We start from the raw sequence: 144,179 nt of genomic DNA on the forward strand, positions 1-144,179 counted from the left end.
GTGTGTGTATGTATGTATGTATGTATGTGTCTTTGGGCAAACACTTTATTGTGGAATATTAAAGATTTACATTCTATTACTCTCCCTTTGGTTCTTTAAAATATGCCTATACTTTTCATTTTTCTTGTTGCTTAAAGGAAGAAGGATTTATGTTGCTTCCCACATTGAAGCCAGAGTCCATCCTGGCAGGGAAAGCATGACCACAAGAGCTCCCTGGCAACAGGAGCGAAGGCACCTGCTTACTCACAACTCAGAAGAGTAGGAAGTAGAGAAAGGCCCACACTCAGATGGCTTTCTCCCTGCCTCCCTCCCCCCCCCCCCGCGCCGCTTTTTGTTCAGGACCCTAGCCCCTTGTCTTCCCTCTTTTAACTTTCATGTACATACCCACAGATATGTTTCACTAAGGCCCTGTATAATTCTTAATTCAATCAAGTTGATTATCAAAGTTAACCATGACACAATCCCAGAATTAAGTCAATCAAATTGCACCTAGCAAAGATCACCTGGACTGACTTTTCCCTAGAGATTTTTTTGAAGCTATTAGTCTGCATTAGGGCCATGCTACAAAACAGTTCTCTGAAATTCATCATTGTAGCTGCTGTTAGAATGCTATTGATTACATAACTTAGTGAGTTATTATTGTGGGCTTCCAATTATTTAGCCCATGTCTGTTAACTGCCCTTAATTTCATAACATCAATCTGCAGAACTCATTAGTTTCACTCTCCTTGTTGGCACTGGTATCACACTGAAAATGGTGCTTCCTTCCATTACGGCAGCTTACCAAATCAGCCAGTGAAAATTTCAGCAGTTAAGTCATTATGTCATGCCAATAACTCCATGATCCACACGCTGTTTAATCATGGCTCCTCATCTCCAGCAGAGTGAACCAATCCTCTCACCCCACTTCACCATCTATATCCTCAGGTCTCACCAGCTATAAACTGTGTCTGCTTGGGACCCCTAGGGAGGCTTAAATGAAATATCCCCCATAGGCTCATGTGTTTTTGAATACTTATTCTCCAACTGGTGGCAATTTGGGAAAATTTGGGCAGAACTCTTGAATGGTTTAGGAACCTTGCTGGAGGACCTGTGTCCTTGGGGGCAAACCTAGAGGCCTATTAGTTCATAAGTAGCTCACTCAGACTACTTCCTGACTGCTAATGTGGGTATGTGATACAGCGAACTGCTCAGGCCTGTCCTACTTTCCCCACCATGATGAAACTTCCTCTCAAGACTGTAAGCTGAAATAAACCTTTTCCTCTCATTAGCTGCTTCTGATTGGGGGTTCTGTCCCAGTAATGAGAAGGTAACTGCTACACACCTCCCCCAAGAAGCAGACAGAATTACATAAGCAATAGATTTGCTAGGGGAAATACCAGTGAAGGAGAGAGGATAGAAGACATAGTGGAGATCAACAGGGAAAGCCATTAGTCCACAATATAGGGCTGACATTCACACTCTAGTGTTCCTGCATTTCAGACACATGAAGGAGAATTAGATAAAAGATACCTTCAAATTGCATCACAGTGTCAAGGAAATCTTGGCTAGGATGATGGAGAACCATAAAACTGAGATTACCCATCAGAGAGGTCAAGCCCTGAGGAACTATAAGCTAGTTGACTTTACTATAATATCCCTGCTATGCTTAGTCATTGGCTGGGATCAGGAACCACAGAGAAAGCTAGACTTTTCAGGAGCACTAGGGCTGAACCAATGTTCAAACCATTGGAGGTTGTTTGTCCATTACTTTACTCATAGTAGGTCGTTTAGAGAAAGATCGGAGCTATACATTTCCATAGCAACCGGAAGGAATAATGAAGGGAGCATGAGTAGTAATAATAATAGTAATAACCTAGAAATTTACAATTAAATTCATGTGACTCATCCAGGAACCAGAAGAAAAACTTGGAATAAAGTCATCTATATGTGAAAATTCATAATACAGGGAATATAGTGTTTTAATAAGCCAGGAAAGAAGGGAAATAAAATATAATTTAATTTTAATCTAATCTCTAATACACAAAGAACAGCTTAAGCATATAAACAAAATAAAGTACATATGATTATAAAACTCACTTATAAAATGGAAATATTTCTCTTAGTCAAAAGAAATATTATAAATAAAATTAAAAGGCAAATTGAAAAAAATTAAAAATTAATGCACCACTTTAATATCCTTGCACAAAGGATTCTTAGATTTTTTTTAGCAAGATCTTCTCCAACTTATGGTTGGTTTATTGTTAATACCTCCATATATTTACACCCTTTCATTTCATGACTTTGGTCTCCATTACATAACTCGTTTTACGGGGAGGGTACATGAGGCAGCAATACTGCTTGGAACTAGTCATTCTGTAGATACTTTATTGAGTTTTTTTCTCTCTTATTTCCTAGTTTGCTTCAGTGGGCTTTGGCTGATACTTTTCTTAAATGTGTTGTAGAATAAACTTTGAGTCTGTGCTAGGTGGAACATTAATGAAAGCCCTCAGTGCCCTAACTCTCAGTGATAGAGTACATTTAATTATTTCTTTTCCTATAGAGTCTGTTGGCCAGATCATGACCCACTCAGCTCATCATAGTGTAGAAGTGTGGTGGCTCTTCTGGTTAGGTTTTATATATGCAGAGAGGTTTCCTTCACCCTCCACCCCCTAGCAGTTAATGCCTAAATTTGTACTCTCAGTCAACCATACAAAATAGCTGTGCGCCAGATATTGGCCAAAGGGGATTTACTTCCATCTTATTTTATGAATTTTATCATTACTCTTCAATATTGTGATTTATTTTTCTCCTTTCTAACATATTATAATAATCTGCTTTTATCTCTTTTCTACTGACTCGAATCTTCCATAACGCTGCTTCTACCATACCAGTGGTTATCTTGAATTCTTTCCTCAGAGTTCTTATGTTCGCTGAGCAGGGCGTATTAGGGAACAAAAATTAAAATTACAATGAGCCCATCATTTCACACATGAAGCACATGTACATTTTATTTTTGGCTAGGTGCTAGCTTTGAAAGTGTTAGTAGAGTTATAAGTGGAAATCAGCAAGAAGACACCAGAGAATTGGTAAGCTTGCTCTCTCTCTCCTTTAGAATTCTGGTCATCTTTAAAATACCCAGGGAGCTATGTGAAGCTAGCAGAAATAGGAATGTATATTGGCACCAGCCTCTGCCCTCCAACTTCTTGTTTCAGTGGCAAGGTCTTTTTTATTTACTTTTGATGTATTCATTTTTCAGCAGAGAAAATATTAGATGGTTCAAAAAGGCAAAAATGTTCAGGGAAAAGAGTGAAAAGTTTCACTTTTTCCTTATAATCAGTCCCTAGTCTAGCTAGCCCTTCTGCTTGCCTTTTTCAAAATCTAAATCTACTGGCTTCTTGTGTTCTTACAAAGTTTCTATCGAGTACACACTAGGAAATAGGAATACCTTTTTCCTATTTCCCTCTTTGGCATAAACTGTATCTGATTTCTGAATTTTTTCACCTATTAAATTCCTTAGAATCCTTCCCAATCAATTTGTCATCTCTCAATTTTTTTTTTACATTTTTTATTTTTTTATTTTATTTGAGAGCGACAGACATAGAGAGAAAGACAGATAGAGGGAGAGAGAGAGAATGAGCGTGCCAGGGCTTCCAGCCTCTGCAAACGAACTCCAGACACGTGCGCCCCCTTGTGCATCTGGCTAACGTGGGACCTGGGGAACCGAGCCTCCAACCGGGGTCCTTAGGCTTCACGGGCAAGCGCTTAGCCGCTAAACCATCTCTCCAGCCCCCCATCTCTCAATTTTTTTTAACTACTGCATAGTGTGGATGCCCAAACATATCAGTATCACCAGTCACTTGTCAGCAGTTTTAGTTCTAATCAATTAATGTTAAAAACAATACTGTCCCAGTAATCATCATTTGGAACTTATGTGAGTATATGCATAAGATAAGTTACCAAGTGTGGAATTACTGGTTCCCAGGGTACAGAATTTCTAATTTTAATACATGTAGCTACAATACCCTCCTTATTCCTAGGAATTTATATTTGCACCAACAAGGCATTAGTGCTTGCTGTTCCAGCACATAATCTACTTATATTTTGTCATGTTTTAAAGCCATTGATAATGTTTCACTGTGTGAACAATTTGCCTTTCCTACTTTCCCTCTGCCTTACTACTTTTGGACTGCAATAACAAAATACTATAGACCTAGTAGTACCTAAACAACAAAAATGTATTCCTCTAGCCAGGCGTAGTGGCACACACCTTTAATCCCAGCACTAGGGAAGCAGAGGTAGGAGGATCACCATGAGTTCAAGGCCACCCTCAGACTACAAAAAAAAAAAAAAAAAAAAAAATTCCTCACACTTATGGAAGTTGGGAAGTCCAAGATCAAAACACTGGCAGACTGTCCATGAAGTCCTACTTCTTATTTTAGAGGCAGCTGTCTTCTCACAGTGTCATCAGATGGTGGAAAGGGGAAGGCAGGTCTCTGAAGTCTCTTCTTTAAAGCCAATAATCCTATTTATGGGAGCTCTACCCTCTTGACCTTATCACCCCTCAAAGCTTCCACATCCTAGGATCATCATATTAGTTGTTAAGTTTCATTATACAAATTTGGTGTGTATGTGTGTTGTATGTATGTATGCACGTACATGCATGCATAAATATCCCATTGCACCAATCATATTTCACCAAAAATTATTATCCATTTATAATTGTTCAGTTCACTGTACTGTATTTTTAAATATTTTTATTTATTTACTTGAAAAAGAGAAGAGGGAGAAAAAGTAAGAGAGAGAATGAGCATGTCAGGGACTCTAGCCTCTGCAAATAAACTCCAGACGCATGTACCACCTTGTGCATCTGGCTTACATGAGTTCCTAGGGAATTGAACATGGGTCCTTTGGTTTTGAATGCAAGCACCTTAACTGCTAAGCCATATCTCCAGCCCTTTCTCGTATATTTTAAATATACAAGCATATCATCTTTAAATATTGATAGCTTATCTGGCTACTTTATTATTTTTGCCTCTAATTCCTTTGAAGTACTGTTTTTTAATATTTTCTCATGATGCTGTAAGTAAAATCTTCCCAACTCAGTATACCTCTGGTGCGCCACAGTTCTACAGCATCGATCCTACTAAGCAAGTAGCCATATGATGTCCCCTTTTAAAGTTGCTTCTTTGTCAAAAAGAAAGTTAACTTTTTCATTGGATAGCTAACTTTTCAGCACCTTTGAAAGTGGTAACTTCATGTTTACCTATAGAGGTAAAATAGCTTTTATAATATTTAAATTAGTTGCATCCTGTCACATGCTTACTGTCCATTTGTACATCTTCTTTATAGAAATAGCTATTCAAGCTCCTTGCCCACTTTTGCTCCTGATCATCTGACTTTTTTTGTTTATTTTTATTTATATATTTGAGAGTGACAGAGAGAGAAAGAGGTAGATAGATAGAGAATGTGTGTGTGTCAGGGCCTCCAGCCACTGCAAAAGAACTCCAGATGTATGTGCCACCTTGTGCATCTGGCTTACATGGGTCCTGTGGAATCGAGCCTCAAACCAGGGTCCTTAGGCTTCACAGGCATGCACTTAGCCACTCAGCCATCTCTCCAGCACCTGTCTGATTTTTTGTTGAGTTGCAGGAGCTCTTTTCACAAAGTATAAATCTCTTCACATATATATGATTTGCAAATATTTTTCCATTCTATGAACTTTCTTTTTAGTTTCTCAATGGATTTTTTTTGATTCAAATAGGGTTTTAATTTTAATGAAGTAATTTAAAATTTTTTCTGAGTGTAATATTCAGGATTGTGTCATTTTTAATTTATTTATTTGTAAGAAAAAAAAGACAGAGAGAGAGAGAGAAAGAGGGCAAGCATGGGCATGCAAGTATCTCTGGTCACTGCAAATGAACTCCAAATGCATGGACTACTTTGTGCATCTTGCTTTACCTGGTACTTTGGAATGAAGCCTGTCCTGTCAGACTTTACAAATAAGTGCCTTTAATTACTGGACCTTCTCACTAGACCTTAAATCATTTTTAGTATAAATTTTATTGGCATACATTTACAATGCATAGTGAAAGTTTTCATAAAGACATTTTCATATGAATATGTCCTGTTACTTTGATTATATTCACTCTGCACTCCCTTTCTTGCCCTCCTTCTCTCATTATTCTCATTCATTTATCTTCATGCCCTATACTTACATGAGATTTTAAGTATCTAAAATAAAATTGATGATCCACAAATAATAACATGCAATTTTTAATCCCAGCTCTCCAATATAGCTTGTGTAACAAATTAAATATTGATGTGTTATGGCTAATCCTCCTACTTAACCAGACTAGATTTATAATCACCCTAGAGATAAATCTCTAAAACTGTCTGGACGAGTTTTTCTGGGGAGGTTTAACTGAGATGGGGAGATCCACCCAGCACCATTCCATGGGCTGAGGTCATGATCGATTAAAGATAATATAGTGAGCATCAGCATTTATGTATCTCTGCCTCATGACTGTGATGCAATGTAACTAGCCAGCCACCAGCCAGCCACTTCATAATCTTGCCACCATGCCTTTCCTGCCATATGGACTGTACCCCTACACTGTGAGCCAGAATAAACACTGCCTCCCTTAAATAGTTTTGTCAGATAAAGCAAAAAGAAAAGTAGCTGATGTAGATCTCAATAGTATAGATTAGTAATTTATCTTTTAAATCATGTCAAAAATAAACAGTGGTACTACAAGCCAAAATTACAATAGCATTCACTTTGATGTTTGCCTGTTATAATAGAACTGGCTTTTATATTTAGCCATGTTTTTACCATCACTAAAGATAATTCTGGATGTGGCTTCAAGGTGCTGTTGTATCTATTTTAATCTGAGTGACTCTCATATAAAGCATGCTTAATGATGACAAATCCCCAGAGCTTTTGTTTCACTGAGAATGTCTATATTTCTATTTTTAAATTAACTTTTAGGTTAAAATATAAATTAAAGGATTTCATCATGGCATACATATGTGTCATTATACATTGTTTTCATGGTTTCCCTCCTCTACTCCTCTGCTGTCTGCCTCCTCACCCCTCCAGCTGATCTCCTATCTTCCTCCAGTTAGTCCACCTTTTTTCTTTCTTATTACATGTATTCTTTGAACCTATTTCCCATCTCCTGTAAGAGTTATTCCTTACATCTCATGATTCCCCTTCTAATTTGATCACCTACAAATGCACATATAGAAGTTTAAATTTATATTTTGCATATGAGGAAAACATGGTACTTACTTTCTGAGTTGGGCTTCTTTCACTTAACATGGTGATCCCAGTTATATCTATTTTCTTGCAAATATCATGATTTTATTTTCTTTATGGTTTCATAAAATTTCACTATGTATATATGTCAGTCTTTTATCCATTCATATGTTGATGGACATCTAGTCTTGTTCCATATATTGGCTATTGTAAATAGTGCATATATAAACACATATGCAAGTATCTCTACAGTATGTTGCCTGAGTGCCCTTTGAATAAATACTCAAGAATATTGTATCTGGGTTGTCTTTTTTTGTTTTTGTTTTTTGTCAAACATAGAATTCTCAATTGACAGTCACATTCTTTCAGGTTGGAATAATTATGAGAAAAAATGACTAAGAGAGCTTAAGTTGTTTGGGTCTCACCTTTTTTTTAAGTTTAGAGAGATTTTATTAGATTAAGAGGAAAAAGTATGATTGGCTCCTGCCCATGAGAAGACAGGAGGAAGTAAAGCCCACCTAGAGAACCAAATTGGGCCATTTCCTTTTTTCTTCTTTTTTAAAAAGTATATTTTAGAGATAGATGATAGATAGATAGATAGATAGATAGATAGATAGATAGATAGAAAGAAAGAAAGAAAGAAAGAAAGAAAGAAAGAAAGAAAGAAAGAAAGAAAGAAAGAAAAAAAGAAAGAAAGAAAGAAAGAAACATGCCAGGCCCTCCAGCCACTGTAAACAAATTCCAGATGCAGGTGCCACCAGGTGCAGCTGGCTTACATGTGTACTGGAGAATTGAACCTGGGTCCTTAGGTTTCACAGGCAAGTGCTTTAATAGCTAAGCCATCTCTCCAGCCCGATTTATAGATTCCTAATGGGGTCTGAGCTAACCAGCCATGATGCCAAGGTTTAGGAGCTGAGTTTAGTCAGCAGTAATGACAGGTTTGGGTTTAATTCTTCCAGCAATTTAATTCTAGGAAAGGGGACCTCCTACATAGGGAGAGAATCAGGTTGTCTATGGAAAAATGGATCTAGAGAACTGTTTTCAGCAAGAGATAAGAAGAAGCTAGATCCTTCTCTAACCTCTAGCAAAGTGAAGAGTTCAATAGCAGGCTCAAGGATATTTCCTCCTTTTAGTTTTAGGGGCCCAGTTGTCCTAAACTGCTTCAATCTCTCTCCTGAAGAAATAACTCTAACTTCCATTAGGTTAGGGAACTGAGGAATAACCAATTTGGCTTCTTCAAGCTGAGTGTGTCTGTGGAAGGGACCCAAATGTGTGTTAGTATAGCACAGCAAGACAGTCCTGAATAAAGACATTGGGTGTGGGAGAATAAACACAAAGAGTTAGGGAAAAGTTGGTACACAGCAAATAGCTCTTTGGGATTCTCATTCTTATCAACTTTCAGGCCTTGGAAGGCAATTGAGGGGACCCAGGTAGATGTAGTTAAAGTGTTGCAAGCCCTACTGAGTGTGGACTGACCTCTGGCATTCTTGGCTAATTAACCAATACAAAACTGGAATTTGGGGGTTCCTCACCAATGCACCAATATATACCAGCACACGAATATGAAACATAAATTGGGTTCCTCTGCTAATGCACAATAATTTTGGGTGTCCCCAGATTCTTGTCTTCTGTATTCCAATGATTAAAGTTCACAGACAAGAGGGTAAAGTTTAAATTTTTGTGAGGCTAAGAGGAGAGAATATAAAGAGTTTCTGCCCATGACAGGCAGGAGAGAGTAAAGCCCTGGATCTTATTTTTAATACAAATCTCCATTTTATGGACTCTTCTAGTGAGGGCTCAAGAATAAGTAGATTAGTTGAAACTGTAGGAAAGGACATTTCTGTAATGGTTTGCTTGCATGTCTCTCTTCTAAATAGAACTATATCTTTATGTCATTTCTCTCTCTCTCTATTCAATCCTGAGTTGTGAGTTGGTTGAAAATATTCATAGATTTAGTGTCTCTCCATATCAAGAGAAGCCACAACCAAGAAAGCCAATCTGAACTTAGTGTGGATCATGAGGTCTTGTATTTGAAGTCTGTTACTGTATTTGGGTAAGAATTTAAGGACCTTGACAGGGGCTTTATGTATTTTCCTATGGAAAGAACTAAGTAATTGGGGCCAATATATTAGACTATGCTAAATTGAGTATGTCAGTGCCACAATTATTAGCATTCCCAGATGCAAGGTTGTCCTGACATTTTATATCTTTTACCCATGTTGACTTAGCTATTAGCTAATTGACTGCTTTGGTTAATAGATAGTAGCAAATATGTCAAAAAAGTGACTTGAAAGATGTGCATTGACTATATATCTTATGTAGAGCTGAGCTACTCTTTTGTGCTCTACTAAGTTATGAAGACCTGTCCCTAATAGCTTAATCTAGGGTAGACTAGGGAAGAATCAAGGATTCCCAGCAGCTCAGCTGAAGCCATCTTACAGCAGCCAAAAATTTCAGTGGTCATCTAACATTAAGCCATATAGAAAATCCACCCAAGACTAGAAGAAACTTCTAATAAAATCTACTCCAAATAATTAACCCACAAAGAGTGAAAGAAAATAGTTATGATTTGAAATGACTGAGTTTAGTAGTGTTTTGTTACACATCAGAGTAGTAACAGTAGATAGTAAATAACTGACTATCACAAAATAAGCTATATCACCTAACATTTGGGAGACAAACCCCCATGCCTTTAAAAAATTGTTAGGTACTTGGGATTTTCTCAATAATGGAGATTAGAAAAACTGGTAAGTCATTCTGATGGCATTACTAGATTTGATTGGATTTCTTGTAAGAAAGATTTTTAAAGTATGATCTGTGGCTGTCAACTATCAAGATGTGGCATTATTGTGTATTGTTATGTCTTTGTAGGAATTATATCCCCAATCATCAAAGACTTCTTCTATTTCAGTGGCTATACTTTGTTTACTCTGGGAGTTCATGGTCTCACCATCAGGACATTTTCATTCATTTCAAATTTCTAGCAATTTTAAGAAATGAGAGATCACAGATAAATTGGGTCATAATTTTATTTACTTTTAAAAATGTGTTTGCTCCTCTTGACATCCTTGTAAGATAGGCCTGCATTGCACATTCACCTGAAACGAGGCCCCTGGACTTTATTATCTTGATACTTGGTAGAACCTTTAAACAATGTACTCTGATCTGGACATTACCAAGTATTACCTTAACTAGTTAGTGTTTGAATACCTGTTGAAGCCCATGAAATCAATCTTGGAAGACTGCCACAAACTTACATGCATTTAAACAAAAAAGGTAGGTAGCATTGAAAACTCCCAAGATGGCACAACTACCTATTCTTTGCCCCACAAGATACAGCATTTGTAACAGAGAAGAAATGTATTTGAACATAATCTTCATTTTACCATTAGTATCTTTTTCCCCCTAAGCCTTCACTTTCAGTAAATGAAGCATAAATATTCCCAGGAACTAAAACCATGATTCTAGATGTCATCTTGATTTCTCATTTTCCTACATTTCCTTTTCAGAGTTCATCAGCAAATTCTATGAATTATTTGTTGGAGATGTTTCTCAAAGACAAACATTTCTGTACCTTTCTTCTGCAGCAGCCTAAGAATAAGAACAGTTGCTCTGCTATTCTCTTGCTTTTACTTCCTGCCCTCTCACCTCTTCTTCATATTTTGTTACAATTCTATTTTTAAGTGTCCATTGTGAGATAATTTCAGTATAGCAAAAGCTTTTAAATATAGTAAAACTATCCCTATATACTCAGATGGATGGAATATTGATATTTTGCCACATGTGATTTACTATTTCTATGCTTCTGTCCATCTCTATAATTTATTTTGTAAGGTATCTTAGAATAAACTGCAGATATATGTTCCTTTTACCTTTAGTGTAACTCTTTTGAGAAATAGACATTCTCATACATAACCTCAGTTTAATCATCAAAATCAGGAATTAGTCACCTATAGAATCCTATTATCTGATAAGTGGACTTTATTCAAATTGTTAAAATTGATTCAAAAATGGTACAGAATAATCCAGAATCCATTTCGAGATTACACATTAATTGCCTTTGGTTGCTGTCTCCTTAGTCTGATTAATCTAGAGTTTCTAAGATGTTAACTCACCAAATTTGGTAATTCTATAAGTATCACATCCTTAACCAACTTGACAGTGGAGCTCCTAACATGGTAATTTTAAAGAGTGAGTGTGTATCCAGGTGTGGTGGCACACACCTTTAATCCTAGCACTCAAGGCTGAGATAGAAGGTTCACTGAAAGTTTGAGGCTACCCTGTGACTATATAGTGAACTCCAGGTCATCTTTTGGTACAGAAAGACTGCCTCAGAAAAAAACAACAGAAAAAGAGTGAGTGGTTATCTCTATAGTATGTTCTTAAGTTTGCTGTTATAAATTTCCACTTGTTTAGTCTTAGGCACTTTGGTAGGGCTACCAAAAAAAAAAAAAAAATGGTGGTGTATTTTTCCAGCTTGTCACATCAGGGGGCAGATGATACCATTTTGTCCCATTATTAGTCATGCTAACTTTGAACAGTTGGTTGAAATAAGGGTTCAGTTTTTTGTTTATTTTTCACAGTGATTTTTTCCCTTTCTTATTATTCTGCATTGAGTTGTGTTCACTCAAAAGACAGCTGACCAACATAGGACCTCAAATGCAGGTTTGCATATCTGTTTTCCATGCAGCATTATTCACAATACCAAGTGACTAAAGCAACCCATCTTTGCACAGGCAAATGGATACAGACACTTTGAGAGATGCAAATAGTGGAGTAGTATATTGTCTTTAAAGCTGTTACACACTGAAACATGTATGTACCTCAAAGATTTTATGCTAAATGAAATAAACCAGTCCTGAATAGACAGATATGGCAAGGTTCCACTCATGCAAATGTTCTAAAGTGACAAATGTAGAAAGGTGGTTACCAAGGGCACCAGGGAGAGGGAGTTAGAACTTCCCAGGTATGGAGTTTCAGTTTTCAAGATGAAAAAAGGTCTAGAGAAAATTCACTGCACAATAATGTGAACATACTTAACACTATTGAAGGGGAACTATACCTGTAGAGCTGTCTACTTTCAACAGTTCAATAAATATAATGTTATGGTTTTTTGTTTGATTTTTTTGGTTTTATGAGGTAGTGTCTCACTCTAGCCCAGGCTGACCTGGAATTCACTATGGAGTCTCAGGGTGGCCTGAAACTCATGGCAATCCTCCTACCTGTGTCTCCTTGGTGCTGTGATTAAAGGCATGTGCCACATGCTTGATGACTAACTTATTTTTACATGAATAAATTTACTATAAAGATAAAAGATGTGTGTGTGTGTATACATATCTATAAATTTTCTGACTCTGTACACTGGGATGGCTTAGAGACTATAATGATCACAACACCTAGCACCTAAATCTTAGTTACTAAGAGCCAAGATTCTCAGAAGAAATAGTCTCATTTCAGAATTAAGGTAAGGGAAGTATGAGGTGATCCTGTAACATCTACATTGCTAGAAAAGATGTGCACAAAATAATGGACATCACAGAAAGTCAACTAGACTGGGTACAAAGTAGCCAAATATGGGACAATTTTTTAATAATATTTGAATAGTGGTATATTATATAAACTACAGATAAGAATATCAGTAGGAATATGTGTATGCCTGCATGCACATATAAATCTTCTATCAGTTTTTTAAAAACTATGGGTTCATATTGATACATCCAAGTCCAGTCCAACATTACAGAGCTAATGTTAGCATTCATCCTTTCAATACTTTTAACTTCCTTCTTTAAGGTGAGAAATGGTATACTCACTGTCCATGAAATTATTGCTTTTGCAATCTTCAAAAGGAAGTTTCCAGAATTGTGAACCCATTATAAAAAACTATCATAGTATATTTGTTTATGATAAAACCATAGTTTATTTAGCCACTTTTCACACTGTGTTACCATTGTGCAAGTTAGGGTGTTTTTGCTTGCTTGTTTGCTTTTCCTGGCCATAAATTTGTAATCCTCCCTCATTAGCCTCCTGAATGTTGGAATTATAGATAGGTGCTACCATGTCCAGCCTTATAAGTTAGTTGTGGCCCCTACCACTTAAGTGTGACCTAAGTTATTAATTTTAAATATGTTGTATCCATTTGTTTTGTTGTGGATGCTGTAATTTCAGGGGTAGTTACTGACTTGGTTGTTTCACTTATTTTGAGTATGTGAAAAATTAATATGATTATAAATACAATAAAAACACCAAAATATACACAAAGAAGAGGCACTTCCCAACTTCCACCCTTTCTAAATATTCTCATCCCCATCCTCACACCCACAGGCCACTGATCTCATTGGTTCCTGTCTTAACTAGGCTGGGTTTCTTTGTGCACAAATACAGCCATATTTTTTCTTTTGGGAGGTAAAAAATGTTACAGAAACTTTTTCTACCATGCATTTTTTCACATACTATATCCTGGAAATTATTTTGTAATTATTAATTAATAATAGTGTATATTTTTGTAGCTACATAGGACTTCATTACATGGTTTTGCTACAGCTTAGTCAACCCCTCTGTCTAAGGGCCTTTACACTATTCCTAACATTTTGGAAGTACACTATTGCAGTGAATAATTTTGTATGGCTATTTTTGTGCTGTTGCAGAAATTATTTAATATGTATTATTACAAATGAGATTCTGGAGTAAAGATATAGATGTATATTTAGTTCTTTTAGATATTAAAATCAGAAATAGCATGTATGTACAATATAATTTGCATGTTTTGTAATTAGCAGACTTCAACATGTTTTCATGTTTCACCATTTACTTATGTGTTGATAGTTGTTTGTTCATATTTTTGTCTATTTTGTGCCATAAACTAGAACCATAGATATGACTGACAAGGAGTCCTATAAGTCCTGGAGAATCAGAGGTTGGTATTGGGGGTTCTATAGTGAAGCTTCCATCTTGGTTATTTTCCTGTTTCTTTTGTTTCATCTTCTGTTTCTTATATTTGTATTTCTTATGTTATTTGTTTGCTATTGTTCTCAATCTTTAGACCTGTTTTTCTTATTTCTGCTTAAAATAATGGAATTAAAGTCTTTTTCTAATAGGCCTGTCTTCTGTGTCTTCTGGACAGTTTCTACAAATTGCTTTATTGTCTGTGTGGGGCTCATACTTTCTTCTCTGCATGGAGTAAGAGAGAGAGAGGGAGCAAGAGCAGGATACTTTAGATAATACAATATGCTAACCCTGGAAATCAGATCATCAGCTTTACTCATGCTGCCCTTGAAGTAGGTACTACTTCTTTTGTAGTTTCTAAACCAATCTTTTAATTCTGTATTATTTATTTGCTTTATGTGGCCCCTGAAGTCTTTTGATTCTTTTCCTGGCCAGCTAATAATTCAACAGAAACGTCTTTAAATGCTTTTGTTGAGCAGCTTTGTGTGCCTGTTCAGAAATCCCTTAAAGACTCCACCATGTAGTTGATAATATCACCGTATCATTCACCACCCGATTGCCCAGAACCTCAGGATTGTCCAGGGTTGAATGGTTTGGACCTTCCTTCACCTTCTTTCATTTTTTCTGAGTCTGGATCCTGTCATAGAATGCATGTGACCTTGAGGTTCCACAGGCATGTTAAAACTTTTCAAAGCTCCTATAACATTTCCTTTTCAAAGCTTTCTTTAATTCTGCATTTTCTCCAATTGTTGCATGCCTCGTCTGGTAACTAATAAGTTCATAAGTTATATGCATAATTTTTTATCAAATGTCTCAGTGGAAAAGGTTTCTTCTAGGAAGGCTCTGAATCAAGTCAAACAAAGTCTTGCAAGTATGCCACCCAGGGAATCACTAGACAAGAGAAATGATGATATATCTCTTTGAAGCAACTCCACCCTCACTCTGTCTCATCTGGGGGCAACGAGATAGCTAGTTTTCACTATGACTATAAGCCAGGAAAAGGACTTGTGGAACTGGAGAGGGAAAGTTGAGAACAATGTAGAATAAAATGCCATTAAGCTAGTTACTAATATGATGAGTCAACTGTTTTTCTTCAACAAACCCTCCCTCGATTGCTGCAAGCCTTTGATTAGCTTCTACAATTAAAAAATAATTCTTGGGCTGGAGAGATGGCTTAGCGGTTAAGTGCTTGCCTGTGAAGCCTAAGGACCCTGGTTTGAGGCTCGGTTCCCCAGGTCCCACGTTAGCCAGATGCACAAGGGGGCGCACGAGTCTGGAGCTCGTTTGCAGAGGCTGGAGGCCCTGACGTGCCCATTCTCTCTCTCCCTCTATCTGTCTTTCTCTCTGTGTCTGTCGCTCTCAAATAAATAAAGAAATAAATAAAAATAATAATTCTTAAATTTACCACTTTTCCCATTGAGAGAACTTTCAGTTGTTGTTATCCACTATCTTTGAAAACTAGAGTAATTTTCAAATACAAAAGGGTAATTTTACTTGTCTATTTCAAATGCTTTATAGCAAATACTCTTAGAATAACAAACTGTCTAATCAAAGTCTATAAAACTAACAGAACTCCGTTTACATTTCCAGAATCAGCCCTAATTAATTCTCCACCCAATCAATATGACTACACTAGACTTCCTCCAGAATGTTCTTGAGATTGAAATGCCACCCAACCCAACTTCATAGACCACAGGAAACTGTCCCCTGACCATTCTGTTAGCACATTCGCTCTCTCTCTCTCTCTCTTCTCTTTCTTGTTGGCCTTATTTGTACCCAACATTCAAACACATCAGAAAATAAACCACCCCCTCTCAGTCATACTCAGTAAAATCTAATTGCACCTCACAGGCCTTACTGTATTAGCAGGCTTTACTCTGTCCAAAGGAAAAGAGTGTTCTGATCAGCCAGGCCAAATCTCTTACTAATTCACATGGAAACACATGTACTGAGTGTGTTGCAGGGAGAACCTGCCTAGAGAAAGGTGCATTTGGCTGAATCAGTCCTAGGCAGCAGCTGCCACCACTTACATCTATCACATTGTCTTTGGCTTGTGACCATGTTGTGTCCTCTGGCCACATTGCTTAGCACAATTGGCACACATGTATTTTTCAGGTTGAATCACCATTGTTTTCTCTTTAGGTAGACTCACTCACTCAGGTAGCCTAAGCAGCATCCTTACCCTATCCTGTTACAACTCCATTTTTTAACCTTGAGAACCTTTAGATTAGATGTTAGATTAATTCCCACAACAAATGCTGGTTTAGACCCAACTAGGACCAGACGGTGTATTTGGCTTTGTTGATTATCTTGTATAACATTCTATTCTGTACTATTCATTTGTATAACATTCTATTCTGTACTATTCATCATTGTATAATTCAATGCCTAGAACATGCAAAATTCTAAATAGTCAATAAATGAAGGAAATCCCCATGATACTCAAGCCAATAAGATGTTTTTGGAAGTTTAAGAAAAGTTATTATTCAAGAACAATTTATCTCAACCTTCCTTCATCTTACAGTTTAACTGGCTCATAGATCCCAAACTAAGGTAATAAAACTCTTAATCAAATAAACTTAAGAATAATATAAAAACTAGATGATAAACTATCTTAAGATGGGACTATGTCCTCTTTAATATACAGTGAGATGCTATGACCAGAGAAATAATTGTAGTATGAGGACAATCAATCTTAACATACTAGATTTATCAATGAAGTAATAACATTTGTACAAAATAGCAACATATATTAAATTTTAATGTGAAATGTTAATAAAATAATACTCCTGACTTTCTTTAAGAGATTCTAATAATTATCTGACTACATGTATCCTATCCTACTGGAGAGAGTAAGTAACTTACTTTGGTTGAACATTGAGGAGTATTCAGGTGACATGCTAAGTATGAATTTTCATTGATTCTCACTGCTTCAGTGATTACCAATGTCCTAAGACACACCAATTACAGCCCAAGTCCAGATTTATCTTCTAAACTTTAAATTCATACATCCACTTGCACACTTTTCTCAGTTTACTCAAAGACACCTCAAGTTTACTGTGCTAAAATAGAATTCATACTCATTTTCTTAATTCTTGTCCTCCCTATGTCATATGCCACAATGGATAGCATCACTATTTTTAAATATTTTATTTTTATTTATTCGACAGAGAAAGAGGAGTGAGAAAAAGAGAGACAGACAGAGAATGGTTGCTTCAGGGCCTCCAGCTACTGCAGACAAACTCCAGACAGGTGCACCCCTTGTGTATCTGGCTAACATGGGTCCTGGAGATTGAAACTGGGTCCTTTGGCTTTTCAGGCAAATGTCTTAACTGCTAAGCCATCCTTCCAGGCCAGTACTACCATTTGACCAAGAAAAAAAAAGAAACCTTATAGCAAAATTGGCCCCTTTCTGTTCCTCAACATCATTTCCAAAATACCAACCACCATTTTACCTTCTAAGTAGCTACTGAATCTCCCACCACTCTTTGAGCCAAAGTGATTATTTCTCCAATTGTATGTATAACAGCCTCTTAACTTTTATCCATACCCACTCTACCCACTGTTCTCTATCGTACTGAATTAATTTTACAGAACTATAAACCATGACAGCATCATCTTCCATTCTTAAAATCCCTCAAATTTTATTTTTCTATTTTACCTTCCCCCACATTTCAACATCTTTTACTTGTTTACAGTACTCTGGCTACATTGTATTTTCTGATGGGACCATGTAGAGTAGACTCTCAAAGGATTTATAGATGTTCTTCTGTTTTGGTTTTTCATTGATAACTTTAATATGTGAACACACTGTTGTTTGATTTCATTCCAGTCATGTTATCCTCTTTTGTATCATTTCTCACCCCCATTCCACTAAGGACCCTCTTCATTTTAGGTAGTCTTTTTGTTTTGTTCTGTTTCAATGGGCTCAGAACAGTGAGTTTTGTGAGGATATCAGGAACTTTTTCTCATAACCTTGAAGTTCTAGTGGCCTTTGGATGTCAGCATGTATTTTTTCTGGGAAACTGTTCTGATCTTGATGACTAGATCAGGTACTTCAGAAATAAGTATGTTTCATAGAACCAGTTACTTCCCTTCATAGCAGTTATCACAACTCAATTTTGTCATTCATGACCACTTGATTAACATCTGTATTTTCTAACAGAATGTAACACTATGACAATATGTAGCTGGGATAGAAAGCCTTAGCATATGATTTACATTGTATCTGTCTATTCTGGGTCACCAATAAATCCTTAGAACACTCATATCAGCCTAAATGTGTAATGAGTAGTAAGCAAGCCAAGTGTAGTGGGACATGCCTTTAATTCCAGCTAGCTTTCCTGATAGCCATGATGATCCAACAGTGTCCAAGATCCATGAAACAGAGCAACATGGTCTAAGGAAACTGCTAAGCTTTGAACATTAAATTAAAGCCTCTGTTCCATGTTGGACACTGCAGAGCTAATTCACACCACCAACAGTAATTATTCTCTTTACAATATGTGAGAGGCAAAGCATTATTTAAATGGAACACAGAAGCACAGGCTGTTTATAAATTCATAAGAAGCACTTAATAAAATCTTGTTGAATGAACCTGTTCCTAGCAACTAAAAGATTCCTACTAAATAGGAGGCAATCAAATACTTTTCTGAAGTAAATTTTGTAAGACATTAGGCTTCATTAATATTTATTTTAAAGACCACTTTTTATTGTAACAAATATAAAGTCATCAATGTCTTACAAATTGTCAAAAATGCTTTAAGTACAAAAAAAATACATTAGTACAATGAGAGATATGTGGCATTATTTGGTACATACTTAATACGGTCAACGTGCACATTATATGCCAGAAAAGCTCATGCATTATTGGAAGAGAAAAGAAATAGGATGTCACTGCTTTGCTGTCTGATTATAAATTCATTGCTTCAGTCAGTTTTCTTTCTTCAGGGATACCATTTACCTACAATAGAGAGGGAAGAATGTGAGCACGGGCTACACAGGGTATGGATACTTTTAGAATTTAAGCAAAGGAAATTTCAGCAAGAAGAAAAATGTTCTCTTTTAAAATGTACATAATATTTATCTTTTTATTATTTTTTTAAAGTTGAAGTATGAAATTGTTGGTCATATTATGTTTTGACACATGAATAACACTGTACATTACTCATATTTACCTCCATATCATGCTTCTTGTCTCCCCCTTCTTCCTGCTGCTGGTCCCTCCCCTCCCCATCCATTCTCTTCCTTATCACAAATAGGTCCGCTACTATGTATGTGTGTATGTATGTATGTATGTATGTATATAGAGAGAAAGAGAAAATAGATGATAGATCAATGATAGATAGTTGATAGATAACAAGGAAAAAAATTCATCCTAATATAATTTAAGATAATTTCATTACATTTCTCTGTGTTTAGTTTTTAAAAACAAAAATGAAGAGAGATAGGGAGGGAGTCCTCCTCTTCCCATACCAAATCTGTATTTTTCAAAAGGTATGGCCTGAAATTTCCTCCCACAATAAACAGGCAGAATGATGTTGACTGTGGGATGTATGACTATACCTTTTAATCATGGATTTAAAAAAAATACCACATGGGTTGTAAGGGCAGAAAAACGAGGAAAGCTGTAGGAGCATAAAACCTAAGGGCTTGGACTTAGTCCAAAAGGTAGTGCTATTGTCCACTGCTAACTGCTCTATTATCCCTGCGAGTGCTCCAGCCCAGCAACACATCAGCTGCTACTTCACTTAGAAACTTCTGATGAGAATTTAAAGGAACACAACTAACTACATGAAACAAGCTTCCAAATCGACTGTCTGCTTACAAAGTCCATCTAGGTGAGTACAAATAAAATGACTTGTTATTTCAGAGGCAAACCCACTGTTCAATTACCTTCATAAAGAAAACAGTGACACCAGCCCAGTACTTTGAAGCACTTGGAAAAAGCCAGTTACTGTTTCATAATAATCATACTCAAATGTGGCTGCTTCCTCATGGTACCAGGATAACCAAGGTGAGAGAACAGAAAAGCTCAGCTGTACACATGAAAATACGTAATCGGCACAGAAGCCATTTGTTTGCAGACAGAACAAAATGATTTTGAAACTTAAGAACACCAACATTTTTCATGTAAATGAGCAAAACGGGAATTGAAGCTGTACCTGTCCTCCAGTAGGTCTGGCTCCACTGTTTCAAATGTAGCAAAGGCAGAACACAACATTCTCTCATAATTGCATAAAACATTGGGGTGGTCTGTCTCCCTGAGCACTGAGACCCTTTGGAAACTCACTGATAAACAATACCAACCAGACAACCAAGAGGAGACAGTGCACGTCAGTCAACAACATGATCCAAATTGCAAAAAACAAAAGAACACAGGAAGATAATGGGATAGTACTAAGAGACAACAAAGCTTTCTTAACTCAAGCAAAATTCCTGCTCCCCAAAACCTATTTAGAAAAATCATTTAGAAAACTAGGTTGCACAGACAAAAGTTCCCCTTCAGGGGAAATCTTTCCTTATCACTTTTATTCAGGCATTAATTCTCTACTTGCTAAAAGCCAATGTGACTATCCAACAAGTAGTATCATCAAGTAGTACCATCCCAAATGCCATTGGCTCAAGTTGTCTATGTCTCCTCATGGGCATGTATACAAAATCTTGATTTCAAAAATATTTACTGTTTTTCTAAAAATTACCTGTGTTCCTTTTACTCTATGCCTCAAATAACCAAGACTCAGAAAACAGACATCTCAGAAGAGACAGAAGTCTAAGTTCATGGAGGGAAAAGTCTATTGATTATAGCTATCATAGGAATACTCCTTTAGAATTTTTCATTTAAAACCCAAAGCCATGAGGCTTGTGGTGGTAGGGATTGGAGCTTTTTCCTCTTAAGATGAAACATATTTGTAATGGAGTTTGTTCCTTCTTCATCTCCTGAATGCTAACAAAGTAGCACTTCCACATCAATATATTGAACAGTCTGGTTGAGTCACATTAGCATTTAATTAAAATGAGTAATCAAAATTGTGGGGATAAATTCTGATAAACATTATCTTATAATTAAAATCTGATGAAAAATTTTATTATACTTGCCTCAAATCTTTGAAAAGTTGTCAAACGAAAATCTCCTTAAATTCCAGAAAGCAGTAACAGAGAAGATAATTCTGAATGAAAACATCCAATGCATTTGTACATGTGCCTAAGTTGTTAGAAGACTTACTTAATAGTTCCTTGTTACAATGCCACTATTCATACCAAGAATTCCACTTATATTTTTAAAACTTCTTGTATGTGTCCAAAGGAGGGTTAAGAAAGAAGCATTATGGTTGCCTGGCAATTAGAACTAAGAATCAACCACTAATTAGAAGACAATTGTGAATAAGTTATCTACTTGGAATTGAGATGAAAGAAATAATTGGTTGTGGAAAATTTTTAGGCATACTTGAAAAAATTACACTTAAAGGAAGCAAGTGGAAACATAATAGTCTAGGGAGAATTGTCAGCCATCTTGTTATCACTGGTCATGTTATAACAGCTTTTTAAAACCAGATTCATCACTCTTCATTTATGCCCCCAAAGCCTCAGTGATTAGTCACAATGGCTTCCTTTTGTAAGAGTTAGTTTCAAGCTGCTCACTTACTGAGACAAATCCTGGATGCACCCAAGCCAAAAATCTTTTATACCAAAGGGAAGAATAAGGAGTGCCTTCAGTAGGAAGGGGGTTGTATTCAGTCATCCTGAATTAGATAGGACCCCAGTGGATAGTTTTGCTGTTAGATCATTTATCCTGTGTTTATCATTCTGATGCCAATCCATGCAATAGTCTTAGCTATTATTGTACAGTCTAAGTCTTATCAAGGAATGATAAAACTGTTTGTTCTCCTTCATAAAGGTAAAACTTCATAGTATGGAGTACTATAATCCACTTTTATTCTACTAAGTTCACCTTTAAACATCAACTTAGCATTTTTTGTACTCACCTGTAGTCTGCTGCTGGGGAATCTGAGTCTGGTGTGGCAAATTCCTGGAAATGATTAATATTATTGAGTAAAATTGTATTTGCATGCATATATACAGAGAACAGACACATTAGAATGAAAACATGCACAGGGAGACTGAAAACAGACCATGTTTCCAGACAGTTCCTCCTCCTCCTTCTGAGGCATAAGAGAGACATCAGATAATAAATAATACTTGATTATATACATAAACTTTTGACTATAGGTTGTTCTTCTCATTTTATTGATGAGAGAGCAGCTTTAAAGGTCCAAGGTCACACAACTAGAAAGAATGAAAATATGAACATAATGATTCTAGAAATTTTATTACTGACAAGTAAAATATCAGACCTAAATCTCGTTATGTTCTAGGTATGTTCTAAAATTAGATTGAAACTGTTCAGGAATGTATGTGTGGATACACTTTCACTCTGTATGTTTTCACAGCTTTTTAGAATATATTACTACTTTCATTCACCTGTGTTTTTCTGTTCTCATTCCAATGAAGTCCATCCCCACAACACACTAGTCAAATGAAGAACTTATCCTTGACTATTCTGTTTCCTTCAGGCCCCAGAGTCAATAACTTGGAACTTTAAGATCTTTCCCTCAGTCTCAGTTGAATTTTTCTCCTTCTATACCTTCACTGTTAACCTTGGGAAAGCTATCTTCCTTTCTCACTTAGACCTTTATGACTGTTCTGACTTATTTCTGCATTTATATTCTTGTTCCTTTATGATCCACTCTGTATTTCTATCCCAGTGATCTTCCAAGACACCAATCTAAACATGGCATTTAAATAACACACTTTAAATTCCTATAGCACTCTCTCTGCATACCACACACACAGCAGATCCTCTTCTCCAGCACCTCTAGCTCTACCTAGTCTATCAACAAGTTAAACCAACATATTTGATAAAATCCAAAAATAAAGAGCACAAAGCCTGACTGTTTTAACATAGTAGTTGGTAAAACACAAACACCAGTTTCTCAGAAGCCCTGGATACAGGATACTTACATTCACAATCACTGTTGGGATGACACAATTGGAACTAAGTCCCTTGTTGGGCCTCTCAATGTACTTCTTTGGAATAATGCTTGAAAATCAGGTGTGAAAGTCAACTCATGCCTCCCATTTTCTGAAAATTTTCCTTTCTTACTACACTGCTATACTTTTTACCACAGTGGGCTTAGAAAGGTGACAAGAACTTATTGTTTGATAGAACTGCACCCCCAGATTCAGGCAGGAAATTTTGAAAAGATATATGAGAAAGCTATTGTGTAGTAAGCTGGTTGGAGAATTTAAAATTACCTGTAGTAAATGTTGTAGTTTGTTTAGTTTGAATGATGTGCATGCTGTCCCACAGACTTCGCATGAAATTTCAGATGAGTTGTATAAAAAGTGGTCATGTATGCACAAAAGGTGATCAATAACAACAAAAATGTTGGGGAAGCTGTATCGGTATACATCTGACATGAAATTTCAGATGAGTTGTATACAAAGTGGTCATGTATGCACAAAAGGTGACCAATAACAACAAAAATGTTGGGGAAGCTATATCAGTATACATCTGACATATGTCAGTACTCTGGAAGCCCAGAAGGGAGGACCATGAGGTAAAGGCCAACTTGGGCTACATAGAACATTCCATACTCTGATTCAATAATAATACTACCAAAATCTTGAAATTCAACATTTTCAAAATTTTAAAGGTTCATGCACCTCTGTTTCTGTGGCTGCCCAAACTTGTAAATATCTGTGAACCTGTGAGTGTTAGAACATTAGTACATCTATAAGGGCATATATAAAGTGATGTATTACGGTGCTTCAGGGATACTTGAAATAAGCCTGCAACCAAGTCTCATGGAACCAAGAGGAAGTGACTGCAGGAAGAACCTGGGAATATTTCCACCTTTGGTGAAAGGAGGATTGTAAAGGCAATTAGACAGGAGAGTGGAGGCTGACCTCAAGTAGAGACCCTATAATCCTTCAAAGAAAAGACCTTTATAAAGTCATAAAACTATTCAGAATAATTAAGTTATCAAGGAATAACTGAAAGGTTAAAATGTGTAAACAGCAGAATTATGTAGGAAGTTAAGAAAAACCTTAATTCTCTGAATTATTATCATTAATTGCCTTCTAATTTTGTTGCCATTAATTGCATGCATTTAAATAGAAAATTGTGTAAATTAGCCATTGCACAAACTTCATTCTTTTAGAAAGCAAAGGTAATAATTTGCAAATTAGTAAATAAGTTATTTAGTGGGAGCACACAATGATTTGTTATTTGTACAACTGTTTCAAGATAATTTAACATTCTTGGATATCCTGTAGAGTAATTCTGAGTAAGGTGGGTGATTATCAACCAATTATGTTGCTACTAGTTTGAAGATACAAAGAACAAAGTGATTTGCATAAAGATATAGACTCTATGCCAGAATCGAAGGAAAATGACATTAATTTTATAGAATGCAAAAACTACTCTTTTGAACTAGTATCAACATTGAACAGAAATATATTTGGTGAATTGCCAATTATTTCAGCGAAACTGGTATTCCCAAAGCCTTGACATTTTCCACAATAATTTTTTTTCTATAAAAATGATGGCATGGACCTACAACTACTTTGTCTAAGGAATGAGGTCATTACTGGCAGAAAGAAAGAAGGAAGGAAAGATGGCCAAAAAGACACTGGAAGCATCATCATAATTCTTATGTGTCAAAATTTTAATCTTAATTAACACCAATATAACATTTTAGATGTTATATAAAAAAAAAGAGAAAGTATCATTTTTTTCTTCCAGTTTTTTCACTCTGTATAAGGCCAAAAATAAACCTGCTGTGGATTTAACTTCATGCAGTGGAAACCTCTAGTACACTAGTGCATGGAGTAATGTTGTACTTATCAATTTTAGTACACACTTCCTTAATTAAAAAATGAAGAGAAATAAATAAAAATAAAGCCAATGGCTCTGTAATACGCTTGCCTGCTGCTGACAATTCCTGTCAACAGGACACCATCACCTTGGTCTTCTGAATCAGGTTCTTCAACTAATAGCAACTTTTATTAAAACTCAACCTTTTTATATGTGGAATTTTATCATGAAGTTGGCTCTCATTATTTCCAAAAGGAAGACAAATGGCAAGTAGTTATAAGCTAAAATGATTACTTGCCATATTTTGTGACAAGACTTAGTTCTAACTTTATACTTGTTGATTTGCAAAATATTTAAGTACACCTACCTCTGTTTTGAAGGGCACCAATTAGATGTTGTGTTTAGTATAATAAACAAGGAAAAATGTTGCATACCCAATTACAATCTTCCTGGGAAATGTCTGGGATAGTTTCCCATATTATTATTATGTTGTCTTTGAAGATGTCTCCCACTTAGGAAAAAGATCAATTGGTATAAAGGTTATTATAAGATAAAAATAAGAAAGCAGGTCATCTTCCTAAAAGGAAATATAAGCCATATGTGTGTGTGTGTGTGTGTGTGTGTATGTATGTATGTATATGTGTGTGTGTGTGTATACATACATACATACATATACATATATACATACATTGTTTTAAATTTGTGAGCCTCCAGTCTGTTCCTGCTTTCTACAGCACAGCATTGTAAACTGGGTCCATTTTCTAATGTTTTTAAAACTAATATACTCATTAATTAATTAATTAAGTTTAGCTTTTCATTTAACACTTTTTTTGTCCAGTGTAAGGATTGCTTTCCAGTCAGCATTAATCTCTTATTTCTCCACAGCACTTTTTTCAAGCATCTTAAGAAGTTGAAGTAAAGTATAGATGCTTATATGTATACATTCACAAATAATCCAAACTTTCTAGATAAAACACATAGGGACTCCTATTTCACACACCCACATATATCCATCAAAGGAATTTAGGAACAACTACCCTCCCCTTTAAAATACTAGGTGTAAGAAGAGTGTAGGTCACTTCCCTCCAATGAGAAATATCTGAGTCACTGGATTTCTCAGACCTAAACTTAAAATCTTCTTTAGTTTAGGGATTCACGGCCTTTCTCATTTCTACCATAACATACACTTCCAGTAGCTTCCAACATCCTAAGTAAGGCTGGGGTCTTCACTCTAAAAGGTCCACAGCAATTCTGAGGAACAATATGTTCTGAAAGCAACATCAAACGGTCACTCAACATGAGGATCTTAAATTATATCACTTTTACTTCACCTTTATAATTTAAATAACTTTCCTAATTTATGAACAAGATCTGTGAAAGATTGTGGTAGTTAAACCTTTGATCACAAATATAACCCCTGATCACCATGATTTTTTGGGTAAAAGTGATTCAAATTTACAAATTACTTTAAAATGCAACTTCAATAAATTGAGGGGACAATCTATAAGAGTAAAAACGTATTTCAAATACTAATAGAGCTACAAAGATAACAAAGAAATGGTGCAGAGAGCCTGACTAGATCATAAAATGGGGCCCGACTACACCTCAGAACACATGGCTAGTGCTTCTCTACCCTACCAAGTTCTTTGGATACAAAGAAGGTCTAAGAAACTGCCCAGACTAGAAGATACAAGTAACACACATGATTAGTGTATCCTTCACAGAATCTTGGAACAGAAAAAGGACAGGACTAACAAAAAGAAACTAGTGAAATCTGAAAGAAGTCTGAAGTCTAGGTAATAGTAATGCTGCGATGTTGAATCCCTCAGTGCATCCGTGCATGTTCCGTATGTTAATGTAAGAAACAGGCTGAAGGTAGCTACAAAGTCTCCATATTATCTTTGCACTTCCCTATGCCTCTAAAATCATCCTGAAATTGTATGTGTGTGTGTGTGTAAGTACATTAGAAATATCGAATTGATTTGAAAAGGAATACTGTAGAAAACGAGAACCCTTTCTGAGCATGTGGTAGCCTACTAGCTATCCCAGGTTTCCATTCTACTACCTCATTAGTCACTGTGCCTGGAATCTGGCTCAGAGAGCCTTCTAAGGTCAGTGGCTACCCTATCTATTCCAAGTAAATATCAGAATAGATAAATAACCTCTATGCTGACCTCACTATGCTTTTTCTCTTATCAGAGTCTCAAATGTATCACCTATAAATGATTTTACACCTTTTTAACTGGATTATGGTGTTAATCTAGAATGTGTTATACTGAAAAAAAGGAATATTTTTATATAACTGATAACAAGCCCCCAGTTTCCAGCTGTTACAAGTTCTTTATATATCTGGGATAGACTAATGTGTTTAAAAGACCACTTCATTTTTATGTAGCTTTGGAGAAAAGCTATTCTTGAGTCTTACTTTGACATTCACATAAGTGCTCAGCTCTATCATGTTTGCCTGAATATTTCTAGTATTGAGTCTGAAAAATAAGCATTAAATTCTAAAGCTAGCCAAATTAATTACGAACAACGAGTTCAAAACCCTTTGTATGAAGACATTAGGCTGAAGTGCATGCCCTCTTAGGAAAGGTTAATTAGTAAAGACCATGCAGCATTATCCAAGCATACACCTGGTTATGAAGTACCATATGCCTGATCAAATAAACATCTCATTGTAGTCTTGAGAATTCAGTCCCATCCAACTGATCAAAATGTTAGTATGTATCTGTTTGATGCCAACATAAAACTTTTTATTTAAAAATGCTGTGTTTTTCAGTTGAAGCTTAAGAGTTCAATTTTTGTAAAGGACAGTTATGATGAACACAATAAAATAAACTCCCTATTATCTGGCATGGCTGGAAAATGAGGTTAATCACATATTCTGGCTTATAGGGAGTTACCATAGAGACCATGAACATTTTATCCATTTCCAAGAATAAAAGAAAGATAATATACACTCAACACTGAAATGACGCCGAATGTAATTTAATTTTCCTCTGATGAGTCAGACACACTTGATGAGTGAGTGGTGCCTTAGAATAATCATTGTGAGCACCATCAATGATCTATGGACCCTATTTATATTAGAAGTGCTGGCTAATGGAGCTTGTCCATTAGGAGAAATCTGAATAATGTGAATGTTTTTCTGTACTTAAAACATATATATGTTGAAATTGTTGTAAGTTCAATAGAATGACCTATTGCATTTGCAAATAAAGAGATCTGATCAACATAATGGTGGTCTTGATGGGGTTATGGAAAGACTAGGATGGAGCATATGGTTATAAACTAGATGAGACATTCTGTTTTGCTTGTTTGTTAATAAATACAATTGCAAAATCCTGGATACAGAGAATCAAAATAATTTTGAGGAGAGAATTTTATTCCCAGTATATACGGTTAAGAAAGGCTACCCTAAGAACACCATCAAGTCTTTTTTCCTCTTCTACCTCATCATCCAGAGTTTTCCTGATTCAAAAACCTATTTGAGTGGCTCAAATCTCTAGAATAACTAGGTTTGTATTTTAAATTTTTAAAGCATTTCCAAAACTTTGCTCTTTAAAGAGTTAACTATTCTGACCTTTCTCCATGGACTCACAACATATACCAACAAACAAGAATGAGAATTCCTGTATGTTGAAAGAACAAACATAACCTGGTTTCCAACTATCCAAGACTATTTGAAGAATATCTGTTAATATTTCTCTAAACATCACTCTAAACAATATAAAAACTACTATATAAGAATTCAGAAAATTCATATGTATTTATTTATAAATTTGAAAAATGAATAATAAGGTTATTAGCAATTTTCATATTGAAAAGGCTAGATAGCTTGATAAATTATTACAAATTCTTGAAATTGTACTGATTTTTCTTATTAGTACCTAGTTCCAGTAACTAGGTTAACAGGATAACCCACAGATTGGGTCAGACATTTAGAGAGAACAGAAATATATTCTTTGTTTACATTTAAACTAAATTTTGTGAAATTTACATACTTATGTCCTTGACATAATATTGTTTCCAAAAATCCTAAATTTTCAATGTATGCAATTTCTTTTCACTGTTGAAAAGATCTGAATTAATTACTCAAACATGCATCTGCTAATATAAACATTTGACCTATGGAACCTTAAGCAAATGACGTTAAGGAACTTTATGAAAGTATTTGTAATTCTTTTGTATTTCCAAAGTGTTTTAGACATATGCACATAGGTTATTTACACTACTCATCTCAATTACTGTTTTTTCTTTAAATTCTCATCTTGTGTTTTACCTAATTATAAAATATTTATCCCAATGGGAAACTGTGTGTATCCAGGAAAGTTTTCACATAGTATTACATCACATTTAAATACAGGGGTGTGTGTAGGTAGAGGTGAGGAACAGAGTGACTTTTCTGCACATCCATTCCATTTGCTTTGAAAGTGGGAAAGACCGCAAAAGTAAACTTTATAACTTCTTGTGTCTGAGGAAATTGAATCCAACCCATTTTAGCATAAAGTTTTGGAGCCAGGAGTGGTGGCACACGTCTTTAATCCAAGCACTCGGGGTGGGGGGGGGCAGAGGTAGGACTGCTGTAAGTTCAAGGCCACCCTGAGTCTACATCATGAATTTCAGGTCAGCCTGGGCCAGAGTGAGACCCTTCCTTGAAAAACTAAAACAAACAAACAAACAAAAAAAAAAAAAACCCAATAGGAATAGGGGGCCACATTCTTGAAAATAAATGAATTTGATTGTTTTATATATCAAATCTAGTTCCCAGGAATATGAAACTCCTCAGCCTTTTTTCTCATACTTCTACCTTACAAAGTCCTCCTTCAGGCTTTCTGAAAATGCCTTTGCAGCAAAAGAGATGTACTCTAATAAAATATATGTTCAGCCAGGAATGATGATACATGCCTATAATCCAGTACCTCAAAATTGGATTAAATGTTAATATAAAATGTTCAATGCCAGCCTTAGCAACATACTAATTCAAAACCAGCCTGAGCCACATTAAACCCCATCATTAACGAACAAACAAATTTTTATAGCTCAAATTATAATTATTTGTTTTCATATATATATAAAAAACCCAAAAAACACAATTTAAAAGTCTTGTATCCTGAAAAATATTGGTCTATGGTTAACTAAACTGAAGCCAAATCTAAATAAAATCACTTTTTCATGCTATAGAATATGTTTTCATTTCATAATTAACTCATCCATGATGGTCAATTATCAAAATCAGTTTCTTATATATTAATGTAGAATATTTGAATTATTGAAGAAGAATCCTGAAAATGATTCTATATATTTATTTAATCATGATCTTTCGGTATAGCTTCCTCTTGTTATAGTCAAACAGCAACACCAACAACTAAACGTTTTGGTCTTAACAAACACTGAAACAACCATTCATGCACATTGGTCATCCGGCTTATGTGTGAGTACTCACTGCTGTGTCTGCATCAGTGGCATGTTGGTACTGTCATAGTTGTCCGTGTGGAGAGGTGGAAGGATTTCCCCAGTTACAGGATGAAACACAGGGAGTGTGGACAGGGGCCATGCTATCTCTCTATTCTTGGACATATCTCGAAGTTCTTTGGTGGATTTCTGAATAGCACTGTGATGGACAAGTTGGATACTATGTAAAAAGAAATCAAACAACATATATTTAAAAACAATTATTAGCTTTGATGCATTGCTAATTTTAAGTCTTCAATTTTATAGAAATAGTAAGACATTACTATGTTTTGAGCATTCTACAAACTGTCTTATAAGGGATACAGCTTACATACTTTTTACATAGCAGAACTGAAAATTACAAACTGATTTTTGAAGTACAAACATCTCAAATTAATCTGTAAATCACTGTGTTAACATTAAAGCCCTAAGTAACTAACTAGATATCTATTTAATTTTTGAGATAAAACTGCCATAGCTTTTATATTATTGCTTCTGGAAGGGCATTTAAAAATACTCACAAAGTTTCATTTTATGATAAGTTATTACTGTAAGTTCAGGAAAACTTGTATGAAAGATCTTTTCATCAGTTGTCTGGTTTATAGAGATACAGATTGGGAAATCACATATTATATATGGCATATTAATATCCTGAATCTGAAATATTTTAGGTTTAATTTTTTTCTAGGTAGTCTTAGGTTTTGGGCCCTTTTTAATTTTAGTTTCTAACCTTCCTAAACAACTATTTAGAAAGCAGCTTTCACGTTTGTAAAATCAACTATGAAAGATGATGGATGAGAAGAAAGCATGAGACACATGTATGGAGCATGACTGGCAGCTGAGAAGTGAAGGAAACAATGTAAGGAAAATAACAGGAAAGAAGACACTTACTCTGGGGTTTGCATGTTTCTCTTTTCCCTAGAAACAAAACAAAATTTATGAATTAAATAATAGCATTGATATTTGAAACATTAAGACTATATGTTCATGGGACTTTGTATGATGTGGAAATGCTGTCATTGTTACTTTTAAATGCAAGCAGGCAGCATTTGCCACCAGGTTTATGAAATTATTTGGATGAGCACACATACAGCGATGGAATACTGATGAGAAACACACAGAAAATGGGGGAAAATGGAGATTAAGAATCAAGCTCTTGATTGAAGTAAATTCTATGACATAATGAAATCAGGCTACATGTAAAAATGGAGGAATTTGTTACTTGCTGCTTTATTAATTTTTTACCCTTTGCTTTGTTACTCTGACTTCCAAGTAATCTCATGAGATTATCTTAATTGACATAGATGTCCTGAATGTACTAACTATTCATGAAGTGCAGACTCATTACTCAAATGATACCTTATTTCCATTAATTTACTCCTAGGTTATTTTTTTTAATATATTTTAAACATTTAGATTGTGTCACCCTGTTTGACAGAAGAATGACTTCAGGAAAAATTCTGACCATCACTTTTCATCAAACTGACTAAGACTATTTATTTATTTCAATGCAATTTCCATGTCAATAGATTCCAGACCCTGCTCACAAGAGATGGCTTACATAACCACACCATCTAGCCTCTGTTATTCTTGCAAGTGTTGTTCTAGCATAAATTTATATCTAGCCTTCATAATTTTTGAATAAACTAATTATGGCCCCTTTTTTAATTTGCTAGACTCAAATCTACTTTAGTTCATTTTATAGGAATAAAGGACTTTTGTTTCAATTCATTTACAAAGTGTTTTATGAACTAAATGAAGCTTTGTTGTTAATGGCATTGTCTACATTGTCATCTTATCAGGTTCTCCAATACTTTATTAGTGTTTGAAAGTACTCACACTCCTTCCCGTCGGCAGCACATGATATACGCAAGTATTAGGAATAGGACCAGTGCAACTGCCGAGGGCACAGCCAGGGTAATGAGGAAATCCGTGTAATAGTCTCTGCTTTTCAAAGAGTCAGAAGGGGGTTTGTATTCCCCACCATCAGGTAAAATCCCCTCTCCACGAATCACTTCCTGATAGGTGGACACTTGTTTTGTTTTATCAACCTGATACAAAAAAAGACAATTACACATCAAATTCATAGCCTCAAACATGATGAGATTTGTAGATTAGACACACCAAAACATTCTTTGACAAATTACCATCAAAAGCCAATTACATTTTCAATTACTTTAACACCTTGAATTTTTAATTCTTTATTGGAACTAGGGAGAAGTACTGAATGGATGTAATGAAAAGGCTTTATTTTGGCCTATTTTTTCAATTCTTCCTGAAAGACAGAAAGATATCCACATACACGTATGTGTGCAGAATATATATGTATATGTGCATTGTAAGGTTTTTTTGGTTGGTTGCTTGTTTCTTCCAAAGTGGAAGTCCGTGATAGCTCTATGCCCGTGATTTGTTTCCTAGTGATGTTTCTCTAGTACACATAGAAACACAACAAAACTGACTGATAAACAGTAAGTAAGGCTCATGGGATAGGGAAAAGGAAAGAAGAAAAAAGGGACAATTTTCAGTGTATCATTTGACCTTTTTGCCATCTAGATGACAGAAGTAATTTTAGAAGAGCTAGTAAAAAGATAGAACTGACCTAGGCTACAGTATAACTAAATTCTATCTGAGGGTTCAAGCATGCACACTGGCACAGTTTTAATTTACCTTCCTGTTAACTGATCTGCTTTCACTGTGTTGCATTTAATTATAGTGAGGCTTTCATTATAGGACACTAAAAAAAAAAAATGACCATGTGAAGATTTTTATTACATTTGCCACTAGAAAAGAAGCTGAGGAGAATTACCTGTACCCCCTCCTTAAATTTTTTTGTTTACAATATTATACTAGCAAAATCTTTAGTCTCTACAAAGGAACTGATTATGTTTGGCCTCTTTTTAAAGAGTGAAAAAAAGTAAATAACAGAGTTTGCTCTTTTTATTATGGGCATTAGGAGACTTGTGTCTAACTTTTTCTTATCAAATCTTTTAGTTTTTTAAAAATTTAGATACAGATTTCCCCATTTTTAATATATATTATTTTGGCTGTATGTCTCTTAAGCCTCTTGAAGTCTTGCACGAAATGATGTAGCATATACATCCATCCATCCATACAATTTAAGTGGTTGCCAGGCGTGGTGGTGTATGCCTTCGGTCCCAGTACTTTGGAGGCAGAGGTAGAAGGATAGTTGTTAGAAGCCTGTGTGGAACTACAGAGTGAGTTCCAGGTCAGCCTGAGCTGGAGTGAGACCCTACTTAAAAAAACAAAACAACAACAACAACAACAACAAAAAACTCTCTCCCTCTCTCCCTCCCCCACCCCCCTCTCATAAATACAAACAAGCCAGGTGTTGTGGTGGCACACACCTTTAATCCCAGCATTTAGGAGGCGGAGGTAGGAGGATTGCTATGAGTTCAAGGCCAGCCTGGGACTACATAGTGAATTCCAGGTCAGTCTGGGCTATAGCAAGACCCTACCTCAAAAAACCAAAAGAAAAGAGGGGTGCTGCAGAGATGACTTAGCAGATAAGGCATTTGCTTGCAAAGCTTAAGGACTCATATTTGACTCTCCAGATCCCACCTAAGCCATACACACAAGATGATGCCAGCATGCAAGGTCACATGGGCACAAGATGGTACATGTGTCTGGAGTTAGAGTGCAGTGGCTGGAGGCCCTAGTGTGCCAATTTTCTCTCTTTCTCTCTCTTTCTCATATAATACACACATATACAAATCAGCTGGGTGTGGTGGCACATGCCTTAATCCCAGTACCTAGGAGGCAAAGGTAGAAGGATCACTTTGAGTTTGAGGTCATCCTGAGACTACATAGTGAATTCCATGTGAAACTGAGTGAGGCCCTACCTTGAATAACCAAAAATAAGAAAGAAAACAATGAAGAGGAGGAAAAAGAAAGAGAGAATGAAAAGTCCACAATCTCTACAATCCTAAAAAGTCTACAAAAAAACTAAAAATTTGAAAACTTATATAACTTTGAAATTGTTAAAAATTTAGACAGTATTCTTAAACATAAATCCATGCCATTTAGCCACAAGAGTAATGCTATCTTCTAACTGTCAGAGGAACATATTGAAATCATAATCACAGCTGCTGCATCCTTCATACCCTTGTATGATTAGCACCCTGACTGGACTGTTGAGCTTTTTAAAGTTAGTATTTACCACAATGCATATAAGCTACTACAAGAGAATAATTTTACTCATTTTAACAAAGAAGAGAAAGGGCTAAAGAAATGAGCAAAAGAGTCCAGTGCATAAAGCCACAGGGAGTGCTAAGTGTTGCAACACGAGTACTATGTTCTCCAACACTCCATCCTGGAACACTGCCTGCAGTTGCTTCTCAAACACAGGAAGCAACAGTTGTTTATGTGCCAGCAACTCTGCTCAAATGTCAACTTTAAACTTAGATCTAATTCACTCACCACCAACCCTAAAGAGTTGAGAGCAGTTAAATATAAAGATCACTAAAGAGTTAAATAACTTTCTAACCTCTGAGATAAAAGGATCAAAATATTAAGTAGAAAGATATAGAAGAGAGCAAATAATACTGTTTTAGCTTATCTAAGAATATTATGTGTATCTAACATATAACTTATATCTCATTCCTATTTTCTTCTTTTAGCACACACAGTGATTTAAAAGGAAGTATTTTAATGTTTATGAATTGATTTTTATGGATGTGGGTTGCATTGCATTTTCTCAATTTATAATTGGTTTTTATTTCTTGAATTTCTATAACTTCACTTTCCAGAATATTGGATCACAGGATAACATTACTCTCCTTTTACATTTTTATACTCTATTCTTTCCTTCTAAAGTGAACAAGTGGCAGCAGATTTAAGAAAAGTATTTCTGTCCAGACCACACTGACTCCATAAATGTGTACTGATTTAATGACCACCTGGATATCCAAGAGGGTCATTTGGACCACCTGCCAAGATAATCCAGCCTCAGCAATTAATCAAGGGTAGAGCCAGTACAAAGGTGGCAATATTCCTTCCTAAATGGATGTTCCATTAATGAATTTACCAAATCCTGAAATTCAAGCAAGTCCTTTGCAGTTAACAAAGTAAGCCCAGAATTTGTTTCCAAAAGTAATTCCAATTTTACTCATATGTTATGTCTGATCACATCACTCCTAATTACATTTTCAAAAAAAAAAAAAGTTAAACAAAAACTCACCAATGAAATTTTACACCAGTCAATGTAAAACTGTGTTCGAAATTTTTTATCACATGTTATCACAGGCTCCATTTCTTGACTGCATCTCAATTGATTCTGTGGATTTTCAACTTCTCGTAAACAAGAAGAAAATGGGACATCGGCACCAACCATGACATAAACACTGTGAAAATGTGAGACTCACAAGTTATCCTTTAAGAAATTTGAAAACATTGAAAAAAAAAAAAAAACAATTTACCCTAAAAGCAGGACTTATCCTTTTGAATTGAGGGATTAACTAGAATCATCCCTAAGCTAGAAGTCTAGACTTTCAAAGCAGTGATTCATGTGGAGGCTTCCTTTCATTCATTCCTTTACTCAACCAATATTGACTGAGTGTTTTGGTGGACTCAGAACATTCTTCGTTATTCTTTGTATTTGATGCTAATTTCTAGAAATTTTATTTCATTCAAAAGAGTCATGTGCCATATTATGGTCATGGTATCTATTAGATTCTTTCCATTAGCAATAATTTCATATGTAAACTGTTAAGAAAATAAGACCATCAATAAAATATGAAGCAATAGGTTTTTCATTACAACACAATTTGGAAAGTACAGCCCTGAAGACACAGAGCTCTAGGAAAACTGTGCTATTTCTACCTGACAGATCTGCCAGTTTTGCCAATACACATATCTCCATGTGCTGGAGAGCTCACTAGATGACCTCTCAATTTTTCATCTAAGAAGTTAAAACAAGAGAAAGACTATTGTTTGATAACTACACACAAGGCAAAAACCAATTTTCTTGGTGTTATATATCTTAGCAATTATGAAGAATGAATTCAACTTAATTGGCTAACATGATTTCACAATAAAACAGAACATCATGACAGTACCATTTAAATAATCTTAGAGCAGCTTCCTATCTTCCTGGTAGGAATCTCACTAGCCTTTCAAAACAAAAGAGAAAAAAATTATAAATTGCTCTAAATAAATATTATCTCTTTTCTTCTTTTAAAAATTATTTATTTATTTAATTTGAGAGAAAGAGGCATATCGAGGGAGACAGAATGAGCATGCCAGAGTCTCTCTAGCCACTGGAAATGAATTCCAGATGTATGTGCCACCTTGTGCATCTGGGTTATGTGGGTACTGTGGATTTGAACACAAGTCCTTAGGCTTCACAGACAAGTGCCTTACATATTGAGCCATCTCTCCAACCCTGTTTCTTTTCTTAATGGACATGGTATAGCTGCTTATAAACAAAGCCCATCAAATCCCAACTGACTTCTTTGAAGAAGTGAAAAAACTCATTCTAATCATGGAACACAGGTAACCAAAAAAAGAGAATTTTGATTCAGTAAAACAAATGTGGAAGAAGGCATAATACTTATTTGAAAATGTATTCAATGCTCTAATAATGGTATGCTACTGGCAGAGAGACAGACCTATAGAGCAACAGAATGGAACTGAGAATCTAGAAATCATATCAAATGTTTAATAAACAGCTTATTGCTATGGGTACCAAGATGATTAGGTGGGAAGAATATTTATAATGAATAATTTTATCACAATTGAATATTTACATGAAAAAGAGCAAATCGTGTAATTGCCTCATACCATAAACACAAAAGTCTATCAAAGAAAACTTTTGTTTTCTGATCCAGCACTTTAAAAGACTAGGACTCGACTCTACCCTAACAACAGACTGAACAAATTTAAAACTTAATAATTCTTCTTGTGTCCATTCAGAAATGGGCTTTTCCATATGGGAAACTCCTCTCTCCAGATTTAGAAAGACTAACAGACAAATAAAGAGAATAACAACTTCTTGGGAAAGAAATCTGCAAGCTGAAATCTCTGAGAGATCCAATGCTGGATAGAAAAACCTGAACTGTAACTGGTGAATTTTCAGAGGCTCAGAGTAGACAACTCTGAAAATTTTAGAGGAACCCAATTATCAGAGAACCCCCGGATTTATGGGAGTTCTCTCTAGCAAAGCACTTTTTTTTTTTTTTATGTATTCATAGTCAGTTCATCCTCCTGGCAGGAAGTGGGGATAAAGAAACATTCTAAAATACATTAGAATATTCTGTTTTTCTTTAAAAGGCCTGCCTTCAAGAAAAAACAGCCAGGAACCTGACCTGTTGGAATTATATCACAGTCTAGCTGACCTGGGAGAAGAGAAATACTCAATTTCCAGCAGCTTAAACCAACTGGTACCATTTAAGTAGAATATCATTTGAGAGGCACAGGCTCACTACATAATTGGAAACAAATAATAAAACTACAGAATTCTTCCCCTACATCTTACCACTATACTAGTAAAGACCTTAACTTATAACAGTTCTTTTACCCAGCATTAGTCTGATTATCAAAATAAAAATATAAAACATACTAAGAGACAAAAACAATCTGAAGGGATTAAATAAGCATCAGGACAAACTCAGAGATATCAGGAATAACCAGATAATAAAATAAATTTAAAAGAGCTACAATTGACATGAAAAAGCTCTAATGAATAAGATAAATCAGCTTTGTAAGAGAAGCCAAAAATGTTAACTAAGGAAACAGAAGATCATATATGTTAGAAACTCAGATCTAGAAAAATGGAGCATGAGAGTAGTGCAAGTAAAATAAAAATGTCTATTCTTACTTATAATTGATATTTGCTGTTCAATATAATAATGAGTAGTAAAGGCATATTCACTAATATATACTTAATAATATATATGCTTATACACACATATGTAAAATGAATGACAGTAATGAAAGAAGAAATGTTACTTGAGTATATAGTATCATTTGAAAGTAGGAATGGATTAGTTGTACATGTATATTGAACATTCTAAAGCTATCTCTCTTTTTAAAAGAATCCTGAATATCCACATGTACAAGCATGAATACAGATCCCTATCTCTCACCCTGTATAAACCTCAACTCAAACAGGATCAAAAACATTCATGTAAAACCTGAAATCCTGAAACTGATAAGGAGAAAAAATGAGAAAGACACTTCAATGGATAGGCATAGGCAAGTACTTTCTGCATAAAACTCTAGTTTCTCAGGACAAGTAGCATTGAAAAGACAATCTACCAAATGGGAAAAAAAAAAATCTTTACTAACTACACATCTGACAGAGGACTACTATCTGGAATATAAAAGAACTCAATTCTCCCAACATGAAGAGACTGGTGCATTCATGACTCCACAGAGGTTACCAATACTCCTACACAGCCAGCATGGCTCTGAGCCTGTCAAAAATCTGACATGGATGATAGAGGTCTAAAGTAATGAGACAAAGCAGCAGAAGGATTGCCTGGAATGTCTTGAAGGAGGATCCTCAGGGTATCCTCAGGTAAGTGAGAAGGAAAAAAAGAGAACAATGAAAGGGAACATAGTCAAATTATGATATGTTCATATATTACAATTCTCAATAACAAACTCAACAAAATTAATGGTACATCAAATAATAAATGGGCATATTACATGAATAGATATTCTGAAAAAATGAAATACAAATGGCCAATAAACATATGAAAAAGTTTAACCTCAATAACCACCAGAAAAATAAAAACTCAGATTCCACCTCACCTCAGTCAGAATGGTAGTCATTACAAGCAAATAACAGGGCTGGAGAGATGGCTTAGCAGTTAAGTGTGCTTGCCTCTGATGCCTAAGGACCCTGGTTTGAGGCTCAATTCCCCAGGACACACATTAGCCAGATGGACAAGGGGGCACATGCATCTGGAGTTCGTTTGCAGTGGCTGGAGGCCCTGGTACACCCATTCTCTCTCTCTCCCCGTATATATATATATATATATATACACACACACACACACACACACACACACACACACATACATATACATATATATATATATACACACACACATACATACATACATATATATGTATATATGTGTGTGTGTATATATACATATATATATATATACACACACATACACATATATAAATATTATGTGTGTGCCTCTTTCTATCTCTGTTACTCTCAAATACATAAATAAAAATGAACAATTTTTTTTAAAAAAAGCAAATAACAACAAATGTTGATGCAATGGACAAAAGGGAACCCTTATACACTGTTGGGGTAAACTAGTCTAGTCATTATGGAAGTCAGAATGACTTCTTTGTCAAAAAATAATAAAATAAGTCTGTAAAGATAGCTTACCAGTTAAAGCACTTCCCTGCAAAGCCAATGGACCCAGGTTCAACTCCCCAAGACCCATGTAAGTCAGATTCACAAGGTGGTGCATGCAGTTGAAATTTGTTGCAGCAACTGGGGGTCTTGGTGTGCCCATTCTCTCTCTCTCTCTCCCTCTCTCTATCTGCCTCTCTCTCCTTTCTCTCTCTCAAATAAATAAAAACAAAATACATTTAAAAAAATAGATCCACTATGACCCAGCTATGCCACTCCTGGTACTTACACAAAGGACTCTAAGCCACCATATCACAGAGATACTTGCACATCAACAGTTACTGAAGTACTATTTACAATAGCTAAGCTATGAATGCAACTAAGTGTCAATGAAAAGAGGAAGAGATACAGAAAATTTAGCACATATACATGGTGGAATTTTTCTTCAGCCATGAGGAAGATAGAAATTATGTTGATTACAGGAAAATGGATGCAACTAGAGATAATCATATTAAGTTAATTCATCCAATCTCAGAAAGACAAATGTTATATGTTTTTGTCATTTGTGGTCACTATATTTTACATAGGTTCATAAAATTATATTTATACAATATGAATATATAATATATGTAACTATATATAATATGAAGTAGAAGTGAAAGAGGGAGATTATGTTCAACATACAATATACACCTGTCTAAAAATATCCACATGTCACACAGTAACATACACAATGAAAATATTTAAATAATTAAGAAGAGGGAAAAATAAATACAATGTATCTGCTAAGCAGAGGAGAGAAAATGGAGTCATAATATGCACAAGTAAAACCAGAAAAGATAAAAACAAAAGTGGAAACAAAAATAAGAACAAGGTACAAAAGTAACAAATATGATAATCCAGTAATATAAGCACACATTTTAAACTGTAATAATCAATACACCAATTAAAAACAGATTATTAGAGTATCATTTTAAAAAAAGAACCAATTCTATGTTGTCTATAAGAAATATACTGCATTTGGTCATGGTGGCTCACTCCTATATTCCTAGCACTCAGGAGGCTGGAGTAGGCAAATCACCATTAGTATGAGGCCAGCTGGGCTACAGAATGAGTTTCAGGTCAGCTTGGGCTAGAAAGAAACCCTACCTCAAAAATTCTAATAATAAGAAGAAATATACTATAAATAAATAATACATCTAGAAGTAAACAAACAGAGAAATATATCATGCTAACATTAAGTAAAGTATTATGAATAGGCCTGGGGATATATCTCAGTGGCACAGCATGCTCAATATGCATGAAGCATTAGGATTGATTTCCAGCAGGCACAGGCGCATGCGTGTACACACACACACACACACACAGACACACAAATAGCTATACTAATTTCAGCTACGTAGACTTCACAGCAAAGAAAATTATCAAAGGAAAAAAAGGAATTATGGTGAATGAATAAATCCTACAAAATACCAACTAATCCTCAATATGAATATGCTTAAAATGAGTGTCAAAACATAAGAGGTAAAAACTAGTAAATTTACTAAAATTGTATAACAATTGATTATGCCACTATTATGAGTAATTAGATATTTCAATATTCTTCTGTCAGAAATGGACCCATGTAACAGGTAGGAAAAAATAAGGTTGAACTGAAGAAGCTCATCAGTTAGACTAGCAGACATTTATAGACTACTTCAATTAATAATGTCAAAATACACACTCTTCATGCACAACTCTACACACATGCACCCGCACACACTTGACAACCAATAATTCACCCTCAAAACAGAAAGCAGGAGACCCACATATTTGGGTTTTCCCAAACTGCTAAGAAGGAAATTATGCTAATTCTCTACAATCTCACTCAGAAGGCAGGAAGCACAAGAATACTGCTGTACCATTCTTGTAACCTTGAAACTTGGGAAGCTGAGTCAGGACAACCAGGAGTTCAAGGCCAGCCTGTGCTACACAGTGAGGTCCTGCACCAAATCTGAAAACAAAACAAGAAAACAAAAAAACTTAGCAAACTGAATTGGATAATGCATAAACAAATTATAAATGATGACCAAGTAGGATTTTTCCCAGTTATTCATGACAGCATGTGCAAATAAATTAATATACTTTTCACATCAATGGCCTACAAAAGAAAAATCACATGCTCTTATCAATGATGAAGAAAAAGCATTTAAGGGGCTAGGGAAATGGCTCAGCCGGCAAGAGCGCTTGCCACACAAGTATGAAGGCACAAGCTGCCTGTGATGGCTTGAGTTTAATCCTCAACTCCTATGTAAAAAGCTGGAAGCTGTCATACACACCTGTAACCCCAGACTTTGGTGAGCAGAAACAGGAGAACCAACAGGACTTGATGGTCCCCATTTGACCCAAAATGGCAGCTCGAGGGTCATTGAGAGACTCTTAAGGAAGCAAGTGGAAGAATGGTATAGAACGACAAGTCCAGCTTCCACACACTGCATACATCTGCACACACACACACACACACACACACACACACACACACACACACCATGCCACATACCACAACACTAAACCCATATGCAAAAAAATAATAAAAATTTAAAAAATAAATAAAGGTTAAAAAGCTAATAAAAGCTGTAGGTTTAAAAAAATTAAATTTTTGACAAAAACTTACATCTATGAATGATAAAATCTCAGTAAGAATGGATGGGAACATCATCAATTTAACATAGATTATCAAAAATAAGAAACTTACAGCCAAAATTATATTTAATGGTGAAAACCTCAAGGAAAAATAGGATATGTCCTTTCACTGCTACTTTTCAACATTCTATTGGAAGTCTTACCTAATACAGAAGAAAAGAAAAAGAATAAAAGATCACAGATTTCAAAGGAAAAATAAAAATGTTTCTGTTCACAGATGATAATACCCAAAGTTGAAAAAAAAGGGCTTTAGAACTAGTAACTCATTGTAATAAATTTGCAGAATGCAAAGGTTAATATTAAAAGTTAATCATTTTGTATGCCAGCACAGATGGGATTTTAAAAAAATACACTATACTATTTACATGAGAAGCAAATAAATAGGAACTTAACATAAACTTAGTAAAATATGTAAAAGAAATATAAACAAGTACTGGAGAGATGGATGGCTCAGCAGTTAAGGTGCTTGCCTTCAAATCCTAATGACCAGGGTTTGATTCCCCAGTAGCCACATAAAGCCAGATGCACAAAGTGGTGCATATATCTGGTGTTGGGGATGTGCCCATTCCCTCTTTGCTTCTCTGTTTTCTCTGCTTGCAAATAAGTTAATAAAATTTAAATATATATATATATATATATATATATATATATATATATATATACTTATATATATATGAAACAAAACTCTACTGGAAGAAATCAAAAAAACAAAATAAATGGAGAGAATTTTCATAGTCAAGACTAGACAGACCACTACTGTTAAGATAAGAGTTCCTTCTAAGTTGATCTGTAGATAGTACAATTCCAACTAAAAGCCCTGTGGCTTGTTTTATGGATAGTGACAACCTAACTCTAGAGTCTACATGGAAAAGCAAAGGATCCAGAATGTCCAACACAACACTGAAACTTGAGAACAAAGTTTAAGAGCTGGTACTAATTCATCACAAGACTTAATGTAAAGTTACACAAAGCAAATAATGGAATAATAGCAAAATAACAGACAGATAAATTGATGGAACAGAATAGAGAGGGCCCAGAAATAAAAATAGACCCACTTAAATGTAGTTAATTGATGTGACATAGAAGCAAAAACAATACTTTAAAGTAAATTAATATCTTCAACAAATGGTACTAGAAAAACTGAATATACACATGCAAAAAGAAAATCAAAATAAATCTACATATATATTTTTGCATTCTTCACAAACAAAAAGCCCAAGTGGATCACAAACCTAAATACAAGATACAAAACTGTGAAATTCCCAGAAAATAACCTAGAAATAAAAGTAAATGACTTTTTAAAGGCAACACTAAAGGTATAATTTGTCAAACAAGTACTGGCAAGAACATATATTGATAATTTAAATTCAAGAGCTGAAACTATTAACTCAGAAGAAAACAGGCACAAATCTTTTGTGGCCTTGGATTGGGCAATGTTTTCTAAACTATGACATCAAGAGCTCCGAAACTGACAGGAAATTCTAGATAAGATGAGCCTTATCAAAACTAAAACATTTCATGCTTCAAAGAACAAGAATGTGAAGATAACCCACAAATCACACATCTGATAAGGGGCTGCATCGAGAATACGTGAAGGGCTTGCCCAACTTACAAAGTCAAACAACCTGATTAAACATGGTAAAGCATCTCAACAGACATATTTCCAAAGAAGATGCACAGGTGGCCAGTAGGTATATAAAAAGATATTGAACACCACTGGCCACTAGCAAAAGAAAAATCAAAAGTACAAGATACATATCAAAAAAGAAAGACGAGGGCTGGAGAGATGGCTCAGCAGTTAAGCACTTGCCTGTGAAGCATAAGGACCCTGGTTCCAGGCCTAATTCCCCAGAACCCACGTTAGCCAGATGCACAAGGGGGTGCATGCGTCTGGAGTTTATTGGCAGTGGCTGGAGGCCCTGGCACCCCCATTTTCACCCTCTCTCCCTCGCCACTTTATCTGTTGCTCTCACATAAATAAATAAATAAAAATAAACAAAAAAAAAATTAAAAATGGTGGAAAGAAATAAAAACTTTCCTCCCTGCACTTCTGTTGGGAATATGACATGGTATGAGTCCTTTGAAACACAGTGTAGCCATTTCTCATAAGGTTAAATACAGACTTACCAATGTTATTCCTAGAGAAAAGAAAATAGATGTGGACATGAATGTTCAGTGCAGGATTACTTTAAATAGTCAAAAAGTAGAAATAACCCAAAAGCTTATGAAGTGATGAATGGATAAAATGTAGAACAGTGACTGATTAGAACATCACTCTAGACAGCTACAAGAAGACTGTTTTATATTTTATCCTAAAACATAAATGAAACTTGAAAGTATTATGATAATTTACAAAAAAAACCTAGTTCAATGACTACATACTGCAAGATATCATTTATATGAAATGTCTAGAACAGACAAATGTATAGAGACAGCAAATTGAGTCAGTATTTACCAAGGACTAAGGGAAGTGGTCATTAACAACTGCTAAAGAATACAGGGGTAGGAGTGGGGAATTTTGAGACAAAGGAAATGTCTTAAAATTCATTATAGTAGCATGGAATTATACATTCTAAATAGGTGAATTGCATGACATGGAGATTCCATCTTTAAAAAGCTGTTATTGGGCTGGAGAGATGGCTTAGTGGTTAAGCGCTTGCCTGTGAAGCCTAAGGACCCCGGTTCGAGGCTCGGTTCCCCAGGTCCCACGTTAGCCAGATGCACAAGGGGGCGCACGCGTCTGGAGTTCGTTTGCAGAGGCTGGAAGCCCTGGCGCGCCCATTCTCTCTCTCCCTCTACCTGTCTTTCTCTCTGTGTCTGTCACTCTCAAATAAATAAAAAATGAACAAAAAAATGCTTTAAAAAGCTGTTATTTATTTTTGTGGAGTTTTTTTTTTTTTTAGACAAAGTTTAGCTTTGTAGCCCAGACTTGCCTCAAAGTCAGAGCAATCCTTCTGTCTCAGCCTCACTCAGAATGTACATATCCTGAGTACTAGAATTACAGGCATGAGCTACCATGCCCAGCTCAAAGCTGATGACTTCAGAAGCAAAATAAATTGAAATTTTAGCTATGTAGATGTGCATACGAAGTCATGACCGAGCCCGAGACAACTGTTTCTGAATACAATTACACAGATTCACTTCTTTCCTTCAAGCATCATTTGAAAGAACATTTGGAAAAAAAAGTATGGTTTCAAGAAAGAAACAATAAATAAAAGACTAAGCTAAAGATTAAACTAAAAATTCAAAACAAAAGAAATCACTGGAAAAGTAAATATCTGGTGAATATAAACATACTCCATTTAAAAAGTTGCTGCTTTTAGGCTTCACAGAAAAGCAATTTATATCCCTTTATTAACTGGATGGTCAACACCATATATTACTCTTAGTAATTGTGAAATATATTTGTAAATATAGAGAAAAATGGATGTTTCTTATTACTTGAATAGTCCACTTGCTTAAACATGACAACATTTATAATCAGTAAGCTTTTAAATTAATTCGTTTAAAGATAACATAAATAAGCATAAGAAGTTTGGTACTTGGTGTTTTTCTCTCTTAAATTATAAAAGCAATATAAAAACATTAAAGAACACTTGGTATACAAAAACAGAACTCATTTATATTACCAAGATAAATATTTTCATTTTCCAGTGTACCTTGCAGAATGTTCTTCAAGTGCACATATTTTAACTTAATTGCAATCATCTCTAAAATATAATTTTGGATCTTCCTCCCTCCACTTAATGCATCATAAGCCTTTTCCATACTGCAGCCTTTATAATTATAGTTTTATAGCAATAAAATTTTTAAATATTTGCAGGAAGAGAGAGAGAGGACAGACAGACAGAATAGGTGCACCAGGACCTCCAGCCACTGTACACTAATTCCAGATACATGCACCACCTTATACACCTGGCTTTACATGGGTACTAGGAAATTGAACCCAGGTCATTAGGCTTCCCAGGCAAATGCCTTAACCACTGAACCATCTATTAGCCCTGGCAACAAAACTATTTAAGTGTCCATAATTTATTCAGCCATTATCTCAGAATTGGACATGCAGCTGCTTCCAATTTTTTGATGTTATCAATAATGGTGTGAAGACTATCTCTGTGTATATTTTTTAATGTTCCTATCTTAAAAGTGGTGCCTAGATGGGGAAACACTTTTATGACAGTTGACACACTCTACCAAATTACTGTCAACTCTACTTGGATAATCTAAAAACTTCTTAAACTTAAAATATTCTGAACTAAGCTCATCTTCACACACCCCACCTCCACCTGCTCCTCCTTCTATCTTCTTCTGCCTAGTGATTGGCATTCCCAGATGCTGAAGGCATGAACTCAAGCACTAACTTTTCTAACTCCTCACCTTCTCTCTCTCAGAATCAATCAATCCATCATCAGTTGCTGACAGTTACCCTGAAGTAACTCTCACACACATGGGTCACTTGGTTCCATCTCGCTGTTACAACTGTAGTCCCCATCACCTTCCATGGGGGCAAAGCAACAGACCCTTAAATGTCTTTATGCTCAGTCTTTACTATTGTTGTGGGGAAGCCAGATGAATGAATGAATGAACGAACAAGTGAACAAATGAATAACCACATACTATTTTTTTAATATTTTTATTTATTTATTTGAGAGTGACAGAGAGAGAAAGAGGCAGATAGAGAGAGAGAGAGAATGGGCGCGCCAGGGCCTCCAGCCACTGCAAACGAACTCCAGACGCGTGCGCCCCCTTGTGCATCTGGCTAACGTGGGTCCTGGGGAATTGAGCCTTGAACCGGGGTCCGTAGGCTTCTCAGGCAAGCGCTTAACCGCTAAGCCATCTCTCCAGCCCAACCACATACTATTTAAAAACAGGGTTCCAATATCATAGTATTTTTGTTGCTTCACTTACAGAATAAGCAACTTTGGGCCCACATTGGCTCTTTTTAAGATATAATTTTGTATGAGACCATATATCATTGTGGCAACTCTATGCTTTATTTGGGGAGGAGATACTCTTTATACTGGTTTTATTTTAATTACCTTTTTAGTAATCAGACATCTAAATCTTTATGAAGTAAAGCTCAGGATGATCTTTCCCTTTTGGTTCTTACCACACGTTTTCAAAGTTTCAAATGTATCTGCTAAAGTCAGGTTTGCATTGCTGGCAGAAAACACCTGACTAAGAGCAGACTGTAGGTTTTCAAATCCACCATGCCCTCTTATTCCTAAAGGATTTTTGCCAGAGCAGTATCTATCCCTTGGATCCCCTTTTCCCATTTCCTTAGCAGGTCTATTTGTCTTCATGTTTTCAACTCAGATGAAGCTTCACTTCCTCTGAGTCTTTTCTATCCATAGGCATGAACTGAGTAAGGAGTCCTCTGTGAATTTCTCAATGGTATAACTCACAACACTAAGTTTAATCATTTGATTACTTGCCTGGTTCTTAGGAAACTGTGAGCACAGATCACATTTTTAAAATCACCATGCTCCCAAGACTAACACAATGTACTCCCATAAAGCTACTTAATGTCAGAGTTGGGGAGAAGACTCAGAGGACAAAGTGCTTACCGTGCAAGCATGAATGTCTGCATTTGGATCCGCAGAACCCATGTAAAGCCAGATACCATAACACAAGCATAATTCTAGTGTGGTATGACAAGTGCAAGGCAGAGGAGGATAAAATACCCAAAACACTGACACACCAGCTTGCCCAGCATATGCAGTGGTTGAGTGACAAGACTCTGCCTGAAACACAGTGGATGTGAGGATCAATGCCAGATATTGTCCTCTGCCCTCCATACATAGGTACATACTACTAAAATTACTAAATGTTAAATTAGGAGAAAGAAATGAAAGCATTTAGGATAGTTATTAAATATGTAGTTTATTGCCTTTATTTTTGTTATTCTTATAAAAATGGTTGATACAAATTTCTGGGTTTTGTCTTAAAAGCATTTTCAAAAGTTTCTGTCTCATACCACAATTTCATATGTTGAAAAGACTATTTGCATCTAAAATATGGGAAGCATATTATTTAAGAATTAAAGATATGGGCTGGGGAAATGGCTTAGTGGTTAAGGCATTTGCTTGTGAAGACTAAGGACTCTGGTTCGATTCCCCAGGACCCACGTAAGCCAGATGCACAAGGGAGTGCATGCATCTGGAATTTGTTTGCAGTGGCTGGAGGCCCTGGCGTGCCCATTCTGTCTTTCTCTCTGCTACTTCCTCACTCTCGCATGTGCTCTCAAATAAATAAATAAATAAAAATATTTTTAAAAAAGAATTAAAGATAGTCCTACAAGTTATCAAAAGATAATGACAATTTCCAAACCCAACACCTTGGCCCAAAATCAGACTTTCCTTCACCACAGTATTTAGCAGCTGTTAACTTACTTGCTCTTTCTCAAGGGTGACTTCTCACTAAGCGTTTTGAGATAAGCAATGATGAGACAGTTAGAGGGAGTATTTTATACATGGTACAGAGAATAAATGAGGAGGATTCCCTGTTGTTGATTGAGGCTAGATGCATACGCTTTGTTCACCAGAGGAAATAGTGTAGTGGAAGCTTTGTCAAGCTCTTATGAAAAGTGAGCATATTCTTTAATCCTCACACCCCATCATTCCCTCATAGACACCATTTACACCACATCACTCACCCATGGTTGGCAGCTACAACATGCCTAACATGAAATATGAACCTTCTCTTCTTTCCACCAGCTTTATCCCAGGCTAAATACATCCATGAGCCCTTAGTCTCTGGCTCAGTGACAGAAACAAAAGCAACACCAAGTCCATGCCCAGAGACAGCACAGTTGCCTAGGGGTTAGAAGTCTGGCAAGTGAAAATGAATCTTTTCAGAGGGCTCAGCCTTCCTTTGCAGAAGCTTACTCACTTTGGAGTAAATCTTTATAATTGTTTTCTCTTTGATTTAGGAGAAGTTGGAAAGCTGTCAGCAAGTTCTACAGAGATGTGAAAATGCTCATGAAGAATGATGCAAGGATGCTGTACAGCGGCCTCTTCACGACTGACATTTAATGTGACTTTGTGGTGTGGAAGGGTATACAGTAGACTGACTATAAGGGTTTGCTCCTGAGAGCTGCTATAAGCCACTTCTGTTATATCAGCATACGTGTCAAATGGACTGTAGCTACCACGAGGACAGATAAATCATTTCACAGAGATTTTTATTTCTTGTTCTTTAAATTGAGAAGCAAGACTTATGCTAAGAAGTAAACAGAAAACATTTATTAGGTGCCTAATGATACATCTGAAGCATACAATTTTTTTTCACTAAACTTGCAGAAAAGCAAGGTATGCAATAACTTGACTATTTCAGTATTTCATTTTTAAGTTTTAAAATGAAAAAAATAAAGGCAAAAAGGATATTGAGTGAATTAAAACCATTTCATACACTGAAGAGAAAGAAAGGCACTAAGTGAGAGAAGCATGGATTTGCTTATAAAACTTAAGACAGTGTGGCAATATAAAAGGTTTTTAATATTTATTTTAAAGGACAACTAAAGAAAGCATGAAAAACCATTCTATGAGACAAACTTTTCTTCTAAAATTATAACTTAAGTAGGATCTTATTTCACTGGGACTTGTATAAGGATACTGGAGTAATAGAGTTGGCACTGGATACAATTTATAGAAACACTATTATAAAAAGACTTCTCTGAATATGTTGCAAAGGTTAAGGCTTAACATTAAATTAAAACTCATGGAAAGCATTTCAAGTTGGGAAGGGATCTGAGACAAGTCTAAATAAATGCCAGAGGACTGGCTCTGTCAAATAGTTGATGGCATATGCTGCCCTCTAGCAGGTGTTGGGGGTCAGTCAGCTAATGATTGAACTCTCAACAAGTACTTGGAGGACCAAAATTCTGTTCTTAATTTAGAGTCACATGCTCATCAGGCCTACCCCGGGGCCAAAGAATCAGACTCTGTAGGGGGTATCTGAGACCAGTAGCCTATCTACATTTTAAATAATGTTTTCTTGGTCATTCTTGGACTGTACATAGATGGGAAAGTCTGCCTTAGGTCAGAGCTTGGTTTTGTTGCAAGTTCAATTTAGGTTAGTTCAACTTATAAAACTGGGGCGTGTGCTACTGATTGGAGAAGAAGCAAGCCCAGAGATAGCATAGCTACTTATGCTTGGTATCCATGCTGTTTCTTCCAACTCTTTTTTGTTGTTGTTGTAACAGTCATCTTGGAACATATTAGGAAAACCACTTACAGAGCTCAGCATCGAAAGAATGTTTTTAGGAAGGTTCCTCCCCACCACCACCACAATTCACCTGGTTGCATGGCTCTGCTTTTTTAAATTACTCAGCAGGAAAGAGATCCACATTGCAACTCTATAGTAAAAGTATAAGCTACAGAGTTATGTTTTCATATAGAAAACCAAGCAGTTCAGAGACAAGAGATAAACCAACCATTTCCCTCAGAGCAGTGCTGCATGTGCCTGACTGACTTCAAAATCCATTGCTATAACATACAAGATAAAACTTAATTCTGAAAAATTTAAGTTGAATGTTACAGGCCACTGATTTTCCCTATCCCCCTTTCACCAACTCCCTCAGACTTCATTTATGTGTAGTTCTGATCTTTTTTGTTATTTCCAACCAAGTTCTCCTTTAAAGCTGCCCTGAAATCTAATTCTCTCTAATCCAGGTATCCTCGTTAATGCTAGATATCACCTGCATAAAAGTGTTCCCAGGATTATTGAAACAGGAAGAATTACATTCCACATGGCCATTTCATAGGATTTGGGGAAAGCAATTCTACATCAACCTACCGATTAGAAATTAAAGATGAAAGTTTGGCTTGTTATTGTGACTACCAATTTCAAATAATCCAACAGAAGTGCTTCCTTGACTTCTAGAAGGATACAGGACACATTTTGTACTGCCTAAAAATCAACAAGTTTCTTTCAAATGCACTATCTCATTTAGTCATTATACAACTGAGAGAGAGAGAGAGCGGGAGGGAGGAGGGAGAGAGAGAAAAAAAAAGACACCCACTGGAAAAGAAAAGAGATAAAGCGCAGAGGGGTTCCGCATTTGGCCAGCGTCACCCAGCCTGTGAGTGACAAGGCCAAGCTTTAGGCTCCAGTGTTAGAGGAATGGGTTTCAAATCCATGTCAGCCATCAGTCACTGACACATGGTGGAAAGAATGTCAAAGGCAAAGAAATAGTTTCCTAGAATAAAGTTCCAACAGTAGTGAGTCCTTCTACAGCTGAGAACTGGGGCATCCATTTCCTTTGAAATGCATGGCCCTGAACAAGCAGCTTCTGTGTAAAGGTTCACAGGGCTTAGTGCTGTAATTTATGATACTGATTCTGATCTACAACTAGCTTTCACAGGACCTGGGACTTGAGATTCAAAGAACCACTGACATGACCTCTTTGTCAATATATAAAATTGCTGTGTGCTCCTATCTTCATAATATCTAGTTATTATTAAAAAGAAAAAAATGCAAGAGGCTATCTTCCATACATAATACGTTTGATAAAAATATCACCATACTCAGAAATCCATATGTAAGGCAACAAGATAAGAGTCTACTTACCCCTCCTTCATGTCGTTAATGGGCAGTGGCACCCTGCCGCCCCTGTCTAGGGCTGAAGTGATGTTGATAGCATTGAGGCGCTCAGGCTGCCACACATTTTTCACAGCCCCCAGAAAGTCTCCAAGAACCTCACTGGCCAACATTTCTTCCACATTCATATTTCTAATGAAGAATTCTGCTTGATATGGCAATGGGAATTCTAGTTTTGGTGGAAAAGGTTATACATATCTTTAATGAAATAGTCCTTTAAAAGGCTAACAAAAGAACAATTTGAGATTGTTGAATTCTGTCATAATTCTAGAAGGAACAATATAAAATACAATAGGTAATCCAGAATCATGAGTTCTGTATCCTCAGATTACATAAACTGTATATAAGAAATATTTTTAATTATGCCTATATTAAATAGCTACTTTTTTCCTCATCATCATTCCTAAATAATGTAAGAATTTATATAACATTTACATTGTATTGGGTGCTGTCAGTAATCTAGAGATGACTTAAATTTTTGTTTGTTTGTTTGGTTTTTCGAGGTCTGGTCTCACTCTGGCTCAGGCTGACCTGGAATTTACTATGTAGTCTCAGGGTGGCCTCGAACTCATGGCAATCCTCCTACCTCTGCCTCCCGAGTGCTGGGATTAAAGGCATGCGCCATCACGCCCAGCAAGATGACTTAAATTTTAAAGTATAGGAAAATATATGTGTGTCATATGTAAATACCACAAATATTTTGTCACTGTATATAAGGGACTTAAGCAGGCTCAGATTGTGGTACCCAAAGGGACCTAGGAACCAATTCTTGGTAGATATTGAAAGACAACTGAAAAAAACAAGGCTTGTTCTGTAGGAGATGATATATCCAAAACACTGTGTACCAGATAGAATTTGATATAAAATATACAGCTCATGTGAACAATTCAAATTATATGGTTTGATAGGAAGAAAGAGAAAGGAAGGGTCTATTTTTAATTTGTAATATCACTAATATTGTTTTGAAGATGCTAACATTTTTTACACTAAACATTGGTTATCCAATAAGGATTCTAAAATTTGTATCAATTCAATTTTGATCAGTTGTATATCAAATATTTTAGAAAAGTTATACATTTCTCATGTAATTCCATTACTAGTGCTTTGTTTATCTTTTTTTCACCAAAAATTTCACTGAAATTCTCCTTAACAGATTTCCAAATTTGAAGCCCAAGAGATGGCTCAGCAATTAAAGGCACTTGTATGCAAAGTCTAACAGCCTAGGTTTGATTCTCTGGAACCCAAGTAAAACCAGATGCATGAAGCGGCGCATGCATTTGGAGTTCATTTGCAGTGGCAAGAAGCCTTGCATTCATTCTCATTCATTCTCTCTCTTTTTTCTCTCCTTGAAAGTAAATAAATAAATAAACAAACAAACAAATATTTTAAGCCAGGCATAGTTGTGTACACCTTCAATTCCAGCACTTGAGAGGCAGAGGTAAGAGTATCACCTTGAGTGTGAGGCCAGCCTGGAGCTAGAGTTCCAGATCAGCCTGAGCTGGAGTGATACCCTGTCTCAAAAACAACAACAACAAAAAAGAAATATTTCAAAATTTATATTTATACTTTAAACCAACATAGTGCAAAATTCAGACTCTGGATATAAGAAACACTAAAGAAATATAAAAACATTTCAGTTTCTCAAGTGTGACTTAAGTTTCTAGTAGTTTTTAATATATTATAATTATTCTGCCAAGATTAAAAAGGAAGCTTTATTATTATTACTATAAAAATATGAGTTAGTTTTCAAAATATTTACTATGAAGTTAAACTAGGAATTAAGTGACGTAACATTGAATTCTTATAATGGAAATTGAGTAAGTGCTTGTATTTTTTCCCTATACTTTGAATGTAGGAAGCTTACCTTTAAAGGAGTACAAGAACATATAATAATTTGAATTTACATTATGATTTTTCTCAAAGCTAACGGAGACTATAAAGTGAGTTCTTAACACATTGTAAAAACTAAGATATTAAAAGTTTAGCTCACAATATGAAAAGGTTGGTTACCTGAATTCTTTAAAAGAACAAGAAAATATTTCTGGACTCTAAATAGGTCTGCAAATGGGGGCTTGAGAGATGGCTTAGCAGTTAAGGCACTTCCTGGCAAAGCCAAATGACCCAGGTTCAATTCCCTAGTACCCACAGAATGCCAGATGCACAAGGTAGCACATGTACCTGGAGTTCATTTGCAGCAGCTGGAGGCCCTGGCGTGCCTATTCTCTCTATCTGCCTTTCTCTGTCTCTTTCTCTCTCTCTCAAATAAATAAGTCTGCAATTGTGCCATGTATACCCTCTAATTTACTTCAACTAAATTCATGATTTTTTAAAAGTTTTCTACACCTGTTTAATAAAGGAAAAAAAAATCAAATGATGAAATAAGTTCCTGCAATCTTGGGGACCTCGTTCTTTGAAGGCTCTTTGATAGTAAAGGACAGTGAGGGCCAGAGATGAGGTCAGAGAAGGAACTCTGGCTTCAGAGTCTTCAACAGTTGCCTAATGGGTCGTTACTCATCCCTTCCTAACAATGGTGTTCTGCAAGGTCCCAGCCACAGAAGTTCTTTCCATATCTCCTGCAGTCATTTAAACCTGCTTATTTATTTAATGTACAGCTCATTTGTAGTCTTCTAAAATATGACAGATTTATTCTCTTTCAGGCAAAAAAAATTCCTGTCCATGCAAATGTATTTTCTCTCTCAAAAGATAAACAGTAGCTTAACTATGTGACATTTTCCCCCATATCTAGGAATAGGCAGATGAACCATGAAAAGGAGTTTCTTAGTGAGAAATTGTATAACACTTCTGAATTCAAGTCGCAAAAGTAGTTTTGGGGTATGTGAGAAGTCTATAATGATTCATTCCATACAATGTCAATTTTCCAAAAAATATTTTTTTCTTCTCTTATCAGAGCTCCTTTTGGAAAACTTGTGTGTCTTTTTATGACCCACATGGCCCAGGCTTCAGGGTTCTCTTTCTGAGACTGATTTGGAGGCCTGTGATTCCCACATCCCTCTGAGGCTCTGGGCTATGCCACTGCCTGCAGTCTAGTGAGCCAAAAGTGGCTGCCAGGCCTCCCTGGGATGAGTCATAGCAGCTTTCTAATGCTGGGGGAAATCCTGTGCTTTGCTGTATTAGGAAATCACAGAAGCCAAGAGAACAGTAGGCCAAAAGACCAGTGGCACGCCTCTGAGGCGCTAAACCCAATTTAGAGAAATGCTTTACGGACTCTCCCAAGCACCATGCTGGTGAGTCTACATGACAAATTTCCCATTAGGTCACTCAGAGTAGGAGACAGCTGGGCAGGGAGTCGAATGGAGTGTGATTAGCTTGATTTACAACTTTGTTATTTCATTTTCTAAACCTCATCCTAGACAAACCAGGAGTGAAGGCCATGCTCAAAGATGTTCATCCTGGAGTCCATATAAATTCTGTCTAGATGAACAAGGACAAATGCATGACCTTAGTTCAGTGGTTTTCAAACACTTTTGGGTCACTGAACCCTACATAAAAAAAAAGTGGAGCAGCTCTGCCTAATGTCAAAGTGGAGGTTTCCACATGCTTCTATTCCTCCTTCCTCACTAGCACAGCTCCCAAACCCCCTAACAACTACTGACACCAACGTTTAACCCTTTAGCTATCTAGCAGTCTTCCATCAATAACTGCCTAAACAAGGGCTCCCATTTGTCAGTAACACCAATCAAGAAGTCCTGAGTACTTGTTTTCCACAGCAGAGAACAGACTGAAGAAAGAGGAAGGTAAGGCATAGACATATCTTCCAGTTTATAGGGACTTTCATATCTTGAGTCCCTTCAGAACGTAACTGTGAGGCCCACTGGTCCAAAGCTACTGCTATGTAACTGTAACTCCAACAATGAATTCCCAACAGGAAATTTAGCAATGTTTCTGCTTATTTAGGGTTTCCCTTTCTACAGGACTCGTATTGGATGCAATCCAATGTCAATTTCTGTCAAGACCAAGAGTCTCCCTGATCATGAATACTCCTGGAGAATGATCGTGGATAAGGGATGCTTTTGCCAGACCCGCAGAACCAGTCCTTGGACTTGCTTTTTATATGTGAAGGACATTTAACTATTTTAACTTTTTTTTTTTTTTTGAGATAAGGTTTCAGTCTAGCTCAGGCTGACCTAGATTTCACTATATAGTCTCAGGATGGCCTCAGATTCGTGGTAATCCTCCTACCTTTAACTGGCATAGTTGTCTGCAGTTGATACTGCTAAAACACCTAGAAAAAAATCCCATTAATTCATTTTTTCAAGCAATTTTTCTATGTATGTATTATAAAAGTTACAGAAATTGCTTTCTTTTGTAAAGATTTGGCAAATTTTTACCCAGCCTTTACTGAGTTACTATAAATTTCAAACTATTAATTTCTTGTATAATATTCACTTCTTTCTTGCTTTTGTACTAGTACACAAGCAAAAATGCATACTTGTTTTATTATTACTCAAGGGAAAGTGGCTCCTCTTTTGTCACTTTCATAACTGATATTAATAGAGATTATCCCACCATTTTTAAATATAACTATGATGGTTTTAGTCCATTACCAAAATAGAGCCAAAACATTTAAGTTTTTAATTTTCAGGATATTTTCATTGTCCATATACTTCAAAACCTTTTCTACAAATTGTGATTTGAGCATGTTCCCCTAAACTATTAATGGGCTCTAATGACCAACATATGATTAACTGGTTTTCTACTCCAAGTCACAGGCATGGTATGCTATCTATCTATAGTATCACTAAAATTAAATAATAAATCTAACGAATTACTACTCAATGTATACTCTGTAATATGGGTTAAGCATACTTGAAGGATTAATTTACATATTTAAAAATAAGTGAGTCTTCATCTATCCTACTGATGATGAAAGCAAAGCTTGAAGAAGGAAGCAGAGCATCACAGCTCGCCTTGGCTCTTCACCCCTGCACACCACAGGAGTTAAAAAAATATATTTATTTGAGAGAATGAATGAATAAGTGATAGAATAAGCAAATTATTAAATGAATTAATGAATAAATATTGAGGTACCAGGGTCTCTTGCCACTGCAAACCAATTCAGACATTTGTGTCAAGTCATACATCTGGCTATATGTGGATGCTGGGGAAGTGAACCTCAAGCCAGCAAACTTTGCAAGCAAGTACCTTTTAACTACTGAGCCATCTTCCTAGCCTCCATAGTATCTTATACAAAGTTATACATCACTTAGTCTTCTTTGCTACATTTTACTATCTCATTGATTGTATGAGGCATGTGGTGCTTTATAATTCATAATTATACTTCATACAGTTATAAAACAAAATGAAATACTTCTAAACAAAAGATCATCAACATATTTCTCATACCTACCTTCTGCTGACATTATATTAATTATCAAATTATGCCTTGCAGTCTCAAAGGTACGTCTATTGTAGGCAGTTATCTATTAGAAAAGGAAAATAAAGTTTAAAACTGTGAAATGTTCCTTGTAAAATGAAATTCATTAAGGACAAAAATGAAAACAAATTGTTAGTCTTTCCATTTTCACTGTTTGTTGCTTATTCTCTGAGCAACAAGGTACTTTGTGCTTTAAGCAATATTGTAGGAAAATAAGCAGTTAGGTCTATTCAACATGCTAAAACAAAAAGTGAAATACAAAAAGACATTTTACAGAAGGCCACTGCTACAGATGTCAATACAAAGGCCTCATTAGTAACAAAAAAAAAAGCCATTAAGAATTACTTGCAGGCAATGTTCTAAGATTTCAAAAACCTAAACAGCTGTGCAATGGAATTTAAAAATTATAATGAAAAATACACTTCAAACCAAGCACATCTCTATGTTGTTTGCATTTAGCACTGCACAACACAACAATAAGCCAAAATGTCATAAAATAACCTATGGAGACTATATCTCATGATGAGCAAAACAGTAAGGATCATTGTGTTGTAAAGCTTATGGGATGCTCCTACAGCCAGATCAAGACCTTTACAGGGTCAAATATTAGTAAACAGTTACAAAGCCAATGAATTTATATCTATGTCCACTCAGAAACAGCCCTGAAAACAATCAATGAAAGCAAGGCCAATAGCAGGATATGACTTCAAAAGTCAAGGTGTACTTAACTTTACAAAAGATATGAATAGTTTAAACACATCTATAATACCTATATAAAAAAAAAGCACAAAGGATATGTCAAAGTCTTAGACTCCCTGCAATGCCACCTGGCAATGATCACAGCTATAGAAGACATTGAGACAAAAAAATAGGATAAAACTGGCTCTAGCTACTAGGAAATTCATGTGATAGTTGAAAGTATCACAGATTTTTTTATATGTCACATATATGTGCCAAAAGAAATAAGTTACAATCATTAGAAACATTGAGAGTTAGAACAGTAATAATTAGAATTTTTAAATAAATAATTCTAAATCTTTGACAAAATTTATTCCACAAAATTAAAAGAATTTCTCTCTCCACAACTTGTCAAATTTCCATTGGGTTTACCATTTCCTTGCTGCTAGACACATGATTGGTTAGGCTCACATTAAATGCTAACATTAAAATTGGCTAATAAAACAAAGGAAAAGTTGTTTCTAATGGAGCAAATGAAATGATACAAAAAAGGTTTCATTTGGAAAATCTTCATGATTTAAAGTTTGCCTGCACCCATTATTTGATACAATTAATATGTGCTAATAAAAAAGTTTATCCTCAACAAATCATCATATTTTCAATGGATAAAAATGTATTAGTATTTTCCCACGTGCTATATTGCAAAGCTTCAGCTCAGAAAAGATATTAGGTATTTTAAAATTAATAATATTTTATGGCTAACTTTTCCTATTTATCACAAATTTCATTATTGTAAGTTTCATAAACTCTAATACATTTCTTTTTTAAAATCACAGGCTACAGGAAGAAGTGAAGAATATTTATATTAAGAGGAAGAATTTTATTATCTGAATTCATATTTTGCTTCATTTTAACAGCTATACTAGAATGTGGTATTTTCATCACTTCTAATAAGATGTTTAAGTACTGTAATAACCTCAAATTTTACTTACTGAAAAGATGTGAAGATCTTCAAGAAGTGAGGGGGTGCTTAATTTTTGGTTCTATATTTCTAAAATAATGCATGGTCTATTTATATGACTAAAATCCAAGTTCTGGAATAAATAGCTATTGAATGAGTCAGTAGGTTTCTCCATACAGACCTTGAATACTTCCTTATATATCTACCCTTGGTCATTTATAGTTTTTGTTTCTATTAAAAACATATGCTTCTGTGAAATATTTATTTCCCCAGTACTTGTTATTCATGTTTAAAAATGTAACAGTTTTTGTATTTATTCTACAGCTCACTGGTAGCATTTACTAAGATTTTTAATAGTCCACAGACTTTATACTATTGACTGTTCAATTTCTTTCTTTCAAATCCTCAGAGATTTGATTTCCCTTCACTAGTTATGACTTCCAATACATTCTGTAATAAACATGGTGGTGAAGGTCATTCTTGTTTTGTTCCTGAATTTAAATGAAATTTCTCTAATGTTTCCCCACTGACAATGATATTTGCTATTCTTTTTGGAAAAGCCTATGAGGTTATGGAAGGTCACATCTATTCCTAGTTTAATAAGAGCTATTTTTTCTTATCAAGACTAGATAGTGTAGCTGAGCATATAGCTCAGTGGGAGAGAGAGAGAGACAGAAATAAAAAGAGAGAGATATAAAAGAAAATAACAGATAGCAGTTAATTTATTAAATACTTTCTCTGTAACTATGAAAATAATTAATGTTTATATGCTTTAGTCTGATAATATAGTAATTTACTAGTTTTCTTATCACTTTTACTAAATATTTTAGAAATTCACTTGACAATAGCTCAAGTTCTATGTCTGCAGAGTTATATCTTTGTCTATATTGCCTTATGGAAACAGATTTATAGACAGAAATCAGTGAAAAAAAATCAAGAACATGCAGAGTTCAATAAAAATGCAAAACTTTTCTCCTCTTGGCTAACATGGAATCATCATAGCCAGAGCACACTGAAACTTTGGGAAAAAAACTCAAAATATATGCTCACCTAAATATGTATAGATGATAGAATAGAAAATATATTCCTGGGACTTGAACAAGCTCTTGGCAATTCTCTTATCAATTCCTTTACTGTTTTCCTAGTTCCTGCTAGTAAGTTCCTGGGCCTAGTTCATGGAAGCAGTCCTACAATTCCTGTCATACAGTTCTAAATGTTTTGTTTTTGTTTTTTAAGGTAGGGTCTCACTCTAGCTCAGGCTGACCAGGAATTCACTATGTAGTCTCAGGGTGGCCTTGAACTCATAGCAATCCTCCTATCTCCGCCTTCTGAGTGCTGGGATGAAAGGCATGTGCCACCATGCCTGGCTAATTTTTTGATAACTTATAAGCAGTAAAGCATCAATTTGTTTTTATTTCAAGGTAGGGTCTCACTTTAACCCAGATTAACCAGGACCTCACCTTGTAGGCCCTGGCTGGCCTCAAACTCACAACTATTCTCCTACCACTATCTCCAGAGTGTTGGGACTAAAGGCATGTACCACCATGGCCAGCCCCAAACATTTACCTTTTATATGGTCTTTTTTACAAAGTAATAATTTCTATCAAAATACTAACACTACTGTTACTGTGGGTTTTTACTTTCTAACATCTTCCAGGTATGCTATGAGGTACTACTAAAAAAATTATAATGCCACCATGACTTCTAGAATAAACAATTTATAGGGTACTCAAGCACTGTTTCCCAGAAACATTGGTAACTCTGGTTCCCATCATTTGTCCACTGGCTTGCACCCTATCCTCTAGATGCATGTATATTTCTCTGAGACCATATAATTTTTTAGACAGCCATTTTATAGCAATACTGTGGATAAAATCCAGGGCGCTGCACCTGCTAGGCAAGTTTTCCACCATTGAACTATATCTTTACCCCCTGCTTACAAGACTTTGATGTACTATTTCCTCTGTCCAAGAAAGGCTCCCTTTACTGTGTGAAGTGAATTCCTGAGCAACTTATTATAGAAGCTATTACAGTGTTGGCTAATTATGTGTTTCTAATCCAGTGTTCTAACCCCTAGACTATAAAACATGGAAGAACTCACCTGTCACTCATCTTCCTAACATTAGTCACCTTTCACAACATTTGGCACATAAGATGTCTGAGAAAAGACTTCAATGAATATAAAATATGACTTAAAATATACACTAAATAAGCTTTTGTTTGTATTTATTTTTAAAATATAATTTATATTACAATAATATATTTTTTCAATGTTATTTTCCACTCATCTATCATTTTAATGTAAAGTGTGCAAACAAAATTTATAGATGAACAGAAATAAATGTCACATTTTTAAATATTAATGAGTATGTTTCTGTGTATAAAATCTTAAAAATTGCTGCCACATAATTTAACTTCAATATTAACAATCAAATTACAAATATGTATGCATGTTTATTTTGAAATTAATTACCTCAATGATAGTTGGCTTCCCCACATTTTCAGCTGTTGGTGACCCATATAGAACACCATCACTATACGGTGTCCTTTGGATGTATCGAAGCCATCCTGGCCGGTCTGGGTAACCCATTAAATTTGTGTTAAATGTTATGGGATCATTACTAATCTCACCTAGATAAGAAGCACAGGATTAAGACATAAATCAGTTATTTTCACACATGTTGCTTTTATAGTTTCAATGAAAACGTTTTGTCACATTTTTTAATTTATTTATTTGAGAGCAACAGAGAGAGAGAGAAAGAGAGAGAATGGGTGTGCCAGGGCCTCCAGCTACTACAAACGAACTACAGATGCATGCACCCCCTTGTGCATCTGGCTAATGTGGGTCCTGGGGAACCAAGCCTTGAACCGGGGTCCTTAGGCTTCACAGGCAAGTGCTTAACTGCTAAGCTATCTCTCCAGCACCCAAACAAGAGCAATATAACTGTAAAAAAATGTAGGTAAGGTTTAAAAAAAAAATGCATTGTAATGACTATAACTAATAATGAGCATTAAGCAGAGAAAGCTTGCTGACCATGGGCCTGGCCCTATATTCACATGCTCCCCAAGCAAGGTCTTGAATGATTTTCAAACATACATATGAAAGTAGTATTACTCTTAGCCTACTTTTACTGATGAAATATGTAATTCTTGATTTGATCATAGCCAAAGGCCAAGAAGTAATGCAATTCTCCATATTAAGCAATTTCTCCATTTTTGTATTGTTATGAAACTAGTATTTAGTCCTTGGAGATTGCAAAAAGCATGCTTTTAACTACATGTTTTTGTCTCAAACAGAAGAGCTCCTGTTCGAAAACTTTGCTCATGTAGTTTTGTAAACATGCCATGTCTCATAAGAAAACACTTTTTAAGACAGCTGATAATAACACTACTTTTTTTCTTGAAATATTTTTATAAATTTATTTACTTGAGAAAAAGAATAGGTGCATGCCAGAGCCTCTAGCCACTGCATATGAACTCCAGATATATGTGCTTTATATGGGTACTGGAGAATTAAACCATGGTTGTTAGGCTTTGCAGGCAAGTGCCTTAACCACTGAGTCATCTCTCCAGCCCCATTTTTTTTTCTTGAAAACTACAAAGAACATGTCCATTACAAGTTAATACTTTTGGATATGCTAGTCACCAAGTAATCCATAAAAATCTACATTAATTCTAATATTAAATATATGTTCTTCCAAAATATAATTCTCAGAATTCATTTAATGTGTTACTTAAGAGTTATAACTTAATGTTTTCTCTTACTATGCCTTCTATATCTTCATTAACGATATGGCACTTGTGATAATTCAAAATAACATTTAAACCAAAGTGAATTAAATAAGACTTAATAATTGTTATTACTTTGAAGGAAAAATTAATCTCCATTATATTCTTATGAAGTCTTATGAAATTATCTCATAATATAAAATCTTTTAAAAGGAACTCTTACTTAATACCATATTTAATTCTCTTCAACAACATGGTTTTTAAAAAATCAACGTACTATGTAAGAATATAATTCTTAGTATAAAAAATCATAACGGTATAGCTGTAATTACTTCTATGGGTCTACAGGTAGATCATTTGTCATGAGTGAGAGTGTTAAGACTGAGAATCCAAAAAGGTGCAGTCTTTAAAATCCAAGATGAATTCTTTCCTTTTATACTAAAACTTATCTTAAAATTAGAAATGTGCTACAACAACCAATTTTCCATCCAGATTATTTTAAATAATGTTAATTGTAGTTGATTATATACCACATACACACTAAACAAAAAATGTAGTAAGTTATTTACTCCTGTCCCCAACACATGCAAAGAACCTACCAGGTTTTGGATAAGGTGGAAACTCGCCCTTAAAATACTCCCTTTCCAAAACATGAACAAAGAGAACACCTGCAGATGGGTATACATTCCGGTCAGAGTGCACCTTTGAGAAAATAGTGTACACTGAAAGTAAAGGGGAAAAAATAAGAAACAATGATGAGACAGGTCTCAAATAGTTCAGCCTAGGCCATATAGAAGGTTTCCACTATTCATAGCTCCTGAGAAAACTGAAGCAACATGAAAGAGAACTGTTAATAAATATTTGTTTTAAAGGGAAATATTTTTTAGGAAAAAGCATGGGAAAACCTTTGGCTACATTTAGAACATTTAACAATATTATGTGAATAAAATTACATACATTTAATATTTTAATTATTATTAAACAGTGAACATATAAATCCAATTTTGATATTTTTTTTTCTTAGAATTATTACCAACAAGGCTGGAGAGATGCAGTTAAGGAACTTCCCTATAAAGCCTAAGGACCCAGGTTTGATTCCCCAGTACCCACATAAGCCAGATGCAGAAGGTAGCACATGCGTCTGAATTTCTTTTGCAGTAGCTGGAGCCCCTAGTGTGCCCATTCTCTGTCTCTTCCTCTCTCACTTGCTCTCACTCTCTCTCTCACACACACACATGCACGTTCTTTCCCTCACAAATAAATAACTTAAATTAAATAAATTACTACTAACAAAATAAATAAAAACTGAGAAACTTAATAATTAGTATAGTTTTGGCTCTTTCCTTTCTTAAAAGCAAGTACAGAGTATAATTTTTCAATGATAAGAACCTATATTGTACTATTTATTTTCTAGATAAAGCAAATCAGACTATATAATATCATTAGAATATATAAAAAAACTCACATATACTTAAACAGTGCACTTGGAGTTTTTCTATATATTTCTCATATATATCCTACAACAATTTCTATATTTCATTTCCCTTCATCTTGATATCTAATAACTCAAGAAGTTTATTATGCTGCATTTAAAATAAATAATAATCATATACTTTGATTCAGTGTAAATACTTGTTTTAAAAACAAGAGAACCATTCCATGATTCACAAGACACAAGATAATGAGTACATTAAAATGGATAAATTGGTCTGATTAGTGTCTGTCTATTGTTTTGCTCTGATGTCACGATCTCTACCCACACAGTTCTACCATTACTCTTGTCACCTCTGGATTTCTACCTTCATGATTGGCTTGTAGCTGCAACTTTTAGACAGATAAACCTTGTCAGGCCAATTCTTCTTCCTAGTTATTGATAGATTTGTAAATGTGCTTAATTAACTTTAGGAACTGCTCACAACAAGCTCACAACTTACTAAAAGCTGTATCTAACAGATCACTGGCAGGCAAATATTCACTATGAAAAAAAAATTCCTATGAAATGTTTCTATTTTCATAAAAACTTCTCCCTATCATTCTTTGGATAACTGCCAAAACAAAAAAAAAGGCAAACTGAACCAAAATATTTGGCTTGTAGCTTCATATATCCGTAACTTGATTACTAAAAGCACAATGTCAAAGACATATAAGAGACAAGTTTGGGACTCATGCCTGTAATCCCACCACTTAATAGGCTAAAGCTGGAGGACTGTTGTGAATTCAAGGCCCGCCTGGGCTACAGAGTGAGCTCCTTTCTCAAAACAAACAAGAAATGCTACATAAGTTTAAAAAACAAGAAGAAGGAAGCTACAAGATAGGTTGAAGCAGGTATATGTAGAGAAGTTTTTCCTCACGTGTTTGGCACGAACACTCAGAAGTAGTCTTCCCCTGGCATTTCTAGTGCCCAACACCTACTCAAGGACTATTTGTTTACTTGTGAGAATGACCCTATTCCAAATAACAATGACTGGATTATGGAAACCTAGTAAACATGAGAATTGGGATATTTTTACCCAATTCAATACCACAATGTGTCCTAAATATTAGGTGATATAGGGAACGGCACAACAAAAGAAACCCAGCCCCTGCATTCATACTACATCTGCCCAACTAGGTAAACTGTCCAAGGTACAAGTTGCCTTAGCAATAGCTTGAAGAACAGGAGGAACAAGTTGGAGAAGACTGGAAGACTCACTATGGTTCTTAAAGTACTAGTAGGTTTCTACAACTCAGAGACAGGGAAGCCAGACATTTGGCAATGGAAATATGCAAGGTACAATAATGGGATGTTGTGGGACTTATTCATGGGAGTGAATTGAGCCCATGGTGCTAGTCATTGTTTATTTCAAAGGAAAGCAAAACTGGGAAGAAAAAGAGTCAACTCACAGGGAGTGTCCAACTCCCACTGAAAAGGTATTTTACTCTGAACTAACGGTGTTCAAATTCCCTACATCCAAAGCATAAATACTTTGAATCAACTTAATGCAACTCTTCTGAATGAACTTAATTTGTTCTTTCTATAGATGAAAACCATTTTGAAGTGCACAGTACTAAGTTTTATTTATCTTGTCACTTTTAGCACTTACAAGAATATTGAGCATGTTTGAACACGTCAATAAATACAGAATGATTGAATGCATTCTAAGAAAGCACTGTAGAGGGAGACACAGGATTCACGCTCATGGATGAAATGTATATGATAGTTAAGGTGTAACACTTTATGGATTACCACCCTCAGCTTACATCCTGAAGAGCTGCCCTTAGTTTTTCCTACTATAAAGTGCTAGATGCAGCTAGCTTGTAAAGCAAAGGAAGACTGCTCATATTAAATACTATCGAAATGAATCTATTTTCTGTCTATCCATCATGGGGCCTAATATGAACCCATTAAAGGTTACCTGCCACTCCTTATCACCTCACCTCAAGGAATAGCATACAACAGCTCAGAATCTGCCTCCATAAAAACACATTTCTGTGATGTACAGAGGTAAGTCACAATCTAGCACAGCCCTCCTACATTTCAAAATGCCACATACATTTTTTTATTCATGTGTACTCACTCAATTGCTTTTCTGCAATTGGCTGAACTGCATACTTGCTGGTCAGTTACCTTGGCAACTCCACAGTGAAGCCTGCTTCATTTAAGCATACTATGCCATTCACTTTGAGAAAACTATGATACAGATGTGTGACACATTCATTGTCCAGCAATGGAAAATGACTAAGCCCGTATGCTTTGTTTGTGAGAAGAATACTTCTTTACAGTAGCATCAGTTAAATTATGGGTACCCACACATTTTTTTGAGAAGAGCCCTTTTCCCTTTTTCTTTCCCATTTGTTATTTGCAAAACAAATAGCTCTTTAAGAGAGGCTATTTGGGTAGCATTTACACCTAGGCTTCCTTTCAAAAGCAACAAATGGCACAGAAAATTTGCAGCTCAAGACGCTTGTTCTAAACAGGAGCTGTATCAATAATGCTCACAGGGTCTACACCAACACCCAAAAAGTCCACTAATAAGGGTTAACACATGTTGCATTCATGGATGCCTAGGTACTACCCACAAGCTGCAAGCTTCTTATATACTGTTTTCTTTAAAAGCAAGGTTTTAGAATACAAGTAAACACCTTAAGAAACCACAACGCTAAAAACTCATCATCTCTGCAATATACATGTGTACAGTACCATACTAATCAAGCCGAGGTCACAAGGTCTGGTCTCTCTGCATCTCACAGGGTTTTGCAATCTTGTGTGGTTTAAGATCCATTACCTCTGCAAAGACATGCCACTGGATACAAATGAAACTGGAAAGCAGTGTATGGCTAAATCAGTGTGAATCTAGTAGTAACATTAATGAGCAAAACAATTAAAGCAAGAGTTCAACCCTCTGGCGATTAAAAAAAAAAAACATCTTCACATAGCAAAGTTTGTGAAAATGAAAACTTCTGAAAATAAGTTGTCATCAGTAATAGAATTCTATTAAGGAAAAATGGTATGCCTCAATAGAGAAGAGCCAAAAGGGTATGTCAGCAAATAACCAGATTCATTATTTCACCCTCCTTAAGCTTAAGTGTCTCCCCTTACTAAGATCCTGTTCACAAAACTACTATCTGTATGCTTTAGTCATAGGTATAGAAAGTACAGATCATTTCAACAACTGTATATTACATGAAAGCTTGGGCCAAGAATCAAATAACAGATCCAGATAGCAGTAGCAATAAAATGGGACCCCATGCTAGCTAAATTGTGCCCTGTCTTCCATTACCCAGAATATCTTGGAAAATTTTTCTTTCAGTAAAGAAAATATAAAGGTATGCATCTGTGTGCTTACTCCAAATTACTTTAAAAACAAAAGCAAATTGGGATGTATTCAGTAAACATTACATTTTTGAAAGTATTATGGTGGTATACTCTGAGTGAAGCTGTAACACAGAACTTCATCATTACTGCTGACTATTCTTACTGACAGATCAACAATACACACATAGTCCATTCTCTACAAAAAGTCCAGAGAACACTTGCCAGACCTTTCTCTGCAGGACCAAGAACAAGGACATGACCATAAAGATAAAACCGACACCATGCAAGACCTCCAAAGTTCCAGTACACTTAAAGCTGCCTCTCTTTTCAAATCGTTGCAAAGAGACTCATATTTGTATCAAGGTGGCCTTTACCAAGAACCAATTATGTGTATTTTTAATAGATTCCTTATCAATAAATTAATTATTTTTAAATATCCATTTATATTACCACTTCCTAATTTTTAAGGGTTATAAGAACAGAACAAAATCTCAATTTACGAAGGACCTCATCCTAAATGGCTGATTTTTCTAAGTAGCAGTGGTTCATCCTTTTGCGTGATGGTAAAAGACCATCATTTTGCACATCAATTACTGTACTGTGCTCTATTATACAGTGGATCATATGGACTGTTTGCTTTGTCATTTACTGATCAGGTGACATTTATTGGCCGCAGTTCACTAATGCTTCTGAAGGTGGTGTGTTTTATAGATTTTCTGTTTTCTCCTCAGTAGACAAGTTGTCAGCTGTCATTTCTCATTGCTATCAGTATGCTTCCTATAGCAGCTTCGTGATGTAGCTGTTATTAACCTGCTGCAGGTTTAGAAGCCAGACTACCAAATGAGGTGGTATTGTGTGTTAAATTTAGAGCCAATATGTGTTGTTTTTATGCAGACAGTGTTCTGCTCAATGTAAAAAGCAGGAGCCTGCGTCTGAAGCATCTTTTTCTGTCTACTCTAAGACCCTTTTGTGGCGTACTTCCTGGTTCTTAGTTGACGCAGTACACTGGTGAATAGATGATCTTACTATAAGTGAGATCTCGACATTCCTTGAGGCAATAGCAGTAAAAACTGTATATATTAATACACTCAGAAATTGGAAAAAGTATACAAAATTCAACCCAAATATTACATTCATATGATCTCAAATCAAAACGGATGTATAGTGCTAGTTATTTGAATTATTAAGAATTTGCTATGTGAGAAATAGACTGCATAATTTAAATAGAATCTTATGAATTAAATCTTCCCCTTAACAATAGCTAAGAATATTGTGACACATTATAAGTCACTTATAAGAAATTAAAAGTTTATTTCAAAAACATTGCAATTTTGTCAACCTGCCTCACTACTCAGTTTTATAAGTTACTTAATGGGAAGTACCACAAAGGTACTTCCAAAATTACTTAAATAATAGAGTATATATTTTCCAACTGCTCATAGCATTATTTAAGTGGGAAGTATCTCCTTGGGAAAAAATTGGCTAAAAAATATGATTTTTCAATATTTTTAGAACATAAAATGAGACTATTCAGTAGCCATTTGTCAGTACAGCTCTTAAAATTAAATTTTACATAAGCAACATGGCATAAGCATCCTGAATATTAAATACTTCAAGTATTAGTAGGAGAAATAAGACTTCATGTCTCTTACTTTACAGCTTTAGCAGGCTTACAATTGCTTTATGAGACTTTGAGCCTCTGCAACACAGCACAGTGAGAAGCTGCTACCAGTTCAACCGAACTGATTATAAGAAAAATCCCTTTTGCTCCCTCTGCATCAAGATAACTCATTTCAGAATTTCCAGAGCCTTATGAATTTATGGATTCCTTTCCTAATTCATTTTTAATATGTTATTACTATGTTCAAATTGAAATTGAATTATTAAACCAGATAATTGCTGCAGAAAAATGTATTTTAAGAGATATTAATATCCAGCCAGATACACAATCTGTTTTTTTTTTCTCTCATTGAGATTTACATTGTGTCTTATCATTCCAACTTTATAAATATTGGCTTTGAATTGAAAGCTTTTCTCAGCAGTCTGCCCTTCGTCTTTGAGTATCAAAGGACTGCCGACCATTCATTTGGGGTTGGACAGCTATTGTTTTTCTTGCAGTCACAGATAGTTCGTGTCTAAGAAGTGGAATTCTTCCCAAGGACAGCATTAGATTGCCTCCTTCTCTAAGAGATAGAGACAATTCTCTTTACATGAGGTGGAAGTCATTGCTGGGGTCTTTTTTTTCCTACAAAAAGAAAGGTGGAAGTATTCCTTTGAGATAATTTTTCCCCCAACTCAAGTTGCTTATTTTAATTTTCAAAGCTGGAATAATATATCTTGATCATCATATTATCAAATGTGTTTTACCTTGTGTGTGTGCGTGTGTGAGAGAGAGACTTAAATGTCAATGGGAAAGGGGTTGCACAAACCACTGTTAATCGGTGATCAATAGAACACCAGTCTCAGACAATGCTGCAAAGTTGAAAGGGGTTTCAAATGTCGGCCTGTCTGGACATGCAAATATCTTTATTAAAAGACAGATTAAAGTACTAATTCTGACCTAGACATGGCCTCAACCTCCTGTTCAGCCTAGGAGTGGTATGCATTTGCTTTCCTGGAGGAGTGAGGCATCCATTTTGCCATATCTATGACAAAACTGAAGCAGAGGGACTAAGGAATTGACTTAAGTGCACAGAACTAACAAGGGGAAGAACCAAGACAAAGAGTAGCTACACCTTGCTGATTTGAAACACAAGTCAATACATTTGGTATTGATCCTACTGCTACATTCCACTACAATGAGTTTATTATTTTGTGCAACTCCTTAATTTTTTAAATAATCTCTTATTTCATGAGGAACCAGAACTTGACCAGATAATCTAAGATTTTATTCCACAAGGTTATCTTAATTACAACACACAACTGGAGAGGGAGAGTTTACCATCACAAATTCTAACAAACTCACATTAATAGGAAGAAGCACGTCTGAAAGAAGAGAGAGCCTTTTAGCTTGGAGAAGCTCACCTCTCATGTACATGAAACTTTAGCAGTCTTCAAACTGTTATGCTTCTTCTGACTTTGCCACCTTTCAGAGGCAAAGGAATATTTTAGTATGGGAGCACATTCTGGTCCTCTCCAACCAAGGGCAATGAGCCATCCTTCTATCTCCAAGCCACACACTGCTTTAACTGCCAGTAAGCTAAGGGGAAGCCTTCTTTAAGATGGCAATTCAAGTTAGCTGAAGCATATACTACTTTCTTCCCATGAATATTGACTTAAAGTTTAACATTTCAGATAAAATAATTGGGAATTTGGACACAATCATTTTGACTTTGTCTTAATTTCTTAGGGAAAAAAAAACCGCAATGAATGTAAAATGTGAATTTTCTTCAAATGCGGGGAGGGTAAAAAGGGGGTAACAAGAGGGGTGAATACTATTCAGATATATTATATGCATGTATGAAAGTCTCATAGTATAATTTTTATTTTATAATTAATATGTACTCATAAAAAGAACAAAAGGAAACATTAAGTACAAAACATAAAGTTATGCTCTTTCCCACTTAACTATACTCAGAGATAGGTAGGTAGTTCAGTAGGTAAAATGCTTGCTTCACATCCAGGAGTACCTGAGACTGACTCCCAGAAACCATGTGAAAATGCCAGGCATGGTGATATGCTCTTAATAATTCCAGTCCCAGGGAGGCAGAGATAGGATGTTTCTTGGGACTCACTGCTCAGTCAATGTAGCTTAACTGGCAAGCTTCAGGCAATAAGAGATTTTCAGGAATGCCATGCATTTTTCTTTGTTGTTTGAAACAGAGTTTGTTCTGTGGCCTCCACATGCACACAAATGTGCCTACACAACATGCACCCAAATACACATGAACATGCACACATAAATGCATATACTCATAGACATAAAAGACTTTGCAAATTATTCTAAGAGAAAATTTCATGTTTATAAATTCTCTACCCTCTAGTAGGATACAAGAAGGAAATCCATACTTAAGAGTATATTTGATGACTTTTTAACCACTTAATATATGTCAAAGAATGATGTTGATTACGTTGGCCCAAAGCAAGAAAATTCCTCAGAATTCTACTTACAGAAGAGGTGTTAGCCCACTATTTTAGCTAAGAATTAAAATACCATTTAAAAGTATCCACCAAAAAGCTGCAAGGTTCATTTTAACTATATAAATGCACTTAAAATATTTTATGTTCCCTTGAAATAGTTTAAACAAAAAGATGAGTGAGATTTATGGCCAAGAACATTTGGCATCTGATATAACACTTAAGTACTAATTACTAGCATTTCTTATAATTTTTAAATTATGATGAAACAACCTTATACATGGTAAAATTCAGTAGCTTTCCATACATGTTATTTGATCATACAGAATAATGGTAGACTCTAAATACAACAAGGAAACCAGGCTAAAGAAGAATCTAAAGGAGTGGATTGGCAAAAATTGAGGAAATGAGAGGCTACAAGGTTGGGGTATAGCTCAATTGGTAGAGTATCCAGCATGTACAGAGCCCTGGGTTCAATCCCTAGCTCCACATAAACACCTGTAATCCCAACACTTGGAAGCTAAAGGCAGGAGGATAAGGAGTTCAAACTCACATAGTCATCTTTGACTATATGAACTTTTGCTGAGAGAGAGAGAGAGAGAGAGAGAGAGAGAGAGAAAGGGAAACACTTCATCCTGAACTAGTTACTTCAGTTGATTCTAGAAGGATTTTTCATTTTTTTTAAAAAGGTTTTTTTGTTGTTGTTGCTGTTTTGGTTTTTCGAGGTAGGGTCTCACTTTGGCCCAGGCTGACCTGGAATTCACTATTTAGTGTCAGGGTGGCCTCAAACTCACACTGATCCTCCTGAGTGCTGGAATTAAAGGCATGCACCACCATGCCTGACTTAAAAGATTCTTTAATATTTATTTTTATTTATTTATTTATTTGGCAGAGAAAGAGGGAGGGAGGAAGAGAGAGACAAAGGGAGTGAATGAGTGTGTGAGGGCCTCCTACCACTACAAATGAACTCCAGGTGCATGTACCCCTTTGTGCATCTGGCTAACATGGGTCCTGGGAAATCAAACCTGGGTCCTTTGGCTTTACATGCAAACATATCAAATGCTAAACCATCCCTCCAGCACGGATCTTTCAAGTCCCATGTTGAAATTTAGTTTTAAGTCCAAAGAGAATATACTTTTGAACAAGAAAGAGTTCAGTGCCTATTGAAGATTCTAGAGTATGTGATGTAAGTGTCTTGGAATGTTCTTCATTATGAATAGCTTAGATGGACTCAGCTGGTTCTAAAAGCTGGTACTCTTGCAAATCAAATAGAAATGGGAGGGAAATACTCAGAGAGGACTTATGTTCTAAGAACTACGTTAAAGACAAGATACAGAATAAGAAGGAAAAGATGAATGTAATTTTGTAGAAAGTGGTTGAAGTCCAAAGGAAGTAGTTCTGGAGACTTTCAGGAGCCATGGCAGGTCTCAGTTGCTTCAGAGTAGAAGATGCAGTGCTGACCAGAATAGTGAAGGACAAACATCCAAGTTCCATGGCTAGAAAAAAAGAACACTAAGAAACAGGAAGCTAAAAAGCTTCAGCTTGGTTAATGAAGACTGGGATGGGGGTAATCAGGGAAATTCCTTTGAGGAATGAGGGGGAAATCCTCTGGAAATCTCTAACAAGGGTGTGGAGAAAAGAATAAGGAGGCCACAGGCATAGGTTCTGAAATAAATGCACCTGATGCTTTTTAAACAAATGCTTGTCATCTTGTCATGGAAAGCTATTATTTTAAACCTTATATCCTGACTGATATGAGCAGGGAAAAGTTCCTTTTAAAATGCATAGATGCTTCTTTCAAAGAAAGAAGAGATAGTGGGGAACTTTATCCTACTGTGAAATGGATCTGGAGGTAGAAGTTTCTAGCTGAAAAATAATTTGGTACCTGTAATAAAAATGTGAGCAAGCCCAATTTCCAAGATGTGAAAAGAGAAGAACATGAGCCAGGAACCACTCCTTAGCAATTTTAATCTGATAATAAGGACATTTTATCACATAAGATTACTCTCCTTTAAAAAATATTTTAATATTTTTGTGACCACATTGAGCCCATATTTACAGCCATACAGCTGATTATCCAAAAATATTAAGTGAAATTTCATAGTGATAATGCATATTTTGAAAAAAAGCTAACATTTTAATTAAGGCTTTTCCCCCAAATAAATGCATTATTTCAAAAATCATGCAATATTATTAATGGACATATCATATTTATAGATAGAGAAGAAAAAATTAGAAGGATGAACCCATCATTCAAGGTTGAAGCTATCTTTCCAAAAGAAAGTAAGTACAAAGTTTAGCAGCAAAACTTCAATTTGCTTTTGCAAACTTTAACAGCAAAACATCAGTGTGGTTTTACAACAAAATCATCACAAATTATACCAAATATTTCTAGCTATTTTTCTAAGTTCACTTAAATAATGTTTTTAAATGATATTGTTAATTACACTTCTTGATTATTTCAATGTTTCAAATAAATTTACAATAACATTCAAATTTTGTAAGTCATAAACTAGTGACTGAATAAGGGGCAACAAAAGTTAAAAACAAGTATAAATTTTAGTTTAACAAAATAAAGGGGGGAAATCTATAACAAAGAAAAATAGTACATTAAAAACATAAGATCATCAGTAGTTTTAGAAGATTAGGAAAATAAAATTTTATTTTTTCAAATTGACTTATTAATATACACATAAGACAAAAAAAAAAGCAAACAATATTGGGAGCAAACATTAAACTGACTCCTAGACGTAGATTTACATTGATAGCCTAAACTCACCATCTTTCTTCCCTGCAGCCATTTTTCTGCTGATAATAAAATTGTTGGCCTGTTTGGTCTTCCAGTTAACTGTTCCATTTATGCCATCAGCACAGCTTAATAAAAAAGCTTTTCAGAATAAAACAAATGCATAAAAATGAAATTAATGTCAAATTAAAATGACTACCATAGATCAGATTACTTCTAGCCAAGCTAGCTGTATGTAGAACTCCAGCTAGCAAATACTTTTTAAATGCCAATACAAGGAACCTATGGAGATAGCAGGTAAATAAGTTGTAGTTCCTGCCGCCCAAGGAACTTACAATTTGTTAGAATAGATACTTTATCTGCAAAATGAATATTAAGTAATATCAGTGATATATACAGAATCATAGAACACATAAATACTGCAAGAACACTGGAGAAGAGGTGACTAGCTGCAGCTAGAAATGCTGCATGAAGTCAATAACAGTTGAGTTTGAAGGCATTAAGCTGGCAGCAATGAATAGGATTAGGGTTAAGAGATGCACAGGGACTATCACTGGAGTGCAGAACAGCAGTCAAGCTTGACGCAAAGGAGAGGCAAGGTTGATGGCGCCAGCTCCAAAACACTGGAGAGATAATTCTGAAGATATGTTTTTAAGTTCCTGGATATAGGGTTAAAGGAGAGTCAAAGATTGCTTTGAAGTGTTGATCCACAGATATAGAATGGGGACACGTTAGTAAGCCCAGAACTGAGATCAGCTTCAGGAGAAAGATGAGGATTTAATTTAGGATATGTTAAATGCAGAGTACATAGAGGGGTGCTCCATCTAAGAAGACAGGAATACAGATCTGTAGTTCTCGATAGAGATAAATACAGAAGCCACAATCTCTGTGCTGTTCCTTAAAGGCCCCATGTCTCCAGGGAAAACACTCGGGGCACTCATCTTTAAGGTGATTTATAGCGTATACACAATCACTGTATCTAGCTATGCATCCATTTGCTCAGCATCCCAACTGCCCATCTTACTGATTACTTCTCAGTTTCCTTTCAGATTTAATGTATCTGCGCTCCATTTATTTGTTAATAACAAAAGAAATGGCTCTCTATCCTACTCTCTCTTCCTTTGGATATCTCAGTAAGTTCCCTCTGGGTTCAGCACAGGTGGAGAATCCCTATACAGTTCTCCTACCTCCTACAACTGAAATGCAGTAAGAAAGAATGGGCAAAATTAGCAGAGACAGTCAAATCAGAATATATTAATAAACACACATGCTGGCCAGGCGTTGTGGCAAATGCCTTTGATCCCAGCGCTCAGGAGGCAGAAGTAGGAGGATCACCATAAATTTGAGGCCTCCCTGAGACTACATAGTGAATTCCAGGTCAGCCTTAGCTAGAGTGAAACCCTACCTAAAAGAAACCAGGGGGAAAAAAGAAAAAGAATATATTAATAAACACACATGCTTATCAAAAGTGGAGCATGATTTGGCAAAGAAAGAAGACAGAGGTGGTCACAGAGGTTTGACAAACAACCTAGTCAGAAATGTCACATAGTACAATGAAAAAAGATGTCAAGGAGGGTGTGCCCACATCCCCACATAATGCAAAATGATCAGGGAATGAGAGCTTAGAAAATACTGCTAGAGGATTGGAGAAATGGCTTACCAGTTAAAGCACTTCCCTAACGAAACCAAAGAACCCAGTACCCACGTAAGCTAGATGCACAAGGTGGTGCATGTGTCTGAAGTTCATTTGCAGTGGCTGAAGGCCTATATATCTGCCTCTCCCTCCCTCTCTCTCTCTCTTCGTCTTTCCCTTTCTCTCTCTTTCTCTCAGATAAGTGAATAAATTGAAATACTTTAAAAAAATACTTCTAGAAGTGAAATGTAAGAAGGTACTAGTATCTCCTTTTAAGTGGTATCCCAATGAGAGTAGAGGGTAAACTGCCATAGTCAAGATTTGGATGTTGCAAACACAGCAAATCTTTGTAGAGCAAGACACAGAAGGGTGAAGCAAAGAGACCAAGTGATTAAGACAGAGGAAAAGCAAGGCGGAAAGAAAAGTTGGTTGACCAAGCTAACATGGGAAAACTTAGATTTTTTCACATACACTCTGGAAAAGCTGTTAGGAGGGAGAAATAGATCAGAGATAAAAGGGGGGAGTATAATCAAGGTGACACAAATCCGAGGAACAGTAGTAAATGTTAAAAAGCTCCCTACCATTAAAAAAAAAAATCAGAGATTCTATACAGATTTTTTCACACTGAATTTTCAGTAAAACTTTAACTTAAATTATGAAAGGATCATGTTCCCTTTTAAAATGAAAAAATGCAATTGAAAATCTAGATTAAAAATAACAAACAAGATCTGGGCGCAGTGGCACACACCTTTAATCCTAGCATTTGGAGGCAGAGGTAGGTGCATTGCCATGAGTTCAAGGTCACCCTGAGACTACATAGTGAATTCCAGGTCAGCCTGAGCTAGAGTGAGACCCTACCTTGAAAATCCAACAAAAAAAGAAAAGAAAATGTTAGGGTATTATTTCAGTGATGATAGAAATCAATGGCACCTCAATGAATAAACTATTTAATTGGAAGTCAACTTCAAGCTAAGAAAAGTTAAATATACTAGATTTAATGATCATTTTATGATTGACTTGCCTAAGAAATGGCTGATTCTTTGTGACTAACATTATAGATGTCTAAAACTAAATGAAAAATATAGTAGGCATTTCCCAATAATTTAAGTTAAAACAGGATCCAGTATATGAACAGTGTCTGGTGGCATAGTGCTCTTCTCCTAGGGTTCTCCTAATCATTAAAATAAATATGCATATACACTCCAAAACGTATAGAATAAATGTAAACTAGTACATACCCATTACTCTAACCAAAGAAAGTCTAGGTAGGCATGTTACTAGTTTCATTAAATGATTTTCATATACAAGTATAAACTTATAAAAGATTGGCAGCAGAGCTACAAAACCCAAAGGTACCAAAATAGTGTTGACTTTAGGAGTAAAACCCCTACCCTCCTACCTCCAACTATTGTGCACAAACAGCAAGCCAGGAAGAATGTTCAAGTCACTGGCGGACAATGGAAAACCCAGCCTGCAAAGACAACTTTCCGAAGGAGCTGCACACGTGGACTTGACAGCAGCACTTAGGTGTAACTGCTTCCTGTCACTGGGTCCTGAGCAAGGCGTTTTCACACATCATCTAATTCAACCCTTACAAAACCACATCAATCTATTGATGTGATTGAAGATTAGAAGGTTAATCTTAAGACAAAGTGTGGTAAATCCTGCAGGTGGAGTAGACACTCTGGAGCTCAATGCTTCTCTGTGTCTGCATAGTCTGTCACCATGAAGAAAGAGTGGGACGAGTGCCCCAGACAGCAACTCTTTCATTCCTTCCTTTATTCTGCAAACCTGATTGCAACACTAGGATAACTAAGACTATGGGATTTTTGCCACGCAGTCCTGTTTTCAGAATTTTACTAACCCAGCATAAGCTGTAATGTCACTCCATGCCCTTGGCTGACAAACTAATATATCATTGTTATACCTTCCAGGTTCAGTATAAGGACAGTCTAGTTGCCTTTTACAAGATTCAAAAACATATTCTGATTACTATCTAAATTGTTAAAATTAAGGCCAAGTAAAATAGTTTGGATACATCATAGTGCTATATCATATGGGAAGATTGCTTTAAGCACATTCATTTTGTTTAGTTCATAATGATCCATAAAATAATATGTGACTTTGACCACAGAAGATGGAAGTCTAATATATCCAAATAAAATGATAACTTTTTATTGTTCTACTCAGCAAGTAATGTCTATAAAGACAAAACACATGCCACAAAGAATGTAGCTGTTTAAACACTCAAGCCACATACCTTGTAAGAGAAATCCCAATCATATGAAAATAGCTATTTGTTTTTCATTGTGTGTTTCACGTCATGGATGCACTTCGCTAATTTCTTATACAGATAAATACTGTAACCTGTGCCCTGACAAGCAGAGAATACTCACTGATAAAAAAATTAAAAAAAAAACAGTATTTTGTGGTTTTATATTTATTAGAAATGAACCAGTGCATTTTTTTCCCTATGAGAACAAATTTCCTTAGGATGGGAAACTATGATTCCATTTTTAAAATACTTATGTACACAACTTTTCAAGATTTAATCTACTATGTAAAAAGACATGTCAACCTGCACGGACACATTCTTGGATGAACTCCAATGATAATTGACAATCCTCAGAAATCTTAAAGAAGAACAGTTCACTGAGTTCATGTAGTTTGTGATCAGTTGTCCCACAATCTACCTGGGTGTGAGTTTTGCTCTAGTTCAAGCACACAAAAGCAAAGAACATTGCATAGCTGTGTTTACATAGCCTAAAGTAAGAAAATGTTCACAGAAATTGCTGGGTTATCAGTGTTCACAATTTAAACAACTCTTCAATGGTTTCCTTCTAAAATAATCATAGACTGAATGAATCCCAAGGTGGCTGGCAAGCCCTTATGTTCCCCGGAAACCGTACAATACTTAAAGTTTGTCTTAAAATTTTGTGATTCATTTTGAGACTTGTAGCAGCATGACTATATTTCATCTGGCCCCAGGGTAAGCACTCTCTGACGAGATATTATTCTTTCCCAAACCTGAATAATTTGCAGACTAGGGGAGGAGGGTTGCTGTTTAACACAAGCAATTGAAGAACTGTGAATAGTGACTGATTGCTGATGAGCTCATCAGAATGTCAAGGGTTAGAAATAATAAATAATAACTTTCTCAGATATCACTGTCCAAGTAAACAGCAGGGTATGCCAAATGAAATTTAATCTGATTAGCACACTCACCTTCAAACCATGTTATCAAGCCTTTCTCTGTCCACTGCTGCTTTTACCTCTTTCTATATTTTACTCTAACGGGAACAGCCTTTGTTTTCAGAAGTTGGCTATATAACTTACATCCCCAACATCTTTCGGTTTCTCTTATCTCCCCTCAAATAGCCATGTTGTTCCATTATCCTCTTAATTTTTCTCTTTCCTTCCTTTATGCAACTCTCCATAGTACTTTTTAAATTGCTCCTGATTCTTAAAATTATTTAATTTTTTTCTTCAAAGAAATACTAATTGGCCATTACTTCTGATTAATACTATGGTTTAAATGCTAAGTGTTATATAATGAACTATGAGTTTTACACATTAATTTAATCCTCATATCAACTATGTGACAGATAGTATTAGGTCCACTTCACAATAAAGATTAAAAGTCTTTGGAAATTATGCTTACCACTCGTCACACATTTAGTAAGTGGCAGAATTAGATTTGAACCTATTTTGTGGCTGACAACAAAGTCTATATCACTCACATATCAAATTTACCCCTAAATAGTTAAATAAGAAAATAAATTGTAAACCATGCATTCTAGTATAAGTAATCTTAGATACCATAAGGGCTACTGCTAGTGTATCATGTACAAATTAATTTTGTGTCTGAAGAAAAACATTGCCAATCTCTGCATTGAAATAGCCAGCAACAAAAGAATGCTGTGGCCATGCGGGGAAAATTAACCCCATGCACTTCTGCACCTAAACAAAAAGAAAGCACAAAGCAGTTCACTGAGATTCTAAGAAAGCTAGAATGTTCATGAAAGTGTACAAAGGGGAAAAAAGCTTCGATGAGAACTGTCTACTGCAACCTCTAAAAGGCACTGAAGAAAGATCATCCTACAAATGTCACACAGCAAGCCTTTACGGCCAGAACATCAGAAGAAGCAGCTCCAGATCTGGTTAAAACCAGAGAAGTCATGCAAGCAATTATTTAATACAATTCTAAATTATTAGAATTTTTATACTGCTTTAGCAAGATTAGGTAAGATCTAAAAGATTTTAAATTGAAATATAGAAAAGTAGTGTTTAATGTTAGAATCTCTGAAAACAGGATATCTGGTTATACATCCTCATCAGTGTCTACTGGGAGAGTCATTCAATGTCTCCATGCCTCAGTTTTTTCACATGGTAGAAAAAGACTGGTACTCACATCCCAGAGGTACTGTGAGTACTAAGGGAGAGATATCCCTAAAACCTATAGAACTGGAATTGGTCCATCAGAATAACTTCCAAAGGTAGAACTATTAATATATTTAAATTTCAACTAATGTGAAGAAAAATTGAACTTCTTCAAATGGAAAATTTTTAACATAAATTTTCAAATAACAATATATTCCTAAAATGATATTTTATGACACTGTCATTTTTTCTACAATCCTAACACATGGAATATAATGATATTGTATAGCAGGATGGAGTGAATACTACAGCACAGCCAACAACCTTCACCCATCCCAAACTCCACACCGTGGCCTCAGCCAGGGCTAATATAACCTCTGGGCGAATCCTTCTGGCAGCCCTGAGTCCAGGCATGCTGCTGGAGAGCTGCAGGTTAACCCTCTGAAGAAAGCAGGTGGAATGAGCATTCTATTGCTATCTATACCCCCTGACTTCTCATGAACTTTTGGGTATTTATTCTGAAGAGATCATGTACCAAAAGGAAAGGGACGCATGGGCAATATTTAATTTTCTATAAAATAGAATATCAAAATTGAGTGAAAAATTAAATTCTAATAAAATAATTGCTCATTTTCTAGCATTATAGAGACAGGAAGGTTGCTCCTTTCTCTAGTTAGATTGTGCTCCTTCCTGTGCTTAAATATCTTAGAAGGAAAGCTGAAGTTTTTCCTCTTATAAACAGCATTATCTATCACAAAAATATTGGATGAAAAATATTACCAGTAGACTCTAACAAAAAGGATATATAACATATGCTGTGTATATGTATGTATGTGTATATATATATATATATATATATATATATATATATATATATATATGTATGTGTGTGCATATATATATATATCATTGTAGTTTAATGTTCTCATCTGAAACAGTTAGGACTGTTTTAAAATTAATCCACTTAGCACAAAGCAAAATACAAAACCCTATGGACTCTATGAAACCCAGCGTACTAGTGCAATCTAGTGGAAGGATTAAGAAGCAGTGTGTGTGTGTGTGTGTGTGTGTGTGTGTATACGCGTGTACTTGCTGGAACACGGAGGTAAAAGCTATGGGACACCTTGTTGAAAACAAGCAAACAAACAAAAAAGAACCCCATAATACTGCTTATATGATCTTTCCAATTAAGAAAGCTCTAAAAGAGAAATAGTCTCATCTTGGGTTTTTTTCTTTAAACTATCATTAATTTTCTTTATAATAGAAGCCATGTATTCTAACGGTAATATATTCCAATAGTCTAATCAGGAGGTATAAATTACAAAAGTACCTTCTCACATCCCTATTGTACTCTTGATTGTCCTTGCATATTTCTATATTCCATTCTTTAGATGACAGATAATTGTACACTGACATACATACATCATGCCTTTATATACATGATTCACACTTGTTTTGCACTTAGAATTTTTTATACATATATTTACATTATACCATATTTTAAGGTTGCATAGCTTTATTTCCTGTGTCTCAGTCATAATGTGAACTAACGGGAACCAAAGTAAAAATCAAGATCTTTCCTTTACAATCTTACCCTCTTCCAGCATCACAAGTCCCCTCATGCAGGTGATAAAAACTGAAAAACCAATACTGGCATTTCATTCTGACAAACTCTAACCCAAATTCAATCCAACATCTTCTTTGGTCAATTTTCACTGTTCAAAATGTTCCTCCTTTCTTGATTTCCCTATATCTCCACCACAGCCCACAAGGTCACTGTCTGCAGCCAGGACTAGGACAGCTTTCTAACAGGCCAGCAATGGGCATCTTTTCAGGACTGGAACCTTTTCTTCATGAAGCAGTTAAAGTATTCTTTGTGAAATGTAAATCTGTCCTTGTTCAGCTTAAAGCCTCCTGAGCCTACCCCTTGGTGTTAGTAGAAAGGTCAGAAAGATTGGCTCCTTGACCCCTCCCAGCCCTTCTTTTTCTCCTCCAACCTCCATGGACTGCTCTCAGTACTTTTTAATCTGACAAACTCTGTCTGCCCCAGAACCTCAGCAGAACCTTTCCTTTGCTCTCACTTCTACCTTCCCTAACATTTACGCATCTTTACATCTCACTGCTTTTTTCAAAAGCCTTCTTTGATCACTGCCACCTTGACCCCCACCCCCACCCCACCAATCTGACCAAATCCTTTGCTCAGAAGTTACGGTAATGTTTGGAACTCTTAGCGTGGTCTTAGCGTGGTTAGAATATATTTATATGTGCAACTATTTCATTAATTTTCACAAAACTTAATCCTGAAAACAATGACTGGATTAATCTTTGTCAATCCCACTGGTGGTGTTAAAAGTTCAATTCTACAGCATCTGAGACTCAGGGTCTCAAAACCACTCAGCAAACCCAGCCAAAGAAAGAATAAAATTCATTCATAGATAGCTAACTTCTTTTTGAAGTCTTCCATTATTATTATCAATACTATGTTAAACATCCTTATCTATCCATTTGACCACTTTCCCTAGTTTATCTGCAGGCTAAACTTCCAGAAGGAAAACCGGCTATGCATACACAAATAATAATAATGAACATTTCTGGTTGTGATAAGACATGTCTCCACTTCCGTGCACTGGACTTTGATTAGAATCAGCTCTATAACTACAGAAAACAAAAGATGTCAAAGGTGCCCCATTGATTAACTGTTGCATGGGAGAAAAAGCCGATGTCACTTTACCGATAGTGCGAAACACTGATGTGCTAATAAGGAGGGGGGAAAAAACAAGCCTGGAGCTTTTTTTTTTTCCATTTGCATTACAAGGTAAAAGAGCTGCAATATTACTTTGCCTAATGTTGGAGAAAAAATAAACTGTTTACTTTAACTGCTATAAGAAAATTAACTGTGATGTCTTTCAAATTCACCGTGAACCCCAAATCTCCATAATAATCAAAGTGGTGAGCAAAGGGATGAGTGAAAAGCTAAGGAACGAAAAAGAATGCACAGCAACACTGCCTAACTCCGTAAATGTTTGAAACAAGAGGCTTCATTTATCAGAAAAGCAAGTCTGTCTTTCTATGTCACAACAGATGCTGTGGTGATTCCCGAGATACAGGCTGCCAAAGATTATTCTAAAAATCTGATTAGGCTAGAGTAATTAGATAGAAAGAGAGATATGCTAAAGCTGAGTGATTTTTAAATAATAAAATGCATTTAAGCCACTGTTTCATAAACATTGCATAAAAATTCCTAGATGAAGACAGAAAAAATTCCTCTCCCAGAGTGACCTAGGGAGAAAACATCGTAACTCTTACTAATATACTGATGCTTCGGAGACTATAACAACAATCATGCCAGCAACAAATGCTTTAAGCGACCTACTTATTTTTTTCAAGATAACTTCTTTAAGTTTTAAAACTTAAGCATTGGACATTAACACTTCTTGGTACAGGGGAACAGACAAGCACGGCATTCAAGGAAATTCAAGTAGCCGCCTGCAGATCAGGTGAATATTGACAAGCCAGAACCTCACCTTTGAGAGTTTCTCCCTCAGAAATTTGAGCTCAGCCAAAGAATGCCTATGGCATCTTCAGCAGCCAGGAAGCAGCCTTTGCTGGTTGCCATGTAGATGACTGCAACCTCACAGAAGTGCATGGCCCTTTCACACAAAATAAATAAATAAAAACAAAAAGAGAAGGAAGTTGTCCAACTTTAATAAACACATTTCATGTAATCAGAATGAGGATGATTTTAGTTGTGACCAAACCACTGAAGTAAAAGAGAAGGTGTGAGGCAGGAACGCAAGCAGCATGGCAAAGTTGCTTAGAAAAGATGATAGAATTGTCTCCTTTTTCTTCACATCTCAAATCAGAATTTCCTGTAGCTTGCAATGTTCTCAAGAATTAAAAATAGTTTCTATGGAATCAAACTGCTCCTCAAATAAAGGAGTCCTGAAAAGAAGTACTGAATTCTCCATATATTTATATTAAGCAATCATGTTTTCAAAGTAAGATAAGATCATCAAAACAACCATCAATGGACAGATGCACAGATAGGAAAGAAAAATCTGCCTCAAGAAATATTTGAAAAACTAAGAATGTACCCTTGAAGTACCCAGAAAATAAACTCACTTTGATAAGAGCACTGAGTAGAAGCCACTTTTGATTACAAGGTTTTAATGTATTATTGAAAAGTAAATAAGTTTTAAGTTTATTATGAGAGACCACAAGAGGAAAAGAGGGTTTCCAAAGAGAGACTAGTCCCACATTTCCCCTGAGAAAGAAGCACCCAAGCCCTGAACTCTGTTGAACCCACAACTAGCACCCTGCCTAGCAGGTAACCCTGGATGTCCCTAGTTTCAACAGACACTCTGAAAAGGCTCCTCCGAGTCTCCTGAACAAAATACCTAGTAATTGGGGCGGGGGGGGGGGGGGAACCTAGAAACAAGTTAGGACCAGGGAAATTGGCAGGGGGTGAAAATAATTTTGCATTTTCTCAGGTTTTCAAACTTACAACAGAATGGCAAAGAGGAGAGCAGGTATTCATTTATCTTTTTGCAGTTTAGTTTCAAGTTGTTATATTAATTTGTAACTTACAGGACCATCCTTTTCAGATTCTTGATCAGAAAAAAATAAAATGTTTCCAATGTAAACATTTATATCGGCTAAAGTGCTATCAAATTAAATATCCACTGCAAGAGAAATGAGTGTTTCTGTTTTTTTTAAAGAATGGTAAAGTTGATTTTCTTGTCCAGCTGCACTGTGAGAAAGGTCTCCAGTTAAAAATCTGTATCTTTCACCTACTGATGCTGGTTCTGTTTTCTGAAGCAAACAGAGGGGAGTCTGTGTCTACTTCTACTCTGCTTAAACTAAACACTGCCAGACCCTTTGAGGATACCCCCTTGTCAAATTGCCAGACCCTCACCATCTCCACAGACTGTTCTGGAAGTTGTCTAATTTGTCAACGTCCCTTTCGAAATGTGACAGCCAGAAATGGACACAATACTACAGATGCAGTTGATTAGAACAAGGCCCTATTAATTTTTGTGACATATGGACATTGCACTTATTACCAGAGTGAAGCTTGATTTTTTTTTAAAGCCACATCATGCCGTTGCTTCTGCTGACCTTTTCCTTAAAGAACTGCCACCACACAAAAGTCACCTCCTTCTTTCTTCACAAATGAATTATGATGCAGTTACTGCTATATTTTTTGCTTTTTGGCATAGTATTGCACTCAGCTTAAATGATGTTTATATTTTCTTATCAAAGCAAGCCTCCTAGGTCTTTGTCAAAATCATTCATGCAAATATTAAACAAGACAGACCCGGGGCAAAGGTTTGTGACATTATCAGGGTTATTCCCTACCTCAAACCCAGTAACCGACCCCCCCAAACCACCACCACCACCATAATACACACACCTTGCTAGCACTGCTTCCAGCCAGCTTCCCACTCACATAGCAGTTCTGCTAATTAGTATCCAAACCATCTTTCACACAACAAGCGCCTGCAGTCTTGACAACTTTCTCCTGAAAGCAAAATTCACTTATCACTCAAAACAAAGTGGAAAAGATTACACACACACACACACACACACACACTATCAGTTCCATGAAAATATGCATACACCAAGCAAAGTCCAGAAAGTGTATCAGTGAAAATGTTTGATCTCACTTCAGGCTGTGGAGATTGGGATCAGTCTTTATTATTTTTTAACTCAACATTGTTTTTCATACAGCAGTTACAGTGCTCAAGAAATTGTTAAACAGAGAGTTATGTAGAGAAAATGTGGCCCGGAAGCAATCCATGTGAATAGTTTTAGAGCATTGAGAATCTATTGAGAATCTGCTTCCAACCTGAAAACTCTAAGCAGAAAAAATAGTTATCTGAAACGACTTGTTGATCCCTACAAACATCTGCCCCCACCTCTCTCTCTAACTCTGTATTGCTATTTTAGACTTAAAATTTCTGAAAATCAGGCAGAGCAGACTGGATAACTGCAACCTGATGTTCAGAAAAAGTCTGAATGATATGTCTGTCTGTCTGCCTGCCTGACTGCCTGCCTCTATTAGAAAGGTCAGGAAAGCATGGAAAGACAAGAGTCATTTTGTTGATATTTCTGTGAAGCTCAACTACAATTGAACAAAGTGACTCCCCTTCTAGTGGAAAGCCTTCACAGTCCCACAAACTCACGGCATCAGTGTACCTGGAGTGATTTTTTGCACCAAGAGTAGGAAATAAGATAAATTACAGTATGGACATTTGGGTGTTTGGAATACAGAATATGGATAGGTAAGGTTTAAGAAAAAGAATCGCGTAGTTTATGTGTGGACAATCAGTTAAAAGAAGAAAAGAATAAATAAAGAAGCAAAGTGGCTAATTATTGTGCAGAAAATGACATCTGTGATTATTACACTTATCAGAATCAGGAACAATATTAATATCTGAGTTGAGAAATTCTGAATAAGCCAGGATATCTTTACCGCTTCAGTATTTTCCTTAGAGTGTTTTTCATCAATGGAAAGCTAGGGTTAGTAATTGGACACCTATTATCTTTATCTCTGAGGTTATCTCTAACCAGGTTTTATGGTTCTGTTCTTTACTATTTTCAAGGTCTGTGAGACAAGTGACTAGAAGTTATGCTTAATATATAAGGTAAATCAGAAACTCTTATAAAAACAGATACAATGAGAAATACCAAGTCTAGTGACTATTTGACAAGTGAAAATTTACCTGGTTTAGAAATAATTTCCCTCTACAATACTAGAAATTAAACCAAATATAAATGGCAAATCAGCAAGTTCACAGATCCATAGCAAGTTATCATTTTAAAAAGGATGAATGTCCAAACAGAAAATGCAGCTATCATTTTATATGTCAATCCTATTTTGTTTGGAAATATGATTTCCCCACTCCCATAAAACTCAACCTAAATGCAAAAGGTAAATCAAGTTTCATGGAAAATTGTCATAAAATAGGTAAAATGTCCAAGAGGAAAAACTTGCTATTCTGTGAGAAGTGTAAATCCTACACAATGTTGAAACAGAATTTTCCCAGCACAATGCAAGCCAAACATAGGTGGTAATACAACTGCATGATATTTCCTAGGAAACTCCTATGGAGATGGATAAAATGCTCAAATACAAGGGTCAACTGCTATTTAGTAAATAACATATAGCAGCACCTCTTTTGCTTTGCACTGAAGCTTGTGTGCTGTGTAAAATGAGTAGCAAATAGTCAGTGCCGGGAACAAACATCTGAGAAAATCTAAAAATTCACCTAGACCTTAAATATCAAAAACAATGTTGAAGGGTCTCATCTACTAATATTTATTATAATTTATTGTTTTTAAAGTTCTTAGTAACAAAAAAGTATCCACTAATGTTGACTGTTATCTTAAATACTATGTTTGGGGTAGCAAGAAAGTTTTATCTAAATGCCTATTGCTGCTGCTCTCTTCCCTCAGAAAACTGTATTTCCAAACATAGTTAATTTGTTTTCATAGGTTGAGGGATTAAAAAAAAAAAACCCACAAGAATATTTACCAGAATTACTATGTGTATGTTAAAATGCTGAAATAAGAGGGAATTATACTCCATGTTCTGTTTTTTAAATACTTAGAAGCTAATAAAGCTGTGCAATGAAATTAATTAGAAAACATGAACACTATTTCTTTTCAAGAAAACTACAAATTTAATGTCATTTCGTGTTCAAAGGACTACTTGGAAAGAAAACTAATGAGAGAATTAATTTGCTTTTATTTTTAATTTTTAGAAACAATGTATGTAACCTTGTGTAAAATGCACATTCTTTAGCCACCTGTCTAAAATAAAAGTCTGAAAAGGCAGACTATACAAAAATATAGTATTAAAGTATTAGCACCCATGCCAGGTGAAGACATTATAGATGATCTTGATTTCTTTACTAAGGCTCTCCTGAATTCTGAACAACGAGTAGGAATAACTTTGATTATGATAAAAAAGATTAGTAAAGCCCCATTTATTTTACCCAAAAGATCCCAGTCAACATTTTGAAGTGAAAAATCATGAGGCTCAAAATTTGAAAGTGGGAATTTTTTTAACTTGAATTTTCCTCACTTTTCATCTCTGTTCTTTTGTAATCTCACCTTTGATTAAAGTAAAAAAATAAATAGCAGTTAACAGCTAAGTGAAGTAAGATTAGATTAACAAAACTGCTACTAAAACAGCCCACAGACACCAGAACAGTATTTTCTATTAAATAAACATAAGAAATCCTGGAGTTAGCCTATCTTGTAGAATGTATAAACATCTTTACATCAAAAGATACTTCTAAAACATAGGACTATGTTTACTCAAATTCCCAGAAAAATGTCTTTGCTCAAAATCTGCATTTCATTCATTAATATTCTTGATGGTCAACACTTTGTTTCTAAGAGGTAAAATCCCAGTAAATGGACTAAGTTTTGTTTGTTGCTGCAAAGGCTCGCTTTTTAAAGTGTGCATGCCTTCCACCTAGTTATGTACAATGGCTCAAAAACTCATTTTTCATCTAATGGGGAAAAAGCTATAGCAATACTCCTTTTACATGCTTAATTTTACTCTTCAAAGACGAATGGAATTCACCTGTTTTAGAAATCTAACTCAGTTGTAAACAATTTGATTCTCCTATTTCAACTTTAAAAACGAAAGAAAGAAAGAAAGAAAGAAAGAAAGAAAGAAAGAAAGAAAGAAAGAAAGAAAAAAAGAAAGAAAGAAAGAAAAAAAGAAAGAAAGAAACTAATGCCAAATTGTGAGTTCCCTTAGCGCCTAACACTTCGAGAAGCTTCGATGGAAAGCAGCGTTAAATTCTCACTTAGCATCCTTCCTCGTCAGTATTTTAGAATCTTAAACCCCATCGCAGTTCTCCCTAACGTTAAAAAAAAAAAAAAAGTTTACACGTATAAATTCAAGCAAATGTCTGAGGCTGAATCTCATCTCTTGGCAGCCTTGCTTTTGCAAAGACTTCAACGTGTGGTTACCGGTTACCGTGACCAAACTTATTGATTTACCCTACAAGATTTAAAAAATTTAATAGTGCACGGAGAGCGCCAAGTCTGCATAAACCTCGTAAAACTACCTACCCTCAAATGTATGTAGCTGGGAGCCTCCAAAGCCCGCGGAGTGCAAAGGAAGCATCCACAGCTGCTTTCAATTGTTTCTGCTTTCTTGTAATAGCGCGCTGGGTCGGGTATCCGTGCTGTTTGCAGCATCTCGGACCCCTAGCCGGGACTGACCCTGACCTGAATGCCCTGTTTGGCTCCCAGCATTTCGTGATTCTGCGACCCTTTCGGTAAAACCTAAGGGGAGAAAAGGGTTTTGCACCACCAAGAAATGCGCTTAGGAAAAAGGGGGATTTCGATTATTTCAGCTGGCTACCCATTTCCTTTGGTTCATATCTAGGCCAAGAGCCTCAAACTCAGGGTAAAGCCCCCCCTAAATAGACAAAGACAGCCCCCCCATTGTTACTGCAGGGATCAGGAGAGGTCCACCACGGGGGCTGTGGGGGAGGGGTGCAGGCAATGGAAATTGGATATGAATTCCTGTGCCCGCTGGACAGGGTGGGGCCCGCAGGGACACAGAGAAAAAAAAAAGGCCAGGGGTCAAGCCTGGGAAGGGGCCCACTACGCCCAGAAGGTAGGGTGCAGGGTGTCCAATAGTGGTACAATGGGGGGTATGAGGCAGACACCCAAAGGGCACGCCCTGGTACCCGGAACCAGGGCGGGGGGGAGGGGAGGCGGCGGCCTCTTGGCCCCCCCAAACCTCTACATCGCGCGCAGACCACTAACCTGTCAGTAAGAATGTGCCAGTGGTCGCGGGGCTCATCTTGAGTGTCCCCCGACCCTGTCCAGTCCAAGCACAGGGGTCTCCCAGCTCCCACCACCAGGATAATTGCATTCTTGGCCTGACTAGGCCGACGGTCCTCGATTCTACCCTCCCCTCCCTTTCTTCTTTCCTCCCAGCTTGGCCAGTTCAGCATCAGCATCCTGCACCCCCTCCTGAATCCCGTGCTCCCTCTAGCGGCGGGCCAGCGCAGCGCGGGCAGCGCCCCACCCCCACCCCACCCCAGCCCGCCCGCCCCCGCACTCCCCTCCGCCCCCCAGCCCGCAGAGCACGCTGGGATTTGGCGCCCCCCTCCTCTGTTTCACACTATATAAGGCCAGCAGTCCGAGCTCCTGGTACACGCGCTTCAACTTCGGTTGGTGTGTGTCGAAGAAACCTGACTGCGCCCTGAGGAGAGCAGCGGAGAGGGACCACCAGCCTCCGAGGTCCGCTGAGCGGGCTCGGGTCCGGAGCCACTCCGGGCTGCGAGCACCCAGCGGAGCCCACGCCTAGCCAGGTGTGGGACCCCGACATTCCCGGTCTTCGCAGAGGAGTCCTCGCGTGGTGAGTATGCGGTGAGGATTTTTTTTTATGATCACATTTATTCCCCCTGCCCCTGTTTTTATCGAAGAGTTGCGGGAGATGAAGTAGCGTCCCCAAAGATCTCCACGCAAACCTTTTTCACGCCTTCACTGGCTGAACCTTGAGACCGAGCGTGGAAACTGAGTCTTCACGGCTTGGTTTCCAAGACTCGAGTCCAGATACGGTCTGTAGACCTATGAGCTGCGGACGGTCATGAGCTGCAGACGCACATGAGCTACAGACCGATGGATGGACGGATGGAGGACTTGCTCCTCAGATGCGCAACAAAGTGATAACTGGCGCTTCAAGCGCTAAGACCGGTGGGCGCTCCATGCGCTGCACATTGACGCTCCAGGCCATGCAAACTAAGCGCCGGCCGTAAAGTTGAGCTTTGTGCGCTGCAAGCTGGCATTTCATGCGCTACAAACTGATGGGTGCTTCACGCGATGCAAACTCGCTCTAAATGCGCTACAAACACGTCTCATGAGATGCAAACTCGCGCTTCGTGCACTACGAACGGGCGCTTCATGCGCTGCAAACTTGAGCTTCAAGCGCTACAAACCCACGGGCACTTCATGCGCTACCAGCTAGGGTTATAGCAATGTCCGAACTGATTGGCGCTTTAAAAGGTATAGATCGCGCCATCTGAGCATTGGCGATACAAAAACGAAACAAAAATAAGGTTTTGCGCAACGACCACCTTGCTTCATTGCTTTACAAGGCAATGAGCTGCAGAGATGCATGAGCTGCGGATCAATGTCCGCCTTAAATGCGCTGCAAAACGGTAACTGTTGCAAAGCTACCAGATCGTCAGACGTGTTTGAGCCGCAGATAAACGGGTATGAGCTTTACAGAGTACAGTTACTGTCTGCTTAGAGGGGAACCCCACCCTTTCACCTTTTGGAATGGCTCCTACTATGTTCCTGCTGGATCGGCCTCTGCATGATGGTGTTGTCAGACAAAATGGAGCCCCGGGCAAAAAATGATTCTTTAACATTCTGCCCACAGCATTCCTGCTAATGGCAGTGGAATGCAATGGGGCGCTGACTATTGGCGATGGCAGAACAGGCTGCCTTGTCCAGTTGTGATTGATTGAAGCGGCATGCAGTTGTCGTGGTGGCGCGAATTGGCGCGACGAGCAACAGTTTGTGGAAACTATCGGTTTGCTGAGCATTGGGCTGAGGGCGGGGTGGGGGGGGTGCTCTTGCTGCATGAAATCAATCTGGTGGTTGGAGGCTGGTGGGAGGGGTTTGAGGAGGGGTGGATCCTGGGGGATGTGTGCAGACACTGCAGCTCTGGAGCAGCCAGTCTCAGACTTTCCCCGCCCATTTTAGCGCGCCTTCTCTGCAGCATCCACAGTGTGCAGTCTAGCGCCCCCTTTAGACTATGCCTGGTCTTGGCAGATAGCGCTCACCCCACCAGCTCCTTAGCAAGCCCCACCCCCTAAGCCAGCCTCTTCTGAGGCGGCCTGCCTAGACCCCCACTTCTCCTTGAGCCCGCCTCTTCTGAAGTGACCTGCCTCCAATGCTTGGCTCCTCCCAGAGCCTGCCTTCTCTGAGTTGAGATGGCCTACCCCCACCTCCCCATCAGAAAGTGCCTGCGCCTGCTCAGTGCAGAGCCTCCACCCGGGCCCCCCCTTCTATTCAGTGTCCACTGCGCCTGCGCAACCATCAGTGTCTGAGCCTGGCTGTACAGATCCGCCCCCCTGTGGTCTCTCTTCTGTGTCTTTGCTTTTTGTCCACTGGTGTCTAATAAATAAAAAATAATAATTAATAACAATAATTAATTAATAACAATAATAATTGTACCTAGTATTCATAAGCACTTTTAATAAGTGCTTTGCATTATTAAGTAAAATAATCCCACAATTTAAACTTTTAATAGTGGGATATGATGGGAACTTCTTATTTCCTGATGTCTTGAGACAGTTTAGCCAGATGTTTTTAAATTAAGAACACAAATTAAAAAGTATTTTCATGTTAACTTTTCAATATACACCAGTGGGCTTACTGGAATCAGATGCCTTGGTGAATACAAAGCAGAAGCAGCTTGAAGTGCTTCACAGGAGCATTAGTGGTTGCTGGTGGCTTGGCCTCTGAGGGAGGAGGCCCTTGTGAAGCCGGGGTTTGGGTTTGTTTGTTGTTTTGTTTTCTCTTGGAAACTCTGGGTGATGAGCCCTGGCCATCCTGCCTACACATAAGCCATATGCCTGACACATGGTAGGCATTCATTAAGTATAGGTCAAATGGCCAGAGGAAATTGGCTTGTCTGTTACTTGCCTGCTGGTCTGCAGGTCTTGTCTAGTTTCTTGTCCTCTGACACCTTGCTGTTGTGAGTTGAGTGGCTGCTTTAAGATTTTTATACCTAAAAGTTGTGGCTTTTTTTTAAAGTATACATTGTTATAATAATTTGAGCTGTTATTAAAATGCAAAACAAGAATTTAATCTAAAATATTCCAAATAATTAACTTTTTTCATAAAAAGCTAATTATTTGTTGTCTCAAGGAATTAGCTTTTTTCATAAAAAGCTAATTTAAATTTGGGACAAGTGGGTTATTACAACCTCATGTTGACATTTAAAATTTCTGTGATGTCACAGAAAGTTGTTAGATTATAGGATATACATTGCTTCATTTGGCATAATTAAACATCTGTATAAATTGCGGATGTACTATATAAAAAGTTTCTAAATCAAAGTTGAAATTTTAAAAACTGGTTCTATATATTACAAACGATGAACCAGAACTTTGTTAAGGGGAGAAATGGGGGCTTTTGTCCCCCCCCAAAACGGTCCCCTTCTTAATTCCCCTCCCCCAAAGTATCTATGGGAAAATAAGTGCTTATAATTAAAGCTTTAAATGTCAGCTTCTTCTTTGTGAATCCTGTATCTGTCCATCAAAGAGGTTCAAAACATTAGTAAAGCATTTGCATATTAATAAATTTGTATTTCACAAATAATATACAAAGTACTAAAACTAATTGGACATTCAGAAATTTAAAACAAGCTGCTTAATGGTGTTGCATTTCCTAATGAAATGTTTGTATGTGGTGGGTGGGGCATTTTTGGCTATAGCTATTTGATGTGTTTGGGGAATTAAAATGTTTTTTTTTTTTTATTTTTAAAGGTCATTTTGAAGAGTCAATAATTAATTAAATGTGCTTATTAATTCCTAAACAGACCAAAACATAAGTATTTGCCATCTATAAAGATGACATATGTCTTAGGCAGCTTGGTTTTATGCAGTTTGACCTCTTAGTTTTCAGGAATGGGTGCTCTTGACAACCCCCCCACCCCATACTAATAAGGAGTTTAAGGAGCCTCACTTTAATGTGTACTGCCCAGTTATTTAAATATTTCTTATTTGTTTACACTTACTGTTAATTTGCCAACCAATACCCAGTTAATTTTACTTGTTAAACAGCTGTTTTGATGTGAAGACCCAGCCCACAATTACAAACCCCAAAGTGGAGATGGGACAAGCCTGACCTGGCATTGGTGAAGGTCAAAAGTCTTAAACTGGTGACCTCACAGGCCAGCACTGTATTATTAACAAACAAAACCCCCCTGAAAGTCTTGAGGTAGTAAGGGGCACTATCTCTAAGTTACATAATTGTAGCCCCACCCCGATTACCTTAACTCCAGTCTCTTCTCACTTTTAAATTACCTTTGTGTGTAATAAGGGCATTTGAATTTGTCCCTTATTGATAATTTGTTTCCCCAATGCATTGATTACTTGCTGATTTCCTAATGTAATTTCTGTCCCATCCTTGTTTTTCATAAATCTAGATCAGAACTTCAATAAAGCCCACCCCAATTATGATTGACAGGAAGGTTATGTACCTTGTGACCTGGGGTCAGGTTGCATCAGACCAAGCTGAAAATGCTCTTGAGGAAGTCTTGTCTGTTTTGAAAGTGGCACTGTGCATATGATAGAAGTTACACCTTAGTCACCTGACCTGTGCTTAGTAGTTGTTTTTTATTTAACAGGACAGTAAAACTCACAATAAATAAAAACTGCAGTGTTACTGTTACTGCTTTTGTCATCAATATAGTTATCCTTAGAGAACTGGAAATGAAACTGAAGGTCACAGGTTATGATGTGTTTATTGTTTTCTAATTTTTCTAAGCTTGAATATTATTGATGTTAATTTTTTGTAGCCTAAGTTGTTAATTAAGTAACAGTGTTAAAAGTATTACAATAGAGAACTAATCCCTGTCCCTTAAGGACTTTGCTTGCCCGATTCTTGGAGAGGCCCCAGGACCAGCACGGGACAAAGGGAAAGTGGCTGAGCCTGAGTTGTGGCAAGGGAGGGACCCGAAAGATGGAGGGTGCTAGAAATGGGGTGAAGGGGGCAGGGCTGGCCAGAGCAGCCACCTGTGTGATGACGTCCACCCTCCCTCATTCTTCTCTTATACCCTATTGGCTGAAATATTAGCCATTTTCCACCTAACTTTTCTAATTAACAAACATTTATCTTTTTGGCTTTATGTAATTAGTGTCAATTTTGCCCTGAAAAGTCAGAGAGAAACAATTTTAAACTTTTGTTCATTCAAAAGTTTTAAACTTTTGATAACTTTTATATTATGTCTTTAAACTTTTGTTGAACGTTTGAAAGTTTCAAACTTTCTACAAGTTTTAGAACTTTAAAAAACAATACTTTGAAAACTTTCTAAAGTTTTAAACTTTTTAAGTTGGTTTGGAAATTTAAACTTGTTAAACTTTTAAAAAGTTTGCAGGGCTTAAAAAAACTTTTTATTAAACTTTTCAAAGGTTGTTAAACTTTCTAATTAAAAAGTTTTTAAAGCTTTTAAAACTTTATCATTTTTTGCAGTACTTATTTAAACTTTTTCCCAATTTGGGATATGAAATCCTTAAATATATCAAGTAATTAAGTCACTCTAATTGCATTTAACCCTGTTTTCAGGAAGTCTACATGCAACCACTGCATTATGAATTATGATGCATCACATTCACAAATAAAACACTTAATCCTCCCTCCCCACTTCCACACTCATCCACTCACCCCTCCCTCCAAGAACTACAGTCCTACCCTGCCTTAACATACTAACTTTTGGGTGGGGCTGTACTCACAAATTTTTATTAAAAACTAGGGGTAGCACACTAGTGTCCTGCAGGACAAAAGCAACTCTGAGTTTCTTTGACTAGTAAAGTAATTGTTTTTAAGTGAATAGTTTCTACATGGGACATGGGTGCCCAGGTTGCTATAGTAACAGCCCCTCCCTACATGTTCAGGAAATAACCTTTCTGTTTTCTAATTAATAACTACAGTGATATCAGCTAACAGTTATTGATAGTCACTGTAATATTTGTCTACAGGATTTAATTCAATCATAATAAATTTAAGATATACTACTATTGGGCACCTTTGAAGACACAGTGTTCAGTGATAGAGCCCAGCTTCTGCAAGGCAGCACCAATTAATATTTGTTAAATGACTGCATAATGAGGAGTTAAAGTGACATCCACATGTGCTGCTTAGTGTGTCATTTCTGTCTCACAAAGAATTCTCAGGAGGTTGAATTATGGTTGCAGAAGCAATCACAGGCTTGTGGGTTTTGTGATGGTGGCAGTCACTGGGTTGGATAATTAGTTATATAGAGTTGACCTGGGCTATGACATTTGGTCAGAGTTCACTCTGCTTTTCCAGAGCTGATTAATACAGCTGTTGTAATGATAACACCCCTACTTTTATGTGTGAATTTTCATATTTATTGGAATATTAGTTGTTTGTTTTGCCTAACTTTAGTAGCAAGTGGTATAGTGTTGGAATGATAGTTGTATAGTGTACCACTTACTTTGCATAATTTATTTGGTGTCCATCTTGCTTTAGAAGTTTCTCGTTTTGGGCCTTCCATAGAAAATGAGTGCTTGTCACACGTTAGCATTCTTGAATAGCTTGTAAAGGTGACCATATTGATGATATAGTGGACATATAGCTCATTATTTATGAGCAGGTGACTTTTGAGCAGGAAAGGTCATTTGGACTTCAAACAGCAGTCATACGGTTCATTATGTATTCTTGGGATTGATTACTTAATTCACTTATTTGAAGGGTATTTGTTCTTGGTTTACTAATTATCAATTGATCAAGGAGAGTGAGGGAATACAATTAAATGTGACCTTTATGCATTATGCTTCTTTGAATACATATGTATATAAATATATGCTAAATGTATGTTCTGATCTTCATTTACAGTAACAAGCGGGTTTTGAAAACCAAGAGGCGAAGGGGAGCAAGAGGGGGCCAGGATCCAGGCCTCCATCCCCCCAGGATTGAAGAGGCACCAGGGAGGACCCCTCCCACCCCACCAGTTGCTATGGGTCCCGCCGACTGCCCTCCTCCTCCCCCTCCCCCACCCCCCAACAACAATAACAACAACAACTCCAAGCCCAAGGGCCCCTGCGTGCCCAACATGACCGAACGCCGGCGGGATGAGCTCTCTGAAGAGATCAACAACCTCCGCGAAAAGGTCATCAGGCAGTCCGAGGAGAACAGCGACCTGCAGAACCAGGTGCAGAAACTCACCGAGGAGAACAGCACTCTCCGTGAGCAAGTGGAACCCCCCGAACCAGAGGAGGAGGATGATGAAGATGACATTGAGCTGCAAGGTGCCGCCGCAGCCGCCACCCCAGCCACTCCCATTGAGGAAGAATGCCCTGAAGACCTTCCCGAGAAGTTTGATGGCAACCCAGACATGCTGGCTCCTTTCATGTCCCAGTGCCAGGTGTTCATGGAGAAGAGCACCCGCGATTTCTCCCTTGATCGTGTCCGTGTCTGTTTCGTGACCAGCATGATGACCGGCCGTGCTGCCCGCTGGGCCTCTGCTAAGCTGGAGCGATCCAATTACCTGATGCACAACTACCCTGCCTTTATGATGGAGATGAAGCACGTCTTTGAAGACCCCCAGAGGCGCGAGGCCGCCAAGCGCAAGATCAGACGTCTGCGCCAGGGCCAGGGATCTGTGGTCGACTACGCCAATGCTTTCCAGATGATCGCCCAGGACCTGGATTGGAACGAGCCTGCACTCATCGACCAGTTCCATGAGGGTCTCAGTGAGCAGATTCAGGAAGAGCTGTCCCGTGGGGAGGCACCCAAGACCCTGTCCCAGATGATCAACCAGTGCATCCACATCGAGAGAAGGCTGGCCAGGGCTGCTGCTGCCCGCAAGCCCCGCTCCCCACCCCGCGCCATGGTCGCCCCCCAGATGTCCGGCCACCAGCAGGTGGATCCCACTGAGCCCGTGGGCGGTGCCCGCATGCGCTTGACCCAGGAAGAGAAGGAGAGACGCCGCAAGCTGAACCTGTGCCTCTACTGTGGAAACGGAGGGCACTATGCCGACAACTGTCCTGCCAAGGCCTCCAAGTCCTCACCGGCGGGAAACTCCCCGGCCCCGCTGTAGAGGGACCTTCAGCGACCGGGCCAGAATTAACAAGGTCCCCACAAGAAGAAGCCTCCTCGACTCCACACTTGCAAGTTATGCTTCAGATCCATCTCCCGGGCAGACACACCCTGTTCGTCCGGGCCATGATTGATTCGGGTGCTTCTGGCAACTTCATCGATCATGAATACGTTCTCCAGAATGCAATTCCCGTGAGGGTGAAGGACTGGCCTATCCTCGTGGAAGCCATCGATGGGCGCCCCATTGCCTCGGGCCCAGTGGTCCACGAGACACACGAGCTGATTGTTGACCTGGGAGACCACCGCGAGGTGCTGTCCTTCGACGTGACCCAGTCACCGTTCTTCCCTGTCGTCCTGGGGGTTCGCTGGCTGAGCACACATGACCCCAACATCACCTGGAGCACTCGCTCGATTGTCTTCGACTCCGAATACTGCCGATACCGCTGCCGGATGTACTCCCCGATACCCCCCTCGCTGCCACCGCCTGCGCCGCAGCAGCCCTCCCTCTATTACCCGGTGGATGGATACAGGATCTACCAACCCTTGAGGTATTACTACGTCCAAAACGTGTACACGCCCGTGGATGAGCACGTCTACCCGGATCACCGGCTGGTCGATCCTCACATCGAAATGATCCCCGGGGCCCACAGCATCCCCAGCGGGCACGTGTACTCACTGTCTGAACCCGAGATGGCTGCCTTGCGCGACTTTGTGGCGAGAAACGTGAAAGATGGGCTGATCACCCCCACCATCGCCCCCAACGGAGCGCAAGTCCTGCAGGTGAAGAGGGGATGGAAACTGCAAGTTTCTTACGACTGCCGAGCTCCAAACAACTTCACGATCCGAAACCAGTACCCTCGCCTGTCCATTCCAAACTTAGATGACCAAGCGCACCTGGCCACCTACACCGAATTTGTCCCACAAGTTCCTGGATACCAGTCGTACCCAACCTACACCACCTACCCCACCTATCCTGTGGGATTTGCGTGGTACCCCGTGGGACGAGACGGCCAAGGAAGATCTCTCTACGTCCCTGTTATGATCACCTGGAATCCACATTGGTACCGCCAGCCTCCGGTACCCCAGTACCCGCCCCCGCAGCCTCCGCCGCCACCTCCACCGCCGCCACCACCTCCGTCCTACAGTACCATGTAAATACTCGTCGCGCCCTTCACGATCTCCGCCCTCCACATTTCTGTGCCGCTTCCCAAACAGTCACTGTGTGCTAACTTGACTGCCTGAGGCACGTCCTCACCGAAAGGCCACCTTGAGCTCGCACACAGACCGAAAGCACCAAAAGTCCGTTTCCCACCTTGACTGCCAACAAAGCACAGGAAATGATTTCTGACAGAGGGGGAGGAGGAGGACATGACCTTTCCTGCAGGTCAGTACTCTCTTTCCATCACTGGAGGGCCGGCGCCTTATCAAGGAAGCCACAACCTTTGGTGCAGTATTGACAGGCTTCCGTGATCCTCTTGCTGCACCCTTGGAAACTTCACCATCTTCAAACTCCACTCTCATGGTTCCGTTACTTTTCAAGGAGCAGCAACTCGACCGGTTCTCCCAGGAGCAGGCAACGAACCACCTCAGCCTGGAAACAGAAGTGCTCTCTTAGACAGACACGTGTGTTAAGAGTGTGCCTTCACATCCTGGTGCAAATCACATGTACCCAAGAACTCTGGTCTTGACACAACATCTTACCATCACCATGCCAGTCATGGCTTTCACAAAAAGGGTTAAACTTGGCAGCCAGAGGCTTCTGGCCGCTCCAGGTGTGTTAGGTATCTGTGGAATGTTATAACCACCTCTCAATCATGCATGAGGGCTAAAGAGTAGCAAATCAAAAGGACTACTAATCTTGTACCCAACTTTTACAAGAGTTCATTGTTACCAACTTGTCCTGGAACTTGAAGAATTTCCTCGAGCGATGTTGATTGGCTAGAGCGACACCAGCTAACCAATGAGAAGCACCTACCCATGTGTCTGCCTCCACATGCATCTGGGCATTCCATCATCTGTTCCCTGGGGAGAGTGTATTGTTCGAATGTCTTTGAAGAAGAGTTAGAGCACTGGGCATCTTCGTGAGGATATGGGCTTCTAAAGGATCGGGTCCCTTGCTACTACCTTGAACTGTTTGTCTAACCCCTCTTTTTCTGTTTGATTCTTTACTACTGCCATTAACCCTGCTGCAGGATTTTGTCACCTTCCTGCCTAATGGCTGAGACTCCATTTTGCTGCTATGCACGGAGATGAAAGAGGCAGGCAAAGCACAGCTTGAGCAGTAGGAAACATGGTTTCATTTCAAATTGCTTGTCATGAAGAGGAGTCTTAATGGTGAAGTTTCCTTTTCCCTCATCACACATTCATTACCCCACCCCACCCCAGCCCTTGCATGTTTACCTAAAGTTTTAGCTGTACTAGTGTCCTTTTTAATAGTGTTTTAAAGTGCTGACTAGGCTTTCAGGATCCCCATTGAATTACAAAGTACTATTCAAATCTTACTATTAAATTAATTAAAAACACATAGCCTAAGATATTTCTATACTGTGAACTTACAACACTGTGAATGAAAAGCTCCTCAGAACTGGAGTATTTATAAAACCTTAACTTTTATTATCATAAACAATTCTGTTAATTGGGCCTTTAAATTCACAAAAAAAAGGACAAATTCAAAGAAGAAACCTAATTGGCTATTGATCTTTGTTCAATGGAATCAGAAAGCTTGTCAATCACTCGTGTGTTTTACAGTAATTACTTTTAAAATGGTGCATTTGTGCTTCTGGACTATTGTGAAGCGTTACTTAAGTTTACCTCAAATCTCAATTCCATCCTTCATACATTTGTATTATGTGTCAAATTTACAATTGTCGATTGATTTTCAAGCTGCAGAGTGCCTAGAAGTGGGCCCTTATCTGCAGCCCTGGCGTGTACACACGGACATTTGCCACCACTGCAAGCAAAAATCTGGAGAAGATGGGTAATGGCAGACAAGAAGAGCATGCTGCTAGGGGTTCGCAGCCCACAGACAACGTCCCTGACATGCATTGGAGTGTTTACTAAAGCTTGTGATAGACTTTGGGCAGTGTGTACTATGCTCTCTCTATTCCTTATATATTCTATCTATAAATGTTAGGCATTAAGGATAAGTAAGCTTAAATTTATTCTATAGTACTGAAATTTGATTAAGTTTCCTTTCTCTCCATTTTTATTAAATCAAATTTATGTTAACTGGTTCCTTTAATTTTTTCTTTTGGCATTTTCAACAAAAATGCCTTTATTCATAAGAAAGGAGAAAGAAGTTTGGAAAGGGAGCAGAATAGAAACTGGCAAAATTAATATTGACTGTTGGCCCAAATGTGCATTCTTCATAAATTAAGGAGGAAGATGATCTAGGAGTTCCCATGGCTAGTCAAGTTAGAAGAGAAGTAGCTAAGGTCATCATGCTAGGATGTTGAAACAGGAAATTTGCATATATAGATGGTCAGGTTAATTTGACCAAGGAGGTATATGGCTGAGATAATAATTTGAGAGGGGCATCCTGATGGTGCAGTTTAGAATTGTGCTTAAGTTTGCAGGTACCTCTTGGACTCCTGAGCTGACCTGGCTGTCATCCACCAGACATCTCACATCACACCCAGTTTCGAGCTTGGCAACAGGGACCACCCTGCTGGAAGGACCACCTGCAGAAAAGATGAACCCAGCGGGAACCATGCTTCATGTTCACCTGGGGAGAGAACTGATGGGACTGAAAGTTCTTGATTGTTTCAGAATGTAGACACTTGAATTAGTCTCAAACATTGCATTGTTCTTATTTCTGTTTTTAAGTAATAGGGGATATATAATCATAGGTATTTTAAGCTGGGAGGGACTATTAATCTTAAGTGGGTGGGATTATTTAGAAGATAGGTTAACATTAGATCTCTGAGTGGACATGCGTACTTATTATGACCATTTCCCTATACTTGTACCTTTAATCCTAGAGGACACTGCAGGGAGACAACCTTATGAGAGTGAATTGGACATGGACAAAACCCTAGTGAAAGTTCAAAGATGACTGATTACTAATGCTTTAATAAAGGCCCAAGGAATTGATTCCAGGGATCTGATTGTGAGCAAAACCTTTAGAGAGTTACTAGATGATAGGTACCATTGAAAAATTGTTGGTGGATGGATTGATGATAAATATTCATAAAAGTTACAAGAAAATGATGAATGTTCTTTCCCTGTCAGTAACCCTCCTCCCAATCACCCCTCCCTAAACCTATCCCTGCCTACCCTCCCCCCCTCCCAACCCCTACCCTTCCCCCAAACTATATTGCTGTATTATCTTTACTATTTCTCTGTATTTACTAATGTTGATGTAATAATAAAAATTCAATAAAGTTTTAGTGGTTAAGGCAATCTGTGTCCTGATCATTTCAGCGTCCATTGGTAGCATAAAGGGAGGAGAAGGAAGCAGTGGGAGGGATGGGAAGAAAGGGTAGGAGCAAGGAAGGAAAGGTGGGGAGGCTACAATAGGAAAGAGATGATAAAGAGAAGGGGGGAAGGGTTGAATAGCAGAAGGGGTTCTGTGCAAAGAATACATCACAAAGCCCACAATTAATAATACAACCCCTAAGACCCCAAGAAATCAACTTACTCATTCCGCTTACAAAGATTAATACATAAAAGTCACCAATTAACCATGACTCCAGTGAATGAGGTGTATAAGAAGTGGAGAAAGGAACTGGAGAAGAGAGCAGGGGTTCTGAAGAACAGAGGTGGGGAGAGGGATTGGGGAATGTTGGGGTAAGGATGATTTTGCCATGATGGCTCATAACACATCAATCATATAGCCCCATATCAATGATATACCCAGAATGTTCCAGAAAACCAACCAATTCATAATTCATTCCACCCGTGAAACATTTCATAAATTTATATATATATATATATATATATATATATATTCAACCAATTAAAAGTGAACTGAATTACAAAAAATATTAAAATCATTATTACTTGAGATTTATTCATGGGATAGATGGGTGGGACAGTGTGGAGGGGGAAATAGGATTACAAGAAGATATGGAGGTGGGAGACGGGAGGAGGTGGAGGAAAGGGTGGGAGTGGGTTTTGGATGTGGGTGTTATGTAAAGAATACACCAATCACACACCCCAGTATGAATGACACATTGAAGATACCCCCCAAAATCAATGAATATATTCCATCTACAAAAGGTTTACATACCAAACCACCAATTAACAGTGACTTCAGTGACATAGCACTTTACTATGATCTCAATATAATTGAAATACTTTAAATTTATTAATTGGAGAGTAGGGAAGGAAATAGAGTGGGGAACTAAGAGGGGTGGTGGAAAAGGAATCCAGTGGGGGAGTGGGGGAGCCATAGGAATTATAGGGGTTTGAGGAAAGGGGCAGTGTAAAAAGAATACACCAATCACAAAACCCCATGTCAATGGCGTTCTCAGAATACCCCAGGAATTCAACTAGTTTATCCCAGATGTAAAAAGAGTAACATACATAATAATAAAGCCATTATATCATAGTGATTCCATTGACATCATAGACTTTAATACCAATAGTACTTGTAATGATTAAGATGCATTAAATTAAGTAGACAGGGAGGGATAGTGGGGGCAAATTAGATAAAAAGCAGGGAAGTGGGAGGATGTGGATGGGAAGAGGGTGTGTGTGACTTTAAGAAGTGGATAGTATATAAGGAACACATCAATCACCAACCCAGAATCAATTACATATGCAGAACACACTATGGAGTCAACTAATATATTCCAGCTGTGACATATTAGCATAGATAATAATGAATCCATCAACAAATAGTGACTTCAATGATCATAACACCAGTATTACTTGGAATACTTGAGATTAATTGGAGAGGGAGAGACAGTGAGAATAGTGGGGGAGTGGACTAGGTTAAAAAAAAAGGGATGGGACGCTAAATGGTGATTTGAGAAAAGGGCAGTCAATAAAGAACATATCTATCATACAACACACTATCAGTGATATACCCAGAATGCCTCATAAAATCAACTAGTTGAAACTTACACATTACAAACTTTAAACAATACCATTAATGGAGAGTTATCATTAATAATGACACTAGTGGCATAATAAACTTATGTTTAGTATCAATGTTACTTGGAATCATTGAGGTTTGTTACAGGGGTTGGTACAATAGCAAGAGGGGAGAAGAGATGAAGGAAGGGGAGAAAGAGTGAGACAATGAGGGACTGGAAAATAGTGGGAAAGGGGGGAAGGAGTGTGACATTGAGATATGGGTGTTGTACAAACACATCAATCAAACAACCCAGAATCACTTACATATCCAAAACAACTAGTTGATTCTAACTGTGAAATATTAGCATATAAAATAAAATATCAGCTAATAGTGGCTTCAGTGACAAAACAAAGTTTTCAATATTGATATTTTTGACAATAGTAGAGTTACTAATGGGAAGGAGGGCAAGCAAGAAGTGAGAGTTGGGGTAAGAAGGAGGGAGTGGGGGAGGTGAAGAATGGGAAGAGGGTAGAAGTGATATGACATTGACGTATAGATGGTATATGAAGAACACATGAAACATGCAACCTCGTGCCAACTATATGCCCAGAATACTCAAGGACATCAACAAATATATTCTAGCTGCAAAATATTTGCATCTATAATAAGGCCATCAACTACTAGTGACTTCAGTGACAAAACAAAAATTTTTTAAATATTGCTCTTATTTGGAATATTGTGCATTATTAATTGTGAAGGAGGAGAATAAGGAAAGGAGAATAAGTGTAGGAAGGGAGCGGAACAGGAGAATGGGGGATGGTAAGAAGGTATGAAAAGTGGGAGTGGATGTGGATTTGAAAAACCCAGGATCAGTTAAATACCCACAATACCCCCAGAAAATTGTCAAGTATTTCCAGCTATAAAATTAGCATATATAATAATAAAGCTATCAGTTAATAGTGACAAGCTTTTTAACATTGTTACCAATATGGGGAAGAGAGAAAGTGGGGAGGGAATGTGGGGGTAGGAAAAAATGAGTGGAGAAGGTAGAGGATGGGAAGGGGGTGGGTGGTACATAGAGACAAGCTAATCACAACCCAGGATCAATGACATACACAAAACACCCCTTGAAATCAAACTATTCCAGATGCAAAACCTTACCATGAAATAATAAAGCCACCTACTCTTAATAGAGACTCCAGTGACATACAATAAAATTTGTTTTTAATATCAATTTTTCTTTGAATAGTTAAACTCTATCAATGGGAAGGGTAGGACAATGAGAAAGTGAGTGGGAAGGCAGATGTATAAGAATGTGACATAGACCATGTGAAAATGATGGATTTGAGGAATGCTGTATAAAGAACACATCATTCAGACAAACAGTATCAGTTATACACCCAGAATGCCCCAGGAAATCAAGTAAGATATTCCAGCTGTAAAGCATTATCATGTTATAACAAAGCTATCAATGAACACTGACACAATCATTTTCAATTTTTAAAATTTATTTTATCTATTTATTTGCAAGCAGAGAGAGAGAGAGAATATGAATAAATGGTGAGAACACCAAGTCCTATAACCACTGTAAACAAACTCCAGGTGCATGTGCCACTATGTGTATCTAGCCTTACATGGGTGCTGTGAAATTGAACTTAGGTCCTTAGGTTTTACAGGAAAGTGTCTTAACCATTGGGCCATCTCTCCAGCCCCTAATTTCAATTTTAAAGTATTACTTTAAATTATTATTTTTCATTACAGGGGTAGAAAGTGGCATCACAAAAGTGGGATAATTACAGGAGGTGGTGGGAGGAGTGGGTGGGTGAGTTTGGGTTGGGGTATAAAGGACACATCAGCCTCACGGCCCATTACCAATGACACACTACGGGTACTCGAGCATCATCAACAAACATATTCCAGCTACAAAAGATAAAATAAAGAAAATCAACATAAAATTTATTTTTTATTAGATATGGACATATTTAGTATATAAACAACACATATTGTTACAATCCTTTCCCTCAGCCCTGCCCCTTTTCTGAAGAGCCCTTCGTCATTGGGGATGCAGGTCAATCCCATGGGGATTGTGGGTCATGCATTGTGGGGGCAGCAGTCAGTTGTGGGGGAGAGGCAATGTCTCTATGCAAAATGTCCAACTTGTGGCTCTACCAATCTTTCTGCCCCTCTTCCGCAAAATTCCCTGAGCCATGCTGGGAGCATTTTAAATCTACTTCAGTGATTGGCTCTTAGGAGCCTCTGGATCTGTGGTTTGGTAGGTGTTGAGTGTTCTCAGTGTCTATCTCCTTCACCCTTGTGCTGATATCAGATTCACCAAGAAAGCAGCACTCTTGCTCATTTCCCCATTCCTCTGTGGTTTCAGCTGGGGCGGGTAGTTGAGCTTCATTAACTGGAGTGGAGAGGGAGTGGCAACAGGGAAAGTTGGGGAGTTGGGAATAAGAACATGGGAGCATGGAGGGTGGAGGACTGGAGGAGAGGGTGCAAAGGGAGGAAATGGGGTAAATTTGGGGTGGAGTTGATTTATAACAGACCCCACAATCCAGGACCAGAATTACCTCAGGAAACCAATTTGTACATTTTTTTAAATTAGTTTTCTATTCAGCAAATACAGGCAGTTTGGTACCATTATTAGGGTCATCTGTGGCCTGCCACCTCACCATTGGCCCCTCCTTGTTGAGGTGTATGGCTCGTGCATTGTGGAGTTAGCCCATAGTTATTGGTACGATAAATGTCTCTGCATATCAAGACCCAACAAGTGGCTCTGACATTCTTTCCACCCCCTCTTCCACAAAATTTACCTGAGCCATGTTGGGTTAATTTTGGTCTGCTTCAGTGATGAGGTGTTGGGGGCCTCTGAGGCTCTGGCTCTCTGAATTGGTAGGAGTTGATTTCTCTATGTGTTGGTCTCCTTCCCCCTTGTGCTGGTATCTGGTTCATCAGGAAAACAGCACCCTTGCTTGTTTCTCCAATTTTCCTTAGTTTCAGTCGGGCACCTTTTGAGGTATGATGGGGCAGCTCTCTCCTTAGGATCTGCATCTATCTGAAAAAGAGAAGCAGATTCTCCAACGGAGAGTAAGTTAGAACCCGGAAAATTGAGATAACAATTACTTTTTTGATAGAGAGTTTAATAGGTGTAGGCCCCCTTGTAGCCCATGATTGATGGTAGCTTGATATTGGGGAGTGGGCTTATGTATGGATATGGTTCTGACTTGTTTTCCAGCTCCAGCTACTGAGGGGATCAGTTAGCCGAATCAAAAGCCGTTGGTACTCCACCATGGCTGTGTACCACTATTGCACTTGTGTGGGCATCACAACAGGTTATTTGTTGCTAAGTAGGTTAGACTATGAGTTGCTTGGACAGATATTGGTCATTTCCCCAGTTGCCCAAGTAGCACCTTCTGGCACTAGACACGTTGACTGTCTGGGGACTCAATTTGTACATTTAAACTGCAAAACACTCACATATAAATTAAAGCCACCTGTTAATAGTGACCCCGGTGACATAATCAAAATTCATTTACTAAGCCCCATTTTGTTTGTAATACTTGAAATCTGCTAATAGAATTGAGGAATGGTGTATCAGTGAAGAAAGTATGGAGATACTGGAGGATAGGAAGGAACAGGGAATATGGAATGTGAAGAGATGAACAGAGAGTGGTGGTTAGGAAGTGAAGGTGAATTTGGGGTGGAAATGGTGTGGATAGAACCTTTACAATACATTGTAAATCTCATACCTAGAATGGCCCATGAAATCAATTAATTTATTCCAGGTGCAAAACTTTAACATGTAAAGTAAGTCATCAATTGACAATGACTCCAGAAATATAACAAACTTTATCCATTTTCAATGTTAATTGTTCTTAGAATATTTGAGATTTGTTAACAGCAATTTAAAAAGTGGAGCAGGGCTGGAGAGATGGCTTAGCGGTTAAGCGCTTGCCTGTGAAGCCTAAGGACCCCGGTTCAAGGCTCGGTTCCCCAGGTCCCACGTTAGCCAGATGCACAAGGGGGCGCACGCGTCTGGAGTTCGTTTGCAGAGGCTGGAAGCCCTGGCGCGCCCATTCTCTCTCTCTCCCTCTATCTGTCTTTCTCTGTGTGTCTGTCGCTCTCAAATAAATAAATAAATAAATAATTTAAAAAAAAAGTGGAGCAGTGAGGAGTTAGGAAGAAATGTGTATAGGGTGAATAAATGGACATGTTGGGGATAGTAAGATAGTATAAAGAATACATCAAAGCCGGGCGTGGTGGCACACGCCTTTAATCCCAGCACTTGGGAGGCAGAGGTAGGAGGATCGCCATGAGTTCGAGGCCACCCTGAGACTACATAGTGAATTCCAGGAACAGCCTGAGCCAGAGTGAGACCCTGCCTCGAAAAACCAAAAAAAAAAAAAAAAAAAAAGAATACATCAGTCACACCAACTGTATCATAGGTATACCCAGAGTACCCCAAGAAATCAACTAATATAGTCTCACCACAAAACTAACAAAATAGCCACCAATTAATAATGATGCCTGTGATCTAATAACTTTTATTTCAATACAAATCTTACCTGGATATTTAAGATTTATTAATAGGAAGTATCTAAAATATCAGTGACAAAGACCACATATTAAGTGCAGTGAAGGTGTGGGAAACTCATAAAAAGACATTTTTCTTTTCTTTCTTTTCTCTTTCGTGTGTGTTGTGTGGTATGTGTGTGGTATATGCTCATTTGTGTGTGGATGCATGTGATCAATGCATGCACAGAGGCCAGAGGAGAATGTCAGGCATCACGCATTCCCTCCATTGCTCATATGCTTTGTGTTTCCTTGCGACAGAGTCTTTCACTGGTTGCCATTTTCAAAAGCACCAGCAATTCTTAGGTCCCCACAGAACTGGAGTACAGATGTGCAGGCCATGTCCACCTGTCTACATGAGTGCTAGGATATTGATCTCAAACAGTCTCTCAGGTCTCCTCTGGCCTTCTTTCTTGCACAGAAAGCACTCTTACCTACTGAACAAACTCTCCATACCAAGATTTTTCATATCAATTAATTTAAACAATCAGCAGTGTATCAGCAATATTGACTAAATAAAAGTGGCAAACAAAGTACTTGTCAGAATTTAGACAATGATATCAAACCAGAGTTGGAGATCAATCATCAACTGCATGCATACCATCCAAACAGAAATGCTTAATTTACTAGTTTCAAAGTTTATTGGGTTCCCATCACATGGTAAGCATATATGTATGGTTTATCAAGATTAGAAAAAAATATGAAATTCATGGTGAAAATATATAACTAAAAGCTAGATCCTGTGGCAGTAGGCTATCTGAATAGCTGTTCATCTAGCCCTCCATCATCAGAGTCCTATGGTTCAGAGGGAGGGAGTGGATTGAGTTGGAAAAACCAGGAGTGTTTGGTCAACTGGCTGCTTGGGGGTTACTTAGAGTTTTAATTAATGTTGCATAAAAATGATCAGGGTGCTGGGAAGATTGTCTAGTGGCTAAAGGCACTTTATTCTAAAGCTTGCCTGCCAAAGTTCAATGCCCAAGCCACTCAAATAAGCTAGACACAAAAAGTGGCACAAGAAACTGGTATTCATTTGCAACACACACACGTACACACAAACACACGTAAATCAATGTATAATTTTTTAAATGATCAGCCAAATTATTTGGAAAAAAGATTGAAATATCATACTCTTTACTGTATTTTTTTTTTTTACACATAGACTGCTTTCCTTTCAGGACCCCACTTATCTTCATAATCCATATGATTAAGCAAAATTTAAACAAAAAAAGGTAATAAGCCTTAAGATTATATTAGTTTATGCAGCTGGATAATGGGACTAGATCTGAACTATATAACTTATCTTATATAGCAGCAGAACTATATTTTCAAAATGTTTATGAAAGAAATCCTCCCCCAGTTAATGCCAATAATCAAAGCAATTTTTAAAACCAAAGACCACACTATGAAAATCTATAAAAATATATTTGTTGATCAATTTTGAGATCTATCTGTCATAGATTTAAGGTCTGTTGACCTTTTAGAAAATTATATTAGCAACACAAAATAGGATATAACACAACTATGGAAAAATAACTTTCTTTTTATAAATATGTTCTTTATTTATTTACTTAAGAAAGAGAGAGAGAGGCATATAGAGAGATAATGGGCATGCCAGGGCCTCTAGGCACTACAAATGAATACCAGGTGCATGCACCACCTTCTGTATATGTCTTATGTGGGTTCTGGGGAATCAACAAGTATCCTTAGGCTTTGTAGGCAAGAACCTTAACCACTAAGCAATCTCTTTAGCCCAACTTTCTTAAATATATAAAGCAATTAAATATTTATGTGAAGATAACTTCCCTTTTATTCACACGTCAAAAAGTATGCTAGGGCTGGAGAGATGGCTTAGCGATTAAGCGCTTGCCTGTGAAGGCTAAGGACCCTGGTTCAAGGCTTGATTCCCCGGGACCCAGTTAGCCAGATGCATAAGGGGGCACACCTGTTTGGAATTCATTTGCAGTGGCTGTAGGCCCTGGCATGCCCATTCTCTATCTATCTATCTATCTATCTATCTATCTATCTATCTATCTATCTATCTGTCTGCCTATTTCTCTCTCTGTCTGTCGCTTTCAAATAAATAAAAATAAACAAAAAATATTTTTAAAAAAAGAAAAAAAAAGTATGCTAATAAAAGGTATTATGTCACTGTAATAACTGTACTCCTGGCTGAGGCAAGAGAATCATGAGAGCTGGATGTCAACCTGTAATGTATAGAGAGCCCACATGCCTCCCTGCAGAATTATTGACAATTAATGGTTTATGTGAGAGGGTGAATTACCTTCTTCAGTGTTAGTGTCAGTGGTAAGTTGTTAATAAACCCTCATCTATGCTCATGTAAGCAACGCTAAGTACACTGTGAGTCACAAACATATAGACACACAGGCACACAAGGCATCAAAGCAGGGGGAGCTAGGTGGTAAGAAAAAGGAATTCAGAGCCAGGCGTGGTGGCACACACCTTTAATCCCAGCACTCAGGAGGCAGAGGTAGGAGGATTGCCATGAGTTCAAGGCCTCCCTGAGTGAAAGCCTATGTCAAAAAAGGGTGGGAGGATTCAGTCAGAGGGGAGGTGACAAAAAAAGAAGATAATGAAAAGTGATTATAGTAGATAAATGCAGAAAATTGACCATAGATAAAATTTAAAGGTTAAAAAGAATTAAAAGAAATTTTAAACCCAGGGGTTAGAATTGGAGCTGTGAAAGAATAGTTGCCTAATATGCTCAAGGCCCTGGTTACTAGCACCACTAAAACAAAACACACACATATAACACTAATGAATTTCAGGTAACTTTAAAATTTTAAAAATATAAGAAGGAAGAATTTATTAATATTGAAAAGTAAACAAAATAATAATAACCAAAAATCTCAGAATGTTTTACATTCATTAGATATAGAACACATACAACAGAATAGGAAAATATTCAGTCCATATCCATAAAATCTTTGATAACTATCTTAGTCCAGCTTGTGTTGCTATAACAAAGCATCTGAAATTGGGTACTATATCAAGGGAAAAGATTTCTTTGACTCACAATTCTAGTGGTTCAACAATCCACGAAGCATGGAGCTACTATAAGATGAAGGCCCCTGGTTTGTATCATAACATGTCAGAGAAGCAAAATAGGAACATTTGTGGACATACTTCAGGATTAATACGCAGTACTTTCAGTGCAGTCATGCAGACCTAACCCACTTCCTGAAGATGCCCATTGATCCCTTTCGAGGTATGGTGGTTTGAACTGGTACATAGACTCATATGTTCTGAATGCTAAGTCCTCAGCTGGTGGCAATTTGGGAACTGGAGCTTTCTGGAGGAGGTGTGTTGTTGGGGGTGGATTTTGGGGTGTTATAGCCAACTTCCCCTTGCAAGTGTCTGGCACACTCTCCTGCTAGTGATGTTGGCCAGGAGGTGATGCCCACCATCTGCTCATACCACAATTTCTCCTAACCTCAGGGAACTTCCCCTCTAATCTCAAAACCAAAATAAACCCCTCCCTCCCATGAATTGCTTTTGATCAGCTGTTTTATGTCATTATCAAGAAGGTAACCATAATACAAGAATAGTGCCTTTATAATATAATTATATCCTTAAAGGGCAGATTATTACTGTTATATTAAGGGATTAAATATGAATATTAACTGTGGTAGACACAACCCACATTCAAACACAACATTCACATTACCCAAAGTACCAAATATTTCTCATGAAATATTGAATACCACCCCTTACTCCTTCTCTGGCTTCTTTGAATATATATAGAGAAGAAAAGGATGGGTGGAAAAATTGATGGCATAGTAGACAGCTTTAGGTAGTCTTTACCAACTAAAGTCCCAAATCTCTGAGATTTGAGATTGTCTCTTAGCTATGAGTCCTGTAAAATCAAAAGAAGTTATACACCTTTAACATATAAAGGCACAGAGTAAACATTTCTAACTGTTATAAGGCATAACAAGGAGACTCTGGACCAGTGCAAACTCAATAACCATCAAGCACACATCAAACATCTGCACTTCAAGTCCAATATCCATAACCAGTGATTGACAGTCTTCTGAATTCCTAATTCTTCCCCTCAAGCTGCATTGAATAGCCAGGGAAAATTTCCATCCTGAGGCAACAGGGCTCCTTGGTAGCCCTTGCACAGTCCTGGTATATCTGAGACATCTTTGGATCTCCATGCAAACCATAGTCTATCTTTCAATGGCTTTATCAGCCTCTTCATCAGGATCATCATGCCCTGCCTCATGCCATGTCTCCTAACAACCTGTGTGCACTTCAAGACCCACTCCACTCACTTTTCATGTTTCCAAAACCAATATCAGGGGTGCATAACACAGCCATATTCTTAGCTCAGGGACAAAATAAATCAGTGACTATGAAGAACAGCTTCCTTCCTTACAAAAGAATTTTTATTTCTACCATTCAGTGATTCCTGGGTGGAATCACCTCAGGCATTCTTTGCATTGTTTCAACATAAAGCCATTGGGCCATCTTCCTTCCAGATGCCAATATATTTGACAATAGTTACTTCAGCAACCAGTTTCAGTTCCCATAATTCTGCTTGAGGTTTTCTAACTTTAAATACTAAATTTTCCAGTTCAATACTTTTAGCCAAGCACATCAGTCCAATACAAATTTAACCTTTGATCAAACTCTGAGGGAACAGAAAGCAGAATACAGCAAACCCTTATGCCAATAGCACAGTTAAAACAATGTTCTATACAATCTTTCCTTTCCCTTAGAGTGTTCATAGCACAGTCTCAAAGTACAATTTTCTCTGCACTTAGCATTTTCAAATGTTCTCCAGAATACTCCATAAAACTTGGCTTACCACTCTGGAGTCATCTTCAGTTTCAAGTGCCAAGTCCATACCCATTTCTCCAAAACAAAAGTTCCAAAATACCAAAATCTACATTGTCAGATTCATCCTGGCAACTTTACCCCACTTCTGGTAACAATTCTGTAGTAGACAGCTTCAGGTTGCTGGGATGAGCTTCCAAACCAAGCACAGTTCATAGGAGGAATGGAATTTATTTGAAGCTTACAGATGCAAAGGAAGAAGCTAGTCACCAAAACAAGCACTTTCCAGGAACTCCAGGCAGAACTCAATCACTTTGGATATCTTTTGACTGGAATTTAGATTTACCCCCATAGGTGAGGGCTGTACTAGGATCCACCCACACTGATACCAAGTAACAAGCTTGAGTAAAACTCGTGAATCTATTGGGGAACAGCCAATCAAACTACCACAAATGGATAAATATGTGTATTAAATAATAATTTATTAATGTCTTCCAAGGTTAAAGATAATAGTCTACATATGATACAATATAATGCTGATCCCAGCCCTTAGACTGAAACATCTCACACAGTTGAAGAGCATATACATTTGTATTTGCTATTCAGGATACTCCAACTGGCATCACAATTACACCAAATTATTTATAAGAAAGCACTCTTTAATAATCATTTAGGACAAATAATATTGCATAGTATTGGACAATAAGGTTTTGTTTTGGACTATAATAAATTTTGTAAATGTTGCCAGCTAGATATGCTCCTGAACCATGGGAAGAATGGAGTGCAAAAGGGGAAGAATTTTTTTCATTATAAATTAATGACAATATCTACCATATAAGAGTCAGTAAGTGACCAGGAGGACAGTGGCAGGGTGCATCTGTACATGGACAACTACAACTCAAACAAATTTTTCCAGCCTGTATCCTAGTTAGAATTCTACCTCTTCAATCATACCACCTTGTTTCCAGAGATGTTGATGCCAATGACTCCCTTATTTACTTCGGGCACCTAAAATTTAATCTCAAAAAGAGGAAAATAAGAGCAATGGCTCTTAACATACTAGACTTTATAGGAAGTATTTCATGAATTTAAAAAGGGCAAGGGATGCAGTCTGGTTGGTGGAATGTTTATCTAGCTAGCATACACAAAGCCCTGGGTCCAGTCTCCAGCACCACATGCTGACACATGCCTCAGAAATTAGAAGCAAGAGATCAGAAATCCAGGTCATGACTACACTTTAAGTTAGATGCTGTAAGAGGAGAGAGAAAAAGAAAACATAATAATAATTTCTCAACTTTTTTTTTTCAAAAATATAAGTTCCATAAAGTTGCAACAGATTACTGTCATGAATTCATGACATTGTTCAACAGTGAATGAGAACTGAACTAAATGGTCACTTGATCATTATGTATTGACTTTTATATCTATGCAAGTCATTAAACTATACATTTTGAGGGATACAAAGATGGAAGTATTAAAAATTGGATAGAGGGTTGGAGAGATGGTTAGTAGTTAAGGCCCTTGCCTGCAAAGCCTAAGAACTCCTGTTTGAATTTCCAGGTCCCATGTAAGCCAGACAAAGTGATGCAAGCACATACCACACATGCACACAAGGGAGCACATGCATCTGGAGTTCATTTGCAGAGGCTGAAGGCCCTGGCATGCCCATTCTCTCTATCTCTCTCCCCCACCCTCTCTCTCTCTCTCTCTCTCTCTCTCTCTCTCTCTCTCTCTCTCTCTCTCTCTCTCTCCATTTTTCTCTCCTTCTCTGTCTCTCAAAATAAATAACTAATTTTTAAAAAGTGTTAAATTACTCCCTAGTTTTATTCTAAACAGCATATCAGAAAAATATAGGAATGTGGATAATAGCAAAAGTAGGCAAAGTCTTAAATGAGAGAATAAAAATGTTCTAATACTTGATTATGATTGTGAAGCTCTGAAAATTTACTCAAAATATTTAAATACTATACTTAAAGTAAATCAATTTAATGGTATATAAATCAATCTTCAATAAGACCGTTTTAAGGAAAAAATTCAGTCTCAGATTTTATACTTCATAGAAGTCAACCATCTTAAATTTTATATGCTATCATTCCCAGGTCTGTTCCTGCAGAACCATTTCATATGCACACATCAAATGTGTTTTTACATAACTTCAAATATTGCTTAATGTTTAGATAATTTCATAGCTTTTATTTTTATGCATTATCTTCTTGGTAATAGATGATCTCCACTCCACCTTTTCAATACCTACACAAAAGTCTATCACACTTATTCATATGTTAAGACTTCAGTGTCCTATGACATAGAGCAGACCATGCCAATACTTGCTATCTTCACAAGGAAATTAAAAGGGGCCAGTACAAGACAGATTCATCTTTGTGCCTATTTTTCATTCTTTTCTACACTTTTCATTTCCCCAACTATCAAAATTTTACCAAAATAGCAGGTGTTAGGTAGGGAGAAAATATTTTGTGGGGAAGTGGGCAAATTTGGCAATATTTTTTAAAATTTCCTCATTCCAATGACAAAAGAAACTTTGTAGTGACAGGTGCTCTAATTTAATCTACTAACCCTCCTCCTTTAAGTTTTCTCCAGGAAGAAAGAGTGCTATTGTTACCCTATAAACATTTCTTGCCGAATTGTGTATTTGTAAGTGGATCTGAGTATTGGGATACATAGTGGCTGAGATGGAAGGGCTCCATCCCAGCTCTGCACTAGTTAATACTTTGCTCCCTCCTCTTCTATACAGACTTGATGAAAACCAGCTGAGCCATAAGTTTCCCCAGTATAGCCTCATGTTTCTGAGTCTTCATTTAAAACTTTAAGTCCTATTTGAAAAGACTCCCTCTTTAATTATTTGATTATGTAGTAATCATTGAGAAAAATATAGTTGAATAGCCAATAAAACAGCAGATTTATATCACAGGATATTTGAATATTCCTCCTTTTTCTTCCTCCTATATTCTGTCTCCATTCTTCTTTCTGCCTTTTTTAAATTTATTTTTATTATCATATAAAGAACCAGGTTTTACTATGGTGTTTTTAAACAAATTTTGCTTTTACTCCCCTTGTCTCTCTTTTCTCCACTTGCTTTCCACCTTGTGCCCTCCCCAGCTCAATATAGGCTCTTTTCTACTTTCATACTCATATGTCCTTTATTTGCCCCATGCTTCTTGTCACTCCTTGTTCCAATCTCATGGTCTCCTATCTCTAATAATAACCCACAATCACTTTCACATCCCCTTTTTAAAATAACACAACTATCAAAAATTGAGATCCAGCCGGGCGTAGTGGCACACACCTTTAATCCCAGCACTCTGGAGGCAGAGGTAGGAGGATCACCGTGAGTTCAAGGCCACCCTGAGACTACAGAGTTAATTCCAGGTCAGCCTGGACCAGACTGAGACCCTACCTTGAAAAACACAACAACAACAAAAAAATTAAGATCCATATATGAGAAAGAACATGTAACATTTTTCTTTCTGGGCTTAGGTTACATCACTTCACATATTTTTTTTACAAGTTTCATCTATTTTCCTATAAATTTCATGGCCTCATTTTTCTTTACTGCTGAGTAAAATTCCATGGTATATTTGTACCACATTGTGATTATCTAGTCATCAGTTGATAGGTATTGTGGTAATCTAAATTTATGTCCATCAATAAACTAAGAAGATTTTATTAAAGCTTGTAATTTGAATTTCTAGCCACCTGGATGGAGGGTCAGATCCTTGGGTGCAGCCCAAAGGTGCTTTTAGGGGCAGGTCTGATTTTCCAGCCTAAAGGTATGCAGAGTGCTGGAGTTCTTCCTGGGTTGCTGCTGCTGACTGGTTGGTTGTCTCTATGCTTTGGTCTGTGAAAGGGGGCCAGCTTCTTCTGTCATCAATGGAACTTCCCCCAGATCTGTAAAGTTCACATAAACGCCTTTCTGCCATAAACTGTGTCTAGTTTGGAGGTCCATTCCAGCAACATGGACATGTCTACAACAGAAATTAGTACCAATAGTGGGGAGTTGCTGTGATGAATCTGACCATGTGGATTTTGGTCTTTTAGAACTTTAGTGCTAGAGGAATGGGACAGAATTTTGTACTTGCAACTGAAGATGCCTTCCAGAGCGGTAAGCCAAGTTTTATGGACTATTCTGATAAGAGTTTGAAAATGCTCTGTGAAGAGAAACTTGTATTGGGAGGCTTTGCTTATGAACTTTCAAAGGGCAAGAAAAGACAGCAAAGAACTTTGTAGGAGCTAGGCTACTGGCCTAAGAACTGGCTGCATTCTTCTGCCCAAGCCCAGAAAGTTTGATTAAAGCTGAGTTTGAAAGTAATGATGTGCTTGGCAGAACATATAGAACTTAGAAATTTATGACTTATAGTTTGAGAAATTCATACAAGGATACTGGTACTAAGACTAGTTGCTGAAATTGTTATTGTTAAGGAGATATTACCATGACTAAAGATTGTCCAATTGCTTTATGTTGAAACAATGGAAAAGATGCCTGAGGTGATTTTACCCATGAAAGGCTGAATGTTAAAAATACAAACTCTTGTACAAACTCTTGGGCTGGAGAAATGGCTTAGTAGTTAAGCGCTTGCCTGTGAAGCCTAAGGACCCTGGTTCAAGGCTCGATTCCCCAGGACCACATTAGCCAGATGCACAAGGGGGCGCCCATGTCTGGAGTTCATTAGCAGTGGCTGGAAGCCCTGGCATGCCCATTCTCTCCCTCCCTTTCTCTCTCTCTCTCCCTCTCTTTCCCTCCCCCCACTCTCTCTCTGTCACACTCAAATAAATAAATAAAAATGAACAAAAAAAAATTAAAAATACAAACTCTTTTGTAAAGAAAAACCCTGTTCTTCAAGTTCAAGATTTATTTCCTCCCTAAATTAACAAAATGGCTGTGTCCTACACACCTAGTTTTGATTTTAGAAGCATAAAAAATGCATGGAAGCCAGGCATGGTGGGTCATGCCTTTAATGTCACCTCCCGTGAAACAGAGGTAGGAGGATCCCTGGGAGTTCTAGGCCAGTTTGGGACTACAGAGTGAGTCCCAGGTCAGCTTGGGCTAGAGTGAGATCCTACTTTGAAAAACAAAAACAAAGAAATTCATGAAGTAGAGATTGAAGATAATGGCTCAGTGGTTAACGTGCTTGCCTAGAAAGCCTAACCAACCAGGCCAATTCCTCAATACTCATGTAAAGCCAGATGCACAAAGTGGTGCATGCTTCTGTAGTTCTTCTGCAGAAGCTAGAGGCCCTGGCAGGCCCATTCTCTCCTCTCCTCCTTCCAAATAAATAAATTCTACTTGAGTTTTTTGATGTATGGAATTAGTTGCAGGATGGCCTTGAACTCACAGAAATACTCCTACCTCAGGCTCCCAAGTTCTATGATTAGAGGCATGCACCACCATGCCTGGCAAAAATATTTTTTTAATTCATGGAATGGGGCAAGAAGTGAACATGATTCCAGGAACCACTGCTGAGATACAGCATATGAGGCAAGTTGTGATGACCCTGATAAAGAGCCCAGTAAAGCCACTGGAAGATGGACCATGGTTTGCATGGAGACCCAAAGATGTTTTAGATATACCAGAACTGTTCAAGGGCTACTGTGGAGTACTTCTGCCTCAGGATGAAAGTTTTCCCTGGCTACTCAGCCTAGCTAGAGGGGCAAAATTGGAAAATCCAGAGGCTGTAGGATGTTGGACTTTAATTACAAGTGTTTGATGTTTGCCTGCTTGTTGAGTTTATATTGGTCCAGTCTCTCCTTGTTATGCCTTAGAGCAATGGAAAGGTTTACTTTGTGCCATTACATGTTATAAGTATATGACCTGTTTTGATTTTACATGACTCACAGTTAAGAGACAGTCATAACTTTAATATAGACTATGAGGACTAGTGAAGTTGGACTAAATATAATTTACAATATGAGATGGATATTAGTCTATTGGGAAACAGGGGTGGAATGTGGTAGTTTGAATTTATGTCCCCCAATAGACTAAGGAGTTTTATTAAAGCATGTAACTTGGATTTCCAGCCACCAGGATGGAAGATGTGTCACTGGGGGGAAGATCCTGGGGTACAGCCCAAAGGTGCTTTTAGGGGCAGGTCTGATTTTCCAGCTTAAAGGTATACAGAGTGCTGGAGTTCTTCCTGGGTTGCTGCTGCTGGCTGTTTGGTTGTCTCTATGCTTGGGTCTGCAAATGGGGGCCAGCTTCTTCTGTCATCAATGGAACTTCCCCCAGATCTGTAAACTTCAAATAAACACCTTTCTGCCATTAACTGTGTCTGGTTTGGAGATTCATCCCAGCATTTTAGAGCTGACTACAACAGGTACCTAGGTCAATTCTATTTTCTAGCTATCGTGAGCATAGCAGTGATGAACATAGACATGCAAGTGGAAGGACATAGAGTCCTTTGTAGATTATTTGTGCATATGTATGTATATATATATATACACATATATATGTCCAGGAATGGTAGATTTGGGTCATAAGTTCCATTTTAGATTTTTTATAAACCTCCACACTGATTTTCTTAGTGACTATACCAGTTTATACTCACACCAACAGTGAATATAAGTTTCCTTTCCCCAGAACCTCACCAGTATTTGTTCTCAGTACTTTTCTTAATAACAGCAATTCTGGCTGGGTTGAGATGGAATCTCACAGTAGTTTTTATTTGCATTTCCTTGATGGCTAAAGATCTTGAACATTCTTTAAATGCCTGTTGGCTTTTTGTGTTTCATTTTTTTAGGATCTGTCTGTTCATTTCATTAGCCCATTTATAGCAGTTCTTTATTCTAGATGCCAATTCTCTGTCAGAGGAAGAGCTAGTAAAAATTTTCTCCCCATTGTGGAGGCTTTTTGTTTGCTCTGCTTAGTTTCTTTTGCTCTGAAAAATCTTTGCAATTTCATGTAGTTCCATTTATAGATTTTGTGTACTATTTCTTGTGCTATTGGAGTACTCTTCAGAAGTTCTGGGTTATTGGTATTCCTTTTCCTTCTTTCCTGTTGATTTTAGGAGTTTTTCTGACTTGCTGTGATAAACATGATTGATACATTCCCACTTGAGGATTAATTCTTACCTATACTCATGTGGTTGAAACTTTCCTCTGTCTACAGTATTTTGTTAAGAACTTTCTATAGTGATGGTTTGGTTGTCATTTATTTCATTAATATGTTTGCCTTGAAATGGCCTTATTTCTCCATCAATTTTTTTTTAATTTTTTTTGTTCATTATTTATTTATTTATTTCAGAGCGACAGACACAGAGAGAAAAACAGATAGAGGTAGAGAGAGAGAATGGGTGTGCCAGGGCTTCCAGCCACTGCAAACGAACTCCAGACGCGTGCGCCCCCTTGTGCGTCTGGCTAACGTGGGACCTGGGGAACCGAGCCTTGAACCCAAGTCCTTAGGCTTCACAGGCAAGTGCTTAACCGCTAAGCCATCTCTCCAGCCCTTCTCCATCAATTTTATACAATAATTTTGCTGGGTATATTATTCTTATTTGGAAGTTGTTTACTTGTAGGGCCTAAAGCATAGCATTCTATGCTTTCCTGGCTTTTAGATTGCGGATGAAAACTCTGTTGTTCTGATGTTCTTGACATTTCTCTCCGATAGCTTTTAGTGCTGTTTCTTTATTTTATATTTGTGATGCCTTGACCACAATGTGTCATAGAGAGGCTCTTCTCTGATTGTGTGTGGTTGGGGTGCTAAGTACCCCTTGGGTTTGAATGTTGTCTTTTCTTCCTAGGTTTGGAAGTTTTCTGCTGTGATTGCATTGTATTGAAGTTTGATGTCTTGAATGAATCCCAGACTTCTTAGAAATATTGTTCATGCTCTTTGAAAATGTTTTTCTTGGTACATGTCTATGTGGATTATTGTCATGGCTTTTCTCCAGCTTTGAAATCTGTCTTCTGCATGGTCTTGTCCTTTGCTGATACTGTGTGTTGTGACTGTTATTTGGGAGATTGTTGTTTTGTTTTCCAGAATTCCCATTTGGTTCTATTTTTAGTGTTTTGATTTCCTTGTGGAATTTATTATCTGTGTTGCACATGTTCCCTTCCAATTTACTTGTAATTTCACTCACTCTGCAGACTGTCTTGTCAAGATCTTGAGTGGATACCTGTGCTTTATTCATCTGTTTGAGCCTTCTCTGTGGCCACTGGTCTTTCCTACAAGTTGGATTCAGAAATTCTCTCTGATACATCCCCTGTCTTGATGGTTTTGGCTTCTGTTCTAGGGGGACTGGGTGGCCAGGCAGGTGAGAAGATCCCTCATATTCATTATGTTTCTTTGTTATGTTTTTCACATCTGATCCAGATTTAACCTCTCCCTCTTTCCTGTACTAGTTGGTGGTTTGTTTTGTCTCCTACAGGCCACTTCACTAGGGAGGCATTCCTGGCAGCTACTGGATGAGCCACAGTATTGTTCACCTGTTATCTATCAGCCAGTCTGGTTCTGCCTGGCTGCCGGTGACCCTTCTGTATGACACTTAGGACCCCAGGTGAGGCTTACTAGTAGAAGACTAAAACTGTTTTGTGTTTAGTACTGGGACCTGCCTTCCATGGATCATGCTTGCTGGAGTTCTCCTTACTTTATTTTTTACTTTAAACATTTAGTGGAATTTTTTTTCAAGAATAAAAATAGTACACTCTTTTCTGCATTCTTATGCCCAAAGAGTAGCACACAATGGTCACTTTCAGAATTTTCTAAGCACCCATATGTACCCACACATATATATTACATGCATAAACACATACTTTAATAAGATCATATGCCAGACAGTTCTGTAACTTGTATTTTTAGCCAAAATCAAGTCAAAACTACTTTCCAGTAGAGTCCATAGAGGAATATATCATGTAAGAGCAAAAAAATGTTGAACAGTAAAATTATAATTTCTTTTGCTAGTTCTATTTAAATCCACGCCTATTTTGTTATTACAAATACTCCTCCATTGAACTAGGATTTCTGTATTGATTTTTAAGATAAGAAGCAAAAGGTGGGTGCATGTCCCAAAACAACAGTAAGCTCTGACTGAGAGGAGTATTTTTTTTTTTAAATTTATTTATTTGAGAGCGACAGACACAGAGAGAAAGACAGATAGAGGGAGACAGAGAGAATGGGCGCGCCAGGGCTTCCAGCCTCTGCAAACGAACTCCAGACGCGTGCGCCCCCTTGTGCATCTGGCTAACGTGGGACCTGGGGAACTGAGCCTTGAACCGGGGTCCTTAGGCTTCACAGGCAAGCACTTAACCGCTAAGCCATCTCTCCAGCCCCTGAGAGGAGTATTTTATTATTCAACTTACTTAAATTGCTCTTGCATAGTAATAACAAAAAGATCAACTTTTGTTTGTTTTTATTATATTTTTAATTTTTTCTGCAGAATCCATATCAGGATTTGCCCTTATCAAGGGAAGGTCTTTCCACTGAGCTATCTTTGGTCATTAGGTTCTTAAAATAAAAATCACTTTGGTTAAAAAAAAAAGGTACATCTCTAAAACTGATGTTACCTATCCCTTACTCTTCCTATTATCAAAATTATACAAGTAATTTTGTAATACTAGTATTACAGTACTATGAGAAAGGTTAGAATTGGAGAGATTGTTTGGTATTTAAAGGACTTGTTTGTAAAATCTCATAGGTTTACAAAAAAATAGAAGGAAATATATGTTTTTCATTGACCATTGCACAATTGAGCTGCTTTTCTTTTCTTTTTTCTTTTTTTTTTAAATTTTATTTATTTATTTGAGAGCAACAGACACAGAGAGAAAGACAGGTAGAGGGAGAGAGAGAGAATGGGCGTGCCAGGGCTTCCAGCCTCTGCAAACGAACTCCAGACGCGTGCGCCCCCTTGTGCATCTGGCTAACGTGGGACCTGGGGAACCGAGCCTCGAACCGGGGTCCTTAGGCTTCACAGGCAAGCGCTTAACCGCTACGCCATCTCTCCAGCCCTGAGCTGCTTTTCTTTTTGGCATTTTCTAGTTCTTCTTTGAATAGCCCACTATATGGTCAGACATTTTATTAGCTCATTGATCATCCTCCTGTAGTATACCAAGCTTAGAAAAGCTCTGCCCATTGCAAACTAAGAAAAATATATTTCACTATTTTTTCTAGTTGTTTTATAGCTTTAAAAACATCAGTATCTTTGACCTTGTTAGAATTTGTTTTTGGAGACAAGGTCTCACATACCTCAGGCTAGCCTGGAACTCACTAAATAACTGAGGATGACTTTGAATTCCTGGTTCTCATGCCTACATCTCCCAGTTGCTAGGATTACAGGTGTGTTACACCATGCTAGGTTTATGTGTTGGTAAGATAGAACACACTGCTTCTACAAGCACTCTACCAACTGATCCAGCCCTAGAAAAAGCATCCTAAAATCCTGAAATAAATTTCATCAAAAAGCAGCCATAAAGCCAGGCGTGGTGGCACATGCCTTTAATCCCAGCAGTAGGGAGGTAGGAGGATCACCATGAGTTCGAGGCCACCCTGAGACTACATAGTTAATTCCAGGTCAGCCTGGACCAGAGTGAGACCCTACCTCGAAAACCAAAAAATAAAAATAAAAATAAAAAAACAGCCATAAAACACATGACTTTTACCAGAAAATGGTGCTTGGATCATGGTATTTAAATTTTATTTAAAAAAATAGACATTTGGGAGATGGCTCAGTGAATAACATTCATCTTTGATTTATCAATGCTTCCATGGATACAGCTTCTGATCAGGTATCTTATCAAATGGAAAGTCACATTTCTTTGTTCTATAAGCTGTATAAGTTGTTGTGAATTTGAGTAGTGGTGATTAAACCCAGAGTTTCATTCATGCTATGCACACACACTACCACTGAGCTACAGAGAAAGCCCTGAAAGTTTTATAGTTCTATGAATTATTGTTAGGCTTAGAAAGTATTTTTAATTCTCTGAAAGTTTAGTATTTTTGTGAATGATGATGTCTAGGGTCATTTTTTATGTAGATATCTAATATCCCATCATCAACTGTTAATAAAAGCTACACTTTCTACATTGAATTGCTTTTGCTCCCTTGTAATTTGGCAAAGATTAGTTGATAATATTTTTGTGAGTCTGTATTCTGTTGCATCAGAGTTTGATGATTAACCTTCATAGTTAACTTGACTAGATTTAGAAGAAGCAAGGAAACATACCTGTGGGCATGTCTGTGAGGACATTTCCAGGGAGGTTTAACTTAAGAGGAAAGAAAGACCCAGTTTGAGGTAGGCAGCTTCATTCCATGTGCTGAGGTCTTGGGCCTTGAATAAAAAGGAGGAGCAAGCTAAGTGCCAGCATTTGCCACTCTGCTTCCTGACAGCAGATCCAATGTGACTTAGTGCTTCATGCTCCTGCTGCTAAGCCTTCCCCACTAAGATGGACTCTGCTCCCAAACTGGGCCAAAATAAAATAAACCTTTCCTTCTTTAAGGGTATTTGTTTGTTTGTTTGTTTTTGGTTTTCAAGGTATGTTTCACTCTAGCCCATGCTATTCACTATGTAGTCTCAGTGTGGCCTTGAACTTCCAGCGATCCTCTTACCTTTGCCTACAAATGCTGGGATCAAAGTCACACACCACCAAGCCTAGCTTAAATTTCTTTTGTCAGATATTTTGTCACAGCAATGAGAAAAGTGACTAAAACTGTTGATGGTGCTTCAAGTTGTATAAAATTCTTAATTTTAAAATTATTATTCATTGCTAATATTTATAAAAACAAAGAAAGCCTCAAGATTAACTAGATATAAGCTTGTGACTACAACCTTGCTTTATCTGGATATTAGTTTCAGGTGTTACGTGTTGACCTCTGGGTTTTTCCATACATGTGGTCAAGTTATCTGCAAACAGAGCTTTATTTCTTCCTTCCCTCTTCCCTCATAGAGGTCTGGGGAGATGGCTTAGTGGATAAGAGTGTTTGCAGTTTAAGTATGAGGACTATAGTTCAATTCCTACCATCCATGTAAAAAGCTGGGTTTGACTGTGCACTACTACAACCCCAGCACTGAGTGGAGCAGAGACAGGATGATCGCCAGGCTTGCTGGTCAGACACTGAGCTCCAGGTTCAGTGAGAGACTCTCTCAAGGAAATAAGGCAGAAGAATGGCAGGGAAAGATGCCCAACATTTGCTTCTGGTTTCTGCATATGTGTGTGGTGCCTGCATCTGTACACATGCAGGTGTTTCCTACACACCACACATCAAGAAAAACAATATGTCTTTCTTCCCAGCCTGCATACTATATTTCTGTTCCTTGTTTTATAGCACTAGAAATTACAGGTTGATGTTAGATAGGTTTGCTCAGAGTATACATTGTTGTTTTGTTATGAGCCTTGAGGGTAAAACATCTGGTTTTCCCTGGTTCATGTAGTATCAGATATTCTGCATGGTATTTTGCCTGTTTTCCTACTTTGCTAAAAGTTTTTTGTTGTTTTTTCTTGTATATAGAGATAGGGTCTCGCTGTAGCTCAGGCTGACCTGGAACTCACTGTGTAGTCTCAGGGTGGCCTTGCACTCACAGTGATCCTCCTACCTCAGCCTCTCAAGTGCTGATATTAAAGGTGTGTACTACCATGCCTAGCTTATGTTTTTATTTTTATTTGTTTATTTGAAAGTGACAGACAAAGAAAGAGGCAGAGAGAGAGAGAGAGAGAGAGGGAGAGAGAGAGGAGAGAATGGGCGCACCAGGGTCTCCAGCCACTGCAAACGAACTCCAGACACGTGCGCCCCCTTGCACACCTGGCTAATGTGGGTCCTGGGGAATAGAGCCTCGAACTGGGGTCCTCAGGCTTCACAGGCAAGCTCTTAACCACTAAGCCATCTCTCCAGCCCTATGTTTTTATTTTTAATTCATAAATGGCTGATAAAAGTTTTCAAATGATTTATTTTCTGTGTCAACTGGTATCCTCAGATTTTTTATATCTTGTTGATGGTTGATTTATTTTTTAATGTTAAGCCAGGAAAAAAAGAGCATATATAACTGAAACCAATCCCACTTGATTATGTAGTCTCATACTTTTTAAATTTGTTGTTATTCTTTTGAATATTTTTAATCTATGTGTTAACAGATTCTGTTCTGTAGCTTTTCTTCTTTATACTATTTTCTTTGGTTTAGGTATAAAGGAAATGCTGACCTCACAGAATGAGTTAGACTGTGTTCCTGTTAGAAGAACTTTATGAAAGAGTTTGTAAAGAATTGGTATAACCCTATCCCTTATTGTTAAGTAAGTCATCTTAAGTCTGCACTTTCTTGGCTCATCATTTTCCTTTCTATAAATAGAATCCTTCCGATGATCTGTTTCTCTTTGCATGATATTTGGTATATGGTCTTCAGTGACTGGCTCAGCATGGACATTTATCAATATTTGTGAGGGGTTTTGTATTAGTTCTAATGCTAGAAATTTGGATCTTTACTCTGTTTCCTTGGCTAGCTTAGTCAGAGGTTATCAAAGTACTGATTTTCAAAATCTTTGTGTTTTGCTGATTTCCTCTATTTTCTATTCATTCTCAGTAATCTTTGCTCCTATTAAAAAAATATTCATTTATTTATGAGAGAGAGTGTATGGGTATACCAAGGCCTCCTGCCACTACAAACTAACTCCAGACATGTGACCAGTTTGTGTATCTGGCTTTACATGGCACTAGAGACTAAAACCCCATTAGGCTTTGAAAACAAGTGCTTTTAACTGCTAAGTCATCTTCCCAGCCACTTAACTTCCATTTTGATTTCTAACATTTAAAATTTTTAATTAAATTTATTGCTGTGACTGATGCATGCAAATGTGAACATAGCATACCTTTATGGGGTACTGTGATGTTATAACACACAAATATATGTAACATACATACTAAAGTTAAAATCAGGTTATATATACCCATTCAGTTAAACAATTGTCATTCCATGATAAAATTATCAAAAATCATTTCCTCTTTCTTCTGATATTTTTGGCATATTATACTACATTATCATTTTCTATAATCACTATACCATGAAACAGCACATCAGGACTTTTTGATTATAAGTATAATAATTAACATATGTTAATTGTACATATCAATGAGTTTTACTATGCCCATCCATAAAACCTTGATCAGGGCCCTTCTCCTTCCACCTCTCTGACCATTTCTCTCCTTCCCAACACTGTTTCCACAACTCCTCTACTTTCTCTTATTCTTTTTTCTCATTTTTTGTTTTTGGTTTTTAGGGTCTAATATTAGAGAAAATACGCAACAATTTTCTGTGTCTACCTTATTTCACTTAACACAATGTCTTCTGGTTCTGTTCATTTTCCTGAAAATGGCAAGAACATATTTATCTTTATGGCTAAATAATATTTCATTGTGTTGCTTCATGATAAATTTTAATCTAGTCATCTGTTGACTGCTGGTAAAGCTGATTTCTTATCTTTGCACAGTAAACACGAATATGCTAAGACTTTGTTTGCTGTCTCTATTCTGTAGACCATCTCTTCACTCAGTAACTTGTTTCCTTTGCTATGCAAAAGCTTTATAAAGTTTTATAATCTTATTGTCAGTTATGGGGCTTGTTTCTTGGGCTACTAGACTGTTATATAGGAAACTCTTGCCTGTGCCTATGCCTATGCCTTGAAGTGCTCCTCTCTTTTTTTTTCTAGTAGTTTAAACTTTCAGGTATTTTTGACATGAATTTTTTATGTTGTATTTATTGAAATGAGCTTCCTTCCCTCTTAGTACTGCTCTCTTGGTATCCCATAGGTTTTCATATGTGACTTTCAATTTTCACTTAATTTTAGAAATCTCTAAATTTTCCCTTGGACTTCTTCACTTCCCTGATGTTTGTTTATGTTTCTCAAGCTTATGTATTTGTATAATTCCCCTCCTGGTGCTAGAGGTTGAGCCCAGGGCCTTGTGCATGCTAAGCTCTACCACTGAGCCACAAACCCAGTCACTAATTTCTGTCAAGTTTGCAGATCTGTAACTTCATTCCATTATGGTCAAATAAAGCACATCAAACTTTATTGATCCTATCTAATATAAATTAATGTCTATTGGTCATCTTCTATCATGTTCCCTTTTTTACCACTCTTCCAAGCCTTTCCATTCTACTGTCAATTCTATAAGATCAACTGTTTAGATTCTAAATATTCATTGGATCATGCAGTGCTTATCTTCCTTTGCCCAGCTTGTTTTATTTAACACAATAATCTTCAGTTCCATCCATGTTGGTGTAAATGCCAGGATTTCATTATTTCTTTTTTCATATTTTATTTATTTATTTATAAGTAGAGAGAGAGAGAGCTCCAAGGCCTACAGCCACTGAAATTAACTCCAGCTTAACAACACTTAGCTAGACAAACTATCTGGCCAGCCCCTGGGATCTTTTTGTCTGTGCCTATCCAGTGCTAGAATGACAGGCACATTCCACCACCTCACATTTTACGTGGGTGCTGGGCATCAAACTCAAGTCCTTATGATTGCACAGCAAGACCTTTACCCCCTAAGCCATCTTCCCAGCCTTCCTCTCTCCAATTTTAAGTGAGTATTTTATGATATTGTTTTCTCTTTTAACATATTAAATGCATTTATTTGTAAAAAAAATTTTAGTAGGAGCTGCCCTGGAATTATTCCTCCTTCATCAGTGCTAATATTGAATCTAGGGCCTTGGATGTGTTCATCAAGTACTCTGCAAGTAATCCATACCCCAAACTCCTGCAAAACTCATTTGTAAGTAATAAAATTCACCTATAAATTGCATGAGAAAGGAAAAGACAAGTGTCTGGCTTCTACCTTGGTTGGGTTCAAAAGGTGAGAAATTCCTAAAAGTTGCTGAAAATGTTTTAAATTACAACCCCCTCCAAAAAAACAAGGCAAATGGAACTACATACTCTTCTCCATTTCTAATTTGCCAATCATGCACTTATGAAAAAAAAAACAAAACCTGATTCCTGGAATGGAAAGATGGCTCAGTGAGATGGCTTTTCCCCAGAAGCATGAAGACCTGAGTCTAGACTCTCAGAATCCATGTAAAGTCAGACTCAGTAGCATGTCTGCAATCCTAGTGCACCTACAGCCACATGGTGAGCGGAGACAGAAGAATCCCTGGAAGAGCACAGGCCGGCCAGCCTGACATAGGCAGCGGAGAACAGTAAGAGATACTGCCTGAAACAAGACTGACAGTAAGGTCCAACACCTGAGGTTGACCTCTGACCTCCACACATACACCAGGGCACAAACATGCCTGTATTCACACACATGAACACACGCACGCACACACACCCTGCAGGTTTTAAAAACTGTTTCTTAGCCTACATAGTTATACTTTATGGTTCAGGAACACATGTCTCTGAATAATTTCTATGAACTTAATGCAAAAAAATTCTTTACATGTGTTCTCACTTTTCTGCTTTTTCCTGCCAGTAGCTGACCTTCTAAATGGCATATCATAGAAATGCCTCATGCGAACCAGTTTGAGATAGAACATGTCACTGTTAGAAGTTTCCCCTACTTAGCCTGCTCTGTACTATTTAGCAGTACTATTTAAAAGGAAAGAATACTTATAAAAATAGTTAGAAATTAGTCCTGTCAGCACACTTAAAAGAACTATAATTTTGCTAGTAATGTGCAACAAAAGAATTTATGTTAACTATTCATTTAACAATAACACTTATTATTCAGAAAAATAATACATTGCCAGCATTATGAGTTGAAATCTCTTATAAGTCTTCCAAAGGCCCAATGTGGCAAATACAGAGCTTTGTGGTCTCCAACATAATGCTTCTCAAAGCTTCCCTTCAATTACATGCAAATTATGTGTGCAAAGATTATTTCATGAAAATATGATAACTAACATCTTCCTCTTTTTTGCTTCTCTGGATTTTTTCTAGAGAAGTACATGTAGAGTCAAGGAGAGAAAATGATATAAAATGTGACAATGACCTTAGGATGAATTTCCAAATCTGGGAAAAGTACCAAGCATGAAAAGGAAGCAAAATTTTTAGTACCATGTCCCTTCAGTGTCAATCTTGGGCAACAACCTCCCTAGAATTATCTAGGGAATTGGTTCTCAAACCTCATCACACATTCAAAATCATCTGATTATCAGGCCCCACCTAGAGCTTCTGATTTACAGATCCAGACCAATAACAATCATTTCTAAAAAATCCCCAAGTAGTACAGATTCTGACAATATAAGAACTAAAATATCAGAATTAAGAATAGAAGATACCTACGTAGGGCTGGAGAGGAGGATCCACAGGTAGGATCACTTCCTATGTAAACATTAGGGCTTGAGAGACTGTTAGAGTTAGCATCTTCGGAACCTGCATAAGCACCTCAACATAGTGATGCTAATTTGTAATCCCAGTCACATAGGGGAGCAGAGACAGGAGAATCCCCAGAACTGCCTTGTAGTGCCTTGAGCAAGAATTTTACCATCCACTTATGGTGGGAAACCCAAAGCATTGATAATACCTTATCATATTTTGGGGGAAATTAGGGAACTTACTGAGCAACAACTTGCTGGAAGGTATCCCACCTTCTCCACTGAAATTTTCTTCTAACAATCAATGACTCTGGCCACTACTATTGTTTTAAGTATCAATTTTAACACTATTCCTCTTGTGATGCAATCAATATAGGGTAGGATACTATGTAAATAATAAATTAAATAAAATAGGATACTATATTAAATGCTATATTGAATGTTGCTCAATAACTTATACAGATAAATTGTGTTGAATAAGTTATTTGGCTATACTGTAAGCCTAGGAATCAAGGTTACCAAAATGACAGTCATCTTTGAGTGCAGTTTCTTAGAGAAAATAGAAAATATCAGCAAAAGTATGCATGTTGGTGTAACAACTATTGATGGTGAGAAGACCCTAATATGATACCATTATATCACATAATCAGAGTTTTCATGCAGAATGGAAGCATATACAGGATTCATCTGAAAATATTATTTTACTTATGTTTGTTTGTCAGGACCTTTAAGGAATTTTGTAACTTAAAAATCACCTTCAAGAGCCAGTAAGTGGCATGGTTGGAACTGAAACACTTTAGATTCTCTTCCAGGTAAGATTAAGATGGCAGCACAGGAACCATGACGAAGCACTCTAGGGGATAAAAAGCTAAAAACAAGAAACAGTAAAATGTACTCTTCTACTAAAACATGAATGTGTATAAGAAGTCAACCACAGCAGAGAAGTAGGAGAGATCCAGAAGTCTGGAGGCCACAGAAACCAGAAGTGGCTCCAGCAGCGGTGGCACCAGGTCCGCGCAGCCATGTTGCCAAGCTTTGCCTGAGCCACAGGAAAACGCATGTGGATAGATTTTCCACTCACACCAGCCTCCTTGCAAACTCAAGAAACCTGAAGGGGAGGATATCGGGGGTCAGCTGAGCAGCCACTGAGGAAGAGGATCTCAGGGACTTGTGGAACAACTTCAGCCAACATCCACAGCCTCTTCTGCCCTCTCCACCAATGCCAACACCAGAGACCTGGGGAAGGGAGCTCACCTACACAGCACCCACTACAGGCTATCACAGCAGTGATCCACAGACCCATCAAGCCTACCAGAGCTCACAGCACAGCGAAGAGGGACTCAAGTGTGCACATAGCATAGCAGAGACTAAAGCCACCCCAAAAGGTTACTGGGCCTACACCAGGTCAGTACCCACCAAAAGTGCCTGGTATATAGGCTTGCATTGGAAGTGCTAAGTGCACCTTCCATGTCAGGGTAAATTATGTGCTCAATCTGATGGATAGTTGGGTTTGCTGTTTTAAAATAAGTTATATTGGGGGTTGTTATTTGTTGCTTCTTGATTTATAGTGCCTTTGTCTGCTCTTCTGAAGCTCGTTGGAGTAGGGTCTCACTCAGACACAAGCTGACTTTGGAACCCTCTACAGGCCAGAAATCTCAGCCTTTCACTTGACAGGATTAAGGGTGTTGGGGCAGTACACATTCTTAAGGACTCTGACTTTGTTAGAGGATGTGTTTGTTTTAATGCCTATTCTTGCATACTTTGTGCTGGTTTTCATTGAATGTGTATATGGTTCAGTTATATTTTAGAATTTGCCTGTATTTTGTTCCACCCAGCCTACTAGAATACTCACATAGCAGGCAAATCCAACACATAAGGTCACTTTTGTGGTTATTCTGGGAGTCTTTTAAGAGCTACACCTACCACCTTAAGCTCATACTCTGAAGATATACAACATCAGGTTCATTAATACATCTAATAATATCGAAGATAGTTAGAAAACAAGAGCATCAAATTTATTCAAGATGCAAAAATCTCTACATTAAAATACAAGAAACATAAAAAGTCAGGATACTATAATTCCACCAAAAATTGTAAAGCCATCAGAAATGACATAGAGTGAGACTGACTTAGAGGTAATGCCTGAGAAAGATTTCATAACAATAATTATAACTATGTTCAAAGAACTCAGATAGAAAATAAAATGGAATCAAAGAAAACACAGGAACTCTACTCAATGAAATAAGGATATCAATACAAGACACGAATAGAGAGCTAGAAATAATAAAGAAAACCTCCAAAGCTATCCATAAATAAATAACTGAAAATAAACAAAATTTAAAAAAGAAAAAAGAAAACTACTCCTAAGAGCAGCACAATTTAGATCCTAAACAAAAATTGCCCTCTTCTCCCCTAACCTTTCCCTGACTATCTCACTGCTCCTATCTTATCTGCTCTGCGAAGCCAAACTGCCTCATGCAGAGACTCCCAAAATGCTGTCCTACCAGTCCTTCCCTTAAAGGAACTTGGAGCTGTTCTCCTCACAAGCCTGAGCCTGATATGTCATTAAATCTACAGCCTTGGGAGGTTATATGGTGAAGGAGTTTCCCTAGCCTTCAAGACAAGAATATATAATTTTAATAGAGGAATAAGATAGTTTCATCTGTAAAAATTGTCCCCCTAAGTTTTAGCTCTCAAAAAGAAATAGAACATTATCTACTGTAAATTTACATAAGAAAGTAAACTGGAGATCTTTTATGTTGCTGAGTTTTACATTTCAAGAGATAGAAGAAAGCTTCAGCTCAATTTTCTTAAGATGCCTCTAGGAATTATACACTTGTCACATGGAGGTTGTCTGTTAAAAGAAGTAGAGAATAACAACATTAAGATTCAAAATATATAAAACTTGTAGACACTTCAATTTTTTGTTATTCTCAATTTTCCTTTTAATGTAATTTTGGTATATCAACTTAAAGTGTGAATGTTTGTGAATGTGAATGTTTGCTAATATATTAAAAGGCCTTATAAGTCCCTATTCATAAATTTAAGTAATCCTCTTAAAGCCTATAAAAATGTTATTTTTAGATTTACTAAATGTTTCATGAAACTTAAATTACTACTTGTTTGGTTGATGTAGTATTCATTGGAATCATAAAATAAAATTTTTTAGGCTAACATTAGATGCATAAATTTTAATGATTTTCAAAACAGGTTTTACAACAATTTTATTCTATTTTTTCAGCGATCATAGGTAACAAAAATAAAATATCCAAATACTTCTAAATATATATTGAAGGTGCTTTTTAAATATTTTATTTATTTATTTATTTATTTAACAGAGAGAGAGAGAAAGAGAGAAAATGGGTGTACCAAGGCCTCTAGCCACTGCAAATGAGTTCCAGATGCATGCACCCCCTTGTGCATCTGGCTAACGTGGGTCCTGGGGAATCGAGCCTGGGTCCTTTGGCTTTGCAGGCAAATTCCTTAACTGCTAAGCCATCTCTCCAGCCCTGAAAGTCCTTAGATTGATTACCATGGATTTTTTTTTTTTTTTCAGGATTAGGTACAAGTACCAAATGTAAAATTTTATTATATGTACTTGTGGGGACTTTTTTATGTTATTTTTTTCTCAGTGGTTAATACAGAAAATAAAATTCCAGAAAACAGTGGAATTCAAGAATCAGTGTGACCTATTGGTTTGTAAGAAGGATGGCTTTGTTAAGTCTTAAACTAATGTCTCATATTTGTTAGATCAGTTTTAACTTACAGCATCATATTAAGATACAAAAATTGTTGCCTGTTTATCCATGACTTCCTCCTTCAAAACTGCTTTAAGGCCTAAATTTTCCATTTTATCTCTATTAAGTCATATTTTTATGGTATAGATTTAAAAGTAAAGAGTAAAAAGATAACCAGACTTATAAGGCATTAATCCCTACATTTGAGAGGAAAAACTAAAAAGATTTCAATGATTTTGAGACAGGCCAATATGAGTTCCAGATCAACATGGAATAGAGCTAGATCCTACATCAAGTTTCAACAAGTTTATATATGGTACTAGGAATAGACACAAAAAATACATTTAATTCATACAATTTTTGCCAAGCTATATTGAGTTATTTTTGTAATAAATATACTAGGAAGTAACTATACAAGAGAACCAGATTAAAAAACATTTTCTAAGTTACATCATTTTTGTTCTCTCCCATTTATCTACAATGCCAGAGTTTCTTCAAAGACAAACAGAATTATGTCAGTTTTAACTTTTTATAACTGATGCCCTGTTTTTATGATTCCTTAGTGCTATAAAAAATAATAAGGGCTGGGCGTGGTAGTGCATGCCTTTAATCCCAGCACTTGGGAGGCAGAGGTAGGAGGATCACCATGAGTTCAAGGCCACCCTGAGACTACATAGCGAATTCCAGGTCAGCTTGGAACAGAGTGAGACCCTCCCTCAAAATCCAAATAATAATAATAAAAATAATAATAATAAGGAAGATAATTATTTGATATGAAGACTGACAAATGGCAAATTTAGAAACTGAAGAATTTATTTGACTGTACAGTGTGGTGTTTGTGGATAAGGGTGTTGTATATTGTTGATACTACTGATATAGTAACATTGACTCATAAGTGATTATGCATCTAAATTAAATATTAATTAGTTTATCTGTTACCAGCCACTTGTTATGCTGTTCTGTGTTTATGTTTCATGTAGTTTGTTTTTATGTGTAACTAAATTGATGTACATTAAATGTTCATAAGTACATCAGTAAACATTAAAATAATACTAAATTGCTAAAATCAGGCTTACTATATGTTTAAAATAATTCATCTTTAAGGTTTTGCTTTATGTTTGTTCATGCTTATTACAACAATCTTAAAGTTATCTTCTACATACATATTATGACTTGAGTCTTTAATTTGGTTTATTAACAAACTACAAAATACAGCTTCCTGGGTTTGCATTTTAATTTCTAAATTATAACAATAATGATAATAAAAATAGTAATAAAAAGAGATGCTTCAATATGAAGAGATAAAATTATAAGAATAAGTTATGGTTTCAATTAATTAATTAATTAAAAAGACAGTTTTAGATCAAAAGGACATGGTATATTAAAAAAAAGAAAACATGTTATTTAAACAAAAAGAAGGGAGAATAAGAAACAAGGCCAAAATCACCCATGACTAAACTACATGTTACTATCATTACTTTTAACTTTTTAATGTTCAAAAAGATGGTCTCATGACTGCTCAAATTCGGAGCAACTCAAATCAATTCTGGCTAGCCCTCTGCTCCTGCTGCAGACCAGGAAGGCCCTACTGGGTCCTGATGAAGGCTGAAGAAACTTTCCCATCAAACTAAGGGGGTTCTGACTATGTCAGGTCAACCTCAAGTCCTACCACTATGCTTGTGGGCGTGATGGTAGCCATCTCCTGCGAGGTAATGTACTTACCCAGGGTCAAAGGGAATGCATATTGGGTTTTCATTACTGACCTCCCAATTACATGGGTGAATCTGCCTTTCCCCATTTTAAATAATATCACTTCATAGCTAGGAGGCATACAGCCTCCTAAAATTAACAGGCAGTTTAATCTTACCTCAGAAATCAATTATTGGTCCACTCATTTGCCTATATGCATGAGTTCTAATAACTTATGCCTGATACCCAAGCTATAGGCTTGGCTTCACTTAAAAACTGGCCAAGGTAAATTTTTGGTTATGGGTAGTTATACACATGACAATGAAACAATTTGTGTCAGCCTCTTATATTGTGCTGCTCTGTTCATACAGACCCTCTTTCTGGGTATCAAAATAATCTCATGGGAAACATACTGCGGCCATACAGGACATGTTACCAGATTGGAAAATTATTCTACTACTGATTAGGGTCCTAATGGTTGGATTCATGATAAACATAATTAATTGTTTCTATTAATGGCTTATCCATATATAACAATGATTCTATTATATGAGGAGAAAGAGGGATATATACCCCCCCAACCCTTTTTAGGAAAAAGACCACCATAAACCTCTATTTGATGACTTGCATCCACCTTTGTAAAATTATTCAATGTGGGAAAATAAATTTACAAAAGTGAAAAAAATGTTCTTTTACTAACTTTCCATCAATGCCACTCTGAACCAATTGACCTTTGTCCTTCCCATCCATATGTCTTTCTTATTAGTCTTTTTAATATTACACAGAAAGAAAATATATTTCATATTCTCTGCTCTTCCAGCTGCTAATATACTGCATGTATTGACCACTTGCCTCTTGATCAAAGTATCATAGTACTGTGGCATAGGCCTATGCCTTTATACCAGTAAATGCTACTGAGCCTTGAGAAGAATCCAGGACCATTACCATCATTAATGAAGTCGTATAGTCCTTCCACTGAACTAAGTGGTTTGTTGGCATGCTTATAGCTGCCATCACTGCTACTGTCTTTATCCTGGCTGCTTCTGCCACAGCAGTGACGGCAGTCACTCAATCTACTCACATGGCTCAATTTGTAGACCAGGCTGCACATAATGTAGCTAGTGCCCTTACTATACAAGAGAACTGCTAACCTGAGTGCAATTAATTGAATCAGCTCTAATATATGCTGGGGGCCAAATTCGAATCACTCAGTTCCAGGCCGCTTTAAGTTGTGATTGTAGGCATAAGTCCATATGTATGTTCCCATATCTTTAAAATAAATCTAATTAAAAATGAGACAAAATTAAAAAGAAACTTCAAGTGTCTCTACTTAATTTTATTACTATAAATATCAATTGACATGACCAAATTAGTCAAACTATACTTGCCTAAGAAGATAATATTGAAAGACATCTTGGTATCAGGATTTTGCCAACAATTTATGTCAGTTGAATCTGTCCTGGCTTGGCTCCTCACACTAGTGGCCATTGGATTAGTTATCTTTATTTGTTCTTTTCATAGTCAGAGGGATCAACTTAAAGGATACTTACTCGCCAGCAATGTCAACATGCCTGATTTATCAGAAGACTTTTAGAAGAAAAAGAAAAGGGGAAATGTGGATATCAAGCTAAACTGGGGCAAGGAGGACATCAAGCTAATTCACAACAGGGTAACCTTTGCACAAACTAAGCCTGAGGACATGGAAGACTGTGTATCCTGGGTGGAGTATCTTGAAGGTAGGAGGTCAGAGCTTCTCCAAAGATTTCTTGATGAAGTATCATGAACCAAACAATTTATAAATGTGATCTGTAAGCATGAGGCAAGCAACTCATGGTCTCTGAGGGCATACACAAACATTGTTTCACTTTGGCTGTAGCTCCTCATATTGATGAATAGTAAATAAAAGCTGTGAATACAGTTAGTGTGGGGTTCTCTTTCTGGGGAACTCTCTGACCATCCTTTAAGCCATATTTTGCATGTTGTGTGTACATTTCACAAACATTCTTGCCTCTGCAAAGAAACACCACACACTTTGGAATTTGGCTTGAAAATTGAACCTGGGCCAATAGACAAGGCCTTTAACCACTGAGCAACCTTCCCAGCCCCAAGTACTTTGAAATTTCTTAGAATATTTCAACAAACTTCATTTTCTAGTCTCAAATTAGGTTGGTGTTTTTTTTTCATTTTCTGGAAACTTTTATCAAGAGGTAATATTATATGATAATTTTATTAGTCAGAAATCATTTCCTTATGTTTTTCATAGAAGCTTAGAAATACTGCTTATGTTAACATATGGAAATACAAAATGTGATTTTGTGTATTCTTCATAAAACCTTGATAAAGTCTATACTAGGTACTAAAAAATCTATTTCATGGCATAGAGAAATAATAACAGAGCATGGAAGAATTTATCTGTGCTTCCAAGAATTACATAATAAAAGCTTACAACCTCAACTCCCAACTTAATAATTCCCTGTGTATGATGGGAAACCACTAAACTTCTCATTCTTTTGCATTATTTGCCAAGTTTTATAATATTTGCAATATACTATGGTAATTGAGTGAAGCTATAGGCTATGTTAATAAATTAGATAATCTACTAAAATTACTATTAAAATAATAGTCTTACTAAGCACAATCATGTATTTCCAGCAGTCAGGAGACCAAAGCATGAGGATTGCTAACAGTTCAAGGCCAGCCTGGGATGCATAGTGACTACCAGGCCAGCCAATAATATATAGCAAGTACTGGACTAGCCAGGACTACATGAAAAAACCCTGCCTCAAAAAATATATATCTTTGCCAGGTGTGACAGTGCACACATTTAATCCCAGCACTTGGGAGGCAGAGGTAGAAGGATCGCCATGAGTTCAAGGCCACCCTGAGACTACATAGTGAATTCCACGTCAGCCTGGGCTAGATCGAGATCCTACCTAAAAAAAGAACAAATATCTATATACATATATATGTGTATATATGTATCTATATGTCTTCAAAATCATAATGAAATAATATTTCAAACTCATTAAATATATATCATACATATGTATTTATCTCAGGTTTTACCAAGGACATAGAGAAATTGGCAGCCTTGTAGAAAGATGATTAGTAGGAATGCCAAGTGGCTCAGTTGCTATAGAAAGTAGCATACTTATGTATTAGTGACTTATTGCTGTTGACCAAAGACCTGATACAAACAAATCCAGCTGGATGGTGCTGTCCATTTTGATGGGGCATTTGTGGAAGCAGGAACATGAGGCATCTTGTTACAGTGCAGCTACAATCAGGAAAGAGGTGAATGCTAGTGCTCAGGTTGCACTCTCTCTCCTCCCTCCTCTTTCTCTCTCTTTTTCTCTCTTCTCATTGGTCAGAGATGGGATGGTGTTGTCCTCATTAAAGATGGGTCTTCTCTCCTCAGTAGTTTTTCTAGAATACTCCCATAGACAATCACAGGTGTGTATTTCTATGGTGATTCTAAATCCAGTCAATTTAACACTGAAGATGAACTATCACAACCACACCCCTGACAATTTGGCAGGCAAAGATTTCATGCTAAGCCACAACATTCCAGCCCTTTGAGCCACAGACTGGCACGTGGCAATCTCATAACACAAAATGCAATTGTTCCAACTTGAAAATTCCCCACAGTGAAATTTCATTATATAAATTGCTAAAGCTGATACCAATAACGGGGAGGGTGGGGGAGAGGCTGAGAGGCTAGGAAGATGGCATGGTGATTAAAGGTGCTTACCTGAAAAGCCTGCTGGCCCAGTCTCATTCAATTTCCGAGGTGCCCACATTAGACAGACACAGCAATGTGGTATATGCATTGGGCCTCTGATTACAGAGGTCCTGCATGCAAATAAGTAGAAAAAAGTAACAAAAAAGAGAAAGGCACAATAGGGTGAAGGTACTAGAATAACTTAAGTATATGATGCTTAATGTTTATCCTATGGCAATAGTTGTATAAATGTAGAAGGCATGAATCTAAAACATATTAAACAGCAAAAGGACATGGAAACTGTAGATAAGTTTATTTTTTTCTTTGTCTAGGGACTGAGAAGCCTAGGAGATGGTATCATTAACTGTCAGTGATAGTTGAAGATTTTTGCATATCTTGGCTTTCTGTTTTGAAGTACATAATTGGAGAATGTCTGTATGCTAGAATCTGGATATGGCACTAGGAGCAATTAAAAAAAAGTGAAGTTTTTTTTTTTTGGTTTTCCGAGGTGGTCTCACTCCAGCTCAGACTGATCTGGAATTCACTGTGTTGTCTCAGGGTGGCCTCACACTCACAGCAATCCTCCTACCTCTGCCTCCCAAGTGCTGGGATTAAAGGCATGTGCCACCATGCCCGGCGAGTAATGATATTTTTACTACCTTGAAGAGCTCAGTATAATGTGCTGTGCCAGCAAACCTATAATAATACAAATATTCACATTATAGTGACTTTAGAACATGGCACTGGCTTTATTCTTACTGATGCATATTGTAAGATTGAAAACAGAAGAGAAAGCTTCAAGTTATATCATCTGTTTAAACAATAATCATTGTTTTGCTTCAGTGCCTAGTTGTATATGTGTGCAATCTACATTTTATGTAATATATATGTATAATGTACACATGAAAGTAGAAGGGCACTATTTAGGAAAAGGAAGGAAAGTCATAGTAGGGAAAGTGGAGCTGGAGAGTGGCATGGGAGTGAATTCTGTTAAAGTGCACGATACACTTGAATGAAAATGTCCCTGTGAAACTCATCACTTTGTATAATTAATTTATGCTAGTAAAAAAAAAAAAATCCCCTATATTTTTTAGCAGTCTCCATTGTTCAAAAATCTTAGCTTTCTTCTGAGACTCAAGGCAATTACTTAACTGAGAGCCCCTGTGAAGTCAAAACACTGGTTGCATGCTTTAACATGCAATAGCCCAAAGTAAACATTGCCATTCCAAAAGTGAGGGGTAGCAAGGAAAGATGGGGCAAAAACTAACTGAAACCCAGTTAGGCAGACTTCAAGCCCTGAAGCTCCATACCCAGCATCTGGGGCTCTGAGCAGCCCAGCCCTGCACCCTGCTATGTACAGCTGATGTGACCTCTCTCAACTTCCGTTCCATGCCTGCAGTTTGGCTCAATGGACAATCCATGGTCCTTGTATCTTCAGGATCCTGGGGTCTTTCTTGCAACTTATGCTGCACATTCTAAGCTTCATGTCATGGCCTCTTAGGGTTTCCTTGCAGGAATCTGACCCTACCGCACATTGTTTGACCTTCTGCAACTTTCAAAAATCTTGGCACTAGCCTTCAGGATCCCCTCACTCTTAATTTCAATGCTTGTTAGACCTGCACCAGATGGAAAATGCTTCCAAGTTGTGCTACCAACTTGGACCTTGAAGCCTTCGACCACAGTTGCAGCAGCCTGTGTGCTTTCAAGCTCGACCTGGGGAAACACTTCCCAAGGCAGCATTTTGGAGCAGGGAACCCCTGCTGTGGTATTCTCCGCTTAAGCTATCTCTTTTCAAATGAATTCACATTTTCACAAGTTGGGACCCTTAGTGGGTGAAATATTGCCCTCAGAGCAGCTTTCCTGTTTTCAAAGTGCAGAGTGGAAAATTCCTTTCTTCTGTAATGGGGAAATTGGGATTCTGGGGTGCTTTCTGGAGTCCCAAGCCTTGAGTTCTTATCTGCAAACCAACCAAAGAACTGGTAATTCCCGATCCAAAAGAATGATTTTTAAAATACCACATTTAATTTTTACATTTTACAAAGAAGTACAAAAAGGGCAAGCCTGGGAGGTAAGGTGAGATAAAGCGAGGAGAAGAGAAGTCCACCACGTGGAGCCCAAAAGCCCATGTGGGCCATGTGTAGCTCAGGAGTCCATGTGACCAGATACAGATCTGGAGGAAAAGCAGAAAACAAAGAGAAAAGAAAGTTTAAGGAGCTCCTGCCATGTGGGGAGCTGGAGGAGATAAGGAAGCTATGCAGAGAGTAAGGGTTAGGGGGCCCTCGAGGCTGGGCCTGAGGGAAAAACTCACCCACAGCTGGAAGTTCCCAAGTGATCAAAGAGAGCCCCTGCCCTACCCTTGCAAAGGTATTTTAATCTTAGGGTGGTGTACTGTCTTTTGGTCCAGGTAAACAGAGGACCAGCTAGTTGATTAGAGCTAGGGCTCTCTCAGGAAGAGATTAGCTCTGGCACCATGTTCTAGAGACTGAACTTGACCAACCACAATGTTTAAATCCTATGAAAGACCTTCCTCCCTGGAGGGATCCTGATTGTTTGTGGAAAAACTGGTCTGTAGGGGAAAAATAAGAAATCAGATGATCTTGGACTTCTGGCAGGTGCAAACTTTCATGCCCTTTTTACCTTCAGGGGTCCAGTCACCCTAACTCTACCCCCTCCCTTTCTCCTTTTCTTTTTTCCTCCCTCCCTCCCTCCCTCCCTCCCTCCCTCCCTCCCTCCCTCCCTCCCTCCCTCCCTCCCTCCCTTCCTTCCTTCCTTCCTTCCTTCCTTCCTTCCTTCCTGAAAAATAGAGGGACAGAGAGAGAGATGGAGCTGGCACAAAAGGATCTCTTGTCATTACAAATGAATCCCAGACACATGTGCCACTTTGTGTGTCTGGCTTTACATGGGAGCTAGACCAGCAGACTTTGCAAGCAAGCATCTTTAACTGCTGGCTCCTCTCCTCAGCTCAAGATTTCTGTTTAATGGCATTAATCTCTTTAACAAATACAGGTGATTTGTCTGTATCTTCCTCGACCACAACTTTAAACACACTCACACTTCCTTCTTCACCAAACTGCACATTTTTCATATCTTTCTGCCCCCTGTGGAGCAGTGAAAAGTAACCATCATACAACCCAAACTGTCCTGTCCTGCAATTTCCTCTGCTGAACACTTTTGAATTCAGCCTCACTCAAGCTCTCAAGGGCACAGGCACAATGCAGCTGGAGACCTTGTTCCCCTCTGAAGCCTTATGAGCCAGGCTTCCACTGTGTGCATTTCTCTCAGTATTCTGGTCTTCCAAACTCCAGTCACAATTGTCCATTAAGTTCTGCTTACAGCATTCTAAATCTTCTCTAGCTTGTAGCTCCAAACTCTTCCACATTCCTCCTGCAAACCAGTTCCAAAGCCTACAAACCACATGGTCAGGTTTATCACAGCAACAGCTCACTTCTCAGTACCAGTTATCTGTATCAGTTAATTTTCTCACTGCTTTCACAAAGTACCTGACAGAAGCAACTGAGGAAGAAAGGGATTATTTTGGATCACAGTGTGAGGTTATCATCCCTCATGGCAGGAAAGTTGTGGTAGCAAAAGCTTGAAGCAACTGCTCATACTAGTCAGGATGCAGAGAAAACTGAGTGTTAGTGCTCATTTCTCTTACTCCTTTTTATTCAGTCTAGGACTCCAGCCCATAGAATAATTCCACTCATATTCAGAGTGGTCTTCTTTCTTCAGGTAAATCTTTCTGGAAACACCTTAATAGATATACCCTGAGGAGTGTTCCCAAGATAATGCTAAATATAATCAAGTTGATGATAAGGATTAACCACTGGGCTGGAGAAATGGCTTAGAAGTTAAGGCACTTGCCTCGGAAGCCTAAGGACCCAGGTTCAATTTCTTGGTATCTACATAAGATAGGTACAAGCTCAGACATCTGGAGTTCATTTGCAGTTGCTAGAGGCCCTGGCAGGCCCATTCTCTGTGTCTCTATCTACTGCCCCCCTCTCTTAAATAAACAAATAAAATATTGTAA

The 144,179-nt window shown here is 37.4% G+C and overlaps 2 protein-coding genes across 13 annotated transcripts; one reads left to right on the forward strand and one right to left on the reverse strand.

Moving 5' to 3' along the window:
• Positions 1 to 18,870: 18,870 nt before the first annotated feature.
• Positions 18,871 to 90,502, reverse strand: Sgce (sarcoglycan epsilon). Of its 11 annotated transcripts, none has more exons than XM_045160820.1 (13): positions 90,329 to 90,502; positions 74,551 to 74,658; positions 63,499 to 63,621; positions 61,644 to 61,801; positions 57,505 to 57,577; positions 52,107 to 52,305; positions 35,715 to 35,877; positions 32,357 to 32,568; positions 31,409 to 31,435; positions 30,510 to 30,698; positions 22,167 to 22,210; positions 21,280 to 21,314; positions 18,871 to 19,144 (listed from the first exon to the last, which is right to left on the reverse strand). In XM_045160820.1, the coding sequence occupies exons 1-13, from the start codon at positions 90,435 to 90,437 to the stop codon at positions 19,094 to 19,096; spliced, it is 1,491 nt and encodes a 496-aa protein (XP_045016755.1). In that variant the 5' UTR covers positions 90,438 to 90,502; the 3' UTR covers positions 18,871 to 19,093. The 11 variants fall into 11 exon arrangements, with proteins under 11 accessions (XP_045016755.1, XP_045016757.1, XP_045016756.1 ...); XM_045160822.1 differs by having other exon boundaries at positions 21,280 to 21,350; XM_045160821.1 differs by lacking the exon at positions 31,409 to 31,435.
• Positions 90,503 to 90,674: 172 nt separating this feature from the next.
• On the forward strand, positions 90,675 to 102,762 carry Peg10 (paternally expressed 10). Of its 2 annotated transcripts, none has more exon segments than NM_001291180.1 (2): positions 90,675 to 90,926; positions 97,163 to 102,762. In NM_001291180.1, coding segments are annotated over 1 exon segment (2,238 nt in total). In that variant the 5' UTR covers positions 90,675 to 90,926; positions 97,163 to 97,283; the 3' UTR covers positions 99,521 to 102,762.
• The last annotated feature ends 41,417 nt before the right edge of the window (positions 102,763 to 144,179 follow it).

Source organism: Jaculus jaculus, chromosome 10 (genome assembly GCF_020740685.1).
Source record: "Jaculus jaculus isolate mJacJac1 chromosome 10, mJacJac1.mat.Y.cur, whole genome shotgun sequence".
NCBI lineage: Eukaryota > Metazoa > Chordata > Mammalia > Rodentia > Dipodidae > Jaculus > Jaculus jaculus.

What these genes read in the sequence shown, in the direction of transcription:
- Sgce (XM_045160820.1), bottom strand. Translation starts at nt 90,437, where the DNA reads ATGCAATTATCCTGGTGGTGGGAGCTGGGAGACCCCTGTGCTTGGACT. An exon ending in TCCACCTTATCCAAAACCTG is followed by an intron (nt 61,802 to 63,498) that starts GTAGGTTCTTTG and finishes CTTCTTATCTAG; the next exon opens with GTGAGATTAGTAATGATCCC. An exon ending in TGCTGCCGACGGGAAGGAGT is followed by an intron (nt 31,436 to 32,356) that starts GTGAGTACTTTC and finishes TTTTGTTTCTAG; the next exon opens with GGAAAAGAGAAACATGCAAA.